The sequence below is a fragment of the Phodopus roborovskii genome, unplaced genomic scaffold (genome assembly GCF_943737965.1).
Source record: "Phodopus roborovskii unplaced genomic scaffold, PHOROB, whole genome shotgun sequence".
Lineage (NCBI taxonomy): Eukaryota > Metazoa > Chordata > Mammalia > Rodentia > Cricetidae > Phodopus > Phodopus roborovskii.
Window position 1 is genome coordinate 1 of NW_026125405.1, and position 118,485 is coordinate 118,485.

Here is a 118,485-nt window from a genome sequence, read left to right on the forward strand (position 1 = left end):
TATGTTTATAAGCTGAGGGACTCAAATGGCCATCACCAGCCAGAAAGCTGCTGGGAGACTCAGGAGGGTACCTTTCCTAGAGGAAGCAGTGTCCTGTTGTCACCTGACCTTGGGACTTTGGGCCTCCAGAACCAATCTCTGTGGCTGTCAAGTATGCAGGTTGTGGTAATGCATGGATAAAGAAACCCTTTATGACAAGGGACAGCAAGTATTTTCCAGACCCTGGGGCAGCACTGCAAACCTAACAAGAACCAGAGATATGCGTCCCTGTTAGGTGGCTCTGACTCCCCCCTGAGCCTGCTCTTGAAGCTCAGATAAACCCTCAACAGCTGTCCAGAGGTGCCAACACAGTCCTTCCCTCACACACCTGGGGAAAGGTGGGGATGCCGAGGGCTCAGGCTAGACGAATGAGATGCGTGTGCTCCTGTTTCTAGGATCTGGACTGACTCAAATTAGCAAGAAGAGAGGGAGAGTGGGTACATCAAAAAGCTTTTTGCTGGGCTCTGGGAGTGCCAGCCCCTGCCATCTCTCTAAAAGTACTTTCAAAAGCCAGCCCGTCAGTCTAAGGATCAGCACAGGAGAGGAGGGTGGCTAAGCCTCCATTTGCCCCAGAAGACACACAGGCTGGAGACATACAGCAGAGAAAGTGGGAGGACTGATTCATATAAATATCAAGCAAGCAGATGCCAGGAAAACAGAAATGCCACTGAGACATAGTGTGGTTATGCAGCTATTGGCAGACACACGACCCCAGCCCTTGAGTGTGCAATCTGAGGGTTGGGAGAGGAGGTGTGAAAGAATGAAATATTTCCAGTCAAGTCAGAGGATAGAAAGGAAGGGAATGCAAGCCCCTCTACCCCAGAGGACGATGATCAGCATTAAGCTGGGACAATGATTTCCATGTGGCATCAGAAGCATCTGCTGTGGCCTGGTTTAATAAACAAGCTGACTGCCAATCGGTGGACAGGGTACAGTTATGTGGGAAAGCCAACTGGGAATGATGGGACGAAGAAGGGAGAGTCATGGGAGTCACCACGCAGCCGCAGAGGGGGCATGTTGATAAAGGTACCACCACATGGCAGAGTGTAAATAAGGAATATGGGTTAACTTAAAATGTAAGAGCTAGTTAGTAACAAGCCTGAGCTATCAGTCATGGTGCACCAGACATTCATCACCTACTGCACAGTGGGGGATGGTGCCCTAGGAAGAGCTCAAAGGACAGTGTCTTGTGGTGTTGGCAGAACTGAGTGTAAGGAGGGACTTGAGTTGGAAGGAGCAGAACTCTACCGTCAGGATCTGTGGTAGTTAATCTCAACTGTCAGCCTGAGGAAACAGAGAATCATGTGGGACAAGAACTTCTGGCCATGTCTGTGGGGGACTATCTTGATTTAGGTCAACTGATGTGAGAGGACCTGCCCACTGCGGGAGGCACCATCTCCTGGCTGGGAGCCTGGGTTGTATAAGAGGAGCAAGAGAACCAAGCACAGGCATTCATCATTCTCTGTTCCCGACTGTGGAACAAACAGCTTCTTCAGGCGCCTGATGCCCAGGCTTCTCCATGAAGGTCTGTGAGTCTATAAGTCGCTTTGTTCAGGTATCTTGTAGCAATGAGAAAAGTAACTAAGAAAGCATTCTGCCTTCCAGCTGCCTGACAGGACTGTGCTGGGTCACATAGATTCTGGCTTCTACTCAGTGCTCCCTCTTTGCTCAGGTGGAAGGTAGGCTACAAGCCAAGCTTGCCCCATGCTACAACAGGGCCCTAGGATTCAGGGCAGCCAATTGCTCACCTGAGGTCTCATGTGAGCATGAGGCAAATCTGGGATTCAAATCTGAATTCAGAGGGATAGCTGAATTCTCCTGGGGTCTAGGCTTACATCCCTGTGACCCCCATGTCTTGGAGAGTGGTGCAGGGGTTTCCTCTGGGACTAAGTTCCAGTGGTTTAGGGACACAGGGATCCTGGGTCACCTTCATTTCAAACACAGAATTAAACACCTGATGTGTTTGTCAGACTTTCTAGTGCTGGGATGAACATCCATGAGAGAACCTTGGAAAGAGGGGTTGCTTTGGTACACACACACACACACACACACACACACACACACACACACACACACATGGCATACCCCCAGTTAACCGAGTCTTATACTCAAACCCCTCCCCTTCACAGCTCTACCACATCCCAACAGCTTCTTCAGTTCTGGATCCATCAATAGATTAGTTAGGTACCTTATTCATCTATCTCCCTGTTACCCCCATAACTAGGTACTCATGTCCAGAATCAAGCATTCCCCACCATTAGACTTTTGGAGGACATACCATATTCACACCATGACAGCCATCAACTTTACAGTTGAGCCTTTGCCCAGGTTGGACCTTCTCCCTTCCTTATCCTTTGGGGAAGACCTCACCACCCTGTCAAGTATGTTCATTTGTCCCTCGGGCACAGCTAGAAGCTCTCTCCACTGCCTTCCCATGTATGCCTGTCAGTCCAGCACATGGTCCCTTTGAGTAAGGAAAATACACCCTGGGTTCTCAGCTGCCCATGGCTGAGGTCACATGGTCTTCGTCTTGGCTGCCATGACACTCACAGAAGGAAGAGTCCCTTAGCTTATGCAAGAGATGAGCAGGTCTTTCATTTGCCAGTAATTCTCTGGGCATGCCTGTGAGGATGTTTCTAGATGGGGCTGAGGTGAGAAGACCTACACTAATTGTGGGTGGAACTGCTCCATGGGCTGGGGCCCTGGACTGAAGACAAAGGTGAACCCCAGCATTCATCTGTTCCCTGACAATGAATGCGATGAGACTGGTGACCAAGACCCTGAGGTCGTGCCATGTCACCACGATCCCCGCAACCTAGAACTGTGATCCAGGTGTTTTACCACGCCCTAGAACTGTGAGCCAGAAGGTGTTTTGTCACAGCAAGCAGAAAAATAACTCAAGCAACCCCCCTTGAGGTGTCAGGGCAGCTTGAAGAGGCAGTGAGGGATTTGTGCACGGATGGCTCAATGTTGTCATCAGTTCGGAAGGCCAACAGAGCTCACACCACCCCCACCTGGGGCACACGTTCAAATCCTAGGACACTGGCCCTGCTGGTCTACTCAAGATGAAGTCTGATTGTCCCTCTAAGATGCCTGAAGCCCGGCAGCCCGCTGTGGGAAAGGCACTGATGAGGGTCCACAGTCTTCAAATTACAGACCATGTTTGTATAATTTCTTTTTTTTTTTTTTCAGAAAATTGCTAAAAAAACAAAAAGTTAACAGGTGAGATGCATCCTGGGGAACAAGAATCTATATTTAAACGCAGCTCTTCTTTCTTTGTTCCAGTCTCCGATTGCCTAAATTACTCATAATTCTTAATTGTGTTTCAATCGCCTGCTGCTTGCCAGGCATTTACCTCTACAATACACTGGGCTGGCCACCTCTCACTCTGGGCTCTTTGAAATCTGTTTGCTCTGTTGGGCACTGGAGGGCACAGCTGATGGGCACATATGCCAAGTCCCTTTGGTGTGGTTCCATGCCACTTCACAGGCTGACCTGCACCCACGGTAGAGACTTGACGCCTGCGCCTGCGCTGTTACTGACTGGAGCTGGCAGCAGCTCAGGGGCCACAGCAACTTCATTCAGAGGGGATGCTGCACCCCGCCCGGAGCACTCACTGCCTCTATGGAAAATATGTGTACCTCATTATTAGCAGGCCAGCTGCCACGTCTACAAATACAACACTAATTTTCTAGTAGAAGCTGGCCCAGCAGGAGTGGAGGAAGTGTAGAAAGGCAGGGACAGTTCTGGGCGTGAGGACAGAAAGGAGTTCCTCACCCCAGAGTCTGCCTGAAGCCTTTCACTGGCTGAGAATCAATGCAGATACATTTGCCTAAGGCCCTTCTCCTCCTCTTAGGTGGGACCTGCAGTTTCCTAGGAAGCTCACCAGAAACCCCACTGACAGTAAAAAATAACAAGCCCTAACCTCCTAGCACAGCCCTAGTGTTCTCTTTCAGTCTACCAGTTTATATATGACACAACCAAGGCTTCGCTGGGTGCCCTTATGGTCTCAGTTATCACACGGGGGAACAGAGGTAGGGAAGGGGGTGCCCTTAGAACGCAAAATGGAGTCACAGTGAAGATCCTGATGCTGGGTTCTTCTCTGGGAAACTGTGGTCACTCGGGTACATCTTACTCTTGGCCCGGTGCCTCTTTCTACTTTCAATAGATTCCAACTCCACTCCGCACTGGCTCATCCTGAAATTCTTCTCCGCATTAAAAACAAGGATCTGGCCTCACCTGAGTCAAGGTCCCTAAAAGATTAAGGGACCCTCCTTGGGGCTGCTGCAGGGGACAGTGCGGAGCTACATTCCCATGCCAGCAGCTGTCCACGAGAAGACCAGCACTCTCCCATTCACCTGGTATGTTTGTGGGGGGCGAGAGACACAGCACCCAGTGCTTGGAATTTCGGCTTGGCATGATTCCTGACCTCCCAACACAGGCCCGAATGGAAGTCATAGCTGAAGCAGGGCCCCTAGGGAGTAAGGGTGTGCGATGACAGAGATCGAGCATCCGTGAGACCTGCTTCTTTGAGGAAGTACCTGGATCCAAGAGGCCTCTGGGGTCACAGTGGCTCTGTTATTTGCCATGCACAGCTCCTCGGTGTGTCAGGGCAGATGGGGGCCCTGTTGATCCCCCTCCTGTCCTGTCCTTTCCCCCACACTCCAGTGAAGCCAGAGAAAGCCGAATGAACAGCAGGGAACTGCCAGTGTCACCAGGAAACACCTTTTTGTCACCCTGAGAGGCTCCTGTCCCTGGGTGGTGACTCTGACAGTGAGGGAAGATGTTATACTCTCGGCAGAGACCTTCGCTGCTAAAGGCCTCTTCTCTGTCCCTCTCTTAGGTGACAACGTCGTCAACTTCCATTAGGTTGAACTACTTTTGTGCTTAGATGGCAGCACCATAGACACCATGAGAATTAATACCGGCCAACTTGACAGGCTCTAAAATCACATAGGAGACAGATCTCTAGGCATGTCTATTAGAAACTTCTAGATTAGGTTAAGTGAGGTGGGAAGATGGTCCCTCATAGTGGGTAGTATCCTATCATGAGCTGAGGTCCTGGACTGGACAACAAGGTGGGGGTCACACAGCTCTCGTGCTCTCCTCCCCAGAGGGCCTTGCTCATTCATTGCCTGTAGGTGCCTATGAGAGGTGAGTCCTGGCCCTGGCCTCTTCCACCTTCAGGGATAAGCCCCTGCCACCCAGCAAGTTCCCACCCCCTCATGTCATGTAAACGCATTTGCAAAATTTCAGAATGGCCGGTAATTCACTGAAATTGAGGTATTTCAATAAGCACGCCCCTCTTTTGTATGGTCCCTTTCCCTCCCTCTCCACTTCCAGGTTATTTTGTCACACACTGAAAGTCTGACCAACACAGAGCCACTGAGGTGCTTTTATCTCTGCATCCATGCTGTCACCTGCCATTCCCCTTGACAACACTGTTACACTCAAGGAAGAGACTCACACCTCTTGGTCCACCCTCTCCATCCCCATCTTATAGAAGCTAAACTTGGGCTAGCCAGGCCTTCCAGTGGCTCTCTGCACACACACAGCCCACAGTATCTGCCCTCCCTCAAGGCCTTAGGCTCTCTCAATCTCTAGGCCAGGTTTTGGCAGCTGGAGTAACCCTCCCTGGCCAGAACTTCCGCCCTCTTCTCTTCCCTGTGTTCTGTGAGCCCATTGGTCTGAGGGCAGCCCTGGAGTCCTGTGTGCCCGCTTCCTCTGTGCTGGGTCTGGAGGAGCCCCAGTCCTGGGCTAGCCCTCTTCTGAAGATGCCTGTTGTCAGCCCTCAGCTGGAGGGGCTCTGTCTAACTCAGCCAGGCTGTTTCCTCTGTTAGAGTCACACACTTGGCATGGGTATGGCTTGGGGGACAGGCTCTGTACAGTTGTCCTGATTGACTGAGCCAGGGAACAAAGGTGTGCTTCAGAAGTAAGTGTATTCCCAGGGCTCTTACCTGCCACTGGATCAGAACCGAGGACGTGGTGTGAGGTGTGGCTGAGACAGACCCTGGAGGCTCTCCTGGCACTGTGGGACAGCAGATAGGAGGAAGCAGAGTTAGAATGGTTCCGTCGGCTTTCAGTTACCCTTCAGCGTAGGGTGCCTCCTCCTTCCTTCAGGCACCTTCACCCATCACTCATCTGCCTAAGGTAGCAAGGGTGGCTCCCACGAATAGTCCCCCTTTAGCCCCATTGGGGTATATGGATGAGTTGCAATCTCCCGTGGGTCCCCTCAGGCCACATACAGCACCCGGGTAGCTCCTGCCCAAGACCCTTCCTGGGCTTCCAAATCTTTGGGAATTGGGGGGGGTTCACAGTGAGGTCACGGTGCTCTTAGTTTGAAACACAGAAGTGAATGTGACTATTGGTAGAGATGAGGTTGTAGGCCAGCCAGCAGGCAAAGCCAGGGAGCTGCAGCAGCTCTGCCTCTGGTCTCTGGAAGGACAAGGCTGGTATGACCCTGTCATGGACAAGCCTGTTTTTGGACCAAAGCAGAACCCTGGCCAAGTATCAGGTGCTGGAGGCCTTTCTGCCCCTCCCCAGATCACGTGGGTCTCTCTCATGTACTAAATTGACCTCTCTGGGTCTCCCTCGGCTGTGCCTGTGTGCCAACAGGAGCCTGTTAATAAGTGTTTACAGAGGGGGACAGGACTGGGCATGTTCCATCACCCCATCTGTGTACCACGTTCTGTCTACTTTACATCCCAGCTTTGTCCCTGACTGATTCTTGTCAGAGTACTCCAGGCCCTCTATTCTCAGCCACATAGGTGGAACCCAGTGTCACCCTGCAGACTAGTGCTTCTCAACCTGTGAGTCGTGACCCCTTTTTTGGGTCAATCAGCCCTTTCACAGGGGTTGCCTAAGATCACCAGAAAAACACAGATATTTACATTACAATTCATAACAGCAACAAACTTACAGTTATAAAGTAGCAATAAAAATAATTTTATGGTTGGGGGTCACCACAATGTGAGAAAAATGTATTAAAGTGTTGTCAATGTGGACCTTTATCCAGCCCAAGAACCCTGTATAGTAAATAAATACCAGCCCAATAAGAAAATGTGAGGGGCTGGAGAGATGGGCTCAGAGTCCAAGAGCATTGTCTACTCTTTAGGAGGACCCAGGTTCAATTCTCAGTTCCCCCATGGCAGCTCTTAACTGTCTGAAACTCCAGTTCCAGGGCATCTTGCACCTTCACACTGACGTACATGCAATGCAGGCAACACACCAATGGACATAAAAACAAATAAATCTTTTAAAAAAGAATCAAAAAGCAAAGATCTTGCCCAACATAGTGGCTGTTCTGAGTGCTGAGCTCATATACAAAGCCTTGAAGCTCACACAGCTGCCAAAAGAAAAAAGAGGAAGAAAGAAAGGAAGGAAGGAAGGAAGGGAGGGAGGGAAGGAGGGAGGGAGGGAGGAAGAAAGAAAGAAAGGGAGGAAGGAAGGAAGGAAGAAAGAAAGGTAGAATCAGGCACCACTTTGCCTGAGATTCTGGGGACTTGGGAGGCACAGGCAGAGGGATCACAAGCTCAAGAACAGTCTGGGTCATGACTGAAGTGCTATGTCAACAAATCAAAACAAAACAAAACAAAACCAATGGCCAGGACGTGCCTCAGTGACAGTGAGTGCCTAGACTTCCATAGTGAGGTGGGGGTATGTCTGAGTGGTAGAGCACTTGCCTAGAATCCCTGAATGAGGGGCTGAGGTTTGGCTCAGTGGTACAGCATCTGCCTAGAATCCCCCAGTGAGGGGCTAGGATGAGCAACAATCAGCAAGGCCTGGGGTTCCACCCCTAGCATAGTAAGAAGAAAATGTTAATCAGTCATAAAAGGTCCCTCTCTCTTCCAGCTAAGGTAGGGTTGGTCTTGCCAGTCAATCTCCACCTCTCAGAGGGAGACAAAGGGCCACAAACACAATGCAAATCCATCCACAAAAGGAAATTGCAAGTCTCAGACAAGGAAGATGATTCGATAGGGACCTCAAAAGCATCATTTGAATATCAAAGGGTTGAGAAGGTGCCTGGGGAGCCTAGAGAGTTCCTTGAATAGCTTTTCTGAAATGGCCCATTCCCTGAGGTCGCCAGAGCTTGTCAGGATCCTGCGCTTCCTGTTTGTCAGAGATAACCCAACAATGACTGCAGCATGCTTGGGTGTCTGGTTCTTTCTTCTAAGAATTAGTGCACCATTGCAAATATTCTCTCCATTGTGTCTGAGGCAAGATAAAAATGAGCGTGTGGGGGTGGGTGTTGGTTTTCATTAGATTTCCACTTTCTCCCTGTTCCACACCACCTTTTGTGTGTATGTGTATGGAAGCTCTAGTGCATGTGTGTACATGTTTATGCCCCATGCTGGTCCTTGTGATGTGTGTGTGGGGGGGGGTGGAGGTTGGAAGTTAAAGTTGAATATCTTTCTACTGTTCTCCACCTTAGTTTTAAGGCAGTTTTGAGGGGATCTTGCTGAATATGAAGATTCTCCCACAGGTGCTTTGGGTCACCCAGCTTCCTGCACAACATCATAGATTCTCCCTGAGCTCTGCTGCTTCTGGAGCCCCAACAGCTGCACCGGGGTCTCATCATCTCTAAGGATGAGAGCGCGGGATCCATTTCTCCAGGGATTTGGGGAAGTTTAGAGCCTCTCTCATCAGGTGCCAGACCCAGTGAACCCAGTCACAGTGGGGATGCTGGATTTGCAGCAAAATTCTCTGTGGTAATTTAAGGTCTTTAGGGGGTAGGGAGGGCTGCATCTACATTAATTGTTCTTCAAGGGTGATTAACAAACAGACCATTAGGACTGTGATCCTGGAGAGCTGGAAACTTGCAGGTCCAGAGCTGAACTGTCTTGGGCCTTCTTAGACCCTAAATAGCTACTTAGAGCCTACTGCTGTTTGCAATCTAACACCCTTGTGGCTTAAGTCCTTTTGAAAGTACAAACAGACCCTTAGCTTCACCCACTCACCGGCTAAGTCTGAGATCTAAAGTGGAAAAGACTATAACTTGCTACTCGGTATTCCCACCAATGCATTCAAAATATTCTCGATTTAAAATGTCCTTTGCTCTGCCACTATGAAACTGTGTGGAATTCTTAATATGTTGGAACATGGCAGTCTATCTGGGGTGACCTGAAATGGTGTTCCCTTGGACCATGATCACTCATATTTTGTTTCCAAATAAAGTATCTCCCATTCCCATTGAGGGGGAGAGCTTTTTGTTTGTTCGTTTGTTCATTTGTTTTGGGATCAAAGTCTGAGTATGGCTGGAAAGCTGAAAATGGCTCACCTCCACCCCTGGGCTTGTCCCTGAGGCACCCTGAAACTTTGTGTGGTAGAAGTTAAACTTCTAGGCTCTGAAAAGCCTGTGTGTTGGGGGGGGGGGGAAGGTGGAGGAGGAAGACACATGATGCAGGTCACAGGGCGAGGCAGCCGGGACCTGGCCCATTTGGAAACTGTCTCTCTTGCTGGAGTGCTAAATGGAAGAGACCGAGCTTCCTGGGAGTCACAAAGCCGCACTAAGTGCCCCGCTTTAAGGCTGAGCTGGGAGTTGCCCAGTCTCCATCTTCTCCCATTGTACTTGTCAGTCTGTGGCTGTGTTAGCTGGATCTGTATCCCTGGCTTCTAGGCACTTCCTCCCACTCCCAGGATCAGGCATCTTCAGGCCCAGTACCTCTGAGGTCAGAAGCAGGAGAGGAAACCACCTCGTGCTTTGGGGGTGGGGATCTGGAAACTTCTTGGACCCAGCTTCCTCACTGACATTTATTTTTAATGACCCCCATTAATTATTCAATTTCTAATGGAGGAGGGTTTTGGAAGCCAATCAAAGGGAGTTCTATTCCATTTGGAAGCTCTCTGGGAGACCTTGATCTGTGACCATGGGGTGTATAGGGATACTCCAAGCTGTCAGTTACTAATGGACTTCTGATGCTTGTCACCCTCCCGGGTGACCTCTCTCTTCTCTGCTCAAGATTGGAGCAGGGACTCCTTCTGGGAGGAAGGTGTCCTCTGGCCTCAGCGAGGAGTGCATGTACTGGGTTGGCTTTTGCTCACCATCTTGCAGTGTGGTCACGGCCTCTGTTTCTGCACTGAAGTCACTGTCCCCGATATCGTTGGTGGCCTTCAGGCGTAGCTTGTAGGAGGTGAAAGGCCTCAGCCTGCAATGGGATGCAGAAATCAGTGGCTACAGCAAACCTCCCCCTGTTTTGTCTGTGTTACGACTAGAAAATCATGGCGGGGGGTGGGGGGCGAGGTGAGACAGGTGTCTTTCCTGCCCCAGGAACTTGGATCATCTTGCCACCAGGAGGTATGGAACCACTCCCTAGATACAGCTACTTGGGCCTTTCAGGGACCCCCTAGACTGCCATGAGGGTCAGGGAGAGACAGTTTCATCAAAGGAGACATCAGTGAGAAAGTTTTGTTCAGAGAACATCCAACACCTCTTTAATAAGATGCTATACAATAAATTACTGCTTGCCTAGGCTGAGGATGGAGGGGTAGAGCTAGGATGGGGCTCTGGGGAAGAAACAAAAAGATCTATTGTATAGCTACAACATATCCAGTGCAGAGCTGTCCCTCCCTTCCAACCTCCTTGGATTCACCCATGTTTCTGCTCCACCTCAGCCAGGCATGACCATAGAATCCTGCTCTTTTCCAGGTGCTGGGCCAAGGTCCAGCATGCCCTGTTCAGCTTGCACTAGGGATAAGTTCCCAGGTAGGATCATCAGTGCATCCCTTCGCAGGCAGGAAATAGGCCAGTAGGGAAATGCTAGCCTGGATGGGTTCTGTGCTTTAGAAACCATAATCAAATTCAGAAACCATCATGGACTAAAGTTCCCAGGAAGGCAGGGTTGAGGGGGGGGGGGATGGAGGGTGGGGTAGGGGTAGGGGGTTTCAGGGAAGGAGAAAGAAAAAAATAGGAAAATCCATTCCACAGGCTGCTTGATTGATTAGAACTTCAAGAATGCTGCACGTTGGGAGCAAGCTATCTTGGGCTCCCATTAGCCCACCTCTGTGTCTGAACTCACAGGCAACCTTTAGGCAAATCCTTTCAGAAGGCACAGGCAGACCTCTGGCTTCCACAGACAGCATCTGAAACCATAGCAGAGACTCCCCGACTCTGATGTACCTTCCCACCTGCGGTTTCCACCAGTGTATTTTAAGTCACCCTGACTTAGGACTTCCTTTGTTGTTATTGTAAAAACTCCATGAACCGGTAACCACGCTGGAACATGGCATTTGGGGTAGCTTGGATCTGTGATCCTGGACTACACACAGTCACTTGTATTTGACTCCAGAATAAAGGCTTTGATCCCTTGAGGAGAGAACTGTGTTTTTGCAGAGATGCCACAGTGAGCCTCTTTAGTGCTTCTTTGCCTTTGGATACATTGGATTACAGCATTTCTCTAAAGCCTGAGGGATGCTCGACTCAAAGCCCTGGGAACAATCTGGCCTTGCCAATTCCAAAACCCCTGCAGGCCTGGCCTCACCAGCAGCAGCCAGGGGAATGTGGTATTGGTTGGTTTAACTCCGCTTAATGGAGAAGCCCCCTGAAGGCCAACTGCCTGGAATGGTCTTTGCTGTGGTTTCTGGGGACAGCTTTTGTTTAGCTCAAACAAACCACATCCACCTGTTCCCGGCTTCCCAGAAGCTACTGTGTCTAGTCTGCGGGATAAATGTCTGATTGTCCCTGTTACTTCGAAACCTCATATGCTAAGCAGCCCGTATTTGAGTTAGCTACCTGCTTTTCTTTCCTGGTGTTGGGGGCAGCATGGGGTCCCTAAAATTGTGGGCTCTGAAGTGTACTTTTCAGTTCCTCAGCCCTAGCCATGCTTGGATGGGCCGCTTTGCAAACACTTCCTCATCTGGGCAGCTAATAGACAGACAGCAAGAAGCTGTTCTGAGAATTAAATCAGGTGAGGCACTTAGGACAATCAGTTGAAATGGGGTTGGGGAGGTGGCTCAGTGGGTTAAGAGTGCTTGCTGTGCAAGCATGCAGAGGACCTGAGTTCAAATCCCTAATACCACATGGGCATGGCTATGTGTGTGGAACCCCAGTGCTGGGGGAAGGAGAGGACAGGAGGATTGTTGAAGGGGAGGGGGTTGGGAGGAGTGGGGAGGGTGGGAGGCTTACTACCTGTTAGACTAGCTCCAGCTCAGTCAGAGACCCCCATCCCAATGAAATAAGATAGGTAGTGACAGAACAGGACACATGCCATCCTCACCTAACCTATGTGTGATTCTATCTATGTATACGTGTACAGGCACACCACACACACATACATGCACAGCTGTTATCATTGTTATTTCTTAGGTATAAGTGCTCATCACATGATAACTGCCCTGTTCCTTTTCTTTTTTCTTTCTTGCATTTATTTATTTATTTATCTATCTATCTATTTATTTATGAGTCTGTAGCTATAACTGGCTATGAAGTTACTATGCACCTGAAGATGACTTTGAATTCCTGACCCTCCCATTTCCATCTCTCAAGAACTGGGATTGCAGGCATGTATCACCATGTTTGGTTCTATGTGGTGTTGGGAATGGAACCCAGAGCTTTGTGCATCCCAGGCAAGCACTCTGCCAATTGAGTCACATGTCTTCTTTATCTTGGCCACACTGTCACTCTACATCCCTAAAGACAGGGGCTAGGGTGGCCTGAGGGAATCCTGCCACTCTAGCATTGAGAACTATGCTGGAGTGTTCAATAACACTTTGCCAAAGAAATAAGTACATTATGCTGACAATGCTATTCCAAATCCTCTTGAGAAAGTAGAAAGAAGGCACATGTCAGATGCTGCAATACTGACCTGCCGGGCAAGATGTGCCCACTATACAATAATGGCACAACTGTTATGGGGGCAACCAACCACTTTCTGAGGTTGAGTGTGAAGGAGAGAAGAAAGCAGAGGTCTGCAGAGACCAGGACATGGTCTACCTGGACATGAAAAACACAGGGTGTCCATGGAGCTAACCTGTCTCCAAATTAACTCACTAGCATCCTATGTGCAAATGCCTCTGGCCTTGCCCACTCCTGCAGATCTTGCCTCTGACCACAGCTGCCCCCCATCCCACCTACTCCCCCAGCTCCCTCCCTACCCAGCCCATGCCTCCATGCCACCAGGGTCCATCCTACATCAAGGCCAATTTCAAGGACTCCCTGGTAAAGGAAAGAAAGACCTATCTATCCATTTTCCCACACCTTCTCTATTCTTCCAGGACAGTCTAAGCCTCTGCCGTGGAGTTGGCCAAGCAGAATTCATATTTAGCTCTGCCATTATTAGCCAGAGCAAGTTGTTTGATTCTTATGATCTCTCTTTCACCTGTAAAAATGGAGATCAGAGCCCCTGAGATCATTTGTGAACATTAAGTCATCAGGTATCTAACGATCTTGGCACACAGCAGACAATGAATAAATGCTATTTTCTTTTTGCTCTTCTGGAAGGTTCCCTTTCCTTTCCTCTCTGGGTGAGATGTAGTCCCTCCAAATTGGGGGCCGGCTTCCACTGGCCCTTTCCACATCCTGTGTGCCTCACCTTCTAAACTTGGACACTGCACAGGCTTAAGGCACAATTTTGAGATACACTGTTAATCTACCTCAACTCTAACTTCTAAGCATCTGAGATTCAGGAAACAAGGAGACTTCACAGCACAGGGACCTTTTGAAACTCTATCATACCCACTGCTTTACCAACCCACGAGCCAGGTTCATGCCATCCCACCTGTGCCTGTACTGTGGATGCTCACGTGTGGGTTTTACCTCCACTGCCGAAGTCTTTTGGGGGTGGCAAGACAGCCTGCAGTTCAGTGCTGATTCCGGGTATTGGAAATATAAGAAGTCCTGCATACTCATTTTCATTGGAATGCAAGTTGCATGGATCTTAAACACTCTGAATACTACCCATTGCTGCTTTTACCCAGTTATCTATCAGGCATTGGAACTGTTTGGGGCTTGACCTGGCTTATTCTGTCAGCGGAGAAACCTATTGAGGGGTGCAGGAAACCTATCAGAAACTACTTTTTAAGAATTTAGCTAGGCCTGATGGTGTACATTTGGGATCTATTCAGGATGCTGTGAGGCAGGAGGATCAAATCTAAAGGCTTGTCTGTCAAATCTAAACATACCCCGAAAAGGAGACCTCAAACCGAGGAACTGTCTCCATCATATTGGCATGTGGACATGTTATAGGACATTTTCATAGTTGCTTCTTGATGTAAGAGGGTCCAGTCCACTGTAGCTAGTACCTTCCCTGGGCAGATGGGCCTGAAGAAAGGTAGCTAAGCAAGCCCAGGTAAGCAAGACAGTAAGTTCTGTTCCTCTATAGTTTCTGCCTTCTGGTTTCTTCCTTGAGGTCCAGCCCTAGCTTGTCTTGGTGATAGGCTATAACCTACAAGCTAAAGCAAACCCTTCCCTCCACAAATCTGTTCTGGTCAGTATTTTATCTCTGCAACAGAAACCAAACTAGAACACCAAACAGAGTAACTTACATTGAAGAGCAGCTTGGGCCACCTGTGAGGTTCTGTCCCAAAAAGTAAAGAGAAGGCTGGATGTAGTTCAGTGGCCCAGTGAGGGGCTGCATGTAGCTCAGTGTTAGAGCCCCTGCCTAGAATTCCCCCAGTGAGGGTCTGGGGTATGGTTCAGTGATAGAGCACTTTTCTAGAATCCCCCAGCTAGGGGCTGCATAATAGATAGCAAAGCATTTATACAGCAGGCACAAGGTGCTGGGATGCATCCCAATAGGGGACACACACACACACACCTCATCTTTCTTAAGCTCCATCTTCAGGCTTAAAGGAAGCATCTCCTTCCCCCACAGGCCCCATCACGTCCAGATCTCCACATACTGTACCATTTCCATCTAATGCTGTTCTACCTCGAGGCCCTTTCCCCTAAGGTATCACTGCACCTTCTGAAGAGAATTGCAAGCCAGTTTCTTTTCTGGACTACCCATCTGACCATTATTATGTCTAGCACCCCCATTAACGGTTCCACAGCCTCAGCAGGTGCTCACAATGCCAGCTGCTCTCATCCCACTCTCCTGAAGTGCTCCGGACCATGGCAGACATCCATGGCCATGAGCTCTCTATAGTCAAGCTTTGTCTCTCCGCTAGATCTCATGAAGCAGACGGAACGTAAACATAGCTGCTGGAGTTGTTAGGGCTGACACCATGGCAGCAGATAAAACAGCCTCTCAGGACACTGTCTGAGATCGGCTTCCATTCTGGTTCTTGCTGGTTAGGAAATTGATAGGTCTTTTCTGGACCACATGAAACCGCCTGTTTGAATAGGAGCTTCTCCTCACCATACACACATCTGTGGTTACTCAGCAGGCTATGGAGAACATGACTATGCTTTCTATCTTGTCTCTCAGGTGGGAAGACAAAGGGGTGGGGTTATTTAAACTCAACTAAAAGGGGCACCTCCATCACCTACCCCCTTCTCACTGCCTCTTTTCCAGCACCTACCTTTGGGAGTACTGGGGCACAGCCCAGGTTTAGCCACATTCTTCTTGCCTAGGTCCTCACGCCTGGGCGCAGCACATCTAGAGGGGCCCTACAGATGTTGGGTCTCTGGTGTGGGAAGTGTCAACAGAGACAGGGGCTGTCTCTCAGTGGGGGATCTCCTCGGCCACACAGACACTCCTGTTGTGTGAGGGGGATGGGGTCATGGTGGGGACTCTTGGGGTAGTGTTCCTTGGGTTAACAGGAGCTCCTTTCTCTCCAAGACCTTTTACATAATTTTCTATTAATTAAAAAATTAGTTTCCCATTAGCATTTCAACATGTTCTCTGTCATGTTCAGATCTTAGCTCCTAACTTTTATACGCATATATTTGTGTGGGGGCGAGTATGGGTAGAGGCCAGGAAACCATGAAGAGGTCCATGAGAGGCTAAAAGGAAACTTTGGGGTGGGCAGATGGGAGGGTAACAGAACACATATGATAGGAAGAGGAAGGGTACAAGCAGGGATGGAGAAAAGGCATTTCATATACATCAACACAGGGTGTGTAAGAAAAGGCTATGAGGAAACACGCTACTTAAATATCACAGCAAAGCTGGGAGGTGGGGGCACACACCTTAATCCCAGCCCCAGGGAGGCAGAGACAGGCGATCTCTGTGAGTTTGAGACCAGCATGGTTTATAAGAGCTAGTTCCAGGACAGCCTCCAAAGCCACAGAGAAACCTTGTCTCAAAAAACCAGGGGAAAAAAAAAAATCATGTCAAGTGAGGTAACACAGTGTGATGGTTAAACACTGACTGTCAATGACAGATTCTAGAACCATCCTAGAGTCAAACCACAGGGATGCCCGCAGGGGATCATCAAGATTAGATTAATTGAGGTGGGTGGCACCATTCCAGGGGTTGGGATGAAGGATGAATGTGAGGAGCTTCCTGACCAGATGTCATGTGACTAGATGCCCCAAGCTCCTGCCCCATGTCATCACTGCCAGGATGCACTGTGTATCTTCAAACTGTGAGCCAAAGTAAACCCCTTCCTCCCTCAAGCCACTTCCAACAGCCATTTTGTTGTGGGAGTCAAATAGGGAGACAAGTGACTAAGACTCCAGGTTCAGAAAGATGAAAATGGAATGCTACCCCCATCCCACAGTACCTTTCCACGGCACAAGCTGTGGCCTCGTGGCTGATAGATGAGGAGTAGGTCTGCCACTCTCCACCAGGTAGCTCTCGCACCTGCACGGTGAAGTACCGGATGGGGGAGGCCCCATCACTGCCAGGGACCCACTGGAGCCTGAGGCTACGTGCTGTCACTTCTGTCTGGGGTACCAGGAGCTCTCTGGGGGCGCTGGCCTCTCTGCAACGAGAGTAGGAGAAAAGCAGGGATTCATGAGATGCCATTCCTTGCTGCTCCCTGATGTCTGCCCATGGGAACCATTGTGTGGGAAAGTCCTGAAGCGAAAGACTTGACCTAGTTTTGCAGGTAAAGTATTTACCATACAAGCCAAGGACCCAAGTTCAACCCCCAGATCCCACATAAAAATCTGGGTGTAATGGCACATGCTGTTAATTCCGGTACTGGGGAGGTGGAGACAGGAAGAGTTGGGGCTTATTGGCCAGCTAGCTCCACCTAATGGGAGAGTTCCAGGTCCCACTGAGACACCCTGTCTTGAGAAACAGAGTAGATTTGTACTTGAGGAAGGAAGCCAACACCCAGGGCTGCACCTCTGATTTCTATGTGTACCCACACATGCAGTCCCATTCAGGTGAACACACACACACACACACACACACACACACACACACAAACACACACACACAACTTCCCCTGCCGTTCACACAAAGAAGGAAGAGCAAGCGAGTCTTGGGAGAGGAAGTTGTCTTACAGCTGACTTTGGATGCATCAGATCAGGTCCCACTGGAGAGCAGGGCTTGCTCACACAGCAGAACCAGCCAATGTGTGTGCCTCCAGAGGCCCCAGCCCCTACTGGCAAGGGCAGGTATGTCTGAATGACAGCTGTCATCTCCTGTGGTGCTCTTCTAAGGGACTCAAGTCTCCTTTGTATGCTGTCTGATTTGGGGCTCAGCTCATCTTTAAAATCCAATTTCTTTTTCTTTATAGTTAACCTGAGTCTAACACATGAGAGGAATCTACTGAGTTCTCCTGGGAGGTAGGAGGCAAGGGCAGATGGGGGTGGGGGAGGATGGGGGATGGGCTGTTAATGGTTTCCTCAGGGTTAGGATGCAGGGTGCCTGGGACCAGCCTTGGCCTTGAATGGGTATCATGTGCCTGACATTGTGCTTCTGTTCCCCATTGATTTCAACAGAGGGACTCCACAGAGAGAGAAAGTAATTGTTTAATTGTTTATCATGATGATTATTGATTCTGATTAAAATGTGTGGCGTGTAATAAAGCAGCCATCGATCGTGGGTCCTGCAGTGACAGAGCTGTGAGAGGTGCTTCAATCTGGCTTAGTCGGGGGTCCTGGCTGGGAGTGTGCATACTGGCTGGAAGCCTGGTTTCTCCAGGTTCCAGAAAGAGCTGGGCTCCCTGGCCAGTGTCTAAGGCCTTTATGGACACACTGCCACTGGAAAGGACTCAGGCTCCCTGTCCCTAAGCCTTGCACTAGAACCTGGTGGGAAGTAAAGATTCTCCATACCTAAGGGACTGGGGGGCTGGGCAGGGAGTGGTGGCCCAGGCAGCAAGCCAGCATGATCAGGTCACACTTGTCCACCTACAGGAAGTGTTTATGTATGTGTTTTCATGTGGATCTGACTCAAGCCCTGTAAGGGCCTTAGCAAACCTTCCTCATTCATCCTTTGCCTCTGAAAGGCCCATGGGATGGAGAGCGAGCTCAACTGGTAAAGTGAGTCACTTACAAGCATGAGGACCAGAGTTGGATCCCCAGAACCCATGTGAAAGAATCCAGAGGGATGGAGTTTGTAATCTGGGGAGGTGGAGACAGGTGGATCCCTGTGGCTCACTGGTCAGTTAGCCTAGCCAAATCTGCAAGTGTCAGGCCACTGAGAAACCCTGTCTCAAAGAACAAGGTAGAGAGTGTCTCATGGAATGAACCCCGAGGCTGCACTCTGGCCTACAAACCCATGTGTATACACTTGCATATGCATACAAACGCCCACTTGCACATACATATTCATGTGTACACAAGTATGTATGCAAAAATACATGCTAATAGTGTTGGGCATTCCTAAGGAGTGCATGACCCTGGAAAGTAGGCAAGGGCAAGGGTGGCTGCCCAGGGTCCCAGAGCAAAGTCCTCTGTCACTACTTCTTGAAAACACTACTAAACACTCTGGGGACCAGGCTGCAGCTGCCAGTCTCCGGAGGACTCTCCCAGAATCCATCATTTGTGTCCTGGTCCCCTGAGCCAGGTGCCATAGGCATTGCAGGTCACGTCAGCACTCTGAGTCCAAGCGCATCCTTCCCCAAAGGACTCAGTAAGAACATCTCGCAGAACTGTGGAGCCAACAAAGGCTCTGCCAGTGCAGCCCTGCTGGGAACTCGCTGGTTCAGGATATGGGAGGTGAGGCCTGACTTCCTTCTATTGGTGCTTACTCTGCAAAGATGAGTGATGTACAAGGTAGACGTGGTGGGTCTCTGGGTAGCCTGTCTTTCACCCAGCAGGCTTCTCCTCTGACAACACCTTAGGGGGCTTTGGTGAAGCTGGAGATAGGAACAACGGTGGTGATACCTGGGGGGGGGGCAACTGGAACATGGGGTGAGCTCTGTGTCAGCCTCCTTCCTCTGTTAGATTTAAGCGCTCTGAGTTCAACTCCTCCATCCCTGAAATGGCCTTCTTTAGATCTTGAATAAGAGTGGTCACAAATGCAGCGGTGACACTCATTCACAATTGGTGAGCATTTATTTCCTGGAAGCCTTAACTGATGACAAAGAAAGCCTGTCCTGGGCACTGTGCTAACTGCTTCACACATAGCAAAGAGAGCAGAGGGTTTGCCCCAGGCTTCACAGCCCTGAGCCTTGAGCTCGGGTGTTTCCTCCTGGCCTACTTCCCCAGACCTCTGGGTCTGGCTGTGAGGGCAGCATTCCTTATATGGCTTTTTCTTCTGGGCACAACATGGTAATATCATTGCAAAGTTAGAGTAGAGATTATTTTGGACTGGTGACCATAGTAACTAATTGAGCAGGATAATATGGTATTAGCTAAATCTGCAGTAATGATGATGGAGCTATTGACACTCTTTAGTTGATGGAAGATAGGAGGGTCATAGGACCCTTACCTGGGATTCAGCCATTACTCTCTTCTGCCTTCCATTTAGCTAGCTGCAAGTGATCCTGGGAGACAGATCCTAGATTATACAGGAAGTGGAATGCTGGCTGAAAGGGAGACTCCATGAGGTCATCACTTTGTGGTGATGTAACTGTTTGGGGGTCACCTACATGCTTGTAAGCAAATCCCCACCGCTTGCGCATCACTGAGACCCAATAAACTCACTGGTTCTCCAAGATGAATTGTGGTGGAGCCCTTACTTTAGTCTGCTGGCTGTGCCCTGTTTGATCATAGCTGGTTTATGTCTCCTCAGGAAAGGTGTCACCATAACACTTGTGCCTGGAGGCATGGCTTCTGAAGAGAGGCCTTTTGAGGTTGTGGTGGAAGGTTCTAGAGCAGTGGTTCTAAACCTATGTGTTGCAACCCCCAGGATCAAATAGCAGATATCCCGTATATCAGATCTTTACATTATGATTCATAACAGAAGCAAAAGTGCAGTTATGAAGCGGCAACAAAGATCATTTTGTGGTTGGCCATCACCACAAGCTGAGGAACTGTGTGTGTTAAAGGGTTGCAGCCTGAGAAAGGTTGGGAATCACTGGTCTAGACCAAGTTACCCTGGGCTAGCCTCTCTGAGCTGCACTTCTTGCCTCTAGGCCTTGATAATAACACCTGACTGTCCTAGACAGTGGGCAGGTGGCCAACAGCTGTGCCACGAAGGCACTTTGGCAATGTGCCTAGCTCAGAGCTGGGGGCCTGGCTCAGCAAGTACAGTGCCTGTAGAGCATGCATGAGGGCAACCAGTTCAGATCTCCAGTACCTGCAAAAAGCCAGACACCATGGTCCATGTCTTTAACCCCAGAGCTGGGGAGACAGAGCTGGCCAGACGGCCTAGACCAAGCAGCCATCTCTAGATTCAACGAGAAACTGTCTCAAAAAACAAGGCAGAGGGTGTTAGAGGAAGACACCTGACCTCTAGCCTCCACATATATGCAAATGCATATGAATGAGTACTACACATACACAAGCATATGTCGGGGCTTTTGCCAGCCCGATGGCACAGGCTTCTGGGTGCTGTGGGAATCAGAGGGGCTGACGAAACAGCTGTGTACCCTGCCATCTACGGTCAGATCTGGGTCTGGGAGCTTACCTCTCTTCTCGGTGGTGATGACTGTGGCCTCCAGGGGCTCGCCCCAGCCTTGTCTGGTCTTAGCAGACAGCCTGAAGATGTATGCAGATTCTGGGGCCAGCTCTGTGGCTGTGAACTGTCGCACTGTGGCACCCACCTCAACAGTGGTGAAGGTGTGGGGACTGCCGCTGGCCAGGCGGTAGGCAATCTGGTACCCTGTGGGGGGGGGGGCAGAGTCAGGGAGTGAGCTTAGCCACTTATTTCTTCCCTTGCCCAGAAAACCTACACTCCCAACACCCCATAATCAGCCCAGATTGGAAACCCAAACAAGGCCTGCCCTCTGTTCCTTCCTGATTTCCAAAGGCTGCAGGGAGCACACTGAAAGGGAGAGCACAGCCCTAGTGATGAGTGCGGGTTGTGTGGGCTGTCCTCTGTGAAACTTGTCTCACAGTTCATCCTTCATGGGAACAAGATGCGAAAACAGCTTCATCTTTCCTCGGAGCTGCACACTCGGAGAATGCCACCAGTCCCAGAACCCCTCATTGTTCCCCACAGGAGGCTGTCACTAGCCAGTACCTCAGGCTCTTCCATTTCCTTCCATCACCCCTCCTATGGTGCAGCCTTTCCCTTCAACCCGGCAGGAGAGGCCAGAACCTGCCCTTAGCAGGTTATTTCACACTTCTCAGCAGGGGCAGTGTTTGCAGTGTGCAGGACTACAGCAGGGTTACACTTGTATTATTCGGCCCCCTTGCTAGTTTCCCCCTGCTGTGGCCTTCCCCACATCCTCATCTCCCTCCATTCCAGCCTTTCAGCTTCCCGACCCAGGCCTCCTGAGTGCAGAGGCTCTGTGTTAAATAGTTAAATACCCCTTCTGTTAATTTCCATAACTCCAGAATGGCAGGGTTTGGCTGGCTCTGCATGTCTCTCTAAGTTCCTTGATTATGAAAGGGTCATGGTTGATCAGACATTATTAATGATCAAATCCCACCAACCAAGCAACCCCAATGCCTGCCTGCTGGCTTCTGAAGAAGCCTTGCCAATTTCCCAGGCCCAACCGTGAGCGGTGGGGCAGACTGCCTTCTGGGCTCACAGACCACGTGTGGTCCAGCTTCTGATTAAAACCAGAATGGATGGGGTGCTGTGACATCTAGAGAAAATTAATGACAACCCAAGTGATCACGTTAAACAAGGGAGACTCCTCAGGGGCAAAAGAAAATCATCAAAGGCTGCAGTGGTCTTCTATAACTCTGCCTGCCAGGGCCTGTGAGTGGGGGTCACCTGCAGTGACCAGGGTGGTGGTCTGCTCACCTCCTGTCAAGGCTTGGCTCCTCCTACAGCTTGGCCAGTCCTCTGGATGCCCTCAGGCAGTATTTTTGTGACTCCTGTTTCTCCTGGCTTAGCCTTTGGCTCTCACGTTTTCCAAGCTGCCTGATCATTTTCCCTAACCACTTGGTGAATTTTCCAGTCATCCACTGGGAGACCAGGAGGACATTCACACAGAGGTCAGATTGAGCATACCCTGACCTTCGGACCCAGCCACTGCAGGTCATTGATAGGGTGGTTATCATTACCATATAGACCAGGTGACACAACCCTCAGCCCTGTCCAGAGTAATGCCCAGAGTGCATGAGATGCTAACCTCAGATCCCTTACAGCCACTAGGGCTACTTGCCATCTTTGATGGGCTAGCTTTTCTTCCTGCCATGGGGTTGAAGTGTTCTGAGGCTTCTAGCAGCTGGTCCAAACCTCTTCCCCTTCTTATTTACTAAGGACTGCAGTCTAGAGATTGTTGGCCAATTGCCTTTTCTCCCATGGCACTCAGCCATGGCGAAGTGGAACTTGGGTGCCTCAGGGGACACAGTCTTAGGCCTTCAGAGACTCATATAATGAGATGTCACAGTAGCCAGACAGCCCTGTGCAAGGGATATGGTTCCTACAGTCTCACTCAATCGAGGGCTAACAGCAGCCATCCCCAGTGGGTCAACCACAAGGGGCAAGGAATCTGGAAAGGTTACAGTTTGCCCAGGGTTGTTGATGATGGATGCCCCAGGTCTGTCCTACTTTTCTTTAAAAAGAACCTCCTGCATTTCCAGGGAGGAAACAGCCCCTCTTGGCTTCCAGGAGTGGTCAACCTTTTGACACTGTGATGGAGGTTGTCATATAGAATTCATGTTTGAGAACCATGCAATAAAGTTATGGAAAAACCTCCCAGTTAAAACACTCCTGGGTATCTACCCTAAAGTCTCCAAGTTGCCACAGCACAAAGATACGTGCATGTCTGTCTAATAGCTAGCACTGTCGATAGCAGCTGCACTATGAAGCCAATCTAGGTATCTAACAGCATAGGAATGGTTAAGGAAAATGTACTGTTTATGCAACAAAATATAAAAGAAAATTAACGTATACTTAAGTTCCTACTTGTCTCTTAGCACACCGTGTGTGTAATGTCCAGAGGCCAGAAGAGGACATCAGATCCCCTTGGACTGGGTTATAAACAGATGTAAGGGATGAAGTGTGGTGCTGGGAACCGAATCCAGGTCCTCTGCAAAAACAGCAAGTGCTGTTAACTGCTGAACCATGGTTTGACCCCACACAATGCCCCTCACATATACAAAACCTCCCTTTCCTTTTTCCATCCATGGAGAGGAATGAAGTTACACTGTTTTCAGAAAAATGGATGTAACTGAAGACTGTCATAAAAATCATAGAAAGTCACATACCATATCAAGAAAACACAAATGAGAGATCATTTGTGGTTCTTAGATTTTCTATAGATACATAAAATCATATACACACACACACACACACACATACATGTACATATGTTATGAAAGTAGAAGTTAAGTTACATAGGTGATAAAAGGAACCCATGGGAGGGAGGAAGGGGAAAGAGAAGGGAGGAGAACATGGGGTACAATGTGTATAATATTCAATATATAATGAGAGCTTAAAAAATAATTTAATAATACTTTTTGTAATTTTTTAAGTAAGCTTATGATTTTGTGGGTGTTGCTCATAGCTATCTTGGGGCTCATGCAGCCCATGGGTTCTATGTTGGATACACCTGTTAGACCCTGCACCCCACAGTTCCCTCTGTGAGAGGGTTTCCTTGCAGAAACTGTAGTCCACAACTGCAGGTATGTGCCTGGACTGTCACCTGCTTCTGCTAATCCCCCACTTTGTTATGTGAAAAGTGACCCCCCCCCACATATACAATCTCTGTCTCTTGAGCTTGAAGGGTGTACCACAGGTCACACCTCACAGGCTGTTGGGATTCTCTGTGCTGCAGGCAACAAGCTACACCTCACAGGGACAGTAAGGCACAGGACTTGTCTTGTAGCCATTTCTCAATTCTGTGTGTTAACTGACATTTCCAGGAATAAGCCTCTCCCTTGTTAAACATTCTCCAAGGCTGATAACTTATTAGAACATCAACATTTGTCAGCTGGAAGTCACAGGCCTACAGCCAAAATAAATCGGGCTATCTCAGCCCCTAAATAGCATTTACTGCCTACCTCTGTGCCTAGCATCTTGTGGTGATTAAGTAAATCCTCTGAAATGTACAAAAATACCCTTGATTTTCATCAACCACCCAAAGCTTGTTGTCAGACAGCACCCAAGGCCTGTAACAGTGACTTCCTGACTCTGCTGTACCCAAGGTTTCTACCAACATGTTTAAAAACTCTCCTAATTTATGATTTTCTTTTTTTCTGTTACTAGGAAAATCCAGCTGTTACCACACTAGTACATGGAATTTGGGGTAACCCAAATCCGTGTTCCTGGGCCATGATCATATTTTGATACTTTGACCAAGAATAAACTATCTCCCTCTGAGGTGAGAGCTGTGTCTGTTGTTACTGGTGATGCTATTGCCATGGCTGCCCTCTCACTGGAGTATTCTAGGGCTCTTAGTTGTACCTGCAGTTATTTTTTCATGTATTTTTTTTCTCTTCCCCGAGGGCCTACCCTCCTCAGTTCTACAGAAGCCTCAGGCCTAGCTCTTGAGTTGCTAGGACCAACGCTTAACCATCCTTACTGTGGTGGTTTGAAAAGGAACAGCCCTCATGTATGTGAATGCTTGGCCCCTAGGAGATGGTATTATTAGGAGCTGTGGCCTTGTTGGTGTGGGTGTGGCCTTGTTAGAGGAAGTGCATCACTGTGGAGGCAGGCTTGGAGGTTTCAAATGGTCAGGCCATTTGATACGTAGTCTTCTGCTGCCTCTGGATTGAGATGTAGGACTCTCAGCTTCTCTGGCACCATGTCTGCCTGCATGCCGCCATGTCTCACCATGATGATAATGGACTGTGAGTCATCCCCAATGAAATGTTTTCCTTTATAAAAGTTGCCATGTTCGTGGTGTCTCTTCACAGCAATAGAAGCCCAAACTAAGACACTCATCTTAGCCACCACATGGGCAATGCCTAACCATGTCAGGGCTTATTGAGTTAGCTGCACTTAGCACATGTTCACTCAAAGCCCAGCAAAGACCAGGTAACTTAACAGTAGGATCTGCCTTGGAAGCAGTGTTGTATTTCACAACACTGTCTGCTTCTTTAGAGACCAGGGGAATGCCCCAATTTTAAAGTCTCTTTATTTTTATTAATGTTTACTTTTTAAATTGTGACTTACGTGTATAAGTATATGCTGTGTGTGTAGGTGCACTTGGAGTCCAGCATAGAGCATCAGATCTCCTGGAGCTGAAGTTACAGTTGTGGGCCACCCTACATAGGTGCTGGGAATTGAACTCAGGTCCTCTGCTAGAGCAATAAGCACTCTTAACTGCTGAGCCACCCATCAAGCCCCAGAATTCTAAGATCTTCTGACTGGGAGTGATATCTCTAGTCATGGAGTCAGTATTTATTTTGGAAAATATCTAGATTTAAGCTGCCTTTCTTAAATTAAAAAAAAAAAAAAAAAAGGAAAAAAAAAAAAAAAAAAAGAAAAGAAAATTAATCTAGGTCTATTGGCACCAATCTGTAGTCCCAGCTACTCAGGAGGCTGAGGCAGGATGACTGAAAGCTCAAGCCAGCCTGTGCTAAAATGAGTTCAAGGGTAGCTAGGGAAATGTGGCAAGACTGTATATCCAAATGAAAACCCAGAAATCTCAGTGGTAGAGCACCTGCCTAGAATCCCCCAGTGAGGGGCTGGGGTATGGCGCAGAGGTTCTTGGTTGTTATGTGTGGGATCCTTGTACCTCTTGGACGTCCCTGACCAGAGAGCAGGTAGCCAATCATCTAAGTTCTAGCCCAGTCCAGTTCTTTGCTTACCCTGGCCAAGGCCCTACCCCATGTAACTCTTGTCTCTCCTCTCACTGGGAACACTGAAAACATTCATGGTAGAGGGCTTGATGGCCAAATCAGCAAGACCCAGGCCTGTGAGAGAGCCTGTCTGAAAAAAAAGACGGACAGAATCTAAGGGATGACACTCGGTGTGACTTACTTCCACACACAGGTGCACACACTGGCACATACAGAGAATGAATGAATGAGTAATATTTGGCACTAAGTAAAGCGGCCTCTCTATTCTAGGCCTTTCACCTACATCTGTTTAAACCTTGTGGCCTTCCATGGTGTGCTACTGCCTGTGTATGAAGATGGGACTGGCCATGTTCTTGAGCAGTAACAGGGCAAAATCCCCTGGTGCCTTCTCATTCCACTTGCGTTCTCTCTGTCTCTGTCTGTCTGTCTCTCTTTCACACACACATTTCAATACACACACAAATAAAAGTTGAACAATTCCTTTAAAAACGCAAGAAAAGCCCCATATTAGTGCTGAGCAGGCAGGGACTCCTGGTGTCATTAATCCCTAAAGGATGCTGCATGACCACCATGTATAAAAACTGGACCAGGCACAGGCAGTCATCTATAGATGGTTTCAGTATGTAGGCGGTGAGCACAGGTTGTCTCTAGACACCATGCCATTTATCTGAGCTCTTGACCCTGGGCAGATTAGGGTATCCCCAGGGATCCTGGAACAATCCTTGCAGTTTTCTAGCACAGGGCCCCCTTGCTCACAAAAGGGGATATTTGCTGCAGAGCTACCCTTAATCCCTGACCTTTCTGTCTCTGAAACAGAAAGAGAAGAATATCTTCCTGGGACAGTCACTGTGTAGACTAGGTAGATAATGTATGGAAACCACAAGGCACAATGTCATTTGTCCCTAACTGCAGGAAATCTGGGTTATTATTTTCTATCTCCAATCCACTTCCCACACTGAGCTATTACCGAGAGAAAACTCCTCAGCCTCAGGCTTCTGTTTGTACCTTCCTATTATTTTCCCTCCAATAAATGTGGCATCATTAGCAGGCCCTGCACCCCGGTGTGCTGAACATAAAAATTAACACCCGCTCCTCACCCCGACACGCCAAAGAGACTCATTCGCTGGACCACGGCGGTCTTTTCCCCTGCACATCCTCGGTGTGAAAGAGGCAGCTGTGGAATAGTTCTTGCATTTTTAGAGAATAATGATGGATGATGTTCAGAGCTAAGAGCGTTTCCGAGGATGAGGCTTCTTATGTAATTATGGTTGCTGCCGGATCAGAAGCATTAGCCAGCCAGATTTCAGTGAGCGGAGGTCAGGAGGCTGCCGTGTGTGTTTGCAAAGAATGGGTATGCTTACTTGAGAGGAGGAGGAGAATGTGGCCTGAGAGAAGGCCTGTTTTTAAGGTTATGGGTGAATTATGATAATACGAGCATTGAAGAGAGCAAGGCCAAGCATGAGGGATATCAATCCGAAGGGAAGATTAAAATGTGCAACGAGAGGCCTGTGCCTGTTTCTGAATGTGCTGGACTGAAAATCGGCTGGAGAAATGACAGAAAGAAGAGCAGGTACGATGATACAGCCGTGGGCTACAAGCCTCGTGGGGGTCCCCATTCCTTGATGTCTGACCCTGAGAGCTGGAACAGCTATCTGGGGCTTTGTCTTGACATTCAAGGCAGCTGAGAACCTTTTATGAGCTGTACTGATGGTCAGCAACCAAAGGCATTCGTTTCCCTGATGATGCTAAGGTCCCCAAAGCAAGGCCATCAGCAGACAAGATGCTGCTAAGCCTTGATGATGGTTTGGAGGCTATGATGCCCTCGTTCACATCCACAAAGGTGTCAGAGAACCCAGAAGCAGTTTAAGAGTCCCAGGAAGCCCATGATGTGTGGCTGTAGGTTACAGCTTATATATTTAGCTCATGATGTATGACTGTAGGCTACAGCTTATATATTCGAGGGCTGGGAACACAGAAATGCTACAGTGGGGCTCTCAAAAGATGTTCAAGGTTAGTGTTAGGTCCTGGCTGGCCGGTCGGGGGGGTGTTCTAATGGGTGGGGAAGGAGAGGAATCTAAAGTGTCTGGGCCTGGCTACTGCACAGTTCTGAAGAGCGCACACATGATGCCTAGCTTAAACAGTATTCAAGGATGTGTAAAGCAGTCTGCCAAGTTGGGGAGGGTGACTATACTCAGGTAGTCCCATACAACTCCCAGAGGAGGCTTCCAACCGTTCAGAGTTCTCCATCATAAAATATTTACCATACAAATAAGCAAGTATTTTCTCCCTCCAGGCACCTGGCTCTGTTTCCTGCTGTTAATCTCTTTGGGAAATGCAAGAACATGTTTTCATACAGACTGAGAGAGAAGGTGTGAGCTGCAGAAGAGTCCACACGCTTAGACCACCGCCCTGGCAGCCTGAGCCGGAATATGCATTTGAGGTAAGCCAGACAAATGGATTATTTCTTTTCCATTCCAGCAACAACCTGGATCTTTAGGAATCTGCTTGTCTTTCTTTCCTATAGCATCCATGCTCTAGAGTGCCAGCTATAATGATACCCAGGTGATGGGTCACCCAGACAGCATCTGCAATCACCAGATGCTATTATAACCAAAGACGCTCAAAGACCACATTGCCTACTTTATAGTCACTGCCATCTGACTTAGCATTTGTATGTGGTGGTTAATCTTACTGGCTCTGGAGTCAATTAGGAGGCATGCCTCTGAATGGAGGTGTGAGGGCATTTCCAGGATGAATTAACTAAAGGAGAGGGACTCCTCCTCCAGAGTGGGCAGTGCCTTCCCGCAGCCCAGACACAAGAAATTGTGGAGAAAAGCAGTACTTTGCTTGTCTGCCTTTGCTCCTTGATGGTAAGCACAACTGCTCTTTTGCTGCTTCTGTTGCTGCCACCTTTCACTGACATTGGAATCCAGGTTCTTTAGACTTCCAACATGGACTGAGGACCAGTGGCTCTCCAGGGATACTCCAGGCCATAGGCACCAGATTGAGATTTCTGAAGAACCCAGACTCATGAACTGACCAGCTACCCCCATTCTCAGCTTCTCCAGCATATAGTTGGCTGTTGTTGGATCCCCCAGCCTGTCTCTAAAAAAATCCCCCCTTGTAATATATACTTCCATCATTTTTACTCTACTATATAATGTTGGCTAATACAGGGTGCTTGAAATACGTTAATATCGCCCACTTCTTTCTGATGTGATTGGGATTTTCAGTGATGGTCCCACCAAGACTTTACCTTAAATTCAAAGGTCCAAGTTAGGGAAATAGCGCAGTGGGTAAGAGCACTTGTTATGCCAGCGTGAGTTCAAATCTCCAGCACACATGTAAAAAAGCCAAGTATGGCCGTATGTGTATGTCTATAATCCCAACACTGTGGGGAACAGAGAAAGGAGGGTCACTAGAGCTTGTGAGCCATCAGCCTACCTCAAGATTCATGGAGAGACCCTGTCTCATGGGAATAAAACAGAGTGACAGAGCAGGATACCCAGGCTCCCCCTCTGATTTCTGTGTGCACAGGTGCTCTCTCTCTCTCTCTCTCTCTCTCTCTCTCTCTCCCTCTCTCACACACACACACACACACACACACACACACATACGCCAAAAGCAGCGTGATGGAGAACAGGGGCATACAACGTGCCATCAGTACACACAAAGTCAATTTCTGGCCTGGTCTGGCTCCATGTAATACAGGGTCCAACAAGCCAGCCCCAGGTTCAAGGTTCTCCAGCCAGAAGTGACAGGCTAGCAAATGGGATAGGAACTCCCACATTTATCGAGCACTGAATGTGGTAGATGTTTTTTTTCTAAGTGCTTCATTGAACAGACTGAGGGAAGAGTAAATGGGGAAACTGAGGCCTGGGATCCAAGTGACTTTTTTATAATGGATTCAGTTAGTAGATAACTTTTTTTTTTTTTTTTTTTTTTTTTTATAATGCATTTAGTTAGTAGATGGTGGGCTGAGGTCTGAGACCAGGCAGTGAGGCTTTTGGAATCTTACCTATCATCCATCCTGCTTTCTGCCTTACTATGATTCAGAGCCTAAGACACTGGGAGAAGTACCATCAGCCCTGAGAGCTGAGCCATGCAAACTGCAGACTACAGCTGCCTCCTTTGCTGCCTCAACAAATCTGCTTAGATGCATAGCCTTGCAAATATGTGTGCTTCCTTTTAATTTTTTTTTCCCCAGACAGGGTCTCATATCTGAGAACTATGAGTCCAGGCTAGCCTTATAGATCTCATATGTAAGACCTATGGCCCAAGCTGGCCTTGAACTCACTAAGTGACTAAGGATAACTTTAAACTTACTTTCATAATCTCCTGCTTCCATTGAGTAGAGGGAGTACAGGGGTGTGACTCACACCCGGTTTATCCAGGGTTTCACACAGGCAAGTACTCTGTCAACTGAGCTACACCTCCAACCCTATAGAGTTTCCCTTGGGTTCAATGTCTAGAGACAAGAATGGCTAGGATGGAGGTGGCCCTGCTCATCTTTCCCATGTGTGGCTCTTTAGAGGCTACACATGTGACACCCCAACAAAGACATGTGAGGGGTGCTGTCCTCACATCCTTCCATTTGTTCAGGTGGTCATGAGCTCTCACAGTTCCAGGTCTGATGGATGTGACCTGGCAGGTTACTGCTGCCTAATATCATGTCATGGTGCTTCTGTGATCAGCAAAATAAATGCTCCAAGACATTTTGAAGAGTAAATGCCAAAGATTTAGAAGTGAGCTGACAGTCCCATCTGGAAAGAAGTGTTCCATGAGTGCAGAGGAGGGTGTCTGCCTGGAAGAGACACATGGAGAGCAGGTGGCCACCGTGCAGGGGAGTGTGCTACAGGCTGACTGTCGTCAGTGAGGTACTAGCAGGTGGGATCCACAGGAGGGTTTTCTTTGGACCGGGACTACTGGGTGAAGTTACTTATGGGCTAAGGTGTTAGTGCATTACCCAGATCCTGAATGGTGGGTATGTTGTGAATGTCAGCTTGTTAAGTTATTTATTTTGCTTTTCGTGTGTGTGTGTGTGTGTGTGTGTGTGTGTGTGTGTGTGTTTGAGACAGGGTCTCTCAGTGGTTTAGAGCTCACTGGGTAGGCAGGCTGCCTAGACATTGAACCATGCCTTCCTCCTGTCTCTGTCACTATGGAACTAGAATTACAAGTGTGTGTCACCAAGCCTGGCTTTTTTTTCCCCATGAGTTTTGGGAATTACAGAACTGATCTACCTTACAGGGTCTATGCAAGTCTTCTTTGCTCTCTCTTGTGCATGTCTCCCCCCCCCACCCATAACCTCTGCAGATTCTCCACCAGCAAGGCCCTCCCTCTCCAACAGCCTTTCAACTCCAGAAACTGTATAAACTTTTTCCCTTTAAACACCTGCCTTTAACACTGCACTGAAAATGTCATCCATTTCATGCGGGACACAGGACACCATAAACCCATTAGACCTAGCTTTATTGTCCACATGGGGCACTAGGCTTGTTTTAAGATCACATCACTTACTTCTCAGGGTCTAACATTTTACTGAGTATAGAAGTGCTGTGAACCCAGGGAGAACAAACCTTCACTGTTGTAAACTATACAGTCTGTGGCATTTAATTACAGCAGCAGCAGACAGATAGGTGGAGGCCTTCCAAGACTCTTACAGGAGGACCCCAGGTAAGATTCTGGCCCTGTGTTTGCATGGGAGGCACTGGTTAACAGTGCAAAGCTGTGGCATCCATCTGTATACCAGGCCATATGTATAAGAGTGATCCACCATATTCAGAGAGAGGACCAGGGAGTCGGCAGTGACTGGGGCTGACATAGGGAGGGTCGGTAGGATTGGCAATGAGAGCCAGAGGCTTGGAATAGGGTGGGACTCAAGGATCTTCATAGAAAAAAAAAAAGTGTAGACATCTGGAACTCCAGGTGACAGACCAGAATTCTATTATTCTGCATCCCTTAAAGTGTTGCCTGTTTTGCTGTGGCCTTCTGGGAACTTCTCTGAGGGAATCCTCTATCCAGCTCTGTTTGCTTCATAATGATCTGCTGCCTGTTGCCACACTGAGCATAGGCTCCTCTGAAAGCATGGATTGTCTCTGTGCTGGCTGGCCATCTGCTCTGAGGCCATTTCCCTAGCCCTGGTCCAAGCCCATGGTGCTGACTCCAGATGGAATGTGCAACTTTTTTTTTTTTTTTTTTTTTTTTTTTTTTTTTTTTATCCAGAACTCATTCCAACAGGGGCTTCTACAGCCACCAAGATTGTGACTGCAAGCACCTGAAACCTCACAGCCACCATGTTCAGAAGATCTGTTCTCACAGTGGTACTTGTATCTGGTAGCTTCAGGGACCCTGAAATGGAAGGTCAAGGAGTACGCAGGCCATAGCTTCCTTGAGTGGATAATAGTGTCACCCAGACCCATCCTAAAGGGGCAAGTGTTCCACAAAAACATGCCTTTTGGGCCTCCTTCCCTGGGTTGCTGAAGATGTATGGGTTTTCAGATATGCATGTGCGTGTGTGCGTGCATGTGTGTCCCCTTGTGTATGTGTCTTGTATGTGTGTGTCTGCGTGCATGTACATGCACATAAGTGGACAGGTGTGTGGGTGCATGCAGGGTCGTTAGGTGTGGTTCCTCAGGTACTGTCCATCTTGTGTTTTGAGACAAGTGCCATTCTGTTTGAGACAGGGTCTCTCATTAGCCTAGGACTTCCCTATTTGGTGAGGCTGCCTGGCTAGTGAGCCCTTTGGGATCCAACTGTTTCCACCTTCACAGTACTCGGTTTGCAGGCATGTGTTACCATGCCTGAGTTCCTTTTTATATGGGTCTTAGGGGATCCACCTTAGGTTCTTAGGCTTGCATATGTTACTGACTGAGACATCTCCTAGTCCTCAATCTCCTTAAAATTTTTTTGAGATTTATTTTTGTTTTATGTATATGAATGACTTGCCTACATGTATGACTGTGTATCACATTTGTACCTGGTGCCCATGGATACCAGAAGAGGATGTTAGATCCCCTGGAATTGGAGTTATAGACAATTGTGAGCTGGGAATCACCCCGGTGCCTTTGAAAGAGCAGCCAGTGCTCTAATTGCTGAGTCATCACTCCAGCTCCTCAATCTCTTTTTAATAAAACTGAAATATTTCTTTAAACCAAGTCTTAGACTGGCAAGATCAAAAGCAGGTAATAGCAGTGGCTTTCTAGCATCTGCTCATCATTTCATATGAACAATTTCACTGGACACTGCCTACTGTCTTGGAGTTTCCTGTGAGTGGGGACCAGGTGGATATCACTGGTGACATGGGTCTGTGGCCGTACATTGTGGGATCCTTCCCCTGAAATGCCTGGTTTCCCTTACTTCCCATTCTCCAGCACATGGCAGAGCCCTTGCCCATGCTCCCCACCTGGCTCAGCTCTGGATCTGTCTTTGTTCTCAGTCAGAAGCCACCAGATGTTTCCTTCCCTGCTCCCAGGGCTGTGGAAGTCACTCCCCTTCCAAACTCACTCTGAAGCAGCATTTCACCCACCCCAACCTCCATGCAGAAGGAGTGGCTTGCAGGAGAGTTAGTGACTTGGGATCATGTCAGGCAGAGACAGTGTGGGACACCTGAGAGTGAGTGGGCCTCCCTGAGCCCTGTCTCCCACTGGGCAACAGTAACGAACACAGAGTCTTTAATATGACCTAGTAAGAGGATAAATGAATAAAGGCATCGATGATGTTTTAAGACACCATTTGCTGGCTTTCCACCAGTCTTGTTAGAGCTGCGTCTCTGAATGTGAAGTTGAAAACCTGAGGTTCACATGTCATCCCAGCAGCCTCTCCCATGGGTCAGCGCAGGCCTCATACTGGGAAACAGGTGCTTCCAGGAGCCTGGGTGTCAGCACTGACTATGACAAAATAGCCTGCCATTTCCCAAACACCCGTCGGGCACAGCCTGGAGGGGAAAGTCCATTACGAATGGGCTTGCCACGGACCACAAATAAATGGAGGGAATTCAGGGTTAATAAAATGTAAATTCTATTCCACGAGAAAGCCTCAGTGCCCTGCGCAGGAACACATGAGGCCCGTGATGCTCTGTGGGTGGGAGACGCTGCAGTTGGCTTGATTGGTGTCTACCCAACCCCACTGTCTGAACAGAAACAGGAGATAGCAAATCTCCCAGACCTTTCTCTCCTCCCTACTCCCACCCCGATGTTCCTTACCCAGAATCACACCATTGGGCTCCTCGGGGGGCTGCCACACAATCCGAACTGCAGTGAGCCTCACTTCAGGGAACACCAGCCGAACGGGGGGGACCTGGGGCTGAAGGGAAGCATGGTGAGCCAGGAGTCACATGGGGTTTGTGGTCAGCCTCCATGCTCTAATGACCAACATGGGCCTTCCTGAGGTGGCACCATGTTTTCGTGCTTTTAAATTTATATTCTAAAACATTGACTTGCCCTTAAAAACAATTTATTTATTTATTTATCTATCTATGTGTACATGTGTCTGTCAGTGATATATGCTGCGGGTGTGCAGCTGTCTGTCCACAGAGGCCAGAAGCTGGCATCCAATTTCCTGGAGCTGGAGTTACAGACAGTTATGAGCTGCCCGATATGACCCTGGAACTTGAACCCTGGGAGAAGGCAAGCATTCTTAACTGCTGAGTCATCGCTCCAGCCCCTTATGTTTTATTTTATATCTGGCTTTTTATGTGGGTTTTAGGGATTTGAACTCAAGTCCTTATGCTTATTCAGCAGGCCCTTTGCCTACTGTGTCATTGTCCCAGGTCATGATTTCAGTGAAGGACTTCTGGACCTTTGTTGGCTCCATGTGACTCCCTAATGACTCTGAAAAACACACTTAATTTTGAACCCTGACCTTCTGGTTCAGAAAACCATGCTTAGAAACTATGCTTGCATGACTTGAGAGGATAGCTCATGGCAATGCCAGCCTGAGTGTCACCTATGACTTTGAAGTAAATATTCCACTAATCTGAGTTCAGATTCCTTTGCTCAGTTTGATTGGCAAGTAATACTGTCAACATGACAGGATCTACATCACCTGGGGGGACACACCTCTGGCCATGTCTGTGGGATCTCCAGATTGGATAAACTGAGGTGAGAAGACCCATTCTGAATATGGGTGACTCCATCCCATGGGCTGGGATCCTGGACTGAATTAAAAGGACAAGGTGAGCTGAGCATCAGCATCCATCTCTTTCTGCTTCCTGACTGTGGATGTCATGTGACCAGCTGCCTGATGCTCCAGCTGCCATAACTTCACCACCATGATGGTCTGTGTACCCTTGAGCTATGAGCAGAGTCCTTCCTTAAGCTGTTGTTGTTAGGTATTTGGTTACAGCCACAACAGAAGTAAATAATACAAGGAATCCTTTAGTACCCCCCCCCACCAACCACTGATAAAGCACCTTGAACCAATACTTTCTGGCCTACACCTGCCTCACCTCACCCTCCCTGTCTTAGGAACATAATAGCTGATGCTCACAGATGCATATAATAATTCTTCCATGTGGTTCAGTGCACTGATAATTTAAAATGCAGTTATGTCTTGTAGAACGAATGAATAATAGAATCTCAGCCCTCATAAAATATATTTGCTTAAATGGATAGGCAAGTTAGTGTGTGGCCAGTGTGAGAAGTTCTCATTGGACTTAATCATGGATTGATTCCCACAAAACGGCCAGGAGCAATCAATGCAAAAAAAGAGAATGTGGGGAATGTCCATTCTGGGCAGGTGAATTTGGACGTGTGTAATGATACCTATACATGGGTGAAACAAATGCCCAAAGGAAGCCACTGGCTGGAATGTCAGGGCTAATTTATAATACCAGTGTGACAAAGCAATGACCTTCTGAGCTGCCCCCGAGGCTCAATAGATTGTAGCAAAATTAAGACAGAAGGCATGTTTACATAAATAATACAGTAATAGAAGGAAAAAGTCATTGCCTGACTACATGTGTCCTTTAGAAATAATAATGGCAGTGGACATTGAGGGACTGGTTTTTAAACATCTCTACTCTCTTTTCATAGGACTAAACTAAAGTGTGTACACATGGACAGTTGGTGCAACTTGCAGCTAACATGTCTCAGAATCGGTTTCCCCCTATATTTCCTATTTGCTCCTAGCCCCTTGCCTTGGAGAAAGCTGAAGGATAATCCCACGGAGGCAGTGATGGTTGTGAGTGTCAATGTGACAGGATCTGGAATCACCTAAGAGACAGACGGCTGGGCATGTCCATGACAGATTTTCTTGATTAGTTTAACCATTAGTCTTGATTAGGACTAAGTGTGGCTGACACCACCCCATGGGCTGGTGTCATACACTGAATAAGAAGGAGAAAGCAAGTTGAGCATCAGCCTTCCACACATCTATCTCTGCTTCCTGACTGTGATTGCCATGTGACCCGCTGCCTCATGCTCCTGTCACCACCTGTACCCTCAAACTGTGAGCCCAAATCAACCCCCTTCTGTAAGACTGCTTCTCAGGCATTTGGCCATAGCAAAAACAGAAGTCACACAGAGCCAAGGCCTGATCCACACACTGTATGAAGAAGGGGCCGGGGCTCTTTTAATGGAGCAAGTAGAGTTATGGCTCATTATCCATTCCAAGATGCTTAGACAACCCTATTGTTGTTTCTGTCCTGTCAGACACTTCTGATCCCAAGGAGGGTGTTTGGGCAGATCAGTATTTTCCCCTGACATATTCATTATGGCCTGTTTAATAACGAATGTGTGAAGGAGCTAACCTTTAAGTGTTTGGCATCTGCAAAGTGGAAAAACATATTTACTGATGATTTAGACTTCCATAAAAACAAAGCCAGCAAGATGTGCTTGTTACTGAAATCTGGAGGCACCAGAGCTTGGGGACCCCTGGGTGCTGTCAAACATGCTGCTTTCTGTGCAGGAACATGCAATTAGCAGTTGGAATACAAATGGTGAGACCTGCCATCCTCATGAGAATGGACACATGGGTCCAGTGTGGATTTTTTTTCTAGATCTTCAGAGCTGCTACTAAGTGGACGGGCTCACATTTCATAACCTAGCCCACCCTTACCAGCCCTTGCCCACAGCATAGTTAGGATCAGAATTCTGCAAAGTTCATAATCAGGCTGTAAAAACCCTTTCCAGGCTCAAAATGGACACATAAATGCCTAGTGACTGGAAAACAATTTCGTTTTGTTTCCCTCAACTAGGGAAAAAAGAAGTGGTTGAAAATTTACATTAAAAACAACTGCAATCCAAATCGTTTGGATTGGAAAACTAAGGCAGAAGGCAGCGAGGCCAGCCATGTACTCACTGTCATCTTTGGTACGCTCCAGGATGAGCGGGGAGCTAGGAACCCCATTCCCAATACGAGTGAAGGCCAGCACCTGGAGCTCATACACCACGAACTTGCGCAGGCCAGCCAGCAGCGCAGACTGTGTGTGGTTCCCTCGCACCACGTGGCTTCTGGGCTCTGGATCCAGGTCTTTGGCACAGTATAAAATCTAAAGCATCAACACACACACATGCAGATGGTTACAGCTAAGTGCATGCTCGGAATGTGCACAGGGTACCAGCTCAGAGCTAACCGGCAAGGACCACCCAACCGGGTTTCTCCATAAGGGCAGCTGTAATTGAGGGAGTTTTGGATCACATTTCTATCCACTGGCATCAAGGGGGAAGGCAGCCATGAGGCAGCTACACTCTAGAAGAGTGGTTGGAATCACACAGCTCTGCCTACAGCTTCGTGATTTGGCTGCCTGGGCACAATTTGGCAAGATCTGAAACTCTCAACTATAGCCATGGCAAATGCTCCTGCTGAAGCATGGGCTTGGTCTTGGGCACAGGCCTGTTGGTTCCTACTGCTCTTTCTCATGTGAACCCGAGGCTTGCCCCTAGGTCACAGGGATGAACTGAGATGGGCTCTTCCAGGGACTCCGCCTCTTTCTCCCCTCAGATCTCCTTCTAAGATCATCCCCTCCGAACTTTTTTCCAAGGTAAGTGACTGACAAGCCATAAAAGAGAAGGTCACTGGGGAGACATTTGGAACCAGCAGAGGAAGCATGTCCCCGTGAGAACCAGGAGATGTGGCGTGGACCTTTGTCCACTGAACCCAAGAGGACTGCTGTGTTGCAGGAGGCTTGCCAGTGCTGTGCCTCCGTTGTACACTCTGGATTGCCATGTTCCCTAAGAGTGCCATATAACACGGGTCCAGAATGGAGCCGTTAGAATACTTATGGAGAGGGAATGCAGATGAGCACAGCTCAGGGGAATGCAGTTGGGATTTAAGGACAGAATGACAACTGGGCATGGTGGGTAAAGCATCTCATCCCAGCACTTTGCAAGACCAGGCAGGAAGACTGCTGTGAGTTCAAGGTCACTACCTAGTGAGTTTCAGGCCAGCCTGAGCTATAGTATGAGAGCCTGTCTGATAATAATTAGTTGCTGCCCCGCCTCAAAAAGGCAGAGGAAAAAGCCATTAAAAACAGTTACTGAAAGACAAGAGAGAAGAGAATGCCTAAAATCCACTGAGTATATATATGGAAGGCAGTTTCTTGTTGTACAAGGGATTGAATCCAAGGACTCATGAATGCTAGACAATCGATAGGTCATCAAGCCATACCCAAACCCCTCACTGGGGGAGTCTAGGCAGGTGCTCTACTGCTTCATTACAGCCCATAATCCCATGAGAGCAGCACCAAATTACATTACAGCCCATCATCCCATGAGAGCAGCATCACATTAGTGACCAGATCCAGGGAAACCAGTCATGCTGCTTGGGAGACTGGAGCTAGAGGCAGAGCCAGGGAATTGTATTGGTCATGAGAAACAGGCAGTTGTGAAGAGTCTAGGTAACAGCTTAGAAAATGGGACCGGGAGAAACTAGGGTAAGTCCAACTGTAACAGAGGACAGCTCTGCCTAGGTCCTGCACAAATCAGCATAGACCATTTCCCAGAAAGCCCTAATTTCTCTTAGCAACTCTGGGAAGTGACCACTGTGATCATTCTCATTTGACAGTAGGTGACAGAAGCTGCATCCATTCATGGTCCAAGGGCCCAGAGTGCCTCAGCCAGAACAGGCAGAGCCAGGGCCTGGTTGCTGGTCAGGGCCCACTTGAATTTGCTTTCTGACTGATGCCTGGAAAGCAAGCCTCCTAGTTCATCTTTCCCAGACAAGACAGCTGATAGAGTCAGGAGCTGGCCCAAGTGGCAGATCTGGGACAACTTCCCACCAACCCCAAAGACAGAGCAGAGAAGAGGCACCAGAAATATATACCTTGTAGCCCAGGATAAGCCCGTTCTGGTCCTGTTCAGGGACTGAAGCCCAGGTCAGTAGGATCTGGGTGGAGCTCACAGCCTCTGCAGACACATTTTCAGGAGCAGCTGAAGGGACTGCAAAAGAACATGTCACAAGATTAGCATCAGCAGTCTCCAGCCTTTTATGAACAGAAGGGAATTTATACACACACATACACATACACACACACACAGACACACACACACAGACACACACACACATAGACACACAGACACACACAGAAACACACAGACACACACAGAAACACACAGACACACCATTCAGGCTGTCCTTGAAACAGCAGTGGTTCTGAGCATTTTCTGTGGATCAGATAAGCCTGCAAGTGCACAGCACACATGTAAATCTCTTTAATATGAGCAACAAATTCCGTAAATCCTAGGTATTTAGAACTCAATTCTACCTGAGCCCAGCCAGCAAGAAAACGCTCTCCGTCTGTTTCTGGTAATAACTTAAAGAGCTGCAGGCTTTTACTTCCAATAGGAATTCCTCAATTTCAGATGGGTACTAGCTCACGGAGACTACTAAACATGAAGGTTCACGAGGGTTGAATAGAAGAGGTGGATGGGTATGATGAGCAGAGGGCTAGACCCCAGGGATGATGTTTGCTGTATGTGGGTGGGGGGGGGGCACGAGGGAGCCGTGCCTCATAACGTTGTGTCTCAGATTCCTAATTGAGTTTAATCCCTCAAGATCAGCGGAGGCAGGAGAGCTAAGGTGGATCTGTTTGTTTGTCCTGTGTTTTCAGTGCTGGGATGGAACTGGGGGCCTCACATAATGTTCAGCAAGCATTCTACTATTGGGCTTGGAAATCTAAGGCTGCAGAAAGCTGTATTTCATTCTAGTTATTGTGGAGTGTGTGTGTGTGTGTGTGTGTCTGTGTATGTGTGTGTGTGTACGTGCATGCATGTGTGCACGCATGTGAAAACAGAGACCAGAGGTCAACCTTGGTTTTTGTTCCTTAATCACGATCCACTTTATTTTTCAAACAAGGTCTGTCAATGGCCAGGGGCTCATGGATTAGTCTAGGCTTGCTGGTCAGTGAGCCCATGAGCCCAGAGATCCTCCTGTCTCCACCTCCCAGCTCTGGAAATAAAGCATATAGTACGACATCTAGCTTTTAACAAGGGTTTGGTCCTAACTCAGTCATTTCACTGCCTAAGCCACCACCCTGGCCTTATTGTTTGTCCATTTTTGAGATGGGACTTGCTTTATATCAATATGGCCTACAACTCACTATGTAGCCCAGGCTGGCCTCGAGCAATCTTCCCATCCCTCCACTTCCCATTCCATTTCATTTAAAAGACTGTTTTGTTATAGGATTGCCTAAGAGGCAATCCTTTCGATTTTCTACCCTGTGTATGCAATGCAGTTCTCTTACATTTGGGCAATCTTGCCTCACTTAGTTTCCTTTGATGGCACTGACTGCCTTGATGAGTGTCCTAGGAATCAGATACCATGGAACTATGAACAGCAGTGAACTTCACAGACAAGTTTTTTCTATTTTATCAGTCCATCTAATCTGTGGCCCATGGGCCATGTGTGTCCCCAAATAGCTATGAAAGTATCCCAACACATTTGTAGATGGCAATAAAATATCCCAATGTTGAAATGTTGGACATTCTGTCGGATAAATCACCATTGCTTCAAGAATTTGCTTATGGGCCCATTTACATATCAAAGGCTGCCCACCCAGGATGGGATGGAGCAGGGAACATTCTCAAGTGGTCAGATGATGCACTACTTAAAAGGGTACCAGGATAGAGCAGAAGGCTCCCCTGAGCTTGAGCCTAATGGTCACACCTTGTCCTAGGGCTTCCATGCTGAAGGAGGGCACATTTCAAGGCCATCACATCTTCGATGCATGACAGAGCTTGGTCACCTGTCTCTGCAGTGCTGTGTGGGATGGGCCACTCAGCCCATGAGGCAAGACAGCTTTGTGGACACCATAGGCATGCAAGGATGGTGCTACAGGAAGATCCCAGAGATGCAAGCATGAGTCAAGGAGGCAGCAGAGGCTGTCTAGGACCTAGGACAGAGCCTCCCATAGAGTGCAGGCCCATGGACACCTGGACCTAGGCTCATGCTTCCAGAACTGTGACGGAGCACACCTGTTATTCAAGCTGCCATTTGAGGTGTTTCCTTTTTTTCACATCTGTTTTTGTGTGCACATGTGCATAAGGGTGTTTGCATTTGTACATGGGTGTGTTTGTGCAAGCCAGTGTCCAACTTTGGGTAGTACTCTTCAGGCAGTGTCCATCTAGCCATCATGTTTGGTTTTTCTAGTTTGAACTTGGGTCCTCATACTTCCACAGCCAATGTTTTACCAAATGAGCTGTTTTCCCAGTCTCCAGTAAAAAAAAAATTTCAGACAAAGTACCATTACCCATAAAAGTCTGAGACAATTGTTGAGCTGGATTGGGTCAATGTTAAAGCCAGCAGTGTCTACAGAAAGAGAAGGGAGAGGGGAAGTCCTGCTCAAGTCATAGCCTAACAGGACAAACTGCTGGGATGACACTGTGTGTGGCTGGTGTCCACTTTTGCCTCTTCCTCCACCCACAGGAAATCCTTTTAGAGGGGAAATCATGGCAGAAGTTTCCGGCTGTCTACCTTGAGATATGCTAGCTTCCTGACCAGAACCAGAGGTGGCATCTTGTCCCTTCTTTCCTAGATACATGAAGAACCCTCTCCTAACTACTCAGCGTCCGATCACTAGCCAGAACACCCCCCAAATGTGTCTCTGATCATGCCCCCAAATAAGAAGGCTGTGTGTGTGCACCCTTGACCCAAGCTCTAAGGGAACCCAATAAATTCACTGGCTCCCCAAGCTGGACTTGGGTAGAGTCATCACTTTGATTTATGGTTGGTCCATGGTCTAGGGTGAGGGGGGGTTTGTCTGTGTTCCCCTGTAAGGAGTCAGTGCAACAATCATTGATGACTGACTCTGGTACAGGACTTGTCTGTGCCAGAAACAACAACTTGATGTGCTCTACTTGCAGGGGTTCCCTGGGGACCTCAAATGCTACTATGTATGGCCTTGTCTGGAAAACAGCTTACAAAGATGCTTATTTATTTTATTTTTAAAAAAGCGATAAAACGGTGCCTTGAATCACTAAGAATGAAGGAGTTGCTATTGTTACAAGCATGGAAGCTTGCCACTTATCAGACTCCATTTTCCGACTTGATTTGAAATAAGATTGCAAATCCAAAACATGTTATATGCCTGCTATATTTGTGCTGTGTTCTGAAAACTGTCCCCATCCTTAAAGAGAGAGACCATTGTCATAGCAACTCAATTGGTCCACCTCTTGGACCCCTACCTGTTTCCTGTGAGGCCAGTCTTGGCAGTTCTAAGTGCCTACTTCTTGCTATAGACCCACAACCCACTGCTGATTTTCTGAGATGCAGTAATGGGAGCATTCACTCACAGGAGGCCCAGCTGTAGCCCCAAAGAGCCAGAGCAACCTGGTGACTTAGCCCTGAGCTTTGAACCTTGCTATTTCCTACTGGGAGAGAGCCTGCCTGGTGGGGCTGTTAAGAACAGGAAATGACATATTGCTAGACTGAAATTTCAGCTGATTCAAATTCCCCTGTGACAAAGCCTACTTTTTTTTTTTTTTTTTTTTTTTTTTTAAGACACAAAGAAGAATTGTACCCATTATCTGTTCTGAGGTACATTCCACTTCTTTTCCAATTTATCTTAAGTTCTGATATGTTCTTAGAAATTCCCCTTCCATCAAAAACAAAGTAGCCCAGTGTGCTTATTTTCTCTGTCTCCACCTGTGTTTTCTCGTCCAGGGTTCTCCCCGATGTTCACCACCAGTCCTTGTGGTGTCTCTCTTGACTTTTCAGGCCTCATTTATCTTTATAATATGTCACAGGGTGTTACAGAACCCTTTAGACCACACTTCAAACTATTACTCAATTTCATTGAAATGTTGTTCAAATCGGTTTTGTTTCTAAGCCCCTTTGGGGTATTTCTGTGCATTGTGAGATTATTCTTTATAATTTTTTAAATATGTATATATGTGTGTGTGTCTGCATGCATACATGTGCACATACCTATGGGTAGGACTTCACATGCATGTGGAGGTTAGGGGAGAGCAATCAGTACCTCTGTTCTGTGGGTTGTAGGGATTGGACTCAGGTTGTCAGGCTTGGAGGGTGGAAGGGGGGCAAATGTCTTTACCTCCAGGGCCATCAACACCGCAATGGCACCCACTGAGAGCCAGCTTGCTGGCCCTGGTGACATTCTTTTTAAGTCTCGGGAAGATGGTTTTGATTAGCTGATGTGAGACTGTTTAGACAGAGCTCAGTGGCTTTGGGCTCCTCCCCAGAACATTCTACTACACACTCTCCACCATACAGGACCAGCTCCTGAAATCAGCCCCTGTGACTCTGTGCCAAATGAGAATGACGGGCAATACCTGTCAGGATGGAATTCTCTACAGGGGAGGGTAAGTGTTAGGTAGAGCCACAGACATTAGTGAGTCAAGCCCACATATAATAGGGACTGGGGCTGTAGGTGAGTTGGTAGGGAACTTACCTAGCATGAATGAAAGCCCCAGGCCTGAGCTCTAGCACTGCAGAAACTGGGTTGGTACTAATTCACCTGTAATCCCAGTAGCAGGGAGATACAGACAAGAGTTCAAGGTCATCCTCAGCTACATAGAGAGTTTAAAGCTAGCCTGAGCTGCATGAGACTCTGTCTCAAAAAAAAAAAAAAAAAAGGGAGAAATTAATAAAATTAATCGTTCAAACTGCTACAACCGGGGAGGGCATGCTGGTCTGAGGGAGGAGACTCTGAAAGCTCCATTCAAAAGGTGGAGGAGATGAGTCCTCCAGGGCCATCAACACCGCAATGGCACCCACTGAGAGCCTCCAGGTGTGTATTAGAATTCATTCGGCACAGAAAATGCCTGTTTCCATTGATTTTAGCACCTACAGAGTTGTCATCAAAGTGGAAGCCCACACCCACCACTAGTCACTCTCCACTCCTCTCAAACTTTCTTTACATAGACCCAACATAGCTGGGTCTATAGATTCCTTTGCATTGGGCATTTCAAGTCATGAGACCATATACCATGTGGCATTTTGCATCTGATTTCTTTCACTTAATTCTTTTTTTTCAAGGTGCACCCACATTACTGCAAGCATAAGAATCCCACTCCTTTTATAGTTGATTCCCCCAACCCCTCTGTATAGACATACAAACTTTTCCTCTATCCCTTCATCATTGATGGACAAGTGGGATCTTGCTACTTTTTGCTATGAACATTCATGGACATGTTCTGGTAGACATAGGTGTTCAGTGCTCTTGGGTGCTGTGACAACTAATATTGATTGTAAACTTGACATCTAGAATCACCCATGAGGAATCTGGGCACACTTGTGAAGAACTGTCTTGTTTAGATTAGCCTGTGTCCATGCCTGTGAGGATTAGCTAGATTAGGTGGCGATTTTTGGTTTTGCAAACATTTGCTATGCCATCTTTTTTATTTTGACCTTCTTATGAAGTGACATCTCCTTATGACTTGGATTTGCATTTTCTTCCTGGTTAATGGTGTTGAACCCCTTCTCATGTGCATATTAGCCATTTGTCTCCATCTCTGAAGAACTCTCTGTTCAGGCATTTGCTCTGTTCTAAATAGGACCATTTGCCTTTTCACTGTTAAGTAAGAGGTCTTGATTATTTATATCCCAACCCTTTGTTAGACACAGCACTTGGAGATATTTTCTTTTGATGAAGCCTGATTTGCCTACTTTGTTGTTGTTGTTGTTGTTTGTGATTTGGGGTTCTGCAATCACCTTTGTACATTAATTTCCCTTCTGGGAGCATCCAGACCACACATATAGTGCATATCAGAACCCATACCTGACACAGGCACAGACTGTAGGGTCATCTGTTTCTAATATAGCCTAGGCAGACACAGGTGGATCTCTGTGACAGGTACTGTTGGTCCCCTATTTCCACTGTCTCCACACAGGACTTTGGGTCCCCCCTTCACCAGCATCCATGGATTCCAAGCTGGCCCTCCTGTCCCTGCATGGGCAGTGAGGGCCAGGTCCTGAAAAAGACTAGTGAAGAGCTGAGGCAATGATTTCAGTCAGTAAAATAAGTGTTTGTCTTCCACTGAGGACATGAGTATGATTCTCAGTACTCATGTTTTGTTTTTAAAGCAGCGGGGCTGGAGAGATGACTCAGCAGTTAAGAGCACTGGCTGCTCTACCAGAGGACTCAGGTTCAGTTCCTAGCACCAAGATAGCAGTTTACAATCACCTATAACTGCAGTTCCATGGGAACTGATGCCCTTTTCTGCACTAGGTAGGTACCAGGTACATAAGACATACATGCAGGCAAAACGCCTGTACACACAAGGAAACAACAACAAAAACAACAAAACAAGCCAGGGGATTGCTAGGACAGAAAGATCCTCAGTGTTCACTGGCCAGCCAGTCCGGTGTAATCAGAGAGCTCCATGTCAATGAGAGACCTTGTCTCTAAGGAGCTGACCTCTGGCCTCCACCATGTTCACACACATGTATACCAGCACCTATGCACACAGACATGCACACACATGAACAAGAAAAATCAGGGAAGATCCAGAGCAGGTACTCCAGCCCAGCTCTTGCTGCTATGGGAGATTTTTGCTGTTTTTCTTTTGTGTCCAATGATAAATTTAAAACTTCCAAAACTACTTTTTATCCACAGCTTTCTAGTTTCTATCCAAAGTTTTGTTTCTTCAAAGAAATATTTTATTGGTCTGCCTATTTCTGGTTTTAAAACTATCCTTTAAACACATCTCCAGGTCCCTCTCCTTGTCACAAAGACTCAGCTGAAGAAGATGAAAGAGGTTGCAGCCAAGTGTGTCTGCATCTTTTCTTGCTGATATAATAAAAGTTACAGTTGGAAGAGAGCCCTGACTGGTCACTGCAAACCCCTCTCTAAATCTTGGTCCCCACAGAGGCATGCTGGTCACCACAATGGCCACTCTTCATGTATACTGACTGGGGTTACTGGGTTCCTATACATATGCTCTGCAGTCTGAGTGTTCCTTGAGACTGGGTGGGATGTAGCTCTGCCAGGATCTGGGTCTTGCCTCCATGCACAAATTGAGCATGGCATAGTGGGTGTATTCTAGCACTGTAACTGATCCCATGGCATACCAGAGCCTGGGTCCTTGAATGAATAGCCACCAACAAACAAGAACCCCACCTCAGAAGTCCACTTCTTACCGCATACTGTCTACATTCATTCACAAAGAACAGGGCCTGATGTCTGATATATTTAAGGAAATTTGTGCTTCTTGCATTTTATCACTGGTAATGAACATCATTATTAACTTTAAAATATCATAAAATAATCCTGGAACCTGTTAAAATCCAAAGGAATGGCTGTGAGTAGGTGATGATTAATATACGTTGTCAACTTGACAGGCTCTAGAAGCATCTAAGAGTCAAGAGCCTGGCCACACCTCTGAAATACTGTCTGGAGTAGGTTGGTCTCTAGTCATGTCTACAAGAGACTGGGTTAACTTGATTAGGTAATTAAGATGGCTTCTATCAGCCTGTTTTTATAACAGCAGTAGGAAACAAACAAAACACCAAGTCTGACAAAGCCTGTCTAAGCTGGGGTTAGGAATGTACCATTTCAGATACAAGTGAGACACAGAGAGAGTCTATTATCCAGAGATGTGGAAATGCAGGGCCACCAAACTCATCTCTACAAGAAACAGCCTTGTCTTTGTAACTTCATTACCTCCCTCTCACCTGACTCCCGTGTGCGACCCCGCACCAGCTCACTCCAGGGTCCAGCCCCAATGGCGTTGAAGGCCTGCATCCGCAGTTCATACTCTGTCCACTCCTCCAGCTCCTCGATGGTCAGCTCCCTCTCCAGCCGGTCATTGACAACTTGGGCCAGTGCTGAGGATGGTTGGTCTGAACGCCAGTACTTTACCCGATAGCCCACAGACTCAGGGTTCCCATTGTACTGGGAATCAGGCAGAGGCTGGCAATGAATGACAGGCTAACATGAGTGGATACCTTGCAACTGTCACTTTTGATGGTCTTCAAGAATAAACCCATCCTATAGGGCCAACTCCATTTTCTTAGGTCAATTTCTCTGGAATTTTTTAGAAGGTGTGCATGCATACACAAACATGTATACATGTTCATATTCATGCGTTAGTAGAGGCCAGAGGTTGATTTGGGCATCTTTCTCTACCACTATTTATTGTATTTTTTGATAGAAGGTCTCTCATTGGACCTGGAGCTCACTGACTTGGTAAGACTAGCTGGCCTACAAGCTCTAGGGAATTCTCCTGTCTCCACTCCTCAGTGCTAGGATAATGGGTGAGCACCCTAATGTCTGGCTTTTTACATGGGTGCTGGGGGTCTGAATTCAGGTCCTCATACATTTGCGACAGTCACTTCACATACTAAGGCATCTCCTGGCTTCATCCCTGCAGCTTTCTGGTCTACCTTCCCTAAAAACAAAATTCTTTTAGTGACTTTTGCCGGAAATAATTTCCTTTAATATAGCTTGGTTTAATTTTGAGGGAGAAATGTGGTGATTAAACACTGGACTGGCTCTCTTACGAATATGGAGTATTAGTTCTATGTTGACCAAGCTTAAGAACTTACAGATCCTACACTTAGCACTCTCCTTGCTCTTTCCCAAAAGAGCACCCTGAGTTCCAAGAAGAGCAAGCAATGTTACCAATTCATAAGAAATCCAGGCTGCTCTGTGATCTTACACTAATCGTGCAATGTAATACCTTGTGGTCTAACAATTAGATTGGCTTTGATGAGAGAAACAGTCTGAGTGTGGTACAGCTAAACTCTGATTTTCCTGGACAAGCCAGGAAGGCACAGCCAGCAGCTTCTACTCCATGGTCTCCAACTCACCACCCAGCGTAGCCGCAGGCTGGTCTCACTGGCTGTTCGGACAGTGATGCTGGTTGGAGCCACATCAGGTGGGGCCTGCAGGGTCTGGATGACCCGGGATGACTGGCTGAAGGGGCTGGGACCCACGATGTTCACTTGCCTCATTCGAAACCTGGAGATAAAACCATGAACCAGTGTTTTATATCCAAGCAAAAGGCAGCAGAATGGAACAAGGTGTCCTTGGGTCTTCCCTACAGAGATCATCACTCACAGACACCTATCCATGTGTTGGGAAAGAATGCAAATGCTGTCTATGGCCTCTGTGATAGGTGGTGTTAAGTGTCAACTTGACAGAATCCAGAATCATCTGGATGTCAGGCCTCTGGGCATGCCTGCAGGATATCTGGAGTAGCTTCATTGAAGTAGGAAGATCTGCACATTGTGGGTGACACTGACCCCTGACTGGGGCACTAACTGTGTAAGTGGAGAAACAGAGTAGCACACATTGTAGTCACTGCCTTCTGCTTCCTGCTGTTGGATGCCACGTGACCAGCTGCCTTACTCTCCTGCTGGATTAGCTTCTGCACTACCACAGCCTGTACCCTTGAATTGTGGGTCAGAACAAACCCTTCCTTCCTTATGCTGCCTTTCTTGGGGGTATTTTAAGACAGTAATAGGAAAACAAGAAGTCCTTTTCTTTAAAAGCCCGCAGAGAGTGTACTCATATGACTCAGTATGACTTAGTTACCAGTTGAAGCAGATTTGATGGAACCGATGGGTAGAAATTTAAATAGTCAGTTGCCATTGGCTGACTCAAATTCAGGGTAACGTTAGAGTATTAACGTCTTCAACAAAGTTTAATGTCACAATGTTGCCCACAAACACAGTTTTGAAAGTCCAGTGTTTTGAATGGTCAAGGACATTGTCATAATCTGTGTCTATTCTGGCATGTAGCACAATGAGTGAGGCATGTGAGGCCTTCAGTCAATCAGAATTATCTCTACTTCCTTATAAGGGCCATAAGTATGCTAAGCAAAAGTGTTCTACCTCTGAGCCACACCCCAGCCCCTCACTGGGGGATTCTAGGCAGGTGCTCTACCTCTGATCCACACCCCAGCCCCTCACTGGGGGATTCTAGGCAGGTGCTCTACCTCTGATCCACACCCCAGCCCCTCACTGGGGGATTCTAGGCAGGTGCTCTACCTCTGATCCACACCCCAGCCCCTCACTGGGGGATTCTAGGCAGGTGCTCTACCTCTGATCCACACCCCAGCCCCTCACTGGGGGATTCTAGGCAGGTGCTCTACCTCTGAGCCACACCCCAGCCCCTCACTGGGGGATTCTAGGCAGGTGCCCTACTATTGAGTCATGCTTCCAGTTCTCTTTTAACTTTTGAGACAGACAGAGACTTTGATATATTCCCTGGCCTGAACTTGAATCCACTCTGTACCCCAGGAAGACCTTGAATTTGTAATCCTCCTGCTTTAGTCTCCTCAGTAGCTGGTATAACGGGTCTGTACCACCATACCTGGTTGTGTTTTCTTTCTCTATAATTTTCTAAACTGAATTTACATATAACAAAAACCCTAAGCAAGGACGCATAATGTTTGTTTCAGAAGTCTCCTAAATTAATGTGTATTTAATACAGGGGCATTGTTTTCTTATTACTTTTTCTGATCTTTGGGATAGTTACATAGCTGCATGTAATTTCACATGTCAGATCTTGAATCCTAGCAGCTCATCGAAGCTACATGTTTTTCTCTTAAGGATTGTGTATGTTGTGTCTTGACTCATCTACTATGGTCTTCGGATGAGTGTTCAAATGAATAGACTCAAAAACATCTCTCTCATTAGGCTTTAAAAAAAAATTCTAACTTTGGTATTATACCAAATAAATGCTTTTCATGAAGATGTAATTTCACCTTTCACTCTTTGAATTATTCATTCTTACTCCCTCATCCCCCCGATTACACAGAATGTATCCATCCTGGCAGAACAATGGCATTATCAAACTCAAAATCTGGTGATAACTGGAAATTTCATCTCTTGCACTGATGTTACGGGAACCGATAGCATTGCTAACAGCTTATGATCGCACTACCCTTTGTGAAGGCTGGGGATTTACTGCCAGGGTAAGTGGCAGGATCTAGAAGCAAGAGGTTAAATGCCATGTTAAGTGCTTGATTAGTGAGAAGAGCAACTCCAGGGTCATGGAAGAGGGGAGCAGAAGGGGGCGCCTGGGACATCTGCTTTGTTAAGACTATGGCCTGCAGTTCCTGGCTATTTCATGACTGCAATAGTGAGTCCTTTCTACAGTGTGCTTTGGTGGAAACACATGGCCAGGTTAACATTCAATCATGCACTGCCTCGGAATGATACTCAAACTGTGTACCTTGCTTAAGGCTTTTATATATGATCTGCTATTGCTACTTATAGAATTCCCTGTGCATGGTGTGTGTGTATGTGTGTGTGTGTGTGTGTGTGTGTGTGTGTGTGTGTGTTCTGCTGCACTTACATGAGTGCACATGTAAAATTCAGAGGTTGATATAGGGTGTCATTCATTCTTCAACTTACGTTTTGAGACAGGGTCTCTCTGGATCTAGGTAAATCAGCTAGACTGGCTGGCTAGAAAGCACCCAGTTCTGGGATTATAGGCATGTGCCATAGTCCCCAGGCAGGGTTAATGGGCTCCTAGGAATGCAAAGTCAGTTCCTCATGGTTGTACAGCAAGCACTCACTGGCTCAATCTTCCCTCTGCTTAGAGCACTCTATTTTCCATGATATAATTTCTCTTACTACAAACACATCCAGCTGCAGCCACTTCCCATCCGTGGTTCTCACCTGTAGTGTGTGTAGGGTGTGAGGTTTGGAATCTCCAGCATCTGGGCATCAGGCTCGTTCTCTTCCTCATAGAGGGTGACCCATTCCTCCTCATCTCCAATGGCGCCGACCTGTGGAAAGGGATCCTGAGATGGACTGGGCTCACCATGGTGACCAAGGCTGCTTGGTATTCTTTATGCATCTGCCTGGGTATGCTGGGCTGAGCGTAGCCACCAGGTATGTCATGCCTGGGAGCTACTGGTTCCTGCACACACACCCCTCCTGCCATGGAGATCCTGGCTCCTGTGTTTTCTCAATGCACATGACATCTGGGAAGGTTCTAGTTCAAAACTCAGTCAAGAATGTGGCCTCTAGAGGGCCAGCCCTGTGTCTCAGATTCTGGGTGATGATGGAGAGGACCATCCCCGCTGCCTTGTCCTTTTCTCATTTGACAAGTAAGAGAAGATGAGAGAGGAAGATTCAGGCAGGACTCCAAAGTGTGCTGTGATGAAGTCCTCCTCACCAGGGTCCAGAACTGGCCCGTGACACCGCATGGCCTTTTCCTCCCCAATCATGCACCACAGAGACTCCACTGGCCCTAGCATAAGGAAGCCTCTTGCTTGACAGCAGAGCATGCAGGCCTTGTCCCTTCTGACAAAGTACCCTGGTAGCTGGCAAGATGGCTCAACCATAAAGTGCCCATTGCATAAGCATGAGGACTTGAGATTTGATCCCCAGAAGCAGGCATGGGGTCTGGGGAGATGACTCAGAGGTTAAGAGCACACACTGCTCTCACAGAGGTTCCAAGGTGAGTCCCCAGAACCCACATCAGCTCACAATCACCTGCAACATATCATACACACATAATATATTTTTAAGCCAGGCATGGTGGGACACGCTTATAATTCTGGAGCTTGGGAGATGGAGACAGACCCATTCTTGGGGATCTCTGACCAGTCAGCCAAGCTGAATTAAAACCAAACCAAAAAAAACCTCAAACCAAAATGGACAGTGCGCTGAAAAAATGACACCTAAGGTTGACTATGGTCTCTCTCTCTCTCTCTGTGTCTGTCTTTCTCTCCTCTCTCTCCACATATATACACACACTCAGATGTATACACATATAGGTAAACATATGCACACATACACACAAACACAGGGACATGTACACACAGATGTGTATGATCACTCAGGTGAACACAAGCATATGCATACACACATATGACTACATACAAACTCATGCATATACACAAACACATGTACATGCACACTTATGTGTACACACACACGTGCACACATACAGGTGAACACATGTATATGCACACTTGTGCACACATACACACACACACATGCACCTCAGGACAGAGCTGGTCCAGGGCAGAGCTGGTCTGAGGAGCACCACTCTTGCTAGACACTTGTCCCTTGCAAGTTGGCCTGTGAGGGCCTATTGGGAGTCCCTGGTATTGTCCCCAGTAGTCCCCAGCATCCTCCTCTCTTGGGAATGACATGATCATGGCTTGCTCCATTAGCAATTGTACACTAGCACTTCCTGTGACCTCTAACCTGACCCTAGGTGCTTGCTCTTCTTCAGCAAGTCCAACCACAGTCCCACATACCCTGTTGATGCCACCCTGGGCTGTTCCGGATAGAACCCGCAGGGGATACTGATATGTGCTCCAGCCTGTGGCTCCTGTGAGGAGTCCATTGACTTCTGCAGCTCATGTGACTGTGTGACCCTGGGAATCATGATATACAAACAGAGGGTGTGCCCAGAGCCAGTTCAGCAAGGATCAGTCCTACTCTGCCATTTACTCCTCCGTAAGTGACTTAAATGACAAGATAGGCCTTGTGCTCATTAAGTTCACAGAGGAAACTGACTTGGCAGGTGGCCAAGCCTGTGGGGAGCGTTGGCTAGAATTCATGGCGACCTTGGTAAGCTGCAGAAATGATGCAAAGGATGAAGGACAAGGAGGGACTAGCAAGCAAGAGTAAGCATCCTGTTTCCTGGAGACAGATGGAAACCGCCTGAGATGTGGGTAGCCCAATCTAAAGCAAGAAAACCACTGCAGAAAACAGATCCAACCTCCAATTCTAGTTTCCTCCACCCAGCAGAGCTGGAGGAGGATCTAGGCACAGGGTGTACACTAATGCAAACACCTGGCTACATCTGCACATGTGTACACCCTGGCACAAACCTGTGTGTACCTGCACACACAGGCAAGTACCTGCACACACCTGTATTCACCTGAATTGGACTATATGCATGTATGTACCTGCACATAACTGTGCGTAATTGTGTGTGTGTGTGTGTGTGTATGTATGCATATATGTATGTATGTATCCATATATGGGTACACAGCAGCATCTATATACCTGTATGTATCTGTGCACATGTAAATACCGTCACACAACTGTATGCACTTGCACATACCTGAATTCACCTGAACATGACTGTATACATGTGTGTACATATGTATATACCCACATATACTTGTATGTACTTATGTATGTATGTATGTATGTATGTATGTATCCACACACATACACAGTGGTAATATAGACCTGTATTCACTTGTACACACACCTGCATGTACTTGCACACACTTAAGCATTAATTTATACATGTGCATACAAGTTTGTACCCACACATACCTTTGTGTATTTGCATACATACATACATATATATTCACACATGGCATACACTTATATATACCTGCATGTATCTGCACACATGTACATACCTGCACACACCTGTACTCACTCACCTGCATACAAGTGTGTGAACCTGCACAGTACACACCAGTTCACAGTGCTCTGCACACCACATCCCAAGGGTAAAGTTGAGGCACATATCCTCAGATGAACAAGAAGCATTATTTCTCCATGAAGGGGCACAGGCTACTAGAATTGGCACTGCTTTCATGTGGACAGACTTCAGAAACATTGTGCTAGGTAGAAGCCTGTCCCCAAGTCCTCATAGCATAAGGATCTCCTTTATGAAATGAGTGGGGTGGGGAGCCAGGTGTTTAATGAGAAGGGGGTGGAGTGGGAGGAAAGCAGGGGTGGGGTGGGAGGGAAGCAGGAGGGAATTTCTTGGAGATAAGTTTCATGTGCTGAGACTGGGTGGGAGAGGTAGGAATACATTTCTGAACCTTCTACCTTCGGAAAGGTCCTCTTTAACATGCCAGAATTTATGTTCTGTGAATTGCATCTCAGTTTTTAAAATAAGTATTAAAATTTAAGGTGGGAAGCTGTCCAAAAACATCTGGTAGAGAAAGAGCTGGGGGTCCGAGTGGCTGATGAGCAGCTGGGATCCTGCGAATGAGCAAGACAGCTGAACTAGGGCAATGGAGGGGAAGATGTGGCCACCGGCGAGGCTGGACAGGAGAGTGCTCTCAACCACCACAGACCTTGGTGGCTCTGGAAGTCTAGCCTCCGTTCTTGCCACCTGGGCTCTGCAGAGCAGGGCCACTGCTGTGCCATTTGCCACCCAGGTCCTCTGTGGCTGAATGAGAGGGCAACGGATGTACATCGAGTTTAATTGATGCTCCAAATCCCGGCAGGAATTGAACGCTCCCTTCTCTGCCTGTCTTTGCCCTCCAGCCCCATCTTTGCAAACCCTTCTAGAATGAAGCCTGGTCCTGGGCATCCTCTGGGCCCCCCTTTGCCTTGATGCCCAACATGTTTGACTCAGCCTGTCTTCCTTCTTGGTTCAGGCACATCTACCTAGGGCTAGGTGCTTCCCTGACCCTGTGGATGGCTCCAGCACTGGCCTCTCATGATAAGATGGCTCTTGGCCATGCATGCTGCTACAGGGGTTGTGTGCATCAGGGTGGTGGCTCTGGGACTCAGGCCCATCCTTCATATGACCAAGAGGATTGGAAGAAACGTGGCAACCTTTGACTGCTACTCAGAGGAGAAGATGGGGTGTGGCTGGCTGCTGGAAAAGCAGGAAAACCAGGAAACAGGAAACTCAACTGAGCTGTTTTCATTGAGCACATCAGTCTGCTACTCCATTAACAAAGATCAAGCATCATGTTACAAGGGCCAAAGCCAGCAGGGCAGGACAACAGGTCCCTATTTACAGTGTTGCAGAAGACAAAGTTCTTCCCTTTTACAGTCGTTTCCCCCTCCTCCCCCTGTTGCTACTGTCTCATAGCTGATGTCTACAATACCAACTGTGGGGGAATGTCTGGTTCATTTCTGGTCTTCCATTCTGCCGAGTTCAATATAGGACTTAAAGGCTCCAAGCCAGTCAGCCAACTGGGATAATGGAATATGACTGGGGTGTGACCCATACATCCCTGACCTTTCCCTCCTGCCAGATCAGCCTTCTGAAGGTCTCTGATTTGGAGATGGGGCATTTGACTGACAGGCCCAGTGGGTATCATCTCTCTGGCTCTGCCTGTCATATTCCCCCAATTCACTGTTTGTCATTACCTGAAGGCACCACCCGGCCTTAAGCACCTGCATCCATGCAATGCTCTCTGATCTGGTTCAAAGATGTCTGCTCCTTTGCCTGACTTCTGTAGGTAACTGCCAGAAGCTTCCTTGAACTGCCCCTACTTTCTTCCTCCCTCTTCCCAAAGACTCCATGAGCAGCCTTCTCTGCTTTATTGCTTTGGGAAGCCTCTATAGACAGCTGGCCCTGTTCTCTGTTTCTCTCTTCTAAAAGCATCCATGGACACTCTCCATCTCTGTCCAGGCAGGTGGCATGTGATGTCCCCATTCTGTGCACTACAGACTACCTTCCACCTGCCTCTGACAGGCTCAGGTCAAGATGCTCAAAAGTAACTCATACAAATGTAGTATGTGTCAAAACTCATTTTGCTCATCAAAGAGGGATCCAGCAGGATGGTCAAATCGGTGTGGAGGAAAATATGACTCAAAAATCTGTAGCATCAGTGGGAGAAAGAATGTCCAGGCTGGAGAGATAGCTCAGTCAGTAAAGTATATACCACACATGTATGAGGACCTCAGTTTGATCTCTGGGAACCCATGTAAAAGAGCCAGAAGCTAGGAATGTGCCTTTAATCCCAGTGCTAGTGAGGGGGAGACATGAGGATCCTTGCTGTCCAGACAGCTTAATATAATCTGTTTGTTTCAGGTTCAGTGAGAGACCCTCTCTCAAAAGATAAGGTTGAGAGTTGGCCTGTGGCTTTAAATACATATCATATAAACACCCCTAAACACAAACATACATATATACAATAAAGAAGACAGAAAGGAGATAAAGACATTGGAAAGAAAGCTAGTTACAAGAGCAACCAAACCCTAACCTGTTACTTAGCAACTTCACAAATTACTTATTCTCTGATGTGACAGCATCTAGCCAATCAACATGCAAGAAATCAGATGTCTTCAAGGTTTGATAGCCAGCAAACAGCCTATTAAGCAAGGCTCCACTCGCTACTCAGTAAAATTGAGTGCAAAGGACAAATCTGGCCCTTTTCTTGTTTTTGTTGATAAAGTTTTATTGGAACACAGCCATGTTCATTGGTTTGTATGTTGCTCATTGCTGTGACTCCATGGCAGAGATGCATAGATGTAATATAGATCATCTCTCCAGGACCCAACCCTTATATGGGAAGGCATGCTCCCCAGAGGCACAAAGCAAACTGGTCCTGTCTGCTTGTTATTATTGCCACTCATAATATGGGGTCTTACTCTCAACTTCTCCAGGGTCCAGTGTAAAACTTGGTGTTCATCCCTGCTCATTTAACATGCTAACAATCATGTGAATGATTTTTTAAAAGTCAGCACAAAGTGTGGAACACCAAAGATATTCTTACCCAAACCACCAGGACCTGGCAAGACCCTTATATCCCTACAACAGAAGGTTTACATCTTTTTCTGAAGAGAACAGGATTCTTTAATCCTTGCCTGGCTCCTCTGGCTCAGTAAACTTCAGGCCATCACACTAGAGTGTTCTAGAAGTAAGTGACTTGCTACTACTAGCACACAGGACACAGAGTGAGTCAGAGCTCTAAAGATAAAACAAATTGAAGCTCCCATGGGGAAGCTAGGATTTAGAAAGGCTTTCTCCTCTTTATTCTCTGAAAGCCAACAAACAGCACTTTACAATGCTTATTATAGAAGCTGAAATGCCCAAGTCTCAAACGCCACTCTGCAGGGCAGGTCCTTTATTGCATTAAGGAGTGCACAGTCCCTCTGAGGAGGTGACAAGCTCCTCCAGGAGGGCCAATGGCTTACCTGCCACTATGTCTAGTCTGCATTTGGCACCAGCTGGCCAGGAAGCAGGACCCATTTGGACATGTGCATTCATTTAACAACTACAAGTCTCAGAGCCCGCCACTCCCGCAGAGTGGAGTTTCTACACAACCCAGGTTGTGAGCATGAGAAATGTCTCTCAGTTCAACTGGGAGTCTGGGAAGTTTTGGGAGGAATCAATTGGCAAGACTTTGAATGCCCCTGCTAGGGGAATTTGGTGTTTGCTCAGCACCCCACATCGCCAGGACTTCAGTGGCTACTCCAAGGACTGTCATTAACTTTATCCCAGAGGCATCACACAGATGGAGAGGAGGGCATGGGAGGAAGCAGCTGTCCTTTCGTTCAGAGCCCAGCAGAGGGGGAGACATTGCAGAACTCTGTGGAAACCTGCCAGTCCCACACACCCTGCCTGGCTGGAACTCCTGCTGTCAGCAGGAAAACTTGCAACTTCGCAGATACTCAGACCCTGTGGTTCGGTGTGGAGTGGTGTCCCTGTGTCTGAGCCAAATGAAGCTCCCCCCAAATGAGGGGCGCTGGAGGGCCTGGAGGCAGAGGGACAGATGGGGTTTGCACTTCTGGCAAAAGCACAGCCCAACCAGGGAAGGAACTAGAGGCTTGGGGAGGCCCAAAGGCCAGTTCCCTGAACAGATCCGGCACTCTTGCAAGCTAATGAGTTGTTAAGGGGATTCTCCTTAGTCCTTGATTGATCTCAGCTGGCAAGGAGGCTGCCTGGTTTGAGAAGGGCAGGGTTTGTGCAGCTCTTCCTCCTAGTTAGTGGCTGCTTTTCTTCCTGCATAGTGTAGTGTAGTTTCCTTTGTTTCTTGTTTTACAATTAAATTTTCCTCTATCTCTCTCTTCTACTCACCCACACCCACTCTCTCTGTGTTCACAACTATGCACGTGTGCTTGTACATGTGTGTGTGCGCATGTGATGAGGCTAGAGGTCAAGCTTGGCTGCCCCTCTTCAGGCAGCTGTCCCACCCTGTTTTTAACGCCCCCCCCCCCACTTTTAAAAAGATTTACTTATTTTATGTTTCAGTGTTTTGCCTACATGTATGTATGGGTACTGTTTGTGTGCCTGGTTCCTGTGGAGGTCAGAAGAGGGCACTGGATCCCCTGGAGCTGGAGTTAGAGATGACTGTGAACTGCTGTGTGGGTGCTGGGAACTGAAACTGGATTCTCTGCAGGAGCAGCAAGTGGTCGTAACTGCTGGCCTATCTTTCAACTCGATCCCACCTGGTTTTTAGAGACAGGGTCTCTCACTGAAGCCTAAGTTTACTGATTAGACTAGGCTGCTGAGCAGAGAGCCCCAGGGGCCCTCCCGTGGCATGCACCACCACAGCTGATCTTTTACACCAGTGCTGGGGACTGAACTAGGGTCCGCATGCTTGTACAGCAAGCACATTACTGACCGAGCTGCCTCCCCAGCCTTTAATGTTCTCATCTTCTGATGGGGGGGGGAGGAGACGGCTGTCTGGACTTTCTGCCAATTCTTCTGGTCGCGGGCTTCTCAGGCAATCTCTCTCTCTCTCTCTCTCTCTCTCTCTCTCTCTCTCTCTCTCTCTCTCTCCCTCCCTCTCTTTTTCTTTTTTTCTTTTTTGCCTACAGGACTCCCAAGTGGCATTGTCCTTCATCTTCCTCTGCTATCTCTTGGTGACATACTTCCTTGTGGACTTGGACATCCTGTCACAAGATGCTGAGGCCCCCCAGCTCTCTGCCCTTTCTTAGACTGTGCTGATGGTCTAGCTCAGTGAATTTAAAAGAGATCACCATTGTGCTGGCCCTGGCTGCCCAGGTTCGATGTCAGCAGCCTCTGCCGTTTCTGAATGGTTCAAACTGCCGTCACACAAAGCATAGACTGGAATGTGCTGGTGACAGACCCTTCTGGTTTGAATCCTCATGTGGCATAAAGAGAGTGGGAGCTCTCTGGGTACTACTTGTATTTTAAATGCAATTCTGGGAATGGAAGTCAGGGCCTCATACAGTGAAGTGCTTTGCCATTAAACCCCCAGGTGGCAGGTGCTCTACCACTGAGCCACACCCCAGCCCCTCACTGGGGGATTCTAGGCAGGTGCTCTAGCCCAACACTTTTGATAAAGGCATTAACTTCATTCAAAGGGGCTCCACCCTCATGTCCTAATCACTTTCCAATGGGCCCACTACTAACATGATTCTTTGGGGAAAGCTTCAATATGTGCGTTTGGAGGAAACACACATTAGGTCCACAGAATCTGTCTCATGTCCTCCTACATGTGAGGTAATCTATTCTTTACAGTGTCCTCTCTGGAATGTTCTCCCACTCCTCCTTTTCCTCCCTTTAGGGGTGTAGCTCTCCTCTTTAGGAGAACACTTCTCCTGGCCTTCTCTATATAGAACATTTCCTGGGTTTTGGAGTCAGGGGCTTTTGGTGCTGAGCCCCAGCAGGACAGGCTTAGGGACAGTCTTAAAACTCTCTGTAGTCCCGCCATCTTGACCTTATGACTGGCTTGTGTTTATTTGCATGGTCCTGGGCTCTGCACATCTGTGAGAGATGGTGAGTGGCTGGAGTTTGGGTTGGACCTGCCTTTTCTCCAAGGTCTGATGCTCTCAAAGACCAAGAACAATAAGGAAGCCTCCCCAGACCCTGAGATGTTATGGTATTGCCCCTAAATCCAGAAAAGGTTGACAAAGACTTCTGCTTTTCTACAGGGAACAAAGAAAACAGGGGAGGGGCTTGAACTCCGCATTCAAACATACCAACATGAAACCTGCAGGCTACCCTGAGATGCCAAGATGCTCAGCCTTATTCATAAAGCAAAGACAATAAAGTCACCCCCAAACATGATTGGGAGCCCCTACAAGGACAGAGTAAGTGACGTGGCCAGAATGCTATCCCCCAAAATGCACAGAGTCTGCTTGATCAACAGGAATGTCCAGATGTGAACCATAGATGGCTGGGATAGAGGGTGTCATTCTCCACTGGAGTCTCAGGGTTCCAGGAGCTGTAGTGGCTACTGCTGGGCAGTCTAATGTCCTGCAAGGACTGCACCATAATTCAGTTGCTGGGAAAAAGTCATGACTCCAAACCTGTTGCATGGGTGTTCCTGGATGCTCATTGCAAATCCCAAACCAAGGCAGAGACCAGCACAGGCGATACCATCACTTTCCCTGCACTGCTTCCCCGGTATCACCTGTTGTCGCCTCTGGAAACCACAGGGATGGCTCTGTCCCATTTGCCCCTCCGACAAAGGGATGTCGGAGAAGTAAAGTTCCCTTTTGATGCCACTTAGCCCAAGATCTGCTGGTCCCCCAATTACAGACAAGAAGCTGGGTATGCTAGAGCAAGCCTATAAACCTGCTGGCTTGGTTGAGGCAAGAGAATGGCTTTAAGTTTGAGGCCATCCAGAACTACATAGTGGGTTTAAGGTTTGCTGTTAAAGCACTAGGAGACCTGAGTTTGGATCCCTAGCACTCTTACAAATAGACTGCTGTGGCCATACATGCCCTTGTAAACTACGTGATGGCGAGTGGGGGGTCAAAGACAGAGGATCGCTAAGGCTCACTGGCTGCCAACTCAGATGAAAACTGATGAGCTCCAAGTTCAGTAACACAGAATATCTCAAGGGAATAAGTTAGAGAAGGGAAGGGGAGCGCTTGATTTCATCTGTGTGTGCACACATGAACACACACATACATGCACACACACACACACATCTCAGAAGAAAAAACAAAACAAAACATAAAAAAGCCATACCACCATTACCAACAACAGGTGCTGGGCACTTCCTTCTCTCCAAGCCTCTTCTCCCACATCCTTGCCTGCCTGGGATATCCCCTTCCTGTTGTAATATGGGCCTCTCTCAGGTCCTCACCTCCTCCAGGCACCTACTTATTGAACTGGTCAGCTACTCATTTGCCTTTTCAGATCTGCCAACAACATCTCACCACATGCACCCTGCCCAGCCTCATTGGTAACAGTCGTTAGATCATGTCTCTATCACCTTCTCTACAAAACCTATGAGTTCTGGCAGGGAGTGTTTGTGTGGGGGCACCTGGGGCCAGAAATAGCCCAGCCACCTTGGTCCTCTGCTCTGTAGCATGACACTAGAAGCAATCAAACAGTTGGTGCTTAATAAATGTCCTCTGGGTGCAAGGCAGCAAGGGATGGATGAAGGAAGTTCCAGTGCCCGGAAAAATGAAGCACCTAGACAGATCTGAAGCAGAAGAATTTGTGTGAAAGGATCAGGGCACAGGATGGTCCTCAAAACTGTGGGGGACACTGACCCTGGTGACACTAACCCTGATGATGCTGACACTGGTGTGGGTGTGTATATGTGGTGAGTATATATGTGGTGTACATGTATGTATGGGTGGTATGTTTATGGCATGCTTGTGTGTGGTATGTGTAACATGTGTATGTACATTCTATGGGTGGTGTGTGTGGTGTAGCATACGTGGCATGTGTGTGTGGTAGGTGTGTATGGATGTGTGTGTATATACATGTACTTATTATGGATGTGAATATGTACATGTGCACACAGATGTGAAGGCCAGAGGTCTCCTCTATCATTCTCCACCTTGATTTCTGAGTCAGCATCTCTACCTATACCTGGAGCTGGCTTGTTCTACTAGACTGGGCCAAGAAGCCTGAGATCCTCATGCCTCTGCCTCTCCAGCAGTGGGACTACCAGAGTGTGGTACCCGGCTGGCTTTATCATGGATACTGGTGACGCTCAGGCTTGTGCAGCAGGCACTTCACCAACTAAGCAGTTTTCAAGAGTCCCCAAAATAGGGACAGAAATGATCTGATAGACTAATAAACAGAAAGGCGGAGGTCATACTCTTCCCGCCTTACAGATTTCCTATGCTGGTCAGGGTGCACGACAAGAAGTCATCGCAAGGGTGTCATTACAGAAATCACACAAACAATAAACATTTGGAAATATCTGAGTGTGTTTCATTGTCACCTGTCAACACAGAGCCCAACTGTGTAGGGGAAGACGCCATGTCAGAGCTAAAGACGAAGCTGCCTCTGCAGATTTATGCAGATCCCTGTGTTATTGCTGAAGGGTCCATTAGAGCCACTGTCGGCTTTCCTCTGTACATGTGCCAGACGACTGGAAAGTGATGTCACTCACTCTTCCTAGTATGAAAAAGGAATTCAACGATGGTGGGGGTTTACAACTGCAATGCTGACAGATGCTTCTCTAGGGCCCACAGTGGGGAAGGACAGGAGGTAGCCTCAGCGGGGTCAGACATGCTATATCTTACAGAGCTTAAAGTGGGGCTGAGAGGGTGTGGCCTGTGGAGTCTGTCACCTTACAAGGTGACAGGTAGCCAAAGAGATATGAGATGCCTTAAAGGGGGAATCTCTCCTTTCATCAGATAGGCCGCTCTGTCCCCCAGGCATTTGTGACTTGATCTGCTGGCTCAGCAGGAGCTTCCTGGTGCTTGCCTCAGTGTGAGGTCATGGCCAAGACCTGGATGGCAAGAGTCCTGGTCTCACTCAGCTAACATCCCCAAGAAGACAAGGACAGTAACCACATGGCAGAAATACAGAAGGGGCATGGTGAGGTGGAATGTGGGTAAATTGCATACTGTGTGAGTTCAAATCCCCAAAACTCACATAAAAGTTGGCCATGGTAGCCTGTACTTGTAATCTCTGTGCTACAATGAGATGGGATAGTGAGACAAGAGATTCCAAGAAGCTTCCAGGCCTACTACATCAATGAAACAGTGGTGAACAAGATGGAAGGCTGCTAGGACCAAAACCAGAGGCTGTCCTTTGATTTACACATGTACACATCTGCCATGGCTAGTCTATCTCCCCTCCCCTCCCTCCCCCCCTCTATTTCTCTCCCTCTCTCCCTGTCTCTCTCTCTGCCCCCTCTCTCTCTCTCCACAAAGATAATAAGCACGGGACATTTATATGTGTATATGGAGCTTTGAGAACCTCTGAGGACTCCTGGGATAATCTGTTTCCCAAAGAGGTGACCTGCTGGGGCAGCGAGCAGGACAGGTGGGCCAGTCTGCAGAGATGCCCCAGCCCCAGGGCCAGGTAAAGACTGAGGAACCAGGGTGCAGCTTGGCTAGCTCCTGGCCCCTCCCTTAACTGTAACACTTTTGAGACAATACACCACAAGGAACTGGCAGAAGCCTGGTGCCAGCCAGAGGGGGAGCCTATCTTCCTGAAAGAGATTCACATAGTGCTGACAACTAGTTAGTTGTCCTTGATGGGGAGACTGGAACAGAGGCAATGATGGTTCAATGATGTGTGGGGCCCACACTGAGCCATGATTGTGTAGCTACACACAATTCTACCTTCTATTTAAACCCAAACTCTGCTTCAGCACCATAAAGATGGATTTGGGGGTCCCAGGACCTCTTTACTTTTTCCTCTTCCCACAGTGGCCACACTGAGAATATCTCCTTTCTCTAGTGGGTGTTTCTTTAACTGCATGTTGTGGATGGGTGGCAGAGCCTAGCTTGTTAGGGCTTCTAGGACCCAGTCTCTGACCAGATCAACTCCAGTAATATCCTAGCTCCAGAGCAAGGGGGTGGGGTAGGCGCTTCTCCTGGATTGTGATTCCTGCACATTCTCTGTCCCCTGAGGCTAGCATGGGAATCTGTACCTCTGGCCTCCCTGTGAGCTTCTGTGAGTGACTGGCTTCACCATGGCCCAGAGCTACCACACCTGCACTCTGCCTAAGTCCACTTTGGTGGCCTGTGTGTTTTCCCTCACTTCTCCCAAGGAATGAATTCTTTCCTCCTCAGCCTTCCATTCAGTAAATGCATACTGTATACTAGCTTCAGGATAAAGGTTTAAATATGCCCTTAGTCTCCAAGTTTTGTGAGGGAGAAACTGAGGCTGGGAGAGGTTTCTTTGTTCATCCTAGCATGGCCTGTTTCCCAGACTCTGGTCCTTACCCCTGCCAACCAGCTAGCTCTGATGGACAACCATTTGCGTGAGGGGCCATCCAGCTCTAAAGTATTTACTATGGCCCTCCCCACAGCCATACACATGCAAGCAGGCCCAGCTGGTCTCATCCAGCAGACAGCAGGCCCAACTAAGAAGGGCAAAAGGCCAATCACAAGTTTGGGGTATTACATTTCAAGGACCCCACGTCCCGGAAGCACCCTTGCTGCCCAGTGTTCTGTCTTCCACCAACACTGAGAGAGGAAAAACATGCCTTCAAACAGATATGCTAGGCAGGGGAGCTGGTTCTGTCAATAAAGTACGTTATTCTAGATCCACAAAACCCATGACCAAAGCTAGATGTCACAGCACATGCCAGCAGCTCCAGAGGTGGTGGGGAGGCAGATCCCCAGAGTATGCTGGCCAGCCAGTCTAGCCAGTTGGTGAGCTCCAGGTTCAGTGAGAGACCCTGCCTCAAAAAAATGAGGTGATAAGTAATTGAAGAAGATATCTGAAGTCTGCTTCTGCCTCATATGTATATATATATACACACACACACACACACACACACACACACGAGAGAGAGAGAGAGAAAGAGAGAGAGAGAAAGAGAGAGAGAGAAACAAGTAAGCAAGCAAACAGAAATGTACATTGGTTTAGAAGGGGTTAGACATCATAAACTCAACCCACAGAGAAATTAATGGACCTGGAGGATGCTCTGAAATGCACCTGATCACAAAGCATCTCAGTTTAGCATGGCTCTCATTAACCATCCTCGGAACCATCATACACTTGGCCAATGCCATTTAATACAAAGTCTATTTTATAGAAAAGTGTTGACTAGCTTGTGTATACATCCACTCAGTCATGATGGAACATAGAACAATATCTAGAAAAGGCTGGCAACATGGTGCACTGTGGAGCATTGCTTTTGTAGTGGAGTGGAGTTGAGATGTTATGAGTTGAACTCTAGTAGGCTGGCACTGTCTACACATACACAGGGAGTCATCATTAGTTAGGCACTGTCTGTATATACATGGGAGCCATGGTAACCTCTGCTCATGGTGACCCTTGTCAAGAGACCTTGGCATCTGTTCCTTCCATGAGTCTCTTTCCCCTTTGACAGATGCTGGGAATGTCATTGTTTTGTCTCTGGTGTTCTGAGTTCTGGACCTGGAGCCTAGACCGGTGCTCAGCTCATGTGGCTAGAAGGAGTGGATCCACAGAGTTCAGCATAGGGTGCAGAGGGAGGCCCATGCTGGGCCTCTCAGACACACATTTGTCTTCAGTCCCCTGGCTGTGAAGGCAGAACACAGAAGGGAATGCCTTGCATAGGAACAGAAGCTTCTAGTAGAGGCAGATGAGCTCAGCTGTTGAGCAATCTTGCCCTGGAATTCACCCCTAGTGTGGAGGTATCATGAGAAGCTTCAGATAAAACGGCTTGTTAGGTAAACGGAAAACCCCATACACCCTGTGATGCATCCTTTGGTTACATGTGGCAGCACACAGAAAAAAAAAAAAAATTACCACTTGTGGCTTTCCATCCATCAGCTTCTATCCAATCTAGTCCCTAGAACCCGCTGAGCACACATGAAATGCACATGGCATTTCCTTGTGTCCCGAGGCATGAGTCACTCCAATGAGGATGGCAAATAACACTCTGGGCAGCCTGGGTGTTTGTAAGTGTCACCCCTGGGGCCACTAGGGCCACACGATAGTTCCATCTCCACTGTTTCTTAGTTACCAGGAGACCAGCATGGAACAAATTCGTGTTTTATTTTATTAGCCCATAACGCTCTCTAAAACAGCTCCTTTTAAAGAAAATGGCTACTATTATGCAGAAATAAGCACTTAGTGGGGTTCCCCCCACCCCACCTCTGCTTTCCATTTTCAGAGAGGAAACATTTTTATCTGTACCCAAAGTGTTACCGAGAGCGTCTTCATTACCGAAAACCCTGCCCTGAGTAGCCTTTGCAGGAGTCGGGCAGCGATTCTGGCTATTAGAGCACAGTGAATGGCCATGTGCAGCAGAGGCTGAGGGAGCGAGGCAAGTCAGCAAGAGGTGCTTTGTGTGGTGGCCAGTGGTGGGCAAGCTGATGTTCTGCAGGCTCAGCAAGTGCCACTGTGATCAACCCATACCATTTCCCAACATGCTCCTGACAGCTTGTGGGCCATCCAGAGAAAGAACACAGCAGCAAGCCTATCTCATTCTTAGCCTCAGGGCCTGTGCTCACCCTCTACCTTCCAGGCTCACAGTGTGGCCCTAAGCCAGCGATTTAACTCTGGCTCTTCCTTGTAAACATGGGATACTAGGTTAGGTAGGGCAGGGTTCTAAATTGAAGCCCTAGGACCTTCATTGCTGTAATATACCCTCCTATCTTCTGCAGGGAGTGAGGTATCCCATAGGCCGGGTCTTCTCTGAGAACCCTACCCATCCCTCCTATAACCATCCTGCAGCAGAAAGGAAGATAAAGTGCTTGCTAGGCAAGCATGGGGATCCATAGCACCCATGTAAAAGAAGCCGGATGTGGTGGTGTGCACCTGTGACCTCAGTGCTGGGGAGGTGGAAACAGGCAGATTCCTGGGGAGCACTAGCTAGTCAGTCTAGTTGAAATGGCAAGTTCAGGTTCAGGGAGAGACGTTGCCTCTGAAAACACAGTGAAGTGACTGAGGAAGCCATCCTAATGTCAACCTCTGGCCTCTGCATGTGTCCACATGGTGCATGTACACATGCATACACCACACACACACACACACACACACACACACACACACACGAGAGAGAGAGAGAGAGAGAGAGAGAGAGGTTGTGTGATTCTGAAGAGATATCTGTGCCCCTCCTTTTGTCTGAATATTAACACAATGATTTCTATTGTGGAATAATCTTTACGTACATTGTAAACGTGTGTCATTCTGATTTGTTTAATAAAAAGCGGAATGGCTAATAGCTGGGCAGGATTTCCATGTACAGAGGATGCTGGGAAGAAGAAGACAGAGACAGCAGGGGATGCAGAGCAAGCAGTATGGGCACTATGGAGATGAGGTAATAAAGCCAGGAGGCAGGAAGTAAATGACTAGAAATGGGTTGATTTAAGTTATAAGAGCCGTTAGAAACCAGCCTAAGCTACTGGCTGAGTTTTCATGATTAATAATAACTCTCCATGTCATTATTGGGAAGCCTACAGTTCTGATCATGCTGATGGTGAGGCCTCCCTTGACCAGGATTGCCTAGCCATGCAGACTTCTTGCCCTTTTTTACAATCTGCACCCCATATTAGAACTTCAGAGATGAACTGGGGGGCACTGGACCTCTTTATTCCTAATATGGCCACACTGAATCTCCCTTGACCCCTCTCTTTCTCTCCATTATCTCTTGTCTCTTTAATTGAGTAGGGCAGCTAGCCTAACTTATTAGGGCTGCCCAGGCCTAGACCACCACCACCGTACAACACCAGTAACACTCAGGTGGCCTGGGCTGTGCTACAGCCCCCACCCCCCACTGCCTTCAGAGAAGCTGGTCACCTCCCACTCTTTCCTGGGAAGGTCTCCTGAAGCTCGCTGCTGCAAGTATGCTTTAGAGGCTCCCAGGAATCATGGTCTTGCGATGGTTCTGGCAATGAAAACAGCCTTCTAAAACATTCTCTCCCAGTCTCCTTTGAAAAGGCTGTGAGAAGAGTCCCAGTTTTCTGTACCACAGTGAGACCCCCATGCCCCTCCCTCCCCGGCATTCTGGTGGTGGAGCCCATCCGGATGTTTAAAGGAAAATACTGTTGTTTTCATGTGGTACAAAGATCGAGCTGGGGAAAGATGCCCGAGTGCAAACCCCAGCCTCTGGTAGCCACTCAGGGTCTCAAACACCAAGGATGAGACTTGCAGAGGCTTCCTTCTAACTTCTCCTCTTGACCTCAGTGTATTTGAAAGATCCTGAAGATGCCTCTAGAAACTGGTCCCCTGGGGATGGGAACTAAGCTTCTATCTATAGATGAGTGTTAGCTGGCTGAGGACACAAACACATATAGCCCAGCGACTCGGCCTGAGGGGAAAAGAGCTGCTTGCCATTCTGAGACTTCAACTTTTTGACTCCAAGTTAACTGAAGTATTGTGGAAGGAGCATGACTAATGGGTACTCAGTTCCTGGAATACAGCAGGCTGAATGACCGTGTAAACCAAAGCCACAGAGGAGCTTGGGCAGCATACCGCAGTCACCCTGTTACAGCCACTCAACTAGCAACCAGGAGCGTGGCTATTCTGGCTGAGGGTAGCTCTTAGCAAGCAAGGGGTGGAAGAAGGTCTGGGGAGGTGAACCACAGGGCTTTTGCACAGCAGAGATAAGCAAAAGGGTCCAATGTGCCCCCCTCGCATTCTGCAAGCAAAACCGAGGTGAAAGAAAGAAAAACGAGCCTCTGGCTGATGGAAGGGGAACTAACGCAGCGCCCATTATAAACATGGAACCTGTACCTCTTCCTGCACTTGTGTGCTGGGGGAAGAGAAAGGAAGAAGCGCATCTCCCAAAACTTCACAACCCACCAGTGCTCCACTTTTGGTTTGGAGGGTCTAGAGCAGAGATTTTAACCTGTAGGTGGACACCCCTTTGGGGGTCAAATGACCCTTTCACAGAGGTTGCCAAAGACCATTGGAAAACACAGATATTTACATCATGATTCTAACAGTAGTGAAATCAGAGTCATGAAGATAATATCAATGAAGTTAATTTTATGGTTGGGGGTCACCACAACATGAGGAACTGCATTAAAGAGTTGCAGCGTTAGGCACATCCCCCATGGAGGGATAACTGCCTTAATCTAGAGACAGGAGAGAAGCCCTAGTCCCTACTTCACAGGACCTGTCAGATCCACATGACCCCAACTGGATGGCATTCCCCTACACATGGAATTGGGGTGGGGGATGGGAGGGGAGGGTGTTTAGAGTGCATGTGAGAGGGCAGAGAGGGTAAAAGGGAGGGAAGGAGAGAGGGAGGGCTGGGGGGAGGGAGAGGGAACTGGGATCGACATGTAAAATAATAAATTAAATTAAAAAAAATTGCTTTGACTCCAAAATTTAAGTTGAAGGACAAGTTACTGGGGAAAAGGATTTCTATTTTTGTTTCCACAGAAAATGAATAGATGCGGATTCCTTCCAGACTAATGGTGTTTGATAAAGCCAGACCACCTGAAACAGAGTACCAGGTGATCCTACATTCGAAACAGCTGGACAAAGCAGCCTGACAGACTACAGCCAGGATTTCTGAATCTTTTTCGAATCCCCCATGACAGCGCCCCTTACCAGCAGGAAGTAGTTTGGAAAGAACGATGCCCAAATTCCCAAATATTGTGTATAAATGTTTGTTTTCATTTAATTGGACTTTGTTATATAAAATAAAATAAAAAAAGAATTAAAAAAACAAACAAACAAAAAGAGTTGCAGCATTAGGAAGGCTGAGAACCACTGGTCTAAAGTAAAGAGAATGTCAAATGATGATTAAAAAGCATTGGGCAGAGATGTGAAAATGCTACCACTAAATCACTGAGGATGGGAAAACAAACCAAATGGAAAAGCAAATAGACAAACAAAGAAAAGCCAAACAAAACCTCAAAGCCAGAAATCATAGAAAGGCACATAGGGATGAACCGTAGCTGGGTGGTAGTTGCATCTGCATCTCCATACCGGAGAGGATGAGGCAGGAAAGTCATGGTTCAAGGCTAGCCTGGGCTCACAAAGAGAGAACCTTGTGATGGTGCGTGCTTGTAATCCCAGAACAAGAAGGCAGAGACAGGAGAATCCTGGGACCTGATGGCCAACCAGCCAAGATTAATGCAGGCCAATGAGAGATCCTGTCTCCAAACAAATATGCAAACTGAGATGGATAGTGTCCTGAAAAATGGTACCCAAATTTGACCCCAGGCTGCTATACAAATTTTGCATGAAAACACACACACACACACACACACACACACACACACACACACACTCAGAATAAGCTGTAACATCAAGGACAGAATATATCGCTATCACTATTTTAAAAGGCAGAGATGAAGAAATAATAGAACTGTGTAAAATGTAAATAGCTGACACTGAGATGCAAAACTTACGAAGAGACAAAAAGGCCAACGAGATGCAGGTCAACAGAGAATTAATTTACTGAAAGCTCCATCTGAGGACATTATTTAGATAGGAGCCCAGAGAGATAAAGACAAGAAAAATAGGAAGTGGGTGGTAAGAGACCAGAGGGATAGAGAAGCAATTTCTTATATCCACTAAGTTCCAGCAAGAGACAACAATGCAGAGAGGCTGCAGTCAAACAGGTCATGACAAAAAATTTTCCAGAACAAATGAATTTTTAGACTCAAAGTGCTTACTATATCCCGACTTCAAGAGAAGCCCAGGGCTTGAGGAGGTATGCTGGTGGGTAAAGTGCTTGCTGGCAGATGTGAGGACCAGAGCTTGGATCCCAGCACTCACATAAAAGCCTGATGGGCATGGGGGCCCAGCTATGATCCCAGCACTCAGGGGATGGAAACAGAATCCTTGGGGCAAGCTAGCTAGCTAGTTTATTTGGATCTATTGTGTTCGGGATCAGTGAGAGACCCTACCTCAATAAAGAAAGAGGAGAACAATTTTGAAAGATATCTGATGTCAACCTCTGGTGTCCATACTCACATGAACATAATGCATGTATACTATACATACATATGAAAAAAAAAACAAACAAAAGATCCTTTTGTAGCAAACAAACTAGCTCCCAAATCAAGACATAGAAATTTATTATCAATTATGGATGCTCAGTCTTATCTTACCCTTGTCCCACTAACTCATAACTTAATTTAATCTGTTTCTCTTCATATATGTTTTGCCTCAGGTCATTTTACCTTTCTTTCATTCTGTATGTCCTACACTGTGTCTGGTTGGCTGCTGGCTGTCTGACTGACCCTGGGCATTTTCTTCTTTTTCTCCATCATTCTTTCTCTCCTCCCTTTCTTTCCTCCTGTTTATCCTCTCTGCTCACCAGCCCTGCCTATCCCTCTACTACCTAGCTATTGGCCATTCAGCTTTTTATTAGATCAATCAGGTACCTTAGGCAGGCAAGGCAACACATCTTTACATTGTTAAACAAATGCAGCATAAATATAACAACCATTACACAGTAATATTCTGCAACATAAACATATGCAACATATCTTTGAATAGTTAAAGTAATATTGCACAACATTCTTCTAGACCTGATGTATGTAAAGCTGCAGAACACAAGAGAGCCTAAAATACTAGATTACTGGCAAAGTAAGATGGGGTAGAAAGGGAGCTTCAGCATCAACAACAGGAATGAGGAGAAACTGGGCTATTATCTTCAGACCTTCAGTTCCTGCACTTACAATGCTAAATTGCTATTCAGAGGATGGCACTAAAGTAAAGATATTTCTAGATTACTCAGTTCCACCATGGGAGAAGTTAACATTCACATCCTTGCAACTCAGAGAACAACTAACAGATGTAATTGAAAGAAAAGGAAATTGAACCAGGAGGAAAGTCTTGGAAAGAAATAACCAGTAAAGAAAGTGGCATATGCACCATGAAATCTAAGCCAGAGCCAGTGAATGTCACCTTCTTCCATTGGAAAAACCAGATGGGACTGAAGTACTGGGAATATGACAGGCATGGCTTGACTAGTACCAGACCTGGTGTTATAGACCTGTGATTCCAGCTACTCAGGAGGCAAAGGCAGGGTCACAAGTTCAAAATGAAGCTGGAAAACTTACTGAGAATCAGTACCAAAATAGAAAATAAAGAGGCCCAGGTGTAGAGCACCCGCCTAGAATCCCCCAGTGTGGGGCTGGGGTTGTGGCTCAGTGGTAGAGCACCTGCACAGACTCCCTCATTGAGAATCTTGGATAGTGGTTCAGTAATAAAATGCTTGTTTAGTCTATGCTTGACTCTAGATTCTATCCTCAGTAACACAAGTAACAGAGAAGAGGAAAAGGAAAAGGGGGTGGTGGGGAGAGATCATTTAAAAAACAAAACAAAAAACAAAAACAAAAAAACTACTGTTCCCCTCTTAATGCTAATTAATTTCGGGCAGAAATCACCCTCCACTTCATTTATTGAGCAGTGTCTCTCACAAAGGTGGAGTTGATGATTCAGTTGGTCTAGCCAATAAGCTTGTCCTGTGGCCCCCATTTTTGCCTCCTGAGGGCTGGGATTGCAGGTGGGTCAGCATAGACACCGCCCACCTCTGCTTTCCTGTGGGTGCCGGGGACATGAACCCTGTTCCTCACACTGGTACACTGGTCCTCGCTCTGAGTTGTCTCCCCAATCCAGAGCTTCTTAATTTTAAAGGCAGGGCAAGTGACTACATAGAGATAAAGTTGCTCGAACCATGTCAATCAAGTGAGTAAAGTTGGCTCTCCAATAATGAACATGTTATCACACTAAACCAAACAGGACACAGAGCACTGCCCAATAATCTGTCCAAAAACAAAGATTCTGGAGGATTCATGAAGAGTTCCAATACACCTGAATTGAGCAACACTGCAGGACACGAGTGTCTGATAATCGTCAAAACTGTCAAAGACACACAGATCCATCCTATGGCTGAAGGAGACCAGTGGAGCAGAAAATCTGAGTACATTGTCACTTTGTACGAGCCCAGGTGGGAGGGCAGGTTGGGAGTGGGAGGTGGGTGAGGGTGGTGTTCTGTGTTGGATTCTTGCACTGTCTTTGTACCTTCTAATGTGTTTTCAACGTGAAACAAAAATTATCAGCATGTATTAGCCATCTATAATAATCTGTTTACATAATGTGTTTTGACCATATTCATTCTCTATTGCTTTCTCCTGGCTCCCTCCCACTCCCATTGACCCACTTCCACTTCCCAGTGGTTACACTACTGAAGAAAATAACCCTTCCTTCCTCCCTTCCTTCCTCCCTTCCTTCCATCCTTCCCTTCCTCGGTAGCTATTAACTACCCACAGATGCAATAGGAGGGGCAGGGCCTCATAAACCCCTCACTCCTACATGATGGAAGGTTGAAGGGCCCAATCCTATGCAGGTATTGTGTAGGCAATCACAGCCACTGGGAGTTCATGTCATTGCTAGGAAGACAGCCTTTAACGCAGAGACTTGTAACTGGTCATGGTGTAGGTAAAAACAGGTTGACTGGTAGCCTCAGAGAAGCAGACCCAGGAGCCATGGGCCAGGGACTTGGCTATTGTGAGTAATAGTCCCCAGAGCTTCCTTGCTGCAACACCCAGAGTGATGAGGACAGATGAAAAGCACAATCTCTGATCTTGAAAAACAACCCCAACCTGTAGCTAGGAAAAGCTAAGTTTATTTACGAATATGGATTAGATGTGTAAAACAACATCAGGGCCAGTGAGACGGCTCAGCAGCAGTTAGACATCTTGCAGCCAAGCCTGAGGATCTGGGTTCCAACACTGGGACTCACAGGGTAGAAGGAGAACTGACTCTATCAAGCTGTCCTTTGACCTTCACATGTGTGCAGTGGCATTTGCACATCTGTCTTCCCCAGTAAATAAAACACACAAAAGTAATAATAAGGGGGAAATGTCCTAGCAAACCAGGATTGGAAGACAATTGTCGTAACGTAGAAAAGACCAGCTATAAACAAGAGACAGCTCCTATAAATGTCACACTCAATAATAAAACCTGAAAGTTAGAAATAAAGAAAGATGGTCTCTTTTCACTGACTCAGTTCAGTATGATAAAGGGGCTGAGCTCTCCCAGCAAGACTGCAAAAGTAAATAAAACAGACAAAGAAAGAGGAACAAGAGTTCAAGGCTAGCCTGGGCTATAGGATAAGTTCAAATCCAGCTGAGCAACTTAATGAGTCCCTTTCTCAAAATATAAATAGTAAAACAGGCCGGGTATGTAATTCAGTGACACAGTACTAGTGTGGCTCAGTGGTGGAGCAACCACCTAGAATCCCCCAGTGAGGGGGCTGGGGTGTGGCTCAGTGGTAGAGCACCTGCCTACCATTTACAATTTCTTGGGTAGCCCAGCAGTAAATATTTTTAAAAAGGAATAAAGATGAATGGATGAATGGAAAGGAAGGGAGGGAGGAAGAAATGAGAAAAGGAAGGAAAGAGAGAAGGAAGAAAGGAAGGAAAGAAGGGGGAAGGAAGGGGGGAGGGAAGGAGGAAGGAAGAAAGGCAAGCTCATAAATATATTCAAGTGCATATGGGAATAGAAATAGGGGCAGAAAATTGGGTGGTGCTTCTTCAGAACACATAAATTGGGAAGAAATAGCCTATTTATCCAGAAGTATGCCAGAGAAGACTCAAAAGTTGGACTTAACTGGAAGTTAGGTGTCTAATTCTAGACCTCATTCTACATATGTGGGTCTGATGAGCATGCCATGGGTAGACCCATAGAAAAGACATCTGGCAGTTACTGGGATGAATTAGCATCCAGTCACTGTTTGAGCTGGCTGTTGCAGGATATTCGTACACTATGTGAAGGTGTATTGCTTTGATTGTTGTTATAAAAGGCTGCATGTCCAATAGCTAGGCAGGCGATGTAGGCAGACCTTCCGGGTGAAAAGAGAAAAAATTCTGGGAAGAAGAAAGGCGTAGTCACCAAAGTCGAAGGAAGCAGGATGGACACTACACAGATGAGGTAACAAACTTGTGGAAGAAAATAGATTAAAATATATGGGTTAATTTAAGTTATAATAACTAGCTCAGAACAAGCCTAACTAAGCTCATGCTTTCATAATTAATAAGTCTCTGTGTCATTATTTTTTTTGAGCTGGCAGCCCAAAGAAAAATCTGACTACATCCAGAAGCCTCATGCCTGGGGTCTAATCTGAAGATACATAGTAACAGAAAGACAAAATGGTAAGATCAACTTTTTGGTGGAATAATGCCCCCTAAACTCTATCCCCGTTTATTCCTGGGACCATGAGTAAGGCGCCTGTGGTAGCATTGGCATCTAGGCTGATGGCAACAAGGCTAAACACATTAAAAGAACAAGATCATTTGGTCCAATGTCACCACAAGGGTCACTGAGATGAGACCAAAGCATAAAGAAAGTCCAAGCCTGAAGAAGACCCACTTGTTATGACTGACTTTGAAGATGGGAAGGAACTCTTTCTTAGACACCCAACAAGGTGATCTTCAGCAGCTAGAATAGCCCTGCTGATAGGCAGCTTCCCTCACACCAAACCTCAGGCTCCCAACATGGAACTGATTTCTATCTACACATTAATGGTCACAGAACCCAGCTCCTCTCCAGGGTCTCTGGAGGGGTTGCTGTGCTAGACTTTCGACCTACAGATCTCTAATAGTATGTCGTGTTGTGTAAGCACTCAGTGTTTGGCAATTTGTTAATGGCGGTGGTAGAAAACACATGCCCAACATGGAGTACTGGCTACATCATCCACAGTGGGTGCAGGCTGGGGAGATCAGCTCAACTGCTGGAAGGATGGAGGGAGCTACCAGGAAATGTACAGATATGCAGTAACTTCTTTATTGTGAGGGGAGATAGTGCAAAAGGCCACATTCCACATAAAAATGGTAAGGCAAATATGGAGATTTGTTTTTATTGTCAAAGAGAAGGGCAAAGGACTGGGAAGATAGCTTATTCAATAATCTGAGTTTGATCCATAGACTCCAAGTTAAAAACAAAACAAAAAGACCTGGGCATAGCTGACACTTAATTGTACTCCCAGTGCTTGTGAGTTAAAGACAAGAGGATTCCCCAGGCTGGCTGGCTACCCAGCCTAGGCTGCTCGGTGAGTCCCAAGCCCATAAGAGACTTTGGTCTCCAAAAACCAGGTGGACAATGCCTGAGGAATAAGAGCTGAGGTTGACCTCTAGCTTCTATAAGAATGTGTACATGTGTGCATTGCACACATATGTGTACCTGAACACACATGAACACATATACACAAAGGATAGAATAACATTCAAGTAGGCATGATTACCCATAAAGTAGAGCCACAAGCGGGAGAGCCCAGACTTCCCAGCACATTTTTCTATAGCTATGACTCTGTAATAATGTAAACGGTTACAAAGTGCAAATAAACTTAAAAGGCCCTAGCAATTTCTCCCAGGTGAAATGATTTTTACAGAAACTAACTGCCAATAAGAAAGGCAAAAGAACACAACACCTGGAATGAATGTGTCTCGTTATACACAAACTGGTGACGAAAGCACAGAAGGAAGGAATGCTGTTGTGTGACTAATTTTTAAGCTCAGCACTTTGGCTGTGATGCAGGAGAGAATTAAACCTAAGGACAAACACTTACATTTCATTCGGCAGTCTTGTTGATTACTCTGTTGAAATCATAGGTTTGCACTCAATATAATAGTCAGGTGGAAAAATAAGAACATTGGGGTTCCTGAAAAATTCATTTTAGTATAAGATATGAATTTAAGGATAATGGTATTTTATTTGAATTGGAAATATCACTATTCCCACTATTAATATCCACTATAATCACTATGGGTATTTAAAAAACAATACATGTTTCTTGGGACTGAGAGATGACTCAGTGGTTAAGAGCACTGGCTGCTCTTCCAGAGAACACAAGTTCAATTTCCAGGAAATACAATGGTGGCTCACAACTATCTCTAACTCCAGTTCTAGTGGATCCGACACCCTCTTCTGACCTCCATGAGCACCAGGCACACATATGGTACATAAATGTACGTACAGGCAAAACACTCATGAACATGAAATAAGTAAATCTAACAAAAATGTTTAATGTATTTACTCTCCTGAACAGAAAGGTCTAGAAGCAATGACTAGATGGTAGCAATGAACTCCCCCAGCTTTTGATGCTCAGGTTGTGATCTTTAAATGTTACTTGATGCTACTTAAAACCCAGGCTCACGTAGAAACAGCTCATATAAGCATGGACCAGGAAGGCACCATGTCCTATAATATCATGTACCACCAGAAAACCAAATCTCCTCATGTCAAGAAATCTAGAACAAGAAGGGATAAAGAAGGGTGAATGTAGGGCTCAAAGAATAGCAACGGAGGCAAAGGAGATGGATACCTCTTTGGGTAAAGTGCTCACCACACAATCACAAGGACCTGAGTTTGAATCCCTAGTACCTATACAAAGATGGACATGGAAGCATTATGTCCATAATCTCTGTGTTCCTATGGTCAGATAAGAGAAGAGGTAGAAGCAGGAGACTCCTGGAAACTCAGGGGCCAGCTCACCTGGTGTACATAACAGGCAAAAGACACTGTCTCACACAAGATGAAGGTGATGACCAAGATCTGAGGCTGTCCTCTAACTTCTGTATGTGCACTAAGGGACAGACACACACACACACACACACACACACACACACACACACACACACACACACACACACAAATAACGTAGAGCAATGGGTACATATGCCTGGAACACACTGAATATAAAAGCATATGCTTTCATTAATTGTTGCAAGGATGGAAAAGAGAGACAAAAAAATTAAAGAAGGTAAATCTCTTTAACACTAGAAGAAGGAGGCAGTGATTTACTTTGATCATTTATAAATGAAGTGCTTTTCTGCCTTCCTGGCTTTGGGGTATGTAAACAATGTGAGAGATCAGGGCAAGGGCTTCCTTTGAAAGTTCCAGAGACAGAATAAGTAAAGGTTGAGAGAATAAAATAATTTCCATTCTGAATGTATAAAGACACAGTTCAGGTGACAGAGTATGCATGGATGAGCAGATAAAACACTGATGGGAACTGATGGTGTAGGGATCAGGAATCAGGCAGTTCATTCCCACCTGATGCTCTTTTTAGCATAGCTCCATGCTCTCAGTCTACCTCAACATGTGCAGAGGACCAAGCATATGCTGAGGATGCAGGAAGGAGGGAAGGCAGGAAGGAGAGAGGGGAGGTACAAAAGAGAAAGCACATTTAATCAAGTTTTGGTGGTGAACTTCTGGTTCAAAGGACACAGAGGGACACTGGAGTGCTAAGTGGTGCCACTAGAAGGAATTGTGTAAGGACCTCTACAGTTGTTGTCAGTGGGTATTGTCAACAGGACATGGCACTGGGAAAAAGGGCAGAAGATGCGTGCGCGAGGTAATCTATAGTGACAGAGAGAAGACAAGTGACTGTCAGTGGATGGGGGGGTGTTAGGGAGGGAAACAAGGAGTGGAAGAATGTTCCTGGGGACAATGGATGTCCTTTAAAGTTTGGTCCACATAGTACTTGCTCAGCAACTAGGACCAATGAACATTGAATTGTGACAATTAGTTTTCTGCAGACACACATTTTTTTTTTGAAAGAGTTTCAAAGTCTGTTTCTATCATTTTTTTCTTGTTTCATTCACCGGGGTATATTTTTGATTAGATGTAAATTACAGATACACTCTTACTTTTTTTTTTTTTTTTAGGTAAATAGTCTCAGCCCCAGTGATAGATAGCTCCTAGCTCCTATCCACTGTAGAGATTCTACATAGCTTTCTAGAAAGTGGGCTTGGTGAAACTTTTGCACATGTACATGTAGGACTTGCTTTCTAATTCACAGCCAATTTCCAGAAGAGACTCCTACAACTCAGTACAAGAACAGCAATGAATCACCAATGTCTAACTACACAGGAAATACTTCCAAACATCATCACTCTCTGCTCATAATTTGGCTCTTCATCTTTCTCTCTTTCAGCAGATCTGGTAGAATGTATGGTATTCATCCCATGCCAGCAGATCCTATCCACATATAGCCCTTCCAGATGCCCAGAGCCCTTCTATGCTCATTATAGTCCATGGCACTACATTGAGTATTTCCTTGGTCCACTCTTGGATCTGTGTGATGGAATTTTCTATCACTTCCTAATGCTCTGTGCAAGCACAGCATTGGTGGTTTAGTGGTAAAATTCTCGCCTGCCTAATGCTCTGTGTTGTCTCCAGACACACCCTGCAGCAAATGATCCTGCCACCGGGCAGAGAAAGGTTCCCTCCATAGCACAAGCTACCATTGCCTCTTCCAGGCCCCAAAGAGCACCTGAGAGAGAGAGCCTGATCTAGAAAGGCAGCTGTACCCATGATGCTCTATGCCAGACAAACTCTACCAGTCTGGTAACTGATGTAGAATTTAAAAGCCAATCAGCTATACTAACTAACTTGGAGTACCACACCAGAACTGCCCTTAAGTTTTCCCCTTTATTCTCACATCTCTTGCCATAGGACCCTGATTTCCTCATCTTTGCCCATCAACATTCTGTCAAGAGTAAGTGCTTATGATCATTCTGTTGGGAATCCCTAGCTCCCAGGGTGTACTGGTTAGCATTGACAACTTGGTAGCCTTTAGAATCACCTTGGAGACACACCTTTAGCCATGTGTGTGAGGGGTTTTTAGAATTGAAGTGAGAGGACCCACTCTGAGTGTGCCCATCCACGGGCTGGGGTCCTGGGGACTGAATAAAAAGGAGAAAATGTACTGAGCATCAGCAATCATTCCTTCTGCTTCCTGCCTGTGGATTGTCATGTGACCAGCTGGCTCACACTCCTGTAACTATGATATCTCTGCCTTTATGGACAGTAGCACAACTGTCAGCCAAAACAATCCTTCCTTTCTCCTTAAGCTGCTGTGTCAGGTATTTTGTCATAGCACCGGGAAAAGTAACTAATACACAGGGCCACCGAACACTCACCTGCCCCTCCACAATCCACCTGCAGATGGCTGTCTTCCCATCATAGCCGGGTCGGAACTGGAGTGTGGCTGAGCGAGGGCTGATGTTGGAAATGACCAGGTTGGATGGAGCCCCAGGAAGGTCTAGAGGAGGATGAGAGAGGCGGGAAGAGGGTTAACTTGTGCCATAGCCTAGGGATGGTGCCAAGCACTGTTAGGGAGGAAATAGCTCCAAAATGAGTCTTCACTGCAAAAGGCACTTGTTTACCAAGCCATGAAAGTGAGAGGCAGTGCAGCTTCCCCCAGCAAGGCCTCACAGCAGGATCCTTCCTCTAACAGGGTCGCCCGCTGTGCGGCAGGCCATCTGAAGTGGCATTAGGAGACTCCTGTCTTATTCATCTCTATTGAGAGCAGATAATTAATAGGTGCTTGTTGTGCAAAGGAAGACAAGGGAACATGATTACATCCTCCAGGATTCTGCCTTGGCACCAAGAAAGGAGTGTCTAACTTCTTTTCTCAGCTCCCATGATGCCCTGGAAGTCAGGGTTGAGGAGGGGATGGAAATCTGTAGGCCTTGGATGTGGTTTCCAAGACAACCAAAAGTCGGTGACATCATGGAACTCTTTCCTGGACTTAGTATTTCTGGGAAGGACATAGGTGGAGGGTGAACCCCATCATCTGAGGTTTTCCAGGCTGAGGCCTAGGCACACAGTCTCTGCTGGGATGCTCTCTAGGAGGCCAAGCTTACTTGCTAGCTCAACAAAGTGTTCAAAATGAGAAATTCCCAAGAGGAAGATAATGGGTTAAAGAGAGAAAAGAAAAAAAATGCAGACAAGAACTACCTTAAAAGACAAGACAAAGGGCTGGAGGTATATACCTCAGGCAGCAGTGTCCACCTGACACCCACAAACCCCTTTGTAACGAGTACGGTTTTTCCGCCTGTCGTGCCATCTGTAATGAGTACGGTTTTTCCGCCTGTCGCCGCCTGGTCGTGTCCTGCCGCCGCGCCAGCCCCAAATAATACACAGAGACTCTGTATTTGATACAATACTGTTGGCCCGGTTACTTGTTTCTTATCGGCTAGCTCTGCCTTAATTATTAACCCATTTCTGCTGCTCTATGTATTTTCACATGGCCTTCTCTTACCGGGGGGCAGCTGGCGTCCAGCTCTCTCCAGACTCTCCATCTTGACTCCTCCTTACTACTTCCTATTTCCTCCTTGTCTCCTAGTCCCTCCTATCTTGCTTTCCTATTGACCAACAGTGCTTTATTATTAACCAGTATGAGAAACATATACAGAATGTCATCTCCCATCACCCCTTGATCTCCTGCACTGCATAAAGTCAGGCATGGCAGTGTACCCCTGCACATCCAGGACTGAGGAGATGGAAGCACAAGGATCAGAAGTTCACAGCTACCCTCAGCTACACAGGAAGCTTGGGGTTAGCCTGGGATATGGGAAACTTTGTCTCAAAAACTTTAAGTAAGTAAATAAATAAATGAAACAAAAACAAGGCTGGGGTGTGGCTCAGTGGTAGAGCACTTGCTAGCACACACAAGGCTCAGCGTTCCTTCTCCAGGATTGAAGAGGAAGAAAGAGAGGGAATGGGCTTGGGGCGGGGAGTGATGGGAAGAAGGGAGAAAAAGAAGGAAGTGGGGAGGAAGAAAAGAAGGCAAGAGGAAGGAAGGAAAGCCTGCTTGCTGTCGTCAAGTTTCCAAGAGCCATGTCCTACCATGGCTGGGGTATCTGAAGGTAGGTCTTGCCTGGGGATAATAAAGCCCCCTATGGTAACAGCTTGCTGGTGTCACAAGCAGGGTCTCTAGGACCTCAAGGGTCCTTCTGCATCTGGCTTAATGAATTTGAAGCAGAAAATGTTTAAAGTGAAGGACAAGAGACTCTCCTTTCCAGTCCTTTGCTCTCTGGATTCTTAAAATGGCCCTTCAGTGTCTAATGGTTGTAAGCCTCTGGTCCAGCAAACAAAAGCCAGCTCCTCAGAAGGGCTCATAGCGGCAGGAGGCTCATCCTGCAGATGCTACTTAGTGTCTTAGTGTAGCCCTCCAGCTACGGGTGATCTGGTTTGAAAGGCTGCTCAACAGTCTCCCTTCAGGGCAGCCATCAGAGGCTTACTTAGAGCAGATGCCTCCATCTTCTTTCTGAGTCTCCCGCTGCAGTTCGTGGAGACATATGGCCTGGAGATAGTCATGCTGCATGTAGAGAGGCCTTCCAGAGGTCAGTGTACTCATTCCCTATCAGGGATGGACAATGTCCGGGCCACAAAATCTTGTAACTCATACCAGGCTCCATTTTAAACCCATCAGACAATGCCCACATCAGGGCTGTTGCTAAGGAAGTACTAACGATATTTCAATTATGTAGTCTGGGTGCTATAAGTTTCATGGGAACCAGATATTTGGGTAAAATCAATGAGTATTGGCTGAGGAGATGGCTTAGTTAGTGAAGGGTAATAGGCTACTGGAAAGTCATCCTGTCCTGGCCCGTCCCGGAAACTGGAACTTAGAAATCCCTACCGCATGACTCAGGGTTAACTGCCAAAGCAATATTTCCAGCCAGGCTGTACTGTTCTGCGAGCTCACTACCCATGCTCCAAAGACCCTATCAAAACCCGCCCTTCTGCCCATCCCACTGCGGTCTCTATTCCCAGTCAAGAGGCAGTTGTCATCCTGTGGTTCTCCCCAACAAATCTCTTGTCTGAGGTTTGTTGCATGGTTTGACTTTGTGGTATTCATTGACTCCCTAGTGCCAAGAACACACCTGTGCTGCAAAACCCTTCCACAGAACCCACATAAAAATCTAGGTATGGTATAATCTCAGTTCTGGGGAGGGGGGAGACAGGAGGCTCCTGGAAGTTTCCTGGCAGACACTTTAGCCAATCAATGAACTCCAGGCTCAGTAAGAGACCCTGTCTCAAAATAAGATGAGGAGGAATTGAGGAAGGCACCAGACGCTGGCCTCTGACCATCTCATACATGTGTGCACATGGGCCCACACACAATAAAAAAAGGTACAAAATGTTTCAAAAGGAATCTTTCTGCAGGAAGAAGACTTAAAGCAATGCTATTAAAGCAATTGCCTTAGTGTGATGGTCTTGCGTGCATGTGGGACTTTCCCAGGGGCAGACTCGGAGCCTCAGCCCACCTCCATAGACTACTTCCCTGGGTGGGGCCCAACTCTCAGGGGCTTGACAAGCATCGGTAACTCTGGTCCCCATGACAGTGTCAGGGCCACTGTCTGCAAGTGGAAAGAAGTCTCCCCTGCTGGTGGAGACTCCCACACACAATGGGGCATCATCTCTGGCGGGTAAAGGGGAGATCACTCTGTGGATCCAGCTGCTACCCAGTCTCGTCTTTTCCCACCAAGTTTAGACTTAGAGGGAGTGTATTTGGAGTGGTGCACTGCACTGGGGTGATGTGGGTAGGACAAATGGGGCTCCTGGAGGCTCCTGGAGGGCATATGCTGTGTTTGTTTGATGCTATTTTTAGACACATGTATCACTTTCCAGATCAAACAACTGGGTTATGAGAATGAGCTGGAAGTGGAGAGCAAATATGAGTTGAGTTCATGTGAGTTTTTCGGGCATCTATATTTTTCAATAAGGTAAATTGACGTGTGTGTGTGTGTGTGTGTGTGTGTGTGTGTGTGTGTATGGGTACACATGTCTGTGAATGTACCAAAACCCACAGGAGGTCTTCACTTTATCACTCTCCACCTCATTCTTTTGCCATGGTGCTAGGCCGGCAGCCATGGAACCCCAGCCGTCCTGTTTCTGCCCTGCCCATCCCTGTTAGTACTGGGGTTACAGGTTTGTGCTTTGGCTGCACCTGACTTTTTACATGTGGATTCCAGGATCCAAACTCAGGTCTTCCTGCTTGTACAGCAAGCGCTCTTACCCATGAGTCCATCTCCAGGCCCTTCAATGAACGCTCTTTTGGATGGTAGGAGACAGAACAGCTTTGATTGTAGGACTGAATCATTAGACCCGTGATAACCTCCCCACCCCTATATTCACACGTGTTTGTGAGATTTCTGGGAACACATCCCCACCTTAAACAAGAGCTTTAAAACTGGAGAGCAGGAGTGAGGGGCGGCTTTCTGGAGCCCAGGTGGTGTGCTGCTAAGCACCAAGGAGAGGAAGAGAAGAGTTTCCAAGTGACATAAGAGAAGGAATGGAAGTCATTTCCATGCTAATGAGCAGACTCTGCAACAAGGCTTGCTGAACAGGGCCACCCACACCCTGCAGGTTTCTCCCTGTCTTTTCATCTTCCCTACTGTGTTTTCTTTCTTTCTCAGATTCAGCTATTTTATGTGTATGAATGTTTTGCCTACATAGATGTACGTGCATCATGTGTGTGCCTGGTGTGTCAGAGGTCAGAAGTGGGCACTGGTTGCCCTGGAATTGGAGTTGTAAGACATCTGCCAGCCACCGTGTGGGAGCCAGACATTGAATGTGGGTACTATGCAAGAGCAACAAGTGCTCTTAACTGCTGGGCCATGTGGTGATAGCCTGTTTATACTCTAACAGATAAAGCTGGCCTGAACATCAGAGGGTGGAGCTAGCCATTAGCTAACCATAGAGGTCTAGAGGTCTATATAGGCAGACAGGAAGTGAGTTGGCTGGGAGAAGAGAGGAATATAGGCAGGAGGAGACAGGAACTCGGTCTCTTTTCAGTCTAAGGATTTCATAGCGGTCAGAAGAGCTCCAGTGGATGGCTGCTCTGCTTCTCTAATCTTTCAGCTTTTACCCCCAATCTCTGACCCCAGGCTTTCATTATTAGGACCTGTTAGAACTTGTGTTACAGATCCATTTCCCTGGCCCTACTCTGTCTCATTACAAACCCCAGTTCTCAATGTTTCAGTAGCTGAAGCTCTAAACTGTGTGGTCTTCTGGATTTTTGAGACTGGGTCTCATGTAGCCCAGGCTGGCTACCAACTTCCTGGGTAGGCAAGGACCACCTTACACTCTGGATGCACCTGCCTTTACTTGCGAAACCCTTGCATTCCAAGTGTGCACCACCATACCTGGTTTGCTTGCATGGAGATCAAACCCAAGATCTTCTGCACAATAGCTGCGCTGTGTTGCAGCGCCAGCCCCGCCCACACTTAATTTAAAATGTATGCCTTGTTTTCCTTTCTCAAAGGCATCTCCTGTCCATATGGTCGCTGGCTGTGAGCCCTGGGGAGTGGAAACCTTGGGTTGTGGAGACCATGTTTTAGCCTTATGGAGAACATTTAGGCCACTTCCGCTGTGGGAGAGAGATACCCACAAAGAGGCAAAGCTAAGGGTGGATCAGTGTCCTCTGCCTTCACATGTTTTAGCAGGAGGCTAAGCCTTGCCCTTAGCTCTCCAGTTACTTGGTGGGTTCTGGATGGCAATGCCACCATATTGGAGGGTCAGGGATGACAAGCACAGGCAGAATATCTGTGGCAAAAATCCGCTGACCTGGGGGTACTCCTGAAGAGATGGTGGACGATGTGGTCTGGCCCACACCTGCTGCGGTCACAGCAGCCACGTCGATGGTGTAGGTGGTGAGAGATGACAGTCCCTGGATCTTGTACTCGTGGGTTGTGCTGTTGAGAGTATGTGTGAGCCGGGAGTCGTTCTTCCCGTACACCTCCCAGGAAATCTGATAGCCTGCAGAGACAAGAGAAGAACTGAGACAGGGCCTCCACCAGACAGGCTCCCCGAGGCAGCAGAAGAGCAATGGGGCTCAGCGGAACGGAAGGAGGCCAGATTCTTCCTCGTTGTTCCCACAAAAACCTCTGCTGTGCCCTGCTCCTACCACAAAGAGTTCTTTAAGAATAGAGTTCTGGGATCTCAGGAGCTGGGTTCATGGACGAGAGTGACAGATCAGACTGCCACCCTACTCATTCTTGTTGAATCAGGAGACACTGCAGCCCAGTTCCCACCTTCATTAACTGCTCTTTTCATCACCCAGAGCCCTGAATTGGTGTGCTGTATATGTGGCGCATGTGAGATGTGTGTGTGTGTGTGTGTGTGGTATATGTGGAATGTGTGTGTGTCTATGTGGTATGTCTGGGATATGTGTGCATATGTATGTGGTGTGTGTATGTGTGCTGTGTGTGCCTGTTTCTTGGTTGGTGATTGACAAGCTACTCTTCTGGTTTTCAAAGGGAAACATTTCCTTTTACCTGCCCCCTCCAACCTCCCATTTTCTCAGTTTTGCTTTGCCTCTGAGCTTTGCCCTGCTCCTTACTGAAGATGCTGTTTTCTAGAAAAAAAAGTTTTTAATTTTCCTCCTGGTTCTCTGCAGGGCCTCATGGTCACAATTTATTCAGCCCCAGATTCCATCATGACTTGGGGCTTAGAGAAAAAAGCCCCAACTAGTGCCTGAGTCAACTCCTTTGGAGGGGAGCTGATGGGATTAGAGGGGCGCTTAAAGTGTCTGGTAAAGAGGGGACAGTGATGGAGAGAGCTCCCGGGTCCTCAGGCGAAGGAAAACTGCTGAGGATGCCAGCCCTTCCTTCTTCTCAGTCAATAAGCTTGGGGATATGGAAGCTCTAAGACACATCTTAGCTCCCTTTCACTCAGATGAAAGTCATAAATAAAGTTAGAAACTGCTCTTGCGGGTGAACAGAAACTTAGAGGATGGTGCCTCGGGACTTCAATATTTTGATAAAAAAAAATTAATGTCAGAATTCACCCCCTGCTCACTGTCCTCACAGTTATCACACAGTGGCAAGGTAACTACTAGGTTCCTCCAGGGAGACTCAGATGTTGGGGGAGGTGTAGCTGAAACAGCAAGGCAAGAAAGACCACTAGAGGGATACTGCGGCATGGAGGGATACTGGGGCTAATGGGGGAAGCTTAGGTCATGGAAGGATGCTGGGGTCATGGAAGGATGCTGGGGCCATAGAAGGATGCTGGGGCCATGGAAGGATGCTGGGGCCATGGAAGGATGCTGGGGTCATGGAAGGATGCTGGGGCCATGGAAGGATGCTGGGGCCATGGAAGGATGCTGGGGTCATGGAAGGATGCTGGGGTCATGGAGGGATGCTGGGGCCATGGGACCCAACTGCCTCAGGCTACATCCCTCCAACGATAAGCCACGTTTGTTTATTGTCAGGAATTTGGTTCCAGCAAGGAGAAAAGCAAGCAATACAGCAACAATGCATTGCCCTAGGGTTGAAACTAATCTATAGTTTAGTTTAGTACCTTCTTGGTTTTGACTTTTTATTTTATTTTTGAGACAGGTCCTAGCCTGTCCTTGAACTTGCAGAGATTCACTTGGCTCTGCCTCCCTAGTGCTAGGATTAAAGTTGTGTGACATCATGTGAGACCTTTTCTCTATTTGATGGCTGCTGGACCACTCTTCCAAGGGGAGGTCAGCGTTATGGCATTGTATACTAGTGTTATCAGGAGCTGAGATTGGAGACTAGGGTCTGAGATGTCATGTGATCCTATGGGGAGTTGGGAGATTCAGGATTCTGTGAGGCTGAGGAAAATACCCATTCTGCTACTCAATCAGTGAATTCCAGAGAGAGAGCCTGTTTCAAGGTGTGTCCCAAGTATGTCACCTGGCTAAATCACGCAATCCACAGGACACACTTGATACTGAGATATTGTTCATCATCACTTTACAAAAAAGAAATAGGGAGTCTCAGGAACTTGCAAGAAACCAATAGCCCCGCTACAGGGCCATCTTCTCCACCTGTGTCTGGACGGTTTCCAACGCCACCCCTGGCTCTGGTGGGTTTTTTTCCTGATTAATTTATAAACAGTGTGAGACTCTGGGCCACTCTGAAGGCCTGGGAAGAGGAGACTTTGTTGAATGCTATCACCTTGTCTGCCAGGAAATTCTATTTGTTTAAAAGCTGTTCTTTAGCAAAATTTACCAAACACAGCACCTTGTTCATCATGTCAACCTGGAGCCAAAACACAGCAATTTCAATGTCTTCGGTAAGCACAGCGCTGCTGGTTTCTGCTTGAGTCCAAATGGATCACACCGTATGCTCAGCTCATTACAGACACAAATGGGTACCAAATGGACAACTGAACCGCTTGCTCTGGGGCTGGGGGAGGTGGCTCAGTTGATAAAGTGCTTGCAAGAATTTGATCACCAGAACCTACATTTAAAAAGCCAGGCATGGTGGTACATGCTTGTAATGCCAGTGCTGGGGGAGATGGAAACAGGCAGATCCCTCGGGTGTAACAGCCCGCTAAAGCTTAGCCTGATTTATGAGTACCAGGCCAAGTGGGTAGTGCTTGGAGATCAACATCTGAGATTGAATTCTGGTTTCCATCTGTGCCCACATCTGCACACATGTGCACCACCACCACCACCACCACCACCACCACCACACACACACACACACAGGGTCTACTCTGGAGGGTTTAAGATTGGTACCAGAAGAGAAAGCCCTGGCTGGGAACTTCCAATGAAAGGTATAATGGGGTGTTGTCACAGGGCAGAGAACTGGGCATTTGGTGTGTAAGAATGTTTCTCCCTTACGTACACATAGTTTTAGAGACGCGTATGGTGGATTGTGACAGCTCTGGCCAGCAAGTGCTTCATCTAACTTCTGTTTGTGGCAGGAAAGAGCAGAGCAAGGAGTTGCCTAGACCTAGCATCCCAGCCACCTCCAGCTCTGCTTCTCACCTGCCGGGAACAGCCCTGCTAACTGAGACTAACGACCACAGGAGCTTCAGAAATAATTTTCTGTTGATCTGGAGTAAATTCTCTGCAAGAGAGTAGTGCATCCAATCACAGACTGTCTGTCTGCATCCTGGCCCTCATAAATCAGGGTTTACTGGGGGAGACTGGGAAATACTGCAATTTACAGCAAGAGCACAATGGGCAATTTACTCAGGCAGGTGCACGGCAACCCTTGCTTGAAGCTTCCTTCTCTTTCTGGCCACAGAATAAAATGGAAACGTGGAATGGGGGCAGTCACCAAGGGCCAGGCTGATAAAACATATCTCCGACAGACACCCCACCATAAAGGTCACATTGCCCAGGACCAAACCTTTAGCTGCATGTGCCTCCTGCAGCTGCCTTCAGCAGTGGAAGTTATACATGTGATGTCTTTGAAGGAGGGGGTGCATGCTAACATTCGCTGACCTAGGCTCAGGAGGCCAGGTTTGTCTGCAAGCACTGTCTTCTCCTCCTTTCCTTCCTCCTCCCCCTTCACCCCCCTCTGCTCCTCCTCCCTCCTTTTCCTTTCTCTCTCTTCCTCCCCCATTTGAGTGTGTGTGTGGTGTGTGTGTGTGTGTGTATGCGCGTGCACGTGCGTGTGTGTGGGCCAAAGGCTGATGTTTTCAATCCCTTTCCACCATAAGTTTTGAGACAGCGTGTCTTACTGAACCCAGAGTTCACTGATTCTGTGCCTGTCTTCATGCTCTCAGTGCTGGGAATACAATGTGTTCTGTGCACCTGATTTTTTATGTGGACTCTGGGGGATCAGGTTCACATGCATGTGCTTTATTGACTGAACCATCTCCAGCACAATGTTGACCTTCTTGGGGGGGGCTGCTGGCTTTTGGGGGCTGGGGTAGGGGGCTGGGGTATTGCCTACCATCAGGCAGGGTGTGTAGTGCTGAGTAACACGGAAGGTGATTGAAGGTGGTGTCACAGGGAATCAGCTAATCAGTCGGTGAGCACTTTCCCCTCTAGACTGCTTCTCAGAGCAGCAGACACCTGCCCCAGCTTCTGCAAACACGTGTTTTTACAGTGTGGGCAGGAGTGGAGGGAAGTGCAGGCCAGACAGTGAGGAGTGGACGACTTTGGTCCTGATATGAGGGACAGAGTCTGCCTGAAGTTCTGCTAGCTGTGGGGCAGCCTCTACTCAGCCGAGGCCACAGTGGAAGCAGGCAGACAGAATCCAACTGGGAAACATCTGAGCTCTGGGGGTCAACCTCCACCATAAACACTAGCCGGTTGCTTGTGACCGCAGGTATTTGTTTAAATAAAGTATGAAAATGAGTTCATTAGGCCCCATTAGCTGGCGAGAGCAGATGATCATAAATTGAAGGCCCTGGCAACTAGCTCTCAGCCATGGAACATTGGCTCAGCTCCACTGGCCTTCCCTCAAGCTATAAAACAAGAATGAAATGTGTGGGCAGTTTGGAAGGAGTGTGGGAGTTCAGGAGGGGTGGAGGTGTGGATCTGGGACAGGGGAAGCCCTCCTGGGTTAGGATGTCTACGGAAAAGTCTTGGACAGTTTCTAGAACTGAGGCCAGTTGGATAGGAGCGACTGCCTGCCCCTCTCACTCTGCATCCCCACCTCCAGAGTAAAGGATGAGCAAGGGTCTGAGGCAGTCCCCAGATGGGTCCCTGTGACATGAGCTAGAAGACTTCCTTTCTGGGGCTGCAGAGAGGGCTTTGTGAGTTAAGTGCTTGCTATGCACACATGAGGATTTGAGTTTGGTCCCCCAGGACCCACGTGAGAAAAAATGTAGCATCCGTTTGTAATCCTAGTACTGAGGAGGTAGATATAGGCAGATCCTGGGGGTTCACTGGCCAGCCAGTCATCCTTCTTACTGAGTACCAGGCCAATGAGAGAGAGACCCAGTTTTAAAAAACAAGGTGGATTGTTCCTGTCTAAAGAGAAACAGCTGAGGATGTCTTCTGGCTGCCACACAAAATGTGCCCATGTACCTGCATTCACACATATGTGCACATGCACACCTCATATACATGCTCATCTATGAACTTGTGAGTGTGCACATGAGTGTGTGTGTGCACACACACACACACAGACATCCTATTACACAGACACACCATCATCTCTGTTAACATTTGTTTCTGCTGTCTGTGTGACATATACTAACCTACATCAGATCTCTGCTGCCTACCTAGTGCCTATCTGTCTCCTCTGTGTTGGCTTCCTTCTGCTCCAGGCTTGGGGAAATGTTTTTATTTATATGCTCCGTGTCTGTTGTCTTCCACAACAGACCTGGGTTCTGATGCCTCCCTCACCCCAATAGCAGCCATCTCTGGTCTTGCAGGAAGGACACTGCCAAGGATAGGCAGAGTCAAGTGGACAAGTGTATGCATGTTGCTCAATGGTCAGGGTTTGAGGTGGGGTTAGCTCCAAGGCCCTGCATGCGATCCAAGAACCACTGTGAGGTGCTCCGGGGACACAGCTTACCACAGGATATCCCATCCTGTGTAGTGTCTGCACTGATTGGCAGGGTCACTGCCGAGAACTCCCAGTGTCAATGGCCCTATTGAAGTGTCAGTCTGGAATGTTCCTTGCCCATCTCTACCTCATGAGCCAGTTTGTGAAAGTTGTTTCAGCCCACAGCATGCCACACACATCTTACTTGAGCACAGTATAGATTTTAGCAGGGCTGTGACCACAAAAAGGCAGATGATATAGGCAAACTCTTAGTGGAGGAAGAGAAGTGGCCGAACCCAATGGGAATCCATGGACTGAGCAGCTGGGTGGATCCAGGAGGTGGTCAGAGCACACGGCACACATGCTTTTCTTTAACTGTGTATGTTACTGTGTGCAGATGTGCACACAACTGTGTGCATATGATATTCAGCAGACACTAAGAGTGTTAGGTTGAGATAGCCTTCATCTAGACAATTAAACCACAGTGGCTGGCCAGTAAGTTTGCCTCCCTAACACTGAGGTTACCAGTACATGTACCACCTCACTTGGATTTCTAAAATAGATTTTGAACTCATGTCCTCATCAACTGAGTCATCTTCCCAGACCCATATGTGTTATTTTTACATTTTTAGTGTAAAGACATTTGAACTTAACACACAGCACTGCTAGGCATTTCTGTGGCCATGGCCTTTGGGAAACTGGGTGAGAGCTGTGACTTGGGGAGGAAGGGACTTTTCAGGTAGACCAGAAGTACAGTTTGCCCCTTACTCCCAGCATGTGATGAGACAGAGATGGAAATGTGGCTTCCAGAGGCCACTTCTGAGCTGTGTGACTGTGGGGACCTCCACCTTCAGAGTCCTTATTGCTTAGTTGGGGTAAGAGGATATGAGTGGTCACAGAGTGTGACAAGTAGCATGTGGTAGTGTTGAGGAACTTGGCACTGGGGAGTGTTCAGAGAGGCCACTGCTACTGTCTAGGACACTCACAGGGGAAGGGGCCTGCAGCATAGCCTGATGGCAGCCACAGGTCACCTCGCCCATCTAATCTCAACATGGCATGTCTGCACAGTTCTCAGAAACAGCGCAGTGGAAGAGCTTCAGCAACTTTTGGGGAATCAGGGAATTATTTTTTGCCCAGAATTCGGGAGGCCCTAGCTTTAATCCACTGTGCCACACAAAGAAACAAGCCAAACATTAAGAGTCATGTGAATGTGAGCTATTCCTCAAGGCCTCTGCCATCTGTGTGTGGGGGTGTAACAGTGAGGGGGCAGCCATGAGCAGTTTATGCTGAGCTGGACTCATCGAGATCCAGGGGGCTGAGGACCCTTTGAGCCCGAGGCTTTTCATAGCCTTAGATTTCTCACTCAAAGTGTCACGGGGCAGGGGCAGATCTGGGATTTGGAGCCAGGAGATTTGGGCCTTGTCCTAGCCTTGCAAGACCTCAGCACTGCAGTCCTGCCCTATTAGGAGGGCGCTGAATATTGCCCTGCACACAGTAAGAATGTCTGCTGAATATATCTTCCAGCCTCAGTTTTCTTACCTATAACATGGCCAGAATATCAATATGACTCCACACTGCTATAAGAACTAAGCTAAGTATGTGAGGAAAGGTACGAGAGAAATAGAGAGAGAGAGAGAGAGAGAGAGAGAGAGAGAGAGAGAGAGAGAGAGAGAGAGAAGTAATTCTGGTTGCCAAAAGAGAATTCTACAGCATTTGAAGCAGATGATAAACTCCTAGCTCTGAGATTGCTGTCTGTATAAGGAGATAAACCACACCTCCTACTTACCCCTGGCCCCAGGGTAATGGCCACCACACATCCAAGAAGACATGCCAGTTACTCCCAGGAGGCCTGTGTCCACTCTTAGTAGCTTGGTTCGACATGGGGGCCACCCTTTCTTGTTAGGGCACACTTCCCGTTTTCCTTTCCAGATAAGAAGGCTGCTTACCCATAATGATGCCATTTCTCTCCAGGGGCTCCTGCCAGCTGACCTTGAGAGAGGTGTCCAGAATCTCCGTGAAGCTCCAGGTGCCCCACAGCTCCGGGTTCTACCAATTAAAAATAAAGATGCCTGTTAACACTCAAGCCTGCTGTTCTTTGATCAGACCTGTATGGGCAGCTTTAACTACAGAAAGGAATGGTGAGACAGGGCCAGCAGAAGCCCATAGGGAAGAAACACCAGGAGGCACGCAGCCGGGACTAGGGGCTGGGGGCTGAGGTATGCTCTCTGTTTTGGAGTATATTACTTTGCCAGCTCCATGCAGACACCCTGAATGAGGTGAAGAAAGCAACCACAGGAAATTCAGTAGTCACAGTTTCTGTCTTTTTCCCTGATCCAATCCAGTAGAATAATCTGCCTGCTTGACCTGAAAATCAATTGCTTGCTAGAATCCTCCATTAAGGGGTTGGGGGCATAGCTCCATAGTAAAATAACCTGCCTGGAATCCCCCAGTAAGGGGCTGGGGTGTAACTCAGTGGTAGAGCACCTGCCTAGAATCCTTGAGAGAGGGGGTTGGCTTTGCAAGAATACTTCACTAGAATCTTCCAGTGAAAGGAGCCAGGGAGTCTGACTTTTGCTTTGTGGCACCCATAGACCTTGTGGAAGCCAGAAATGGAGCGTAGGGCCAAGGGCAGCGCCTGTTCACCTGACCCAGAGGTCTAGTTTCTGAATACTTCTTTCCCAAGGGATTTTTCAGGGAGAAAGGGAAAGCGCCAGCAAAAGGCCTGCGCCATCCTGCTTAAGAGGAAAAGAAGGGGTCTGGAGGAGACAATACACTTCCCCATACTCCTCTCTCAGCCAAGGACCTGCTCTAGCACCCTTCCACTCAAGGCTTCTTGCACGGGCTCCTTTGCAAACCTGCTGGCAACAGTCTCACTGAGGGCTCTGGTGTGAAGTAGGGGGTCTCTTTAGGCTTGCAGGAGAGGAGGGTCACAGGCTCTTTTCCGCTCCCATCAGCCTTGCCACACAAGCAGCCGCCAGTACCCCTCTCCCTCCTGGAACCATGACAAAGCCCCTAACACAACTTATGAATTTTAAAATAGGTGCAGCCTCACTCATGGGGTGAGAGCAGCGGAAGCCTCCATAAAGGGGATGAAACACTGACAAATGCCACTTCTCTCCGTGGAAGACGGTAAAATAGGATGGCTGTCAGGGCCATGTCATCCTCCCGCCGACCACGAGCTTCCAGAAAGACATTCTGACGGGTTTTGTGAAGCGGCTTGTTCTTTGCGATCGATGTAGCAGGAGGGAAGGCTTTCTGCGCCTTTTATATTCCCAGTGTTTCTGCTTCCTGGATTCTTGCCCGAATGCGCTGTCCTCTAACTCTGCTAATATCTGGGTTTCACTTTATATTCCTTTTTCTCTTTACTGCGCCCCTCCCCCCAGCATGTTATTAATTCACTGGGGCTCTGGAGAAGGCCTAGCCGAGCTTATATCTGTGACACAGGGCCCGAGCCCAAACAAGCTGCACCCCCAGAGTCAGCTGCAACCCCACTTTCAATACCGTCTTTATGATGGTGCAACATCTTTCTAAGTAGGACAAATAGGCCCCTGCCTACTAGAAATGGTAGTCTGGGGGCAGGGGAGATGCCTCAGTTGAGGATCTGAGTTCTTTTTGTTTTACTGTATTCATTTTCAGTTTTCCAATTTCACAAAGGTGTATGGCTATATGCATGTTTGCATGTATGGGGCTGTCATACACGGGCACAGGTGTGAGTGTGTATGTGTGCACATGTAGAGACGAAGGGTTGATGTTAGGAGTCATCTTCAATGCTCTTCTAACCTATTCATTGAGGTGGGCCTCTCAATCAAACCTAGAGTTGGCTTGATCTCCTGTCTCTGCATTCTGGGGCTGGAATCACAGCCATTCCTCAACATTTAGCCAGCATTTAGGTGGGGATCCCCACTCAGGTCCTCACACTTGCTCTTTTGATAAAAATATCATCCCAGCTCCTGGGAGGAGACAAGTGGATCCTGGGACTCCTTGCTCAGTCAGCTCAGCCTAATGGGTAGCTCCAGGCTCATTAAGAGACCATGTTTCAAAAAATAAGGTGAAGTCTCACATACACACACACACACACACACACACACACACACACACACATACACACACACACACACGCACAGACAGTGAGTCTCAAAGTAATATATAAATATATTATGCTAGAACATGGGCCTCAAGTAATTTTATTGTATTTTTTTTCACTTGACATTATATCATAACAGTTTTCCCTCAAGTTTTTTAAGCTTCAAAGTTTGAGTTTTTAAGTAACTACAGGATATTTGTTGTATGACTGTTTCATTTCTCCCCCAGTTGTCCCCATTTGGGACATCTAATGCTTTTCATCGGGTTTCATTATAAATGGCTGTCAAGAGCCTCCTAGGAATTTTTTTCGTTGTGTTTATGAGAAAATGTTTTGTTCCTTATTCTAGGGTCACCTCAAAGCCATAACCCTAATGCCTCAGCACCCCGAGTGCTGGGATAAGTGCACACCACCGTGCCCAGCTAGTCTTCCTGCACACGGTCTCATGTGCCTGCAGTTGCTCCATCAGGTATCTTCACCGGACAATGTGTCCTCGTCACAACAGTTGCCTGAGAGCAGAGCAGGGGCCCATTGGAACTGACTGGGGAGAGGCAATGCAAGCCGGAAGTCAAGGTCAGGGGATAGCCCTGATGCAAGACCCCAGTGTGGCAGACAAAGAGCATGGGGGGGGGGGAGGCATATGGGTGATACTCAAGCAAAAAATATGAGACTAGAATTAAAAATCTGAGCAACAATCAACTCAGCAAGACTGAACACAATAGGACTATTCCCTCTATTGCTGTCCCCAAAGCTCCTGCTTTTGAACAAAGCTGCTCCCACATTCCAGAGTCACTTGCCATTTTGCCATTCAGGGATACACTGAACTACTGGGCTTCTATGTGCCTTCTGCACTGTGACCCAGGAAAAGGGACTGCTTTGACTACCCGTTGACCTGCGCCCTGGGAGGGTAGGCTCCAATACTAGGAGAGAGATACTCACTGTCCTCGTGGGTCCATACAAGCTGAGGCGTGCTTGGAGGTCCATCCCCCGGGGTGGTAAAACACAGGACTGATGTGAAGTAGGCCGTGAACTTCTTCAAGTTCGTTATGTACCCGTGGTGGATTCCATGGAAGTCAGGAGCAATAGTGACTACAGTGACAGTCTCAGGGGCATCTGCTGGCCAAGCCAGAAGCTGGTAGGGAAAGGGTTAAAGAAAAGATGCCCTTTAAATTGCATTTCTTCAATTAACTGTCTATCAAAATTACAGCTTACAATTAGTATGTATTTAAAGAAAGCATATTCATAATCTAATAAGTTTATAAATCCCCCATCATTTTTCTATTTTTCATGTTTGGGGATAAAACCCAGAGCCTTACACATGTTAGCAAGCACTCTGCCCCAGATCTAAACTTCCAGCCCCTCACTGGGAGATTCTAGACAGGTGCTCTACCACTGAGCCACACCCACAGCCTCTCACTGGAGGATTCTAGGATTCTACCACTGAGATATATCCTTCTTCACTTTACAGAGTTTTATTAAGTTTCCCAGGCTGGCCTTGAACTTGTGGTTATCCTACCTCAGTCTCCCAAGTAGCTGAGATAGTAAGTCCTGGCTCTAAATCCTATTATATCTGATAATCTCACTTCAAAATGAATTCAAAATATGCCTCTATTTGTGTACATTTACATGCATATATATATATATATATATATATATATATATTAATGAAATGGCTACTTAACTGTTGTTACAGTAATGGACACTCCCTTTTAAACCTCCATCTTCTCTTAGGATACTACTGAACATGGATTTTTTTTTTTAATAGTGAGGGGAAAAGATGACATCATCTGTTAATTCAATTAATTAGCATGAGGAGATAAACACAAACATTCTCCAGATAGAAGTCTACACTGACTCAAAATGATTCAATAGGAACAACATTAATGATTTATAATTTATGTTATACTAGTTTCCTGGAATGGATTTTAGGAGATAGGCTAGAATTTTAAATAAAGAGCATGCACAGGGGCTAGAGATTTAGAAAAACTGGTAGAGAGCTTGGCTAGTATGCAGAAAACCCTAGTTTCCAACTCAGTACCATATAAATCTAACATTCTGGCACATGCTTATAATCCCAGGAGTAAGGAGGTGGACACTGGAGAATCAGGAGTTCAAAGTTATATTCAGCCACACAGTGAGTTTGAGGACAGTCTAGTCCTTATGAAACTGTCTTAAAAACAAAACAAGACATAGCCCACATGCATGCATATGTGCGTGTGTGTCTGTGTGTGTGTACATGTGCATGTTCTAGCAAAAGCCACTTTCGCTATCTGGCAATGCTGTGTACGAGTATGAGTTTTAGTATCTTGACACCATGAGTCTCCAGAACTGATTGGTTCTGAAAGCCATTGGGCAGCAGTACACAGAACACATCTGTGCAGATCAAACTGACAAGCCAGCCAGTGTTTTCGCCACACAGACCGGGCAGGAGAGTAAAGAGTGATGGAGTTTCACGCTCATCAGTATAATTTCCCTTCAAAAAAGCATCTGCCCTTAGATACCTCCGAGGAAGAGGCAGACTCATGGCATGTTCTTAGCTGGGCCTGCCCTCATCACAGACAAACAAGTGTTTGAGGGAGCTGAACCCAAGTGAAAAGGAAAAATGAACCAAATGCCAGGCAATGACTCCCTTTGAAGCTGAAAGCATCAGTGACTCACCCCTCCCTGAAGGGGCTCCTAAGTCTCCTGCCTAAGGGGTTAGTGAACCTACTTTTGCACAATGAAGTCAGACTCCCAAGTCTAACCAGAAGTTATACAGAGGAAGGAAACTATGCTTTTGGAATGTGCACCGGAGCCCATCATACCCAGCAACTGAGTCTGTTCATTAATTCAGTTTGGTAGGGCACCCTGGCCCACAATCTCTGTTCTCCATTCTTTAAACAGAACTGTTCCCAAAGCAGAGAACAGAATGGTCTCTTTCCTGGATGGGAGCCTCCCTCTCATGAATCCTTGCCCTTGACTCCTTCTAGGAAGAAGTGGTTGGATATAGGCTGACTCAAATCATCCCACATAGATGATTGTGTGTGTGTGTGTGTGTGTGTGTGTGTGTGTGTGTGATGAATGTGTGCATGTATGTATGCTGGTGTGCATGTATATGTGTGCCCATGGGTGTCCAAGCATGTGGAGCTCAGAGGCTGACATCAAATGTCACTCCCCATCTTAGTTTTTGAGACAGAAACCCTCACTGAACTTGGAGCTTACTCATTCCATTAAGCTGGCTGGCCAGCAAGCCCCGGAGATCTCCTGCTTCTGCTTCCCCAGTGCTGGGACTGAAGGTGTGCACACCAAGCATGGATCTTTTAGTGCCATAGGTTCTGAGGGACCACAAGTCCTTATGCTTGTATGGAACATGGACTGAGCCATCTCCCAGCCTTCCCTGAGGCTCAATAACCCCACTAGAGCCTGTTTTTTGTACCCTTCTCAACTGATCATTTGAATTTCTGGGATAACTGATCAGATTGCAGACAAATGGTGGCCCCACCAAGGCTGTCGTCCTCTGCATTTGATGCCCTGAGTTTTCAATGACATAGGAAGGGCAGAACCTAATGTATGATGATCAATACTGCCAGAGTGCCATCTGGAAGTTCCAAAACCAGGCCAGGTACCTTGTATCCCTGGTTGATGCCATTGATGAACTGCTGGGGTGGCGGGTTCCACAGGAAGTGCACGGTGGTGGAATTCACAGCTTCTGCCTGCACGTTCTGGGGGGGTGCAGTAGGCACTGTTCCCATATGGAGGTGGTAGGCAGCAGCACAAGTGGCAGGAGGCACCATGAGGAGAAGATACAAAAAGAAACCTCAGTCACAACTCAGGATTCAAGAGCAGATGGGAAGGGAGGTGAATGTCTCCCAAGCTAATCCTCATGTAACAAAGAAGGAGAACTGGTCCATTTCTTATTTTTCTGTGGGAGAGCAGTTTCTTTAAGGCAGAGGCAGGAAACTGCATCTGACCACTGTCTCATCCCACAGATAGGCCTTTCCCACAGATCTGAGATGAACAACACACTAAACCCTTATTGTTTCTTCAGTTACCCCTATGGCCACCTGAAATCGTCACAGCTATCTAGAATGGCCTTACGCTTGCTGCTATGTTCCAAGCTCTCCTCCCCATTCCCAGTTAGTTTTTATTGTTCACTTGACATAACCTGGGGAAGAGATACACTCAACTGCAGAACTATCCAGATTAGATTTGTCTGTGGGGATTACCCTGATTGATGATTGATGTAGGAAGGCCCAGCCCACTGTGGGCAGTGCTATTCCTAGGCAGGTGAACCTGGGTTCTATATTATAAGAACGCTAGCTGAGCGTGAGCTTGTGAGCAGTGTTTCTCCATGGTTTTTGCCTCCAGTCCCTGCCCTGAATTACTTCCCTAAGTGATGGACTGTGGCCTGGAAGTAAAGCCAAATAAAAACTTTCCTTTCCTAAGGCACATTAGTGTTGTCGTGGTGTGACACGTTAGTGACATCATTATAGTGACAGAAAGGGGAGCTAGAATTCTCTGTGTATGTGAATGTGTGTTTGTATGTAGTTGCACATGTGTGTGCAGGGGCACATGCCTGTGGAGGTCAGAGGCCATCCCCAGGTGTTGTTCCTCTAGCCCTGTCCATATTATTTTTTATAAAGATTGTTTTATCTTTATGTGTATGGGTGTTTTGCCTGCATGTATGTCTGTGTACCATGTGTGCCTGGTGTCCAGGGAGGTCAGAGTAGGTACTGGATTCACTGGGACTGGACTTACGGATGGTTCTGAGTTGACACGTGGGTACTGGGAGCTGAACCTGGGTCCTCTGCAAGAACAAGTGTTCTCAACCATAAGCCGTAGCTCCAGCCCCTTCCTATTGTCTTCGCTTTTTGTTTGCTTTTTGATGCAGGTTGCCAGAGAGGATTACTTAAGGGGACCTGAAACTCGCCGATTAGAATATTCTGGCCAGTGAGCCCCAGGGACCTACAAGTATGTGCCTCCATGTCTGGGTTTTTTTTAAAAGAGGGTTCTGGGGGTCACACCCAGGTGTTTGTGATTATTAAGGCAAGCAAATTACAGAATGAGTTACTGTCCCAGCTGCCCAGGGAATGCAGAGGAGGAAAGGGCTTATTGACTTTACTTCCAGGTCACAGTTCGTCATGGAGGGAAGTAACTCAGGCAGGGACTGAAGACAAAAGCCTCGGAGGAGCACTGCCCACTGGCTTGTTCACTGGCTCAAAACCATCACACTCCTCCTATGTGTATTACTGTTCATTCAAGCACAAAGAACTATAGGCAACTAAGGGTTGGTTGCTAAGACTTGGAGAAACAGTCTTTCCCTGGGAAGGCAACACCAATTGATTATTCAATATTAAATGGTTAGCTCCCCCTCCCCCCAAACATATCTACAAGTAACATACACATGGAGCAGGATGTATTTATGTATTTAGGAATATATGTGAATATCCATATATGTCTGTAACAATAATTGGTACAAAAAGGTGGCATCACATTTGAACGAGGGCAACGAGGAGCATATGAGAGGGTTTGGAGAGAGGAAGGGGGATGGGGGAATGATGTAATTATATCATATTATAATTTTAAGAAATAAAGGAAAAAAATCTAAGGGAAAACTACTTCTGGCTCTGCCCTGCCTCTTTCTTACATTCACTGAGCATCTGCTGAGTCCTGTGATGCCCTTATGGGGCACCTGCCCTGGGAGGATGCTCCTGGAGTGTTGAGCAGGGCAGAGCATGCATGTGGCTCTGGATTGCCCACTTGGTTGGACTGAGAAGTTGAGATGCACGTTGGAGATTGGGAAAGTCCACCTCACTTGTGTCTGTGAAGGTGTTTGCAGGTTCCCAGAGGTTACTTAGGGGCTGGCTGCCTGCCCTGTTGTGGGCAGCATCAGCTCCAAGGGCCAGAGTCTATATAACAAAAAGGGAAGAAGGGAGTCTACTGCTGCAGGTGTGGTCCAGATCCCTGAGAGGGGAGCAGCTGTGCCCCACCATACCCTTCCCCCATGATGTCCCGGCTCACCAGTCAGAAACAATGGTGCCAACTACCATGGACCATAACATAACAACTCAGCCTAAATGGAGTTTTCCTCCTTTGAATAGCTTTTAAGTTTAAAATGGCATGTATTTATTTGGGAGGAGCCACGTGAGTACCTTTGTGATTATGGGGAGGTTAGAGGAAGGTGAAGGAAGAGGAGTGGACTGGAGGAGGAAGCAGAGTTAAAAAGAGAGGATGTTGGTGGCACACACCTTTAATTCCAGCACTCGGGAAGCAGAGACAGGCAGATCTCTGTGAGTTCAAGGCCAGCCTGATGTACAGAACTAGTTCCAGGATAGCTAGGGCTGTTACACAGAGAAACCCTATCTTGAAACACCCCCCTCCAAAAGGAGAGGAGAGAGAGAGAGAGAGAGAGAGAGAGAGAGAGAGAGAGAGAGAGAGAGAGAGAGAGAAGAGGGAAAGGGAAGGAGGAAGGGTAAGAAAGATAGTGGACGGGGAGAGAAGGGAGGAGGAGAGGGGAGGAGAGGGGAAAAGAGGGTGGTGAAGGAAGGAATGGTAATGTGCAACTGGACTAGGAAAAATTGCTAAGACAACTAAAGGTGACTCTTCAGGAGCTTCAGATGGAAAAACAAGGATGCTTCACAGAGAGGAACAAGGGTAAGATGTGTTGTTGTTTCACAGAAGAATCCCACCAGGCATTTGAGGAATAATTAAACAATTATAATCACTACCCAGACACCCAAGTAAATAAATAAGTAACATTGCAGACAAGAAAATAGACCAACAAACAACTATCCCTTATGCATACAAGTTCCAAACACAATCAAGAAAACACTAAAAGATCAAATTCAGCAATATACCGCAGTTATAACGTAGCCTTATCTGGTGGGATTTATCTCATAAACAATAGAGTGGCCCAATATTTGACTATCAATCACAGCAAAGTACCAAATCAACTGAATAAAGAAAACCCAATCTTAATAGGGTTAGAATAGGCATTTGATAAATTTTAAGATCTAATCATGATAATAATAATAAAAAATACCTTTCTGTCAAGAAGGAATTTAAAAGAACTTGGCAAATTTGATAAAGGGCATCTATAATGCACCTGTGACTGCGATCTCATTTGAGATGAGTGCCTGCCTGGAAGATGCTGCCCTGAGATCAGGGACAAGGTAGGATGGAAGACATCCTATGTGGCTTTTCTACTCTGCAAGTCCAGATGATGAAGACAAGAAAAAGGGGGGGAGGCAAACTGACAGGGGAGATGCTGTCTACCTATGGGCAATATGACTATCTACACAGAAAAGCCTCATCACCTCCAGGAAAGCTCCTAGGACTAAGACAGGCTGGCAAGATTTCTGGCTGCAAGGTCAAAGCTCAAGAATCAATTCTGTTTCTAAACACAAGCAGTAAGTAATTGGAAACTGAAGTTCAAAAAATTGGTTCCCAGGGGGTGTGGAGGTGGAGAGCTGCCTTGGTCCTGCCTCAACAAGATGATGGGACAGACTTAGTAGACTTCCTAGGAAAGAAGGTCTTACCCTCTCCGAGGAGCAGATAGGAGGATGGGGGAGTAGGGGGGAGCAGGAGGGAGAGGAGGGAGGGGAAATTGGTGTAGGAATATAAAAAATAAATTAATAAAAAATTGGTTCCATTTAGGGAGCTTGGAGACAGCTCAGTTGGTAAAGAGTTTGTTGTACAAAGGAGGAGAAGCCTGGATTAAGATCTCCAGCACTCACATTAATAGAGTGGGAGATCTCTAGCCATCCAGTGTGGCCAAACTAGTAAGCTGAAGGGCAGGGAGAGACCCTTGTCTCAAAAACACAAAGTAGACTGTGTGCTAAGGAGTGATACCTAAGGTTGACCACTAGCCTTTAAGCATGTGTGCACATACATGTGATCCCCACCCCAACACACAGTCAACCCCATTTAAAAAAGCAACAAAAATGTGAAATAGATACAAACCTGGTAATATGCTGGATCTATAATCTGAAAGTTATAAAAACCACTTAAATACAAACTCTAAATAAATAGCCTGGGAGAGTATTGATGGATTCAAAGATCAGGGAGGCAAAGGACTGTTCTCCCAAAGTAATCCATAAGTTAACATGAGCCCATCAAATGCACAACCAGACTCTCTTCATAAACGGAAAAGGCAGTTTTCAATTCATAGGAGAACACAAAGGAACTAGAATAGCCAAGCCAAACCAATTTTGCAGATTAAAAAAAAAAAACTGGATAAACTACCATGTAATTAAAGATGGTATGAATCTATAGTAACTAAAACAGGTGACCCTGGAAAACAATTGAGTACAATATCAACAATGCCAGTGCCATAGAGAGGAACCTAGAAATGAGACACACAGGTACCAACTGGTGTTCAGAGCAGTACACACAATTCTGCAAAGCCTGGACACTCTTATCAAAATATAAAAGAGAACTTCCAGAGAGATGTACCTCACACCTATATGAAAACTAACTCAGGGTGGATCACGGGCTTCTGTGTAAACATATCTCTATCAAGCTTCTGGGTAAGACTGCCGTGTCACTGGACTAGGTGACAGCATGCAGGAATAGTGGCCCCAAGGTTCTTCTGTGAGATGAGTCAGAACTGAAGCCCACACAATGCTGTGTGCAGTGTGCATGGCAGCTTCAGTTTCCTCCCAACCCCAAGTCTACCGATGGATGGGGGACAAATGGGCTGCTCCTATGGGGTGACAGTTACTATTGATTATCAAGTGGATAAGATCTACCATCACCTGGAAGAGGTACCTCTGGGCATGTCTATGAGAGAGTTCCTAGACAGTGTTAACTGCTGTGGGAAGACCCAACCTCAACATGGGCAGTGGTGTCCCAGGGATCCTGGACTGAACAAACAAGGAGGAGAAAGTAAGTTGAGCACCAGCATCCATTCTCTCTCTCTGCTTCCTGACATTGAATGTAGTGTGATCCTGCTTCATGCCTCCCCCACCATAATAGAGAGTACCCACAAACTGGGCACCAAAACCAACCCTTCCTTAAGTTGCTTTTCTCAGAATATATATATATATATATATATATATATATATATATATATATATATATATATTTTAAATCACAGTAACAGGAAGAACACCAATACACATGGTCAAATACTGTTCAGGAACAAAGGGAACTATCTGCTTCCACACATGAACACATGTGATCCCTGAAATACACTGTACTGTAATCCCAGTACAGGGGGAGGTAGGAGAAGCAACAGTTCAAGGCTAGCCTCAGTTATATAGTAAGGCTACATGGATGGGATCCTGTCCCCAAACAAGCAGCAAATCACATGCACTACTACTGGAAAGGAACCGGTTGAAAAGACTCCATGTTGAAGTCCTTATTCTACTTGGTAGTCAATTGAAGGCAAAACTCATTGGAGAGAAGACAAGTGGCTGCTGAGGGTGGTATTGGTTGGAGGTCGGAATGCAAGGGGCAGGACTAGGAATGAGATCATGTGAGCGACCTGTATCAACCACTGTAGTGACTGTGAATTGAAATCCAGTCTAAAACGTGATACTGTATACCACTGAAGGGAAACTATACCACTAGTTATCTCAAACATATCAATAAATCTTCAATAATAACTAAGACTCTCTCTCTCTCTGTGTGTGTGTGTGTGTGTGTGTGTGTGTATGTGTGTGTGTGTGTGTGTGTGTGTGAGAGAGAGAGAGAGAGAGAGAGAGAGAGAGAGAGAGAGAGAGAGAGAAGGCAAGATGTTGTTCTTTAGGTATTGTGCATTTTGTTTTATGAGACAGGGTCTGTCACTGGCCTGGAGTAGCCAGGTAGGGCTAGGTCAGCTGGTACCTGAGGCACCAGAGAACTGCCTATCTCCATCTCCCCCAGAGCTTGGATTACAAGCATAAGCCACCAAGCCTGGTTGGGTGTTTTGGTTAGCATGTGTTCTGGTGTATTGAACTCAGGTCCTCATGCTTGCCCAGCCAACTGAGTCATCTCCCCCCTGCCTCCAGAGAAGAGATTCATGTCCATGGTGGTGATGGGATCGTTGGACATACTTTCTGGAAGTCTGCAGGTGAGGTGGCGGGGGTGGGGGTGGGGATTTGGGGAGGGCATGTGGAAAGTCCACAGATTCTGTGCTGGAGAAGTACATGTGTGCTGTCATGGGCAGCTCCCAGGGAGCTTCCCTTGCCACTGCCAACACAGCATGGAAGCTTCTTCCAGCTGCCACCTAACTGCATGAATGACACTTCTAAAACTAGTCCACCTGTCCAAAGTGCTGCTGATCCTTGACCCAGAACATCAAAGCATAGGACACAGTGGTTAGTGATTTAGACCTCCACATTTGATGTTGGCCCGCATGCAGCACAGAAACAAGGGCAAGTTGGGCTAGGGAGATGCCTGGGTGGCTAAAGTGTTGGCTGTGCAAGCATGAGGACTGGTTTGGATTTCAAGTACTCACATGAATTTGGGGGTGTGCTCGGCAGCTTGCCTGTATTACAGCCTTGGAAGGCAGAGGCAGGAATCCCCAGTGCAAACAGGCTAGCCAGATTCCTGTGTTCTGTATCACCATGACCCAGAAACACCACTGTCAAGCTACCACTGGCTGAAACTAAGAGCCAAAGTGACCCCTCCCTGCAGCGACTTTCTCCAGTGTTGTCACTGCCATGGGAACCAGACTCCCTCTGCCCCGTTGTTCTCCGTGGCAGTCTGGGTGATTCTGCTCCAGCATTCCATCAGCCCCAATTACCGCCTGCGCAGTTCCGGCATGCTTCCCTGCCACATGTTCACCTCTCTAAAATAAGCCAAGGAGCAGATGTTCGATAAACGCATTTCGCATCATTTAAGAAGAGTCATTTCCTGGGTTTCAAGACCAAGTTTGCACCTTCACTTTGAACCCTGTCAGGTGGGAATCCCTGTCCTTCATCCCTCAGGGAGGCCTAAGAGCTCCAAACATGAGTGATGAGTTTCTTTGGTTGAGCCAATGAGGAAGCTGCTTCTAGTCTGTGAAGGTTAATTTTGGTCGCCAACTTGACTGTATCTGGAACGAACTAAGAAACACGGCTCTTGATGAGTCTTGAAGAATTAACAAGATGAGGGAAGCTTTTCTGGGGTGGATAGTTTCTGGAGGCCACCCAGACCTAAAGGCATGTGAGGGAAGGGCTGCTGCTTTTGCCTGCCTGCTTTTGCTTCTTGCTGGTGAGTGTATCTACTCTGTGGCTGCCTCAGCGATGCCCTAGCCAACTTCTACTGACATCAGAACTCAGGTTCTTTGTCCTTCCAAGAGGGACTAGAGACCAGATGTTCTCCAGGAATCCTCCAAGCCTTCAGTGACAGGTTAGGACTGCTGAGACCTCCTACTTCATGGACTGAGCAGCTATTGGGCTGTCAGCATCTTCAGTGTGCAGATAGCCATTGTATCTGCATCCAATAAGTGCCTTTTGTGATATGCATTTATTCTGTTGCTTCTGTTCCTCTAGAGAATCCTCACACATGTACTTTCCCTTGAGTCCTAACAAAATAAGAAAGCGAATTAAACAATCCTTTCCACAGAGCTACCTTGCCTCTGGAGTCATGGCATCCCACGCTCTGGTTCTGCCTCTCCATCCATTAGAACTGGATGGATGCCTGTTGTCACCCTGGGCTTTAGTAAGACATCACCCATTCTTTTGGACCTTTTGTGTTTCCCAGATCCTTGACTTCCCTTTCACTTAATCATTGTCATTAGAAATGACTCATATATTTGAGGACAATGGAACCAAAAATTCCCTCAGAGGGACAAGAAAAGGCTGCAGCCAGGAAGGCCTTCCAGGCAGTGTTTTCCAAGGGAGGGGAATGACGGTGGCAGGGGAGGTCTTCATCAGTGAGGTGACTTCACCCTAGCCCATGTGGAGAAAAGACAGGCCTTGGTCCACAGAGCCTGGAGGAGTGAGGGCCACAGTCTGTGTTCTGAAGAGGCTGGCTGGCTTCCAGCCTAGCCCCTCCTCCCAGACTTTCTGATGGAAGCTGTCACCTCCTGCTGCTCAGAGTAAGACCAATGAGGACATTGTCTCAGGACCTGTACTCAAAGGGCAGTCCTCTAGCAAACTCAGCCTGCTGGAGTGATAGGGTCTTTTCTGGTTTATGCGGGGGGGGGGGGGGGGAAGGAGGGGCCGGGCATGGTGGTGCACACCTTTAATCCAGCACTTGGGAGGTAGGTGGATCTCTTCGAGTTCAAGGCTAGGCTGGTCTACTCAAGGGCAACATTCACTAAATAACTGCACCCCTGCCCAGGCCTGGGTCTGTTCTCAGTGGTAAACTACATATGGCCCACACCCCTGTGTCACCTCCACTGTTCGCAGGCCCAAACACAAGTTCTGCTATGCCAGGGACCTTAGATAAGGAAGCTAATGGGGAAAAGGCCAAGGCAGAGGAGCATCTTTAGATGGGAGTAGGAGGGTGGTGGGACCACGGACACATCCAGAGGGTGACGAGGAGACAATGGCTGTGATGCCACCAGAGGCGGGGATTTCTGCAGGTGAAGGAGGAGAGGCTGAGGCAGGGTGGCGTGGTCCTCCACGGTGCCTGGGGTGGGTCATGTGGATCATGGGACACCAATGCCACATAGCACGCAGCACACCTTGCTTCCAGCTATTGGAACTTTGAAGCTGGAAGAGTCACACCTTCCAGCTCTATGCAGGTGTTGCAGGTGACTAAATGAAAAGGCAGTGTGAAGACCGTAGCTCCGACATTCTAAGACCTAGGCCTGGACACACTGAGTAGCTGCACACCAAGCAGTCATAGAAAAAGAGGAGGGGATGAGGGCCCACATAGCTGTCCTGCAGCAAATGGTACTGCAACCAAAACTGGCCTTCTTCTTCCTCCAAACCAATGATGTGAGATTGCACACTGATTCCCATTAGGAATTAGAATTCTCCAGAATACTTATTTCAACCTCAAACTTTGATTTACATGGAATGAACTAAATTTCATCTCTGATAATTGCTGGCATGCATGCCATGTGCATTATCAATGTACATATACATTTGAGTATGTGTGTATGCACGCACACACACCTGCATGTTCATAGCTGTGTTTCAATACATGTCTGGGCATGGTGGCCTCTTGTTACTCAGACAAATCCTCTCTTTGTATTAATGTAAAAATTCCAAGGTTCTTGCCTTGGTGGAGCTAGAGTCCAGCAGGAGAAGCAAATGTTTAGGACTCTGAGCGGTGGCAGCTGCTGAGAAGGGAAGCAGAAATTTTCTTAAGAATGACCCTATGGAGGAGGTCATCCCAGAGACAGATCATTAAGTGAAAATTGCTAAATTTAAAACAAAGCTTCAATACGGGCTCTCACTAAGCATCTTGGTGTTGGGCTGCCCCTTGAAGTGACAATAAGCATACTTTGGCAGCAAAAAATGTTATCCCTGTGTACCTTTACAGTCAGAGGCACAAGCCACCTTCCTGCAGATGTTCAAAGAGCTTTGCAGACTGGAGAAGGAACCATTGTAGAGACTTCTACCCCATCTCAAGTACTCATCCGGAGTCCATAGCAGCCCCAGCTCAGCACCCCCAGTGTAACTCCTTAGACATTTTTCTTAACCCATAGCCCCCTCACTCTTCTGAAGTACACTGGGTTTTGTTGTTGCTATTATTGTTGCTGTTTGTTTGTTTTTGAGACGGATCCTATGCAGCCCAAGCTCACCTTGTGATCCTCCTGAAGGCTGGGATTACAGGTGTACATTGCCACACCCAGTTTATTCTCTGCTGTACCTCCTAAAGGGTTTTTCCCTCACTGGACAGAGCCTGTTGGCCCCTTCTGTCCCTCTGGATATTCATTACTCATAGGTACACACTGCAGGGAGATTATTTCCAACCTTCAAAACGTCTAGCCTGGGGCTGCTGAGCCCTTTCTCATGCTCACTGCTCGCTCTGGCTGCCTTCTGAGGAACTGTTCTTTTATCCCCACAGTCCTTAAGTCACCAGGAGCTGACTTCCATACTCCATAAGGCATCATTGTGCCACCTGGGTGGCACAGCATGGTGATCAGCTGATCAGTAAACTTGTCCTTTCCCATGGGAGGTTATGGTCAGGGTCATAGGTACCCTTAGGTCTACAGCTACAAGACCTTGTTGATGGAGTGTGGAACACTCCCAAGAGTGTGTGACTCCCAAGAGATGCTCCAAATGGGTCCGGTTGGCATTCCTTTGCTGTGGGTAGGGTGGGAAGGCTATTATCACCCCTCATCTGAGATTCTGGCCACTTCCTCCCACTGTACACACTCTGCCCCAGCTGCACATGGTCCTGGGTCACAGGAGGTGCTATATATAAGTGTCAAAGGGTAACTCAAGTCATCAGGTCACCCTGCATATGCAGCCACAGGGAAGTTGTCACCTATGGTGGGGTAGATTTTGAGTGATCCTGTAAGTGACCCCTCACCCATGTTCTGTTAGTAAACACAATCAACTCATTGATTCAGCAAGCTAGACTAGGGCAGAATGGTTACTTTGGCCCGTTGCTGGCATGCTACATGGGATAGATAGATATTGGTTTGTGTCTCATCAGGCAAAGTTCACACAATAGATAGTGACTGTGATCAAGGCAGGTCTCCCCATCCCCAGTGACACCATCATGTCTAACTGACATTTCAAGTTACTCCTGCTACAGTGCACTTCCCTGTTTCCACCATGAATCTAACAAAGTAATTTATTTTTGACTTCCTAACTCTGCGGTGGGATCGAAGACAGACACTTCAGCTGTGACCTTCACAATCCTCATATTGTCTCCATTTTATCTGAATTGCTGCCCCAAACTGAACGTCAGATGTTGCCCCGCCAGAGTCATCTTCCAAGTGTTGACCTCTCATGCCAGGACCCTTAGGGCATCGCTCATCATGGGAGTTCATCATACTTGCCACTCATTCGCTACTTCCATCTTATCTATAGGGTGCTTATAGATAATTAGTGAGTGAGTGAATGAGTGAATGAAATTGAAGTCCAGAAGAAATGTAGATCTATCAATGTAGTAACCTTGCCCATAAAGGAAGCAGGTTGGTAGGACAATGCAATGGTTTGAATGGAATGTCCCTCACAAGTCTCTGCCATTTGAGTACTTGGTTCCTAGTTAGTGGCTATTTAAGGAGGATTAGAAGCTATAGTCTTGATGAAGGAAGTGTGTCACTGGAGTCAGGCTTAGGAGTTTCAGAAGACTCACGCTCCATTTCTAGTTAGTCCTTTCTGCTTCAGTACCATCCTGCCTTGCCTGCTGCCACTGCTCACCCTGACGACTACTTGCCCTCTGGAACAAACCCAAGCAAACCATCCTTTCTATAAGTTGCCTTGGTCGTGATGTTTTATCACAGCAGCAGAAAAGTAACTAACATGACAGGATACTACTCTGATGGACAGGCAGGGTTCTGGATGCTGCTTTTTGAGACTCTAAGTTGCTCTTTCTGGAGAAACCCAAAGTCTACCCTCGACCATGTGCCCAGAGCCTTGCATTTCCTCAGTGTCCCTTATTTTTCAGCAGTGATTTCATTGTATGTGCTGGTGTGTGTGTGTGTGTGTGTGTGTGTGTGTGTGCATGTGAACATGGTGTGCACATGTGTACACATGTTTTGTGTATGTTCATGTGAGTACAGATGCATGCGTTTATATGGAAGTGGATTTCTTCACTGTGGGTATTATTCCTCATGCATCTTCCATCTTGTTTTATGAAACAAGGTCTTTCACTGGGACCAGGAACTCACACAGTAGGCTAGGCTGGCTGGCCAGTGAGCCCCTGGGATCTACCTATCTCCACCTCTCCAGTCCTGGGATTACAGAGATACCATGTCCTCACAATGGTTTTTTAAAAATGTGTGTTCTGGAGGATCAATTCAGGTCCTCCTGCTTGCTCAGTGGGCACTTCACTGACTGAGACATCTCTCCAGATCCCCCTCAGACCCTTTTTGCAATGTTCTCCATCCCTTGTCAGAAGTGATGGTTTTAATCTTCTCAACAGGGAGGTGGATCAAAGCCAGGAACAAGAATGGCATAAAGAGGTTGGTGCTTGACTTGAAAGGAGCTAGTCTGTCCTTGGTCACTTCTCCCAAAGTGCTAAAGATATGAAAGCAAGTTCAGCAACCACCCCAAATGGAAGTCTCCTTCCAACACATGCACACCTTTGCCGGTTAACCTTGGTGTGAGGAGCTCCCAACCCACTTCTGCATGGAATCGATCCAAAGCTGTCCGTTGGATCTTAGGAAACCCCACCCCTGGAGTTTTTGGAAACAGAGTGAGGGCTCCTCCTGGCAATGCCACTTCTCAGTAGTCACAGTTCAGGGATAGGTGTGTGATGGGTTACAGCAGCATCCTAGCTGAGCCTGGGCCGGTCCTTTAGTGATGGAGATTCTCCTTTGAGATGTCAGTCAGGGCTGTGGCTCTAGTTCTGTGAAATGACATTCTTCTACTCTGGGCCTCAGAAGGGGGTCCTCAAAGTTACAACATGTACCAGAGTCAGGAGGTGCAATGAAACACTGGTTAGGTGCCACCTGCCTCAGAGGTGCAGATTCTTGGGGTCCCTGGCGAGAAAAGAAGGATTTAAGGAGCACCTAGGGCAGTGTTTCTCAGCCTGTGGGTACTGATCTTTGTGGGGGTGTCGAATGATCTTTTTAACAGGGATTGTATATCAGATATCCTGCATAACAGATATACATTACAATTTATAACAGTAGCACAATTACAGTTATGAAGGAGCGGGGAGATAATTTTATGGTTGGGGAGGGGGTCACCACCACATAGGAACTGTATTAAAAGTCGAAGCATTAGGGAGGTTGAGGACCACTGCTCGGGTTACTATCTGAGGCCCTTGTCTCAGTTAGTTTCTCTCCTCCCCCCATTCCTTCCTTCCCTCTCTTCCTGCTTCCTTCCTCTCTTCCTCTCCTTTCTTTCCACCTTTATGTTGGCCTTCCTTCCCTTCTCCTTTATCCTTTTTTCCCTCCCTCTTTGCCTCCCTCCCCTCTCTCACCCTCTCTGTTCTTACTTATATCCTATCTCTGGATACAGCCTAATTACTTAACGAAGAAAGCCCACATGCCCCCCTCATTTCCGAACAGTCATGCCAACTGCTCCCTGCAGGACCTTGATGACAACACTAGGTCAGACACTCCTGCAGTGAGCAGTTTCGTTTTCACCCTGATATGCCCTGTAAGTCAGGTGACAGCACGTGGAGACAACTCGAAGCTCATTTGAGAGTCCTCCAGGCAGTGCTGGCTGTCACTAAGATGTCTTCCTTTTTCATCTCTATCCGGTCTACATCAGTGGTAGACGTAGTTTAGAGACAATGGCCAAATCCACTTGCCCCAGAGTGCATGAGGCCCCCTGGGTTCAATTCCCAGTGTGTGATTTGGATGCAAATGTCTTTCATGTTCCTGTGTTTTGAACACATGGTCTCCAGAAGCTGGTTCTGTTCTGAAGTTGTGGAAGCATTATTGGGAGGGGGCTCAATAGGGAGAAGTGGCCACAGGGGAAGGCTGGAGGGTTATAGGCCAGCCACACTTACTGTTCCCTCAGTTTCCTGCTCTGCCAAGATGTGAACAAGGAGACTCTATTCCTTCTGCCACAGCTGAGAATCACTTCCACTGCCATGATGGACTGTATCTCCTCAAACCATGGGCCTAACAGAAACTTAAGTCACCTGTCAGTCACAGCAAGGACACAGCCTGGGGAATAAAGGAAGGAAGAGAGGGAGGAGGGAAGGAGTGAGGGAGGGGAGGGAAGGAGTGAGGAAGGAGGGGAAGGAAGGGAGAGGGGAAGGAGGAAGGAAGGAGGGAGGAAGGAGGGAAGAAGGAGGGGAAGAGAGGGAAGGGAGGGGGAGGGAGGGGGGGGGGAGGGACAAAAGGTTAATTAAAAAGAAACCTTGGGCTGGAGCGATGGCTCAGTGGGTAACAAGTGCTTGGTGTTCCTGCAGAGGACCTGAGTTCAGTTCCCAGCATTCCTATCAGGTGGATCACAACTGTATGGGACACCGGCTACAGGGTTCTAGTGCCTTCTTCTGGCATCCAGGGGTATTGAACCCATGCACAGACCCACCCACCCCCACTGCATAAGCTCCATTAACACTATGGAGGGGGAAAGCTGTGGGGTTTCGTGAGCAGGAGGACATGGGCCACAGGTCTCTCTGTAGTAAAAGGCAGAGCCCTGTGTCCTGCTCATCTTCTCCTATGACACCTGCCATGCAGCTTGCAACACAGAGGGGGCCCTAGGCGATGCAGCCAGCACTGGTTGAATTCAGCACAGGGCAAAAGTAGTGGCTCACTGTCCAATGTGACTTTTATATGTTAACATGCCCAGTTGTATTATAAGATAGCACTACCTCATCTGTTACAGATAAACCATGAAATTAGTGGGTATTAACAGGATAAAATACATCATTTCTTCTGTTATTACCCTCAAGAGCAAGGTCAGCTCTCCTGGTGAAGGCTGTGGTACATATAATTCTTACTGTTGGTGTTTGTTTAGTTGTTTGCTTGTTTGTCTTTGGGATAGAATCTCATGTATCCTTGGCTAGCCTTGAACTTACTATGTATCCAAGGATGACCTTGAATTTATGATCCTCCTGCCTCCAGGTTGTACCTATGCCTGTCCTAGACCATAGTGGAGATGGGACTAAAAAGTTTTTGCATTCTAGGCAAGCATTCTACCAACTGAGTCACAGCCTCAGCCATCACATGCTATTCTTTAGGGAGCTGCAGACCGCATAGTCAACATTCAGGGAACAAAAGTCTCTGAACTCTGGCTGCTGCTTGGTGGGCTGTGTTCTACGAGGACTGCACTTCTCTTAGCCCTCCTGGAAGGCAGGATGTCATCTCCCCTCTATGTAGCTCTGGGACCACTCTGCCCAGAGACGACTCTCCCCTAAATTCTGATGATATTCAAGGTTAGAGCTCATCCCTGCTATACCGCAGAAAAGGGCTGGCTGAAAACTGCCTCTGGCAGTTTTGCAATCTCATGCAGGATAGTGTGGACATTTGCCACAATGGCGTGTTCCTGTTTTCCCTGCTCCTAAAAGGATCCAATTTATAATACTAGGGGAACAGGAGTTATCCATCTGACCTTACTGTGTATTCACGTGCTTCTGTTTCTCCTAGTACCTGATGGAATGAAATGCATATGCCTTTCAGATGGGAGATGGGAGCTCATTAAATGCAAGAATTACTGTCTGCCCGCTAGCAGGTGGATGTACATATTACAATCTATATGCTGGCTGTTATCATTAATTCCAGGTCATTCTAGGCTCAGCTGAGCTCTTGTGTTGTTTTGTTTCTTACAGTTTCTGATACACCCAGATGTTCACACTTCATTAAACATCTCAACCACATCAGTAAGGGCAACAAATCTTTTGTAAATAGTCCTGGGTTTTTTTTTTTTAAAAAATAGCCTTTCAAGGAACTCACATTTACAAATTCGTGTGTTCTTCCTAAACATATTTTTTTCCTCAGTTCTTAATGAAGTCTTCTTCCCTCAGGTTGGCTTTCTTAGTGGGTAAAGGTGTTGCCTAGGCCACTGGGGAGGAAACCTCACCAGAGGACCCTGCATGTTACAATACCAATCTGCCAGACAAGATGCACCCACTGGTATATAGTGGCATGGTTGTTACTGGGGTGGTTCACTATTTTCTTACTGGACTTGGGGTTCACTCTAAATAGGAGGGACTCACCTAATACTGTGAGCCTGGTCAAAGCCCATGGGCCTGGGTTATTTGTAGGCCCTAGGGAGGAACCTATTACTGTCACTGTAGCATACTGGGCTGCATGTATACACATATACAAAAATAATAACCCCACATGAAGCAAATAGTAACTACATGTAAGTTTCCCCACCCAGAGATGATGGGAAGATGGAACACTCAGTGGCTATTATGTCAGGTAACTGATGGAGATGTCATTCTGTAAATGTTTCTCTTATTGGTTAATGAATAAAGCACTGTTGGACTTAGGAGGGTCTAGGGAGACAAGTAGGGATTCTGGGAGATGGTGTAGAGAGGGGGTTGGGATGGAGGATGCAAGAGGAGTAAGAGGTCGGGGGACCCTTTTCCGGTAAGATAAGACCCACCAAGACCATGTGGAAACATCGTAGATTGATAGAAATGAGTTAATATTTAAGACAGAGGCTAGCCAATGAGAAATGCTAGGAACAGGCCAACAGTTTCCAGAACTAATGCAGTGCCTCTTGTGTGTTATTTTTGAAGCTGACGTAATAGTGGGGAACCAGGCTTTGTGGAATGTGCACATAACAGAAAACAACCTGTGACTGAGTAGGCAAGGAATCCATACTTCCCAGCATTCAACTCTGAATTGAAATAGAGAAACAAAGAGAGCAAAAGACTAATTATTCTCAAAGTGCCCTGTTTGATGCTATACTGCTACAAAGTTCAAGTACAAGGTGTGTGTGTGTTTACACAACTTTCCTCAGGGGGCAGAGCCATCAGTTAAGTTGGAACATGCTCCAAGCCATAAACCCCTGCCGGAATTAACACAAGTGAACCTAAATAAACTCAGTGAATCACAAAACAAAGTAAGTCATGATGGTAGGAGGAGGAGGGTGTACTGGGAAGACGTAGTCTGGCAGGAGTGAAGAGGAGCAAGAAGAGGGCAATGGGATGAGATAGGATCAATATATTAGGAAATTGTCAAAGACCATGTCATAAAATACGAATGAAGAGGCATGCCTGAGCTTCCCATCTAGGTTAGAGTTTCATTGCTGTGCTAAAACACCATGGCCATAAGCAAACCAATGTTTGTTTCATTCACAAAGGAAGTCTGGCCAGGTACTCAAGGAAGGCAGGAACCCTGAACCAGGACCTGAAGCAGAGGCCATGGAGGAGAGCTGCTTATTCACTCTGCTTCCCGACTTTCTCAGTTTGTTTTCTTATGAGGCGCACGGCCCACAATGGGTTGACCCTTCACATACCAACCTCAGTCAAGAAAACGCCTTGTCCCACGACTTGTCTTCAGGCCAGCCCTATGGAAGCATTTCCTTGATCAGAGATTCCTCTTCTCAGATGACCCTGCTTTGTGTGAAGTAGACACACGAGTTTCCTTACTGTCCTCTTTGTGGCCCCCTCTCCATGCCAGCCTTGGGCTCAGCTGCATTTCCAAAAACACACACACACACACACACACACACACACACACACACACGCAACGCACGCACGCACGTCACACGCGCACACACACACGCACACACGCTTACTGGTCCATCTGGGACCAGGTCACCACCTTGAGCTCTCTGCAACACTGAGCAGTACATCTCCTGGTCATACAGGGTGAAGCCTCCAGGAGACAGTCAGGCCTCTATCCTGCAGGGGCATTTCCAGCTGAGCATGGAAGGAAATGCTCTCAGCTCTGACTCCTGTGTGGGCTGGAGTCTATGAGTAAGGTGCTAGGGGCTGTGCTTTGGGAAAGGAAGGATGCTGAACATACCCACTCTTGGTACCAACTTCTCTCCCTAGTCTGCTTTCTGCTGCTGCAGAGAACACTCCAAACAAAAATGACTTAGTGGAAGGAAGGCTTTACTTCATCTTACACTTTCAGGTCCTCAGTCAAACAGGGAAGTCAGAGCAGAAACTTGTGGGATTTTGAAACAGAAATTATGGAGGATTTTTGCTACTAGCCAGCTCACAGGTTTGTGTTCATACTTTTTTTTTTTTTTTTTTTTTTTTTTTTTGGTGTGTGGGTTGCTTTCATCTGCATGTACAACTATGTACTACATATGTGCATTGCCCTCAAAGGCCAAAACAGGGCATTGGAGCCTCTGGGACTGGGATTACAGATGATTTTGAACTATCATATGGATGCTCCAAAATTGAAACGTAGGCCCTCTTGAAGAGTACCCAGTGCTCTTAAGCACTCAACTACATCTCCAACCCTCAGGCAGCTTTCTTTATACAGCTCAGATCCATCTACCCTAAGGATGGTGCTCCCCCACAGTGTACTCCCACAACAATCATCAGTGAAAAACAACTGCTCATAAACATGACTATAGGTCAATCTGATCCAGGAAATTCTTCAATTGAGAACCTCTTCCTAGATGAATCTCAATTGGTGGAATCAACCATAAAACCGAACCAGGACATTTTTACCCCTGTCGATTTGCTACACAAACATATTCACTGTGAAACTATGATCTTCCCCTTTCATTTTTGTCCCAAGATCTCATGTTAATATGACAATATAAAACATAACTTTAAAAAGTCCTATTCTATAAAAATTCCAATGCTTTAAAAGTCCAAGATCTCATTAGAAATTAAAAATCTCTTCATTTTGACGTCCATAAAAAAAATCAAACACAAATCACACTTCCTGGCATTACTCAAACCTCCTTGCCCTTATATTCTTGAACAGAGGAGCCAGGTCGAAAGGCAGGCATAGGGTTGTAGTAGGCTACCTTGACATAGTATGGAGTGGTGTAACAGAAACCCATGGTGTCTAGTCTTAACCAGTCATCCCTTTGTGCCTTGTTTGTTTATGTGTCAGGTGCTGCACTTGGGTTTGAGAACGGGAATACAAAGAGACCACGCAGACACAGTCCTTCCCAGAGTTCCTAGGCTGGAAGAGAAGCATATCTATAAATCATAAAATGAAGTGAGCCCTACAGTAGGTTAAGGTGAGTTCACCATTCCTGTGAGTTCGTACTGGCAGCTGAAGACTGGCTACTCTCCTACAAGGTCAGCTGCAGGGTCCAGCAGGAACCACACTACCCTCCACTCTGTGCCTAAGCTCAGGGGCTCTGCCCACATCTGTGTTTGACTTATAGCTGGGGATAGTCACCACCCAAATCCTGATGAATGCTAAGTCCAGTGAGAGCATTTTTTTTTTTTAAAAGGATGGCAGTCAAATCAGACAGATGCCAACATTGCTCAGTTCATCATTCTTTAAGCTGTAGGATACAAATGACTAGTGGATCAGGAAACCAATTCAGTGGCCTCAGTGTCTGTGTGTGTGTGTGTGTGTGTGTGTGTGTGTGTGTGTCTGTTTATGCATCTCAACTTTGGGGTCCACACTGGATGTCTTCCTCCAAATGCTCTCTTTATTTAGCCCTGGCTAGCCTGGACTCTCTACTGCAGACCAGGAGCTTTGAACTCTAGATCTGTCTGCCTTTGCCTCTGCTTCTTGAATGCTGGGGTTTAAGGTTTGTACCACCACCACACCTGACTTTCCATATTTTTGAGTGAGATTGAACCCCCCTCCCATTGAACCTGGAGCTCCTAATTCAGGCAGAATGATTGCCCCAGCAAGCCCCAGGGATCCTCCTATCTTGGTCTCTCCAGTGCTGGGATTATAGGTGCATACCAACATGCCTGGCCTTTCTTCATGTGTAGGTGTAGGGGATGTGAACTCAGGTCCTCATTCTTGCATGGCAAGGAGCACTTACCTATGGAGTCATTTCTAGCCTGTATAGTGGCATTTCTAGGAGACTGAAGCAGAATGAAACAGAATAGAAAACTATCAAAGAGCCTGGTGAAGTAACTGTTTCTG

The 118,485-nt window shown here is 47.2% G+C and overlaps 1 protein-coding gene across 1 annotated transcript; it reads right to left on the reverse strand.

The window, feature by feature from the left end:
- Positions 1–5,996: 5,996 nt before the first annotated feature.
- LOC127215277 (protein sidekick-1-like) lies at positions 5,997–98,800 on the reverse strand (the record flags this gene model as incomplete). Its single annotated transcript, XM_051175651.1, is given in 17 exon segments — positions 5,997–6,067; positions 10,081–10,184; positions 16,642–16,840; positions 20,886–21,080; positions 34,324–34,417; positions 36,319–36,323; positions 37,421–37,610; positions 39,383–39,498; positions 47,192–47,429; positions 48,329–48,479; positions 51,149–51,258; positions 79,871–79,992; positions 85,308–85,499; positions 92,893–92,968; positions 92,970–92,992; positions 95,967–96,159; positions 98,633–98,800. Coding segments are annotated over 17 exon segments (2,247 nt in total), but the record flags the coding sequence as incomplete, so codon positions are not given.
- Between the last annotated feature and the right edge of the window lie 19,685 nt (positions 98,801–118,485).